Here is a 102740-nt window from a genome sequence, read left to right as displayed (position 1 = left end):
CATCTCACTGTGATGCGCCGCAGTGAGAGGGTGGAGGTGCTGATGACATCTCCCTGTGATGCGCTGCAGTGAGAGGGTGGAGGTGCTGATGACATCTCACTGTGATGCGCCGCAGTGAGAGGGTGGAGGTGCTGATGACATCTCACTGTGATGCGTCGCAGTGAGGGGGTGGAGGTGCTGATGACATCTCACTGTGATGCGCCGCAGTGAGAGGGTGGAGGTGCTGATGACATCTCACTGTGATGCGCTGCAGTGGGAGGGTGGAGGTGCTGATGACATCTCACTGTGATGCGCCGCAGTGAGGGGGTGGAGGTGCTGATGACATCTCACTGTGATGCGCCGCAGTGAGGGGGTGGAGGTGCTGATGACATCTCACTGTGATGCGTCGCAGTGAGGGGGTGGAGGTGCTGATGACATCTCACTGTGATGCGCCGCAGTGAGAGGGTGGAGGTGCTGATGACATCTCACTGTGATGCGCCGCAGTGAGAGGGTGGAGGTGCTGATGACATCTCACTGTGATGCGCTGCAGTGGGAGGGTGGAGGTGCTGATGACATCTCACTGTGATGCGCCGCAGTGGGAGGGTGGAGGTGCTGATGACATCTCACTGTGATGCGCTGCAGTGAGAGGGTGGAGGTGCTGATGACATCTCACTGTGATGCGCCGCAGTGAGAGGGTGGAGGTGCTGATGACATCTCATTGTGATGCACCGCAGTGGGAGGGTGGAGGTGCTGATGACATCTCACTGTGATGCGTCGCAGTGAGGGGGTGGAGGTGATGATGACATCTCACTGTGATGCGCCGCAGTGAGAGGGTGGAGGTGCTGATGACATCTCACTGTGATGCGCCGCAGTGAGAGGGTGGAGGTGCTGATGACATCTCACTGTGATGCGTCGCAGTGAGGGGGTGGAGGTGATGATGACATCTCACTGTGATGCGCCGCAGTGGGAGGGTGGAGGTGCTGATGACATCTCACTGTGATGCGCCGCAGTGAGAGGGTGGAGGTGCTGATGACATCTCACTGTGATGCGCCGCAGTGAGAGGGTGGAGGTGCTGATGACATCTCACTGTGATGCGCCGCAGTGGGAGGGTGGAGGTGCTGATGACATCTCACTGTGATGCGCCGCAGTGGGAGGGTGGAGGTGCTGATGACATCTCACTGTGATGCGCCGCAGTGAGAGGGTGGAGGTGATGATGACATCTCACTGTGATGCGCCGCAGTGGGAGGGTGGAGGTGCTGATGACATCTCACTGTGATGCGCCGCAGTGGGAGGGTGGAGGTGCTGATGACATCTCACTGTGATGCGCCGCAGTGAGAGGGTGGAGGTGCTGATGACATCTCACTGCGATGCGCCGCAGTGAGAGGGTGGAGGTGTCTGTTTTTCATACAGCAGTATATTGTTTTTTTGTTTTTTTTTTCTGTTTGGTAATATTAAATATCCAGTCTTGGATGTAGCTGTAGTTTCACTGACCAGCACAAGACTGATTCATCTCCTTTCATTCTCTCACCCACAATCTTTCACTCTCTCAACACATTCAGAGCCACTTTATTTTATCTTTGATAAAAATCAGAACGCACGCTGTATTTATGTCATTTGATAGATTAAAAGTGTCGAGGTTAACGGTAAGTTATCATAACTATAGAGTGAAAGAGAAAATTAAAATAACAGGTAGATGATGCAGTTAAAAATGACAAAGTAATCTGTCCGCTCTGAAATGAAACCAAATCTATTCTCTAACGCAGAGCGTCAATGCTGTTCACATAATATTATTTGCTGGTAGATTGACTGCGTACAGCACAGAGTTATTGTGTATAGCCTGTAATTCGCCACCTCTCTCACACGATGGCGCTGGTTCCCACACGGAACCACAATTCTCCCGGAACGCTTTGTGTTCAGTTGTGCGCCATCAGAGAACGACGAGGAAGGGTGGGGAAAGATAAGCAAGGAGCACAACACAGTGCAGTGTTTCCGGCCAGCGCAGCCCTGAAGGAGTGTCAGTGGAAAGCGGTTTGAAATAACCAGTCTGCCCATTCATTTCACTGTGTTTACCAGTCTGCCCATTCATTTCACTGTGTTTACCAGTCTGCCCATTCATTTCGCTGTGTTTACCAGTCTGCCCATTCATTTCACTGTGTTTGTTGCTGGTTTCTCGAGCTCAGTTGAAGATGGTGTTGTTGACGATGATTGCCCGGGTCGCGGATGGACTCCCGCTCGCCGCATCCATGCAGGAGGACGAACAGGTTCGGAACAAAATAATAATAATAATAATAATAATAATAATAATAATTACTGATCAGCACAGTGTATATGTGTATGCGCAGACTCCTCTGTAATTACTGACGAGCACAGTGTATATGTGTATGCGCAGACTCCTCTGTAATTACTGATCAGCACAGTGTATGTGTATGCGCAGACTCCTCTGTAATTACTGACGAGCACAGTGTATGTGTATGCGTAGACTCCTCTGTAATTACTGATCAGCACAGTGTATGTGTATGCGCAGACTCCTCTGTAATTACTGACGAGCACAGTGTATATGTGTATGCGCAGACTCCTCTGTAATTACTGATGAGCACAGTGTATATGTGTATGCGCAGACTCCTCTGTAATTACTGATCAGCACAGTGTATATGTGTATGCGCAGACTCCTCTGTAATTACTGACGAGCACAGTGTATATGTGTATGCGCAGACTCCTCTGTAATTACTGACGAGCACAGTGTATGTGTATGCGTAGACTCCTCTGTAATTACTGATCAGCACAGTGTATGTGTATGCGCAGACTCCTCTGTAATTACTGACGAGCACAGTGTATATGTGTATGCGCAGACTCCTCTGTAATTACTGATGAGCACAGTGTATATGTGTATGCGCAGACTCCTCTGTAATTACTGATCAGCACAGTGTATATGTGTATGCGCAGACTCCTCTGTAATTACTGACGAGCACAGTGTATATGTGTATGCGCAGACTCCTCTGTAATTACTGATCAGCACAGTGTATGTGTATGCGCAGACTCCTCTGTAATTACTGACGAGCACAGTGTATATGTGTATGCGCAGACTCCTCTGTAATTACTGATCAGCACAGTGTATATGTGTATGCGCAGACTCCTCTGTAATTACTGATCAGCACAGTGTATATGTGTATGCGCAGACTCCTCTGTAATTACTGATCAGCACAGTGTATATGTGTATGCGCAGACTCCTCTGTAATTACTGATCAGCACAGTGTATATGTGTATGCGTAGACTCCTCTGTAATTACTGATCAGCACAGTGTATATGTGTATGCGTAGACTCCTCTGTAATTACTGATCAGCACAGTGTATATGTGTATGCGCAGACTCCTCTGTAATTACTGATCAGCACAGTGTATATGTGTATGCGCAGACTCCTCTGTAATTACTGATCAGCACAGTGTATATGTGTATGCGTAGACTCCTCTGTAATTACTGATCAGCACAGTGTATATGTGTATGCGCAGACTCCTCTGTAATTACTGACGAGCACAGTGTATATGTGTATGCGCAGACTCCTCTGTAATTACTGACGAGCACAGTGTATATGTGTATGCGCAGACTCCTCTGTAATTACTGATGAGCACAGTGTATATGTGTATGCGCAGACTCCTCTGTAATTACTGATGAGCACAGTGTATATGTGTATGCGTAGACTCCTCTGTAATTACTGATGAGCACAGTGTATATGTGTATGCGTAGACTCCTCTGTAATTACTGATGAGCACAGTGTATATGTGTATGCGTAGACTCCTCTGTAATTACTGATGAGCACAGTGTATATGTGTATGCGTAGACTCCTCTGTAATTACTGATCAGCACAGTGTATATGTGTATGCGTAGACTCCTCTGTAATTACTGATCAGCACAGTGTATATGTGTATGCGTAGACTCCTCTGTAATTACTGATGAGCACAGTGTATATGTGTATGCGTAGACTCCTCTGTAATTACTGACGAGCACAGTGTATATGTGTATGCGTAGACTCCTCTGTAATTACTGATCAGCACAGTGTATATGTGTATGCGTAGACTCCTCTGTAATTACTGATCAGCACAGTGTATATGTGTATGCGTAGACTCCTCTGTAATTACTGACGAGCACAGTGTATATGTGTATGCGTAGACTCCTCTGTAATTACTGATCAGCACAGTGTATATGTGTATGCGTAGACTCCTCTGTAATTACTGATGAGCACAGTGTATATGTGTATGCGTAGACTCCTGCTTTCAGTCCTTGTTCATTATATTCTGTTTTGAGTATAGGAAATGACACACGTATGTTTGTTGATGTGCACGGTGACAGTACCGTTTGCCAGGATTGGTCACTGTAGCTTCTATACTTGCTGTACAGTTGTAATAAGTGTTAACGTAGTCGAGGTGAATACAGTGTCTTTAATCTTTGTAGTAACCCTGTTGTTATAACACTGGAATTCCTATTAGCTGCTGTTTGTGTGTTTACCTGGTTTGCTCTTGTCTTTTTTGCTGACATCCAGGGAGGAGAGCAGGTTTGTATTGAACATTTCTACCTCCTGCACCTGGGTAATTAGCAGTTGTTATTAAGCACTCCCCAGATGCATGCTTTGAGAATGATCAAGCCTGGAATGAATTCTTCCAGGTTCAGTATCTTCTTGCTGTAGTTTTGGTTTGCTGATCCAGTCTAGTTTCTAAAGGCCAGGTAGACTGGGCTCCATACTGTACACTGTAGACTAGGTTAGCAGGGGCAGAGCGCTGTGAACTGGCTTTCCTGGAGCGCCCCTTCTTGACAGTCCAGGTGCTGTTATTAACTAGAGCACTCCTGTTGTCTTGCTTTAAGGAAGGGTGCGTTCTAGCGTGCCAGTCTTTCCAGTCATTTACTGAATCGCCTGTCACTTTGAGGATGTCAGTGCGATGCGATGCTGTGCTGCTCACTGTGTAAGAAACTCTGTACAGCTCTGACTTCCACCCCCAGCTGAATAATCACAGAACCAGCATTCAGAGCTGCGTGCGTGCATGTGTGTGTATATATAGCAAAAACAGCATTTATTATCGAGGGAAACTCTCCGCAGAGTGCTGCCATTCAGGTGAACAGCTGGCCGTACACACACCAGGGGTGGAAATACGCTTAGCGGTTTTACTTGGAGCTTGATTAGCCACAGTGTACAGGTAACAAGCTCGGGGGAGCCCACTCTTATTAAACTCCTATGCAGTGGGAGTCTCGTTTCACCCCTGCTACACTGTGAGGGGAGTGAGTCGTGTCTCTGATGATGCTGCTCATGTCTGTCTGTCTCCTCAGTCTGGGCGGGACCTGCAGCAGTATCAAAGCCAGGCCAAGCAGCTCTTCAGGAAGCTGAATGAACAGTCCCCTCCGCGATGCACCCTGGAGGCAGGGGCCATGTCTTTCCAGTGAGTAAGCCTGATTGCAGCGGGTGCTTTGTGGGCTGGGTGGGCGGGGGAGTGGCAGGCTGCACGTGGATCTGATCACTGAGAATCTAGAGCAGGGGTGGGAATAAGACTCCTGTTGCATGGCTTGTGAAGTGGCCCTGCTGAAGGACTTCACTGCTGCTCTTGGTCCTGCAGCTACGTCATCGAGAAGGGGGTGTGCTACCTGGTCCTGTGTGAGGCGGGGTTCCCCAAGAAGCTGGCGTTTGCCTACCTGGAAGATTTACAATCGGAGTTCGATGAGCAGCATGGGAAGAGAGTGCCCACGGTATCCAGACCGTACTCCTTTATTGAGTTTGGTGAGTTTCAATGTGTACCGGGTTGAGATCACAGCGCTTCACAATGCAGGTCCTGCGCCACTTTCTTTCTGTTCTGTGCCAGCGTTCAGACTCGTTTTGAACACCCCTCGTATGCGCAGCTTCGCTTCATATTATTCTCTGCACTCCTAAATGAAGTTCGGCAGACTGACGTGCTGAGTTTTAAGTGAGGCATTTATCTGAAGATCATTTTGTTTCTGGAAAGCTGTGGTGAAACTGCTCTTGTCCACGGTATGCAGACCCTTGGCTAAGTGTCACATGCTCCCTATTTCTAGTAAATATTCCCTATGTGTTTTGGTTGGATTTTCTGCAGACACGTACATTCAGAAGACCAAGAAGTCGTACATTGACAGCAGAGCCCGACGCAACCTGGGGAACATCAACACAGAGCTGCAGGATGTGCAGAGAATCATGGTAGCCAACATTGAGGAGGTGCTGCAGAGAGGAGAGGCGCTGTCAGGTACAGAGACACACAGAGACACTCACACACACAGAGACACTCACACACAGAGCTGCAGGATGAGCAGAGAATCATGGTAGCCAACATTGAGGAGGTGCTGCAGAGAGGAGAGGCGCTGTCAGGTACAGACACACACACACGCACGCAGAGAGTAAGCTCATATATTTCTATGTACTGTATCCAGCCTCCATCTGTACTGCAGGGAGGTTGTAGATATTCTGGCTCGCTGTACTTTGACCTACCGTTGCAACATTTGCACTTTGCCATTCAGTAAACAATGTCAATCTGTAAATGATCATCAAAATAAAGATTGATTTTACCAAAGAATCACGCTTCTCTTTGAGGGCTGATTTGGACCCAGTGTCTGTGGATTTTGAATCTAATGTAAAGTGTTGCTAATGAAAGTACAGGGATGGAAATAAAGACTCCCATTGAATAGCAGTTTGATCCATTCCTGGTTTTACTATGAGTTTAAAATAAGACGCACCATACTGTGGCTAATCAAGCTGGTGGTAAAGCCTGGAATGGGTGAGTCTGCGGTGCAGTAGGGGTCTGACTTCCATGCCTGAAGTGTCTTCTGTTTTTTCTTTTCTTCGTTTTAAGCTTTGGACTCCAAGGCCAGCAACCTGTCAAGCCTGTCGAAGAAATACCGGAGTGACGCCAAGTACCTGAACACGCGCTCCACGTACGCCAAGCTGGCTGCCGTAGGGGTGTTCCTCGTCATGCTGATCGTCTATGTGAGGTTCTGGTGGCTCTGAGGGGCCGCGGGGACCCGCTGATCCCACTCCTTTATACCCGGGCTGGAATTACTTCCAAAAATCTTTACACGTTCTGTGGTGTGTTTTATTAAACCGCTGCACGTACCATTCTCTTTCTGTTTAGTAAGAAATAAGACTCCCATTGCATAGCACTCTTGAGTCCACGCCTGGTTTTGCTAGGAGTTTAACATCACACTGTGACTGATCAAGCTCATAATAAAACCTGGAATGGGTGAATCTGCTCTGCAACAGGAGTCCTCTTTCCATCCCTGGAATGTGTGTGACAGTTTGTGTTAATTAGACCAAACCCCAGTATTCACTGGTCTTTGGAAACACGCTGTTTCGTGGAACGGCCTGTTTGTTTGGCCGGCAGAAACAAACCCACAGCGTCCCGGCGGTTCGGTCTGCAGAGCATCTTTTCAGAAGCTGCCTGGGTGTGCAAAAAGTCATCTGTTTCTGTTTCCATTGGATTATGCCGAGTGTGTGTACAAACAAAAAGCGTCCGCAAAGTGGACAGTGCCTCCGCAGACCGAGCCTCTCGCTGGCAGAGCTGTGCTCGTAGATATAGTGTGTGCGTGTGCATGCATGCTGTGAACAGCGCGATTCTTTTTTTAAATTCTGCTAATAAACACACTGATCTACTGTATGTGCAACAGACCGCCCAGGCTGATCAGCTGTTGAATCTAACCAGGAAGTGTTACTCGTCCTTCCTTACAGTTCAGCAACTCCTCTGTTCTCAAGCTGTTTACTGGGGCTTTGAGAAAATGAAATGGGATGAAACGAATTCAAATGAAACCCTGTTGGTAGTGGGAGTGTTTCTTGGGTGTTATCATCACTGCCTCGATGCTGGTCTCTGCTCTGTTGTGTAAATGAATGGTTTTGCATCTCAAGCGGTACAGATTTCAAAGGGCATGTTTATTCCCCATGTCAGCTTGCACTGTGTTATCTGATGCTGGCTTTACCCTCCATACCGGCAGCTCTGGATTCTCTTAGCAGTAATATTATTTTCAGCCAACTTCTATTTTGTTACCCATCTCTTCGTGTTTCAGTGTACTGTACTCTGATGTGAGGGTGGTGGCTGGGTGGTCAGTGTACTGTACTCTGATGTGAGGGTGGTGGCTGGGTGGTCAGTGTACTGTACTCTGTTGTGAGGGTCGTGGCTGGGTGGTCAGTGCACTGTACTCTGTTGTGAGGGTGGTGGCTGGGTGGTCAGTGTACTGTACTCTGATGTGAGGGTGGTGGCTGGGTGGTCAGTGTACTGTACTCTGTTGTGAGGGTGGTGGCTGGGTGGTCAGTGTACTGTACTCTGATGTGAGGGTGGTGGCTGGGTGGTCAGTGTACTGTACTCTGATGTGAGGGTGGTGGCTGGGTGGTCAGTGTACTGTACTCTGATGTGAGGGTGCTGGCTGGGTGGTCAGTGTACTCTACTCTGTGAGGGTGCTGGCTGGGTGGTCAGTGTACTCTACTCTGTGAGGGTGGTGGCTGGGTGGTCAGTGTACTGTACTCTGATGTGAGGGTGGTGGCTGGGTGGTCAGTGTACTGTACTCTGATGTGAGGGTCGTGGCTGGGTGGTCAGTGTACTGTACTCTGATGTGAGGGTGGTGGCTGGGTGGTCAGTGTACTGTACTCTGTTGTGAGGGTGGTGGCTGGGTGGTCAGTGTACTCTACTCTGATGTGAGGGTCGTGGTTGGGTGGTCAGTGTACTGTACAAACTGGGAATGACAAAGCAATAGTAAACTTTTTTTTTTTTAATATAAATATCTTTAATGACTGGCTGGAGAGTTTTATTAATCCCATTAATGAATGTTATTTCATAGTGTGGTCTTTATACTAGCAGGCAACTGTATACTTCCAATATACAGGTTTTTTTTATTAAAATAACATTGTGTATTGCTTTCGCTGCAGTTTCTCAAGCCTGTTTCCTGAAGGTTTAGGGTGTTGGAACCAGATCTTAATAAATGCTGCTCTGGTGGCCTGGTGATCCAGTATTGCTTCACATTGTCTGCAGGCTGCTGCTGCTTGCCCTGCACTCCACAGCACAGGGAATGCAAGTTCAGTAAAACACTGCACAGGACGGGAAACGTCAGTAAATAACAATCGTAAATCAGAATAAAGCAGTCTGTATTTCTATATAAAAAGTACACATTAGACTGCACTGCTATAAATACATTGCAGGTGTTTTCACCAATGACAATGGAGTTGTGCCGTTTGCAGTGCGATGAGTAATAATAAAGCAGCTGTGGCTCTGGAGGCATGCGTCTCTCTTGCAATCAGTGTGGCCACGACTCCTCACAGCTCAATGAAAAGGGTTTCATTAACTGCAGCCTGGGACCCTCCTACACAACCAGGTCAAAATCATCCCTCTGAAAACGAGAGGAGAAGAGCGAGTTACGAGAGAGAGAGAGACACACACACACACACACACACACACGGGAGGGGGACACTGTAGAGGAGACACAAGGACGGTGGCTGCGACTTGCAGGTAAAGTTAGAATATTAATAAATCAAGGCTTTTAAAAGTGCTTACTGCTCATCAGCAAGCCAGGTGCCCAAATTCATTGTTTTTTTTCCCCTCTTCTGCGTTCATTCTCTTAAACTTTTTTTTTAAAAATCACATTTTAAATCAACTGCAGCCCTGCCAAATTACGGTATTTGGATATCCACATATTTCTGTCACTTGTTTGGCCAAAGAAAGCTCGCTTGTGTGCTGGTAGTGGCAGAGCCGAGCGAGGAGTTTCCACAACGCTACAGGGAAGGCATTGCAGTAGCTTCCCATTGTACGGATGACATTGTGGGAGCTGGACAGGCTGCATTCTGTCATTGGAGTCGTTTCTACTGAATTCACTTCCCGGTGCACTCACCTGTTCATTATACTCCATCACATGCTGCTTGATCTTGGAGGAATCCACCCAGGTCACAAAGTCCTCTGTGTTTCTAAAATGAAAGATTAAAAACAACCCATCAGAACCCTACAGCTCCCCACCTCAACCCATCCGGAACCCTACAGCTCCCCACCTCAACCCATCCAAACCCTACAGCTCCCCACCTCTCCCAGCACAACCCATCAGAACCCTACAGCTCCCCCTCTCAACCCATCCGGAACCCTATAGCTCCCCACCTCTCCCAGCACAACCCATCAGAACCCTACAGCTCCCCCCTCAACCCATCAGAACCCTACAGCTCCCCACCTCAACCCATCAGAACCCTACAGCTCCCCACCTCAACCCATCAGAACCCTACAGCTCCCCACCTCAACCCATCAGAACCCTACAGTTCCCCATCTCAACCCATCCGAACCCTACAGCTCCCCCACCTCTCCCAGCACAACCCATCAGAAACCTACAGCTTACCCACATCAACCCATTAGAACCCTACAGCTCCCCACCTCAACCCACAGAAAGTGTCTTGCTTTCACTTCTGTTTACAGAGCACACTGGCTCCATCACACCACCAGGGGGAGCACTTTGCCAGCCTCTGAAGTACTGTACTGTACAGCGAGGGAGTTTAGTACATAATTCTGCATGTTGTCCCTCGTGCATTTTCTATTCCCTTCTTTACTGCCTGAAGACAAAAACAGGAAATGCAACAACTGCAGCAAAAATATAAAACATGAACGAATAAAAAGCACTGTCCTTGTTGTGCCAGAATCCCAGAGAACAAACCAGCATCCAGCTGTGCAGACCCAAACCCTCGCGATTACAAACCAGCATCCAGCTGTGCAGACCCAAACCCTCGCGATTACAAACCAGCATCCAGCTGTGCAGACCCAAACCCTCGCGATTACAAACCAGCATCCAGCTGTGCAGACCCAAACCCTCGCGATTACAAACCAGCATCCAGCTCTGCAAACCCAAACCCTCGCGATTACAAACCAGTATCCAGCTGTGCAGACCCAAACCCTCGCGATTACAAACCAGCATCCAGCTGTGCAGACCCAAACCCTCGCGATTACAAACCAGCATCCAGCTGTGCAGACCCAAACCCTCGCGATTACAAACCAGCATCCAGCTGTGCAGACCCAAACCCTCGCGATTACAAACCAGCATCCAGCTGTGCAGACCCAAACCCTCGCGATTACAAACCAGCATCCAGCTGTGCAAACCCAAACCCTCGCGATTACAAACCAGCATCCAGCTCTGCAGACAGTCCTTCTCTAGAATGGACAGGAAGTCCTGTCCCCATTGGACCCTAGCAGCTGCAGCTACTTCTCAATGCTACTGAGAGTGCAGATCTCACACTCGCAACGACAACGACAAGCATTCGAAACGTCTAAACCACAGCAGCTTCTGTACAAACACATTGGGAATGTTAAATTAGTCTGCTCTTTATTTAGATTGAATGACTTACTATGAGATGTTTCTAAGTGTTCGGTGGCTGCTGCCTCTTATCAAGTTGAGAGGTGCTTTCACCTGCCCTCTTTGTAACAAACACAGAAAAGAGTGCACAAGAAATCCACTCTCAACTTGCTTAGAGGTAGCGACTGAACCCTAATATAACACAAAATCCCTGAATTCATGCTGTGAACTGCAATCTGCTGCCTGATCCACAAGAGACCTCTGTCCCAACAGAGCACAGGCTCCAGTGGCTCAGCCAGTTCAGGACTCTGTATCGCTTGTGAAGTCCAAAAATCTTTAGTGCCCATGTGCAGGAATGCTGGCCAGCGCAGGGAGATAAGGAGAGGATTAGGGGAGCGATGTGGGAATGCTGGTGCAGAGAGAGAGAGAGAAAGAAAGGTGGGAATCCCAGGAATTGGAGGCACACGATTCGCTAAGCCTCTCCGGCAGACTGCAGCATCACTTTAACAATGAAAGGAATCAGGCCCTCCGCATTCCAGCTACTACCACAGCAGCTCAGATGCACCTGCCAGCAAAGCGAGGCAGTCAGCTTTAGTGCAGTCCTTCTTTGATCGTTGTGGATTGTTTAAGTCATGTAATAAAAGTGTTGGGCAACGTAACTTTCTGAAGCAGCGTTTAAAGGGAAATGCAGATTTTCCTGAAATGAAACGCAGGGTACAAACTGGACCAATGTAACGGGCCAACAGGTGCTGCGGTCTCTATTATTACTGCCACAGCCACACAGAGACACGCACAGTCCCAGACACCACACCTGCGGTCTGTGCAGGGCTGGATGCAGAGGAGCTCAGCTGCCCGCTGGCCTGTCTCTGCCTCTGTCTCTGGCTCTGTCTCTGGCTCTGTCTCTGGCTCTGCCTCTCCCCCCCCCCCCCCCCCCCCCCCCCCCCCAGCTCCTGTGAGCATCAGGGCTCTTTGGTTGCCTTCCTGTTTGAAGCAGATCTGCACAGAGGAAACCAGAGCTCTGCCGAAGTACAGCCTGCCCTCTTCAACCCCAAACCACAGAGTGCTTTTACCAGCAAAGGCTTCGAGAAACGCTGCTTCCTGCACCACACCCCTGCCCTGGAGAGATCTGCAGGCACAACTTCTTACATCTCAGCACGCATGCATTTATTTCTGTCTGTCTATGTCAAAAGCAGACTTTTTAAAGAAAATATTCTAAGAAGTAACAATGGAAGCCCCTGCATTCTGTCCATCACACCACTCTAGCTGCCAAGTAAAGAATATGTTTGATGTTCTTGGTAGATTAAAACCCTTTAAACATTTGAAAAATTGTATTTATATATAAATCTGCTTCATTCCCAGTAAATACCCCTCCCACCCCCCCACCCTCGTGAAACAGTGTGCGGACTGGACTGCGTGCCGTTGGCAGGACTCACCTCGTCACAAGGAAGGCAGGGTCTGTGATGATCTCAGGACCGACGCGCACATCTGAAGCAGAGAGTTAAGGGACTGACAACTCCATCATCCTCATCATCATCATTTCAACAATAAAGCTTAAATTGGCAGGCAGGTTTAAAAAGAATTCCAGCAGCTGCTAGCTGCTTTAACGGAGCCGTGCAGGCTGTAGCTTCGAGACGTGACGGCAGGGACTGGTGGGTGCCTGGTCACCTGTCCAGAGGGGCCACGGTGTTTCTGAGCTCAGCACAGTCTCTGACTGGGGCGAGTCTCCAGTGCAATTCAAGGCTGGCAGAGTGCTGGCCGGGGGAAGCGGATGAAGGTACAGGATCCTTAATCTGGGTTTTGAAAGAACCCACAATGAGACCGAGGGCTTTTCATAATACTTTGAGTCCAACTTTTAAAAAGGTCAGGTTAAAAATAAGCGTGACCTTTTCTGCAATGTGGAAACAATATGAAAAATGTTCACAAAAGACAATGCAAGTGTACAGGCATTGTGAGAGCACCTTCATCCACGACCCTGCCTGCCAAAGAAATTTATTTTAAAATACAAAAAAAACACAAAATGATCAGCTGCAAAAAATGCAGAGAGCAGGCCCTCCCTTTTCCATGTGTGAGATTAAAGAGTGAATGCTCTTTGGGCCACAGAGAGAGAGAGAGAGAGTGTGTGAGAGAGAGAGTGTGTTCAGACTCCCAGTCCTCAGGGTTCTGCACACGCATCACAATCAAGAGCTCCCGTTGTCATGGTAACCTCTTGTTGCCGTGCGTGCCGTCATGCTCCGTCCCTCCCTCAGGCTGAGAGCAGCTGTAACCAGGCCCTGGGTCCCACGCACTGACTCACTGCAGCCCTGTCCCAGAGCCAGCAGCCATTTCCTGTTTCGCACAGAGCCTGCGTGGGGCTCCCCTGAACAGAGCTGAGCCTGGGTCACATCCAGAGAGAGAGACAGAGAGAGGCTCCCCTGAACCTTGAACAGAGCTGAGCCTGGGTCACATCCAGACTGGAGAGAGAGAGAGAGAGAGAGGCTTCAGGCCCCCAAAGCCTGTCAACAGATCTTGTTACACTATGAATCGTTGTTCTTTCTTTCCATAAATACGTCCCGATACACAGGCTTGATGAGTGAGAGAGAGAGAGACAGAGAGGGAGTTGTTCTTATCTCTTTGATTAACAGGAGCAGCTCAAGCTCTAGAAAAATGTGTTTGGGAGAAATTGAAATTGAAGGGGCAGTAGTGCTAGCAGCCAATTCCAGCCATTGACAGAACTCTTCTCTAGCCTGTTGGTGCTTCACCAGCTTGACCAGTGGGGTTTGTTTAGTGGTTCTGCAGAGTGACACGACTGCAGAAGTTCAACAGTACTTCCCCATTTTAATTCCAGGATTACATTTTGTGGTTGCTCAGAAATCCCTCTGCACTGCGTTACACAACCCTACAGCCTGCAATGACCGTTGCTATGGCTTTCCTCATCTCATTTCACAAGCCGTGCCAAGAAGAAAAAATGACCCTCATTTCCTCTGAATCCACAAGAAAACATGAATCTTTGTAATTTTTATTAATGACACCTTATTACAGAAATGTTCTCCTCTGTCTTTGAAGTCCCTTTCACTTCAATCACACTCAATCCCTTTCACACTGGCTGTGGAGATGCAGGCAGGAACAGCAGAGCTTCAGTGGATAGGAGTGGAACGATACTCTAATCTCACAATGCGAATCACATCAACACGCAGCTCCCGATACAATGTGTGTACGAAGCACAATAAAATCAAATGAATTTAAAATCATGGACTATTCTGTTGAAAGACAAAAATGAAAGGAGTGCAGGAGAGGATATATTCACCATTCCAACACTGAAACACACAGATTCTTTATTCAAAAACAACTTGGTGAACTGCAATGAGGCTTCTTGTGCTTTAGGTCTTATTACGATAACAGCGATACCAGCCTCTATTACAATACGAGATCACGCTGAGAAAGTGTCAGGAGTCAGAGATACAGGGAGTCGCTCCAGCCCTAGTGGGTAGATCAGGGTGTATCACACAGGTAGCAGGTCACTCCAGAACTACAAGCCTCTGGTTACGTGCCAGCGCACACACTGGGACTGCTCCCTGCCCTGATTAAGAGGCCAAGTGCTTGCAGAGGGGGCTGCTTCCCAGCAGAGCTGCCGCCATGGCAACCGGCCCTGCGTGACAGTCATGTGAAAGCGATGCTGATTGGATTAAAATATTTCCCCTAATCGGAATACTTGTGCTTCAGGGATCTGGTTTCAGCAGTGAAAAAATAATAAATCAAACTCCTGGTTTTTAAAGGGGTAGGTCACATGCAGACTATAAACTTGTGTAAAGATCCCGAGACTGAGCACTTGAGAGGCTGAACCCACCCCTCCGACTGCAGCGTTCCCGAATCCCAGGGCGAGGGGCTGCCCCTCCGACTGCAGCGTTCCCGAATCCCGGGGCGAGGGGCTGCCCCTCCGACTGCAGCGTTCCCGAATCCCAGGGTGAGGGGCTGCCCCTCCGACTGCAGCGCTCCCGAATCCCAGGGCGAGGGGCTGCCCCTCCGACTGCAGCGTTCCCGAATCCCAGGGCGAGGGGCTGCCCCTCAGACTGCAGCGTTCCCGAATCCCAGGGCGAGGGGCTGCCCCTCCGACTGCAGCGTTCCCGAATCCCAGGGCGAGGGGCTGCCCCTCCGACTGCAGCGTTCCCGAATCCCAGGGTGAGGGGCTGCCCCTCCGACTGCAGCGTTCCCGAATCCCAGGGTGAGGGGCTGCCCCTTCGACTGCAGCGTTCCCGAATCCCAGGGTGAGGGGCTGCCCCTCCGACTGCAGCGTTCCCAAATCCCAGGGTGAGGGGCTGCCCCTCCGACTGCAGCATTCCCGAATCCCAGGGTGTGTAGGGATGAGGAGCAGCCCACTCTCCACTCCCTTCAGGACAGCCGGGATTTGGAGGTTTGCATCCCAAGGACTGGACCGAGAGCTAGAACTTTTGTGAACAGTCTCTACGGCTGCAGTCTTTCAGCGTTTCACTTACAACACTTCAGAATAAAATGAATCCCAAGGACTTCCAAAGTTCCCAAAAACAGAGCAATATAAAATTGGACTGAAATAGACAAAGCAGCATTTAGACCCTGGGTACACAAACATACAATCACAGCTGAAGGACGCACCATTGTCCTGTGAGAACAAACACGTTATTATAGAGATGTTTGCTTATGGAATAGCTGCTCACATTCCACATTGATTTTTACAGCCTCTATTTCAACTAACAAATCACTCTTACACTGTATAAAAGGCTGAACCAGCCAGCCCATGAGCGGGAGCTGCTCGCACCATTATCTGTCCTGCTGATAAGAAAGCAATTAGGAGATACTGACAGTGACACCTGCAAGCTGTCCCTGCCTCTGGCATCAAGACTCTGCAAGCTGTCCCTGCCTCTGGCATCAAGACTCGATTACACTGTGCTTCAAACCAGATTAACTGGGGGAGTTACTCAGGGACATGCAGCAACAAGCTACTAAAGGTAGTATGCTAATAAATATATCTATATCTATATCTATATCTATATACACACACACACACACACACACACACACACACATACACATTATATATATATATATATATATATGTGTATGTGTGTGTGTGTATATATATATATATATATATATATATATATATATATATATATAAAAATTAAATTGGTAAAATGAGATGAGAGCTGCGTCTCCCACAGGACCAGAGAGCAGGAAAACAAACCCACGCCAGAGAGGAGAGCTGCGTCTCACAGCCTGCAGCGCTGCATCCGACACGTCACACCTCCCTCACACACAGGCATATAAACAAGGGCTGAACAGGAGATTTATGATCCAGTGCAGGCACAGCCACAGTGTGTATAGGGAACAAACTTGTGTGTTCTATTAAACTAGTAAAACCAGGAATGGATCAAACTGCTATGCAATAGGAATCTTACTTCAAGCTTGCAGTGAACGCCCTAGGAGGTGAAATGCTACCCACTATCTTGCTGTTCACACGATTCCAGCAAGAGGACTCGTTTATTACGGGCTAGGTGTTTAAAAGGGCCAGTGAAGGATACGGCCCTGCTCTATGAAGGTGATGGCAGTCTTCAGGTTCTGTGCCATCCTCAGCTTCACCATGATGGTGGGCAGGCGTCTCCTGAAAGGAGGCAAAGAAAGAAAAAGTAAAAAGAGGGAGAAGGGTCAGTAATTTGAAGAAAAGATCCCAAATGTTGTAATTCAGTCAGCTGAAACTCTGCAGAGCACTGTGAGTTCGATGCAATTGAAAGTACCCAGCAGTCGCCTCAAAGCCTGGAGCGGGCGTGCAGTAAGAGCATGCAGCTGTGCATCCTCACACAACGCAGAGAGCAACACACACCCTGCACTCACCTGACCTCAAAGCGTTCACTCACACACACCTGGCAAGAACAAAACAGCTTCAGCACTGTGGGAAGAGAGACGCGTCACACGCTCGTCCCCGCTATAGGAAACGATTACCAACTCCATAGAAAAGGGGGAATGTGCGTCTTGGCTTCAGCCTTGTCTGAAGAAGCGTGTGCAGAAAGCAAGCAGCTGGTTTACCTGCAGAAGGACGAGGCTGACACCTTCTCTGTGAGCACCAGGTTCTCTCTGGTGGGAATCAGCCCCACGGTGTACCTGAAACACAAGATCAGATCCTGCAGTCAGCATGAGGAGGGACAGACAGTCTTTACACCCTCACAGCACAGCCCCCGACCGGGTGTCGTGCAGTTCTGAAGGAACCCCCTCACAGCACAGCCCCCGCCCGGGTGTCGTGCAGTTCTGAAGGAACCCCCTCACAGCACAGCCCCCGCCCGGGTGTCGTGCAGTTCTGAAGGAACCCCCTCACAGCACATTTTCCACCCCACGCCATTCCAGCACCGAGTCCATAAAACGCCTTATCTTTCAGTTTTTACAACTTGTTCTGTATTTAAAAACGCTCTCACCAGTACAGGATAAATAATCCTGGGGAAAGACAACACACAATAAAGAACGTGAAATAATCCTGTGGAAAAGACAAAACACACACACACACACTAAAGAACGTGGGCACAGCAAAGGCATACTGCGCTGAAGTGGCTCAATCATCAGTGCAGAACTACCCCAGCAGGGCTCCCATTAACCACGCAGGGACCGGACTGTGTGCTGGTCTGAAGATACACACTGGACCAAGTCATTCCAATCAGCGCACAGACGAGTGGCTTTGCAACAATGAAACGCTCAGTATCTGAAAGTCACTACGGGGCGCTTGGCAGTGGTAGAATATTACTAAGAAACAAGGATCCTGGTTCCTGCAAGCCTGCATGGCGCTACGACGCTGTGCGACAGCCTGCACCATGTCCATCAGACAAACTCTCCCACAGTACTGCATGGACGCCTCTACCTCCAGGGACATGAAGGCACCTACTTGTAGTCGTCCCATCTGTGGGAAATCAAATTCAATTTCAAAATCACTTCAAGGCAGAGCTATAATAAACACAGTGAGTGTGGAGTCAGAAGCAGGGCAGTGACTCAGAGGCAGGCAGGGAGACAGACAGACAGACAGACAGACAGACAGGGAGGAAGGCAGGAAGACAGACAGACAGGGAGGGAGGGAGGCAGGCAGGGAGGCAGGCATTTGAATCAGATCCAAAACCCACCCCAACTACTGAGTGACAGCACATTCCTACATTTCTATTAGAGACTCCGCTTGCGAGATTTAAAACGAAATTACAATCAGGATGAAGGCTTGTTAGCAGGATTTAAAGCTGTATTACAGTTAAGATACAGAGGATTTTAAACAGAATTGTGTGAAATGTACAAAAATTCCTCCAGACAAAAACCCCAGAAGAGTGCGCCCGTGACCACAAGGATTTCATTGTGGAAGACAGCAAAGGAAAGAAGGTACAACTTAAGTGTGCAAGTACTGTCGAGTTACTATACATATTTTGATACAAAAAAAAATAAAAAATAACACGCTCAAGCATTTTGGAAAGTAACTGAAAACACTAATTTCATACAGTATATCAAAAACGAAAGCCCCGAAAAAAAACGATTTACATAAAACTCGAATAGCTCAAAATAAGCACCAAAAAATACAATTAATAAAACCCGAAAGACAGAAGCCCTATCTATAATCCATCTTCAGCTGAAAATGAGTGTCTTTCTCTCGTGGTTCACTGTCTTAGGTTTTGACTGTTTTAATCGTATTCTCTGCTGCGATTGTTTATTGTTACTCTTTTCATAGCTGTAAATCACAGTAACTGGGAATGGTATTCAGCTGCTAGGAATTGTTCTTGTACATTCATTTTTAATAAAAAAAAAAACAACAAAAAAAAACAGATGTAACCATTGCAACATGTTTTACAACATTTCCTACGTCTGATGTTTACTGCAGCAGAGTTACTACCTTGTTTAAAACTGGAATCACAAAACAATCCTACCTAGAAATACACACCCTACCTAGAAATATACAGCCTGTCTAGAATCAATTAAATGAGAAACATTTCAGTTCAATGAGAAACATTTCGACTGCAAGGCAAGTTGAACAGTGTTGTCTTTCAGCGCTTCTCGGTGTGGCACTGCTGGGTGTTACACAGCTCTGATAATGAGAAGGACAGGCTGCTGCCATGTGTTTATACAGAGCTGCCAACAACATCCTCTTCCTGGCTCGGCTGGGCTGCTGACAGAGGGAGCGCGGGGCAGGGTGTGAATTGCAGGCATGCCCTGGCTCAAACTCAGCTCATTTATTACAAAATTAACCTCTGACATCCGTATCCATCATCAAATTTCTTGTGTGCATTTCACTGCGCGTCTCTCCTGTTACAGGCAGTCCATCACTACCTCGCTGGTTCAGAGTGTGGGAACAAAGTGAACTTCGAGAGGCATGCCACAGGGGCAGCCTGGACCTAGGACAGGGGGGCTGGGGGAGGAGGGCAGGGATACTAAACAAGGAGAGGGGGCATGGATCTGGGACAGGGGACATGGATCTGCGACAGAGGACTGGGGACGAGGATCTGGGACAGAGAGGATGAGAGCGGACATGGATCTGGGACAGGGAGGACTGGGGACGAGGATCTGGGACAGGGAGGGGGGAGTGCATCTGTCTGTCTGTGTCTCAGTGTGTCTGTGCAGAGGGAATCCGTGCCCATAACAAAAAAAACACTTCCCACCCCTGAGAGAGCAAGACGTGCTGCAGCTTTACCCTCAAGCAGCAGGTACAGGACCTGGGCTAGCACCGTGCTTCCTCTACTCTCTTTAATAAGCCAGTCTGGAGATCAGACACAAGTGTGGGCACGGGTTTATACAGAACTGACGGACATTCCTAAAGTTCCTTTCATTTGAAAACCGCACATTTTAAAAAGGGGTTTCAAAAGGCTTTAAGAATGGACTGTTGTTTTTTGTGTTCTGGGAGGTGGTCACACCACGTGATCCTTACACTCACATTCTTGGAGGCACATTTCCCGAGTGAAGGCTCAAGGCTCCATTCACTGGTTGCATGGAGGAGAAGGAAAACCAACTATTTTGGTCAAGCATACACTGCAGATGGTGTGGATAAATGGATGTCATCGGGGTCAAAGCTCAAATAAAACAGAAGATCAACAGCAAAACAATAAGGGATTTGTGGGAATGTTTCCATAGCAACGAGGTAGGCAAAAGCCTCAAGTGTCACATCAAAGGAATCCTGGAGCTCATTTTCCAAGCTGCTGCAGGAAGTCCAGGCTGACCGGAGCAGCTACATGCAGCTCTTTTAAATGAAAGTTTTGGTCTGGCTCTCAACTGAAATATAAATAGCATGGCAGTGCGCTTGCAGCACCCCTTACTGAGGGCAGACGGCACATTCCAGCACGGGCTCTCGTCAGAGCAGGGTCACCTTTCAGGTGGAGCGCGAGGGCACCACAGCCTGCCTCGCCAGCACGGCCTGTCGCAGCAGCCATCTACCATTCCCGTACAGCACAGCACTTCACAAGAGTTCAAGTGAAATATCACGCAGCCCCACGAGCACAAACTACACATCTCTGCCTGCCAAGAGCAAGCTTTCATTTTCAAAAACAGCACGACCGCAACTAAGTGCAGCATCAGCGCGGCCCGGAGGCACAGGCCACAACAAACAGGACCATACCGAGGGTCTGGGGTCGCGGCTCTCCTTGACAGGACCACACCGAGGGTCTGGGGTCGCGGCTCTCCTTGACAGGACCACACCGAGGGTCTGGGGTCGCGGCTCTCCTTGACAGGACCACACCGAGGGTCTGGGGTCGCGGCTCTCCTTGACAGGACCACACCGAGGGTCTGGGGTCACGGCTCTCCTTGACAGGACATGGCTTCCAACGTCCTTTTCATTTGGGTCTCTGTCCCTTTCTGCAACGCCAGTTCTGCTGCAGTTCTCTCGAAAGCAGTCGGACTGGTTGAGCTGCTTCTTCATTATCTGCGCTTCCTGATTCCAGAGAACCCAAACGACACTGCAATCCTTCACCACAGTCAGCCCCACCTCGGCTCAAAGCAGAGGCAGATACAGAAGAAACGACGATTCAGAATCATCACACAAAGGGAAAGGAACGTTAAAACAACACATCACAATGGCTATTAAAGCTCCAACCTCAAAGCCATACAGCATGACCCCTGCATCCCTACTCTAACCTCACATGGACACTTTGTGAAAGATGCCAGGTGTCACGTCCCAATGAGGTCTCTCTCTTTACGAATCCACTACAGGATGGAGAGTTTGAAAACAACTTCTCAGCGATATCCAATAGCAGCGTCAGGAAGTCGCTGGAGGGAAAGGCTCCATATTAAAAATCAGGTTCGGCAGCTAATCTGTGCTGATAACGGGACCTGCTGGGTTTGGTATGATCACTCCTCGCTGAATGAAGGGCGTTTTCTTTTCTGCTCTCAGTTTAGGTTTCCAGCACTCTTCTCTTTCTGCTTGTGCTACACATTACTGGTTCACACGCCTTCCTTCACTCACAGTTCTGGTGAGACCCAAATAAAAACATGTCAGTTAAACCTGTGCATATTGGGCGAGTCGTGTGAGCTTCATCTCTCACCAGCACTGCAGGGAAGCTCAAAACATCCTTTGTCTCAGAAACAGGTTTAAAGATAAAGGCGTGCAAACCAATGGTTTAAAATGTCCTTCCTGAGCTGTAATAATAGTATTACTGCCCCTCCACCCCACACTTCCACTGCAGTGACAATCACTGGGTTGTCGACTCGCTTGTGTTAATTCAGGGAGGGACTGCTCTACTCAACGTTCAACTCGGCTAACTTGTAACTCCAGGGCTTGTCAGTTTCACAATCCACTGCAGGAAACATACAACCCTGAAGTGTTGCAACCATTTCCTGATTTATTTTAAAATGGGTCCAGCAAATCTGATAGGAATGGGCAGCTTGTGAACAGCAGCAATCCGATGGCTGGGCTGGACGCCGCCGGACAGCAGCAATCCGATGGCTGGGTTGGACGCCGCCGGACAGCAGCAATCCGATGGCTGGGCTGGACGCCGCCGGACAGCAGCAATCCGATGGCTGGGTTGGACGCCGCCGGACAGCAGCAATCCGATGGCTGGGTTGGACGCCGCCGGACAGCAGCAATCCGATGGCTGGGCTGGACGCCGCCGGACAGCAGCAATCCGATGGCTGGGCTGGACGCCGCCGGACAGCAGCAATCCGATGGCTGGGCTGGACGCCGCCGGACAGCAGCAATCCGATGGCTGGGTTGGACGCCGCCGGACAGCAGCAATCCGATGGCTGGGCTGGACGCCGCCGGACAGCAGCAATCCGATGGCTGGGCTGGACGCCGCCGGACAGCAGCAATCCGATGGCTGGGTTGGACGCTGCACTGCGGGAATGCAGTTTCATTTGCGAGAGATAATTTACATGTTCACTGAATACTTTTGAATACATGTTCACAGTATTAATTAAGAACATGTGAAAGCTACTCAGAGTCATTATCAGTGCTGACAGCATTGACTGAAGGGCGAACACTCCTGTGAGAAACAAACGAAACTGGACCCACTGCAGTAAGAAGAAAGGTGCCCATATTAAACTGAACTGTTTGATAACATGGATTTTCTCATTGATGTATGTCACATATGGATGTAGACATGTAGTTAATTCACTTTATAATATATAAAACAATTGTTCATAGAAGAGGTTTAGCTTCAGGTGCTGTGGTTGTCCATGCTCCTTGACTGCATGAAATGACAGTATGGTGAAACGATTTTAAAAGCTTACTTTATTGCATTGGTATTAGATTTTTATGTGTAATACAAAAATATTTTTTTGTTAAGTAAACCTCCAGGCTAGTGCCCCCCCCCCCAATAATTCACCATTTACAGTGCAGACATCCCACCTGTGAAAAACTGTCTTTAGTGCTCCTTGTTACAGCTGAAGGTGTAGCCGTGGCCCTTCAGCGATGTACACATCAGTAAGCCCACGTTGGAAACATCAGCTCTGGAGGCGTTTCCTGTAACAAGTTCAGTATGACACCAACGCTTGAGCTGGAACAGACTGCAGAGTCCGCCCTGTCCCCCTGAACAGAGTCCTGCCCCACTGTGTGCAGTACCAGGAACACCCATCAGGCAGGATGTGCTGCTGCAGCACAAACATCTGGGGACTGGAACCCAGCTGCAAACACCACAGTACAGAAGCTGGTAGTAAAGTCATTATATTTTAGTGGGAAACCTGCAGTTCAAACAGAAAAGTTTTGACCAAGTCAGTGGGCATGTAGAGTGGTAATAAACCAGCAGACTTCAGTATGAATTCCCACAGCTGCAGGACTAAGCACAGGGAGCGTGGACGAGGCAGGCGCCTCATATAGGGGCTCTGCAGCCTGGGTGTCTGACAGCACAGCTGTGTGTGGGAGAGCCGGCGCGACACCAGAGCAAACAAGGTCTTCAGGCTGCAGTACAGACACAGCATTTACTGCGCAGGGTTAGGTTGCATCTCATATTGGAGTTCCAATGGTTATTGTTTTGTTCAGCTCAATTACTGTAGGTTCATGTAGCAAAACGGAAGCCTAAATATACACCAGCTTCCTTTTCTAAAAGGGTCTCGGAACATTATATGCCATACGATACAGCATGCGTGCATAACAGTGCGCTTACACAGAGTTAATACTAGGACAATAATAATTCTGGCACTTCCAGTTCACAAGCACGTCACTGCTGAAGAACTGAGAAGAAAGCGAGCAAGCGAGCCGACTGACCTGTATGGAACACAGAGCAAACACGAAAGCAGAGCTCCGACCTGTATAGAACAGAGCAAACACGAGAGCAGAGCTCCGACCCGACCTGTGAACACAGAACAAACACAACAGCAGAGCTCCGACCCGACCTGTAGAACACAGAGCAAGCACGAGAGCAGAGCTCCGACCCGACCTGTATAAAACACAGAGCAAGCACGAGAGCAGAGCTCCGACCCGACCTGTATAAAACACAGAGCAAGCACGAGAGCAGAGCTCCGACCCGACTTGTAGAACACAGAGCAAACACGAGAGCAGAGCTCCGACCCGACCTGTATAGAACACAGAGCAAACACGAGAGCAGAGCTCCGACCCGACTTGTAGAACACAGAGCAAACACGAGAGCAGAGCTCCGACCCGACTTGTAGAACACAGAGCAAACACGAGAGCAGAGCTCCGACCCGACTTGTAGAACACAGAGCAAACACGAGAGCAGAGCTCCAACCTGACCTGTGAACACAGAACAAACACAACAGCAGAGCTCCGACCCGACCTGTAGAACACAGAGCAAACACGAGAGCAGAGCTCCGACCCGACCTGTGAACACAGAACAAACACAACAGAAGAGCTCCGACCCGACCTGTAAAACACAGAGCAAACACGAGAGCAGAGCTCCGACCTATATAAAACACAGAGCAAACACGAGAGCAGAGCTCCGACCCGACCTGTATAGAACACAGAGCAAACACGAGAGCAGAGCTCCGACCTGACCTGTATAGAACACAGAGCAAACACGAGAGCAGAGCTCCGACCTGACCTGTATAAAACACAGAGCAAACACGAGAGCAGAGCTCCGACCCGACCTGTATAAAACACAGAGCAAACACGAGAGCAGAGCTCCGACCCGACCTGTATAAAAAACAGAGCAAACACGAGAGCAGAGCTCCGACCTGACCTGTATAGAACACAGAGCAAACACGAGAGCAGAGCTCCGACCTGACCTGTATAGAACACAGAGCAAACACGAGAGCAGAGCTCCGACCTGACCTGTATAAAACAGAGAGCAAACGAGAGAGCAGAGCTCCGACCTGTATAGAACACAGAGCAAACACGAGAGCAGAGCTCCGACCTGACCTGTATAGAACACAGAGCAAACACGAGAGCAGAGCTCCGACCCGACCTGTATAAAACACAGAGCAAACGAGAGAGCAGAGCTCCGACCCGACCTGTATGGGCTCACACATTCACACACTCACAGCATTCTTATCCCAGTAATAAAAACTCCACCGTGGAGGCAAGCACACAAGTGGGGCGGCGGGCCGGAGCAGCCTGGGAGCAGGTGTCACCGAGTGGCTGGACTCCAGTGTCCATGCAGGGGATCAGAGAGGGAGTCACTGGGGACGTATTTACAGCTTCCAGGAGCTTTCACACCATTCACTGCACTTCCCACCCGCTCTCACAGCTACTGGCAGGATATAAAACATGCCAGTCTGGGGATACAGTCATTCAGGAGGGCTGGGAATTAAACTGAGACATGCTGTCCATGTCGGAGTGCTACTGTCTTTGACAAACGAACCTGCTGCACAGACACTGAGCATGCAGGCACAGTAACTTCCATTGGAATAGATACTGGAGGGCTGCTGTTAGTCTTGCATGGGGGAATCTCGTGAATATGAACATTTACAATAAAGAAATACATACAACACACATGGGGCAGATTTTGAATGCAAACTGTAATGTTCCAAAAACCAAAGCTTTAAAAAACTCATTCACGCCATCCTTTTTTTGTTTGTTTTTACAGTTAGTTTGGAAATCTTGTAGTGGAGCAAGTGAAGCAATTGAAATGATGCCACATCCGTGTGGACGGAGTTGGAGTTAACTTTGCCCGCATATTAACCCCCTTCCTCTCTTCCTCTTCAGTTCAGCAATATATCTTGTGAAACATTTTCCCACAATGAGAGTGAGCGGAGAGCCTGCCCCCCAGAAAGCTGCTCCAGTGAGGAGTGCAGAGAGCAGCGCTTCCTCATGCCGGCCCATAAATCCCAGCGTTCCTGTGTTTGCACTCGAGACAGCTCAGATTAAACTGCAATAAACAGGGCCTGTGAGAAACTCAGCACAGCCTATTCTCATCTCCTACCAAAACACACACAGCTTGATTTCGTAACAATTCAGCACGGTAAACACATCACAGAGAAGGACAGATTGTATCCGAAATCGCTTTCTCTCAGCGCCTCCTCACCGGACTGGACCGGACCGCTCCAAGCACCTCACTGCTACTGACTGGAATACCTCTCTCTCAGCGCCTCCTCACCGGACCGGACCGGACCACTCCAAGCACCTCACTGATACTGACTGGAATCCCTTTCTCTCAGCGTCTCTCACTGGACCGGACCGCTCCAAGCACCTCACTGCTACTGACTGGAATCCCTTTCTCTCAGCGTCTCTCACTGGACCGGACCGCTCCAAGCACCTCACTGATACTGACTGGAATCCCTTTCTCTCAGCGTCTCTCACTGGACCGGAATGGACCGCTCCAAGCACCTCACTGCTACTGACTGGAATCCCTTTCTCTCAGCGCCTCCTCACCAGACTGGACCGGACCGCTCCAAGCACCTCACTGATACGGACTGGAATCCCTCTCTCTGAGTCTCCCTCACCGGACCGGACCGGACCGCTCCAAGCACCTCACTGATACGGACTGGAATCCCTCTCTCTCAGCATCTCTCACTGGACCGGACCGCTCCAAGCACCTCACTGCTACTGACTGGAATCCCTTTCTCTCAGCGCCTCCTCACCAGACTGGACCGGACCGCTCCAAGCACCTCACTGATACGGACTGGAATCCCTCTCTCTCAGCGTCTCTCATTGGACCGGAATGGACCGCTCCAAGCACCTCACAGATACTGACTGGAATACCTCTCTCTCAGCGACTCCCTCACCGGACCGGACCGGACCGCTCCAAGCACCTCACTGATACTGACTGGAATCCCTTTCTCTCAGCGTCTCTCATTGGACCGGAATGGACCGCTCCAAGCACCTCACTGCTACTGACTGGAATCCCTTTCTCTCAGCGTCTCTCACTGGACCGGAATGGACCGCTCCAAGCACCTCACTGATACTGACTGGAATCCCTTTCTCTCAGCGTCTCTCACTGGACCGGACCGCTCCAAGCACCTCACAGATACTGACTGGAATACCTCTCTCTCAGCGACTCCCTCACCGGACCGGACCGGACCGCTCCAAGCACCTCACTGATACTGACTGGAATACCTCTTGTTTTCAACTAGAATTGTACAACAGTGCCAGGACACACAAAGAAGCAACCCTGGAACTGGTATAAACACACACACACACACACACACACACACACACACACACAGAGGAGGTTGTTTCCTGGATAAACAAGCTATAAATGATATTTAAACTCAGTTTGACTCTTGGCATAGCCCAGGTGTCTCAGTTAGCCTATTTCTTCAGCAGCACAAGTCAGTTTATATGCTCGTTATCGGTTTATATGCTCGTTATCGGTTTATATGCTAGTTATCGGTTTATATGCTCGTTATCGGTTTATACGCTCGTTATCGGTTTATACGCTCGTTATCGGTTTATACGCTCGTTATCGGTTTATATGGTCGTTATCGGTTTATACGCTCGTTATCGGTTTATACGCTCGTTATCGGTTTATATGCTCGTTATCGGTTTATATCTATTGCTTTGTTCCTTATTTATCCTCTCATTTCTTTTTTTAAAGTTAATCTATTTGTGACCTTTTAAAGAAGTGATAAATCAAGATTAATCATTTTTCTTGCTTCTTAGTAGCAACCTCATCACAGATCCACATTCCATTGTGGTGAAAAATTATTATTTTGTTTTGGATATACAGATTTTTCAAGTACTAATGCTTCAGATTTAACATGCCCTTTATAAAAGATTCCTATAGTAAAACACGGTGTGATAAAGCTCAGCAACAGCAATATAAAAGCATAGGTAAGCACTGTAAAGTCCACAGATGTATGGTAAAGCATATTTAAAAGCATGGCAAAACATGGTCAACTGAATGCATAGTATAACCAAGCTAAACGCATGGGAAAACTGCAAGATCAACATGCTAAATTATTATTGGTTTGAAAAGTCAGTTAAGTTAACCTATACCACAGATATCCAAGGAAAAAAGTATAGTGCACTTACTGTATACAGTTACACACACACACACAGCACAGTGCACTTACTGTATACAGTTACACACACACACAGCACAGTGCACTTACTGTATACAGTTACACACACACAGCACAGTGCACTTACTGTATACAGTTACACACACACAGCACAGTGCACTTACTGTATACAGTTACACACACAGCACAGTGCACTGACTGTATACAGTTACACACACACAGCACAGTGCACTTACTGTATACAGTTACACACACACAGCACAGTGCACTTACTGTATACAGTTACACACACACACAGCACAGTGCACTTACTGTATACAGTTACACACACACACAGCACAGTGCACTTACTGTATACAGTTACACACACACACAGCACAGTGCACTTACTGTATACAGTTACACACACACAGCACAGTGCACTTACTGTATACAGTTACACACACACACAGCACAGTGCACTTACTGTATACAGTTACACACACACAGCACAGTGCACTTACTGTATACAGCTACACACACACACACAGCACAGTGCCCTTACTGTATACAGTTACACACACACAGTGCAGTGCACTGACTGTATACAGTTACACACACACAGCGCAGTGCACTGACTGTATAGTTACACACACACAAAACCCTCTCTCCACCCCCCTCCAACCCTAACCCCCTCTCCTCCCCCCTCTAACCCTAACCCCCTCTCCTCCCCCCTCTAACCCTAACCCCCTCTCCTCCCCCCTCTAACCCTAACCCCCTCTCCTCCCCCTCTAACCCTAACCCCCTCTCCTCCCCCCTCTAACCCTAACCCCCTCTCCTCCCCCCTCTAACCCTAACCCCCTCTCCTCCCCCCTCTAACCCTAACCCCCTCTCCTCCCCCCTCTAACCCTAACCCTCTCTCCTCCCCCCTCTAACCCTAACCCCCTCTCCTCCCCCCTCTAACCCTAACCCCAACCCCCTCTCCTCCCCCTCTAACCCTAACCCTAACAGTGAACTGCTTAAGGAGCTTCTTATCTCTGGCACAGCAGAGGGGGTCCAGCAGCACAGCTCTCTGAAGCCAGGAACACTCACAGTTTGTTCAGCAGCTGGCTGGTGCACTTCGCCCGGAAGCCGTCCTTCTCGCCCAGGTCTCGGATCTTGCGAGCCAGCTCTCGAACACACCTGCTCAGCTTGTTATACCTGAGAAAGACAGCAGAGCCCTGCGTTACACAGGCGCTCGGCGCAGGCTTCCTGGAAACCAGACCGAGTGGGTAGAAGACAAACACAAAGAAGCACTGTGAGAGCGACAGGCTTCCAGAGCTCCGCCAGAGCGACAGGCTTCCAGAGCCTCAACCTGCCCCAGTGCTTTACACAGGACTCCCTCACCCCCTCCCCACCCTGTGCTTTACACAGGACACAGGATGTCGCGGTTTGTAGTCCACAACCATGGACGACTATTTAAAACGGAGGTAAATGAATAGAGGATGTCGGGGTTTGTAGTCCACAACCATGGACGACCATTTAAAATGCAAATTGAATAACTGGAAATGAACTGCTCATCCCAGCACGCACCGCGCAGAATGCTTTTGCCTGAGCGCTTATCTATGGCATCATAAGTCTTACAAATGCAATGTAAGTGTTGATGGGATGTTTATTTGATTCAATACAAGTTCAAGGTAACCGCTAAACTGCACGTCAAGTCTTGACTGTCTCACTGTTATTACATTTGAGCACACGAAAACAAAGTGTCATGGCGGCGCCCATGCAGAGCCATGCAGGAGTCTTAAAAAAACACGATTTACTTAAAATAATAAATAAACAAATTATAAGACAAGGGCCACAGCTGTGAACTATTCCAGCGGCAACAGCGGAACAAGGCCTGCGTTTTTAAATGCCAGCTATCAACAAACTACAGTTCAATCGCTTGTGCTTTATTTATAATTCATATAAACAAGAAAGCTGGCTCCAGTCCGCAGAGATCATTGTGATGTATGCTGGCGGGGCTCCCTGCCCCACGGCCCGGCTGTTACATTCACAGCACACTGCGTGGGTGTGAGTGTGCGTGCGTGTGTGTGAGAGTGAGAGTGAGTGAGAGCGTGTGTGTGTTTGTAACGCAGCTCTCTTACTTTGTGTAGTCCTCTCTCTTCTCGATGTGAAATCTCCGCAGTACTTTCACTTCATGTAGATTCTGGTCCACCTCCCAGCTGATGAAGTCCACTTTCTTCAGCAGCTTCTGCTCATGGTACTTCAGTTTTCGCACCATCTTGAGTTATTGCTCCACTCGGTTAGTTCTGCACGACGTGTTTTTAAACACCCGACAAGCAGCTGTGTCGCTCTGCGTCGGTCAGAACGAAGCCTGCGCCGTGACGTCACCCCCGGCTCTTCCTTCAGAGCGTGCTCTGCAAACTCACCTGTGTCTGTGACGGACAGGCGGAGATGGGTTTGTCTATAGAAGATGCTGGATTTATGGGATTTCCACCTGCAGGCAGAGCGGCCGTCCATCCGCACGCAGGCACAGCGGCCGTCCATCCGCACGCAGGCACTGAAGGAGTGAAAGTCCTGCAGCCACAGTAAGAGGTCCTGCAGTTTGGATGTGTCAGTGTCAGTGTTTCAGGTAACAGTTTGGATGTGTCAGTGTCAGTGTTTCAGGTAACAGTTTGGATGTGTCTGTCAGTGTTTCAGGTAACAGTTTGGATGTGTCTCTGTCAGTGTTTCAGGTAACAGTTTGGATGTGTCTGTGTCAGTGTTTCAGGTAACAGTTTGGATGTGTCTGTGTCAGTGTTTCAGGTAACAGTTTGGATGTGCCTGTCAGTGTTTCAGGTAACAGTTTGGATGTGTCTGTGTCAGTGTTTCAGGTAACAGTTTGGATGTGTCTGTGTCAGTGTTTCAGGTAACAGTTTGGATGTGTCTGTGTCAGTGTTTCAGGTAACAGTTTGGATGTGTCTGTGTCAGCGTTTCAGGTAACAGTTTGGATGTGTCAGTGTCAGTGTTTCAGGTAACAGTTTGGATGTGTCAGTGTCAGTGTTTCAGGTAACAGTTTGGATGTGTCTGTGTCAGTGTTTCAGGTAACAGTTTGGATGTGTCTGTGTCAGTGTTTCAGGTAACAGTTTGGATGTGTCTGTGTCAGTGTTTCAGGTAACAGTTTGGATGTGTCTGTCAGTGTTTCAGGTAACAGTTTGGATGTGTCTGTGTCAGTGTTTCAGGTAACAGTTTGGATGTGTCTGTGTCAGTGTTTCAGGTAACAGTTTGGATGTGTCTGTGTCAGTGTTTCAGGTAACAGTTTGGATGTGTCTGTGTCAGTGTTTCAGGTAACAGTTTGGATGTGTCAGTGTCAGTGTTTCAGGTAACAGTTTGGATGTGTCTGTGTCAGTGTTTCAGGTAACAGTTTGGATGTGTCTGTGTCAGTGTTTCAGGTAACAGTTTGGATGTGTCTGTGTCAGTGTTTCAGGTAACAGTTTGGATGTGTCAGTGTCAGTGTTTCAGGTAACAGTTTGGATGTGTCTGTGTCAGTGTTTCAGGTAACAGTTTGGATGTGTCAGTGTCAGTGTTTCAGGTAACAGTTTGGATGTGTCTGTGTCAGTGTTTCAGGTAACAGTTTGGATGTGTCTGTGTCAGTGTTTCAGGTAACAGTTTGGATGTGTCTGTGTCAGTGTTTCAGGTAACAGTTTGGATGTGTCTGTGTCAGTGTTTCAGGTAACAGTTTGGATGTGTCTGTGTCAGTGTTTCAGGTAACAGTTTGGATGTGTCAGTGTCAGTGTTTCAGGTAACAGTTTGGATGTGTCTCTGTCAGTGTTTCAGGTAACAGTTTGGATGTGTCTGTGTCAGTGTTTCAGGTAACAGTTTGGATGTGTCTGTGTCAGTGTTTCAGGTAACAGTTTGGATGTGTCAGTGTCAGTGTTTCAGGTAACAGTTTGGATGTGTCTGTCAGTGTTTCAGGTAACAGTTTGGATGTGTCTCTGTCAGTGTTTCAGGTAACAGTTTGGATGTGTCTGTGTCAGTGTTTCAGGTAACAGTTTGGATGTGTCTGTGTCAGTGTTTCAGGTAACAGTTTGGATGTGTCAGTGTTTCAGGTAACAGTTTGAATGTGTCTGTCAGTGTTTCAGGTAACAGTTTGGATGTGTCTGTGTCAGCGTTTCAGGTAACAGTTTGGATGTGTCTGTGTCAGTGTTTCAGGTAACAGTTTGGATGTGTCTGTGTCAGTGTTTCAGGTAACAGTTTGGATGTGTCAGTGTTTCAGGTAACAGTTTGAATGTGTCTGTCAGTGTTTCAGGTAACAGTTTGGATGTGTCTGTGTCAGTGTTTCAGGTAACAGTTTGGATGTGTCTGTCAGTGTTTCAGGTAACAGTTTGGATGTGTCTGTGTCAGTGTTTCAGGTAACAGTTTGGATGTCTCTGTCAGTGTTTCAGGTAACAGTTTGGATGTGTCTGTGTCAGTGTTTCAGGTAACAGTTTGGATGTGTCTGTGTCAGTGTTTCAGGTAACAGTTTGGATGTGTCTGTCAGTGTTTCAGGTAACAGTTTGGATGTGTCTGTGTCAGTGTTTCAGGTAACAGTTTGGATGTGTCTGTGTCAGTGTTTCAGGTAACAGTTTGGATGTGTCTGTGTCAGTGTTTCAGGTAACAGTTTGGATGTGTCTGTCAGTGTTTCAGGTAACAGTTTGGATGTGTCTGTGTCAGTGTTTCAGGGTTTGGTTTGTTTCTCCAATCCCATGTTATACAGGACTCTCCTCCTGCTTGTCTCTCCTCAAGGAAGGAATGACAATGCTGTGAAATGCTGGTTTGTTTTTAGGTACAGGCCTGCTGGACGAGCTGTGCAGATAACAGAGCGAATCTCCTAGCAGGCCTTATCTTGTGTGCTCAGTGCTGGAAGGCACATGGAAATCTCTGAGAAGCAGATAGCAGGACTCTGCAAAAGCTACAGGATTGACTGAATCCTCACAGGATCCCTGAGCACAATATCTAGCAGATAAAAAACAAAGTGCCTGAAATGCAATGAATGGGATTTCCCACATTCGCTTGCCAAGCAAATTCCTTCATATCAGGGAAAAACTGTGAAATTTAGCAGAAGAATCTGCACATGCTGAAACAGTTTTGTAGATGTTACTGATGCGATAACAAAACATGCAGGCGCAAGAAATGCCACAATGGGTTGGATAAGAAGCACATGGAAACTGTGACAAATGAAAGACCCAAGGGAGAGAGATGAAGGCTGAGGGTGAAGATACTATCATGAAATATTCCACAGCAGGTGCTGTGTTGAAGGGTGTGAGGATCGGGACAGTGAGTATATGGGGCTCTGGCAACAAGGGCTTTAAACGCCACACTGGCAGGTTCTCTAGCAGAGCGCACTGTTACAAACAAGGGCTTTAAACGCCACACTGGCAGGTTCTCTAGCAGAGCGCACTGTTACAAACAAGGGCTTTAAACGCCACACTGGCAGGTTCTCTAGCAGAGCGCACTGTTACAAACAAGGGCTTTAAACGTCACACTGGCAGGTTCTCTAGCAGAGCGCACTGTTACAAACAAGGGCTTTAAACGTCACACTGGCAGGTTCTCTAGCAGAGCGCACTGTTACAAACAAGCCCCGTCGCAGTGCTGTCCTTGGGCATCGCTAGACTTAGGGTTCCTTTTAAATAGCAGCAGTGACTCTGAAGATCAAAGTGCTCACGACAGGACACTGATTTAAAAGGATTCGTCTCAAGCTCAGTTAAACACTCGTCTCGTTTGTGGACTGAGCAGTGCAGAGTGCCTCAGAGTTCACAGCTTCAAAGGGCTGGAGGATCAGACTGTGGCCCTGGTGCCAGAGCTCCTCGCTGGGAGAGCCTCTTCACGGGGAAGCCTGTGAGTGTTAAACTCCGTGGGGACGGCACAGCACCAAGCTCTCGTTACTTCTTGTAATGTGAGTAGCATCCACACACACCACTTCGGAGCAGAAATATGCTTTTAGAAGAATAGCACAAACAACTTCTCACAGAAGGAACAGTATTTTTGCCTTGGGCAGCAGTGTGGAGTAGTGGTTAGGGCTCTGGACTCTTGACCGGAGGGTCGTGGGTTCAATCCCAGGTGGGGGACACTGCTGCTGTACCCTTGAGCAAGGTACTTTACCTAGATTGCTCCAGTAAAAACCCAACTGTATAAATGGGTAATTGTATGTAAAAATAATGTGATAAATTGTAAGTCGCCTGGATAAGGACGTCTGCTAAGAAATAAATAATAATAATAATAATAAAAACGTCACAGGCAAGGACTCCTGAGAAGTAAACACCATGTGGAGATCAAAGACAGACCCCTTTTCTAATTTCTGTGCTGCTTCCTGAGAAATAAACACTGTCAGACGATGCCATCTATAACCTCCTAATGCTGGATCAGGAGCATGTGCTTTGCACTAGAGATTGCACCACACAGACTGGACCAGTTTGCACTTTACAGATTGCACCACACAGACTGGACCGGTTTGCACTTTACAGATTGCACCACACAGACTGGACAGGTTTGCACTTTACAGATTGCACCATGCAGATGGACCGGTTTGCACTTTACAGATTGCACCACGCAGACTGGACCAGTTTGCACTTTACAGATTGCACCACGCAGACTGGACCGGTTTGCACTTTACAGATTGCACCACACAGACTGGACAGGTTTGCACTTTACAGATTGCACCATGCAGATGGACCGGTTTGCACTTTACAGATTGCACCACGCAGACTGGACCGGTTTGCACTTTACAGATTGCACCACGCAGACTGGACCGGTTTGCACTTTACAGATTGCACCACACAGACTGGACTGGTTTGCACTTTACAGATTGCACCACGCAGACTGGACCGGTTTGCACTTTACAGATTGCACCACACAGACTGGACAGGTTTGCACTTTACAGATTGCACCACGCAGACTGGACCGGTTTGCACTTTACAGATTGCACCACACAGACTGGACTGGTTTGCACTTTACAGATTGCACCACGCAGACTGGACCAGTTTGCACTTTACAGATTGCACCACGCAGACTGGACCGCTTTGCACTTTACAGATTGCACCACACAGCCTGGACAGGTTTGCACTTTACAGATTGCACCATGCAGATGGACCGGTTTGCACTTTACAGATTGCACCATGCAGACTGGACTGGTTTGCACTTTACAGATTGCACCACGCAGACTGGACCGGTTTGCACTTTACAGATTGCACCACACAGACTGGACCGGTTTGCACTTTACAGATTGCACCACACAGATTGCCCAGCTGTCTGCACTGCTGTAGTTGAGCTTTATTTGGCCTTTACAGCCAGGTTTGTGCTGTGAGTTAAACAGACAGCGTCACACCACGATGAGATGAGTGATTTGGAAGAATCATCAGGTTGGGAACCACAGCACGATAGTGGCTGGATGTGGGGCAGCTATCAGCAATCTCAAACCCAGCTCTGGGTTCAGTTTGAACTTCTGTAGAGAGCAGTACAAACACTGGTGACAGGATGTGGGCAAACCTCCTGTGCAGAGATGCCACTGATGTACAGGACCCTGTCACTCCAAGCACAGCCTTAACCAGCTCCTGCACACTGTCAACTAGAAGATATGACAGCAGCTGGAAACAAACTTACAAAACATCTTGCTCTAGTAATTCTTCAATGAAAACAAATAGCCAGTATTTAAGTGTAAAAGTTAGTACAGTGCATTCACTGCAACGTCAGCCTCGTCTTTCACTGAAATGCTTCTAATCAGCTGACTTTCAGGCAGACAACACATTTCATTTCTTCTGTTTTCTTCTAAAAGAGGAAGCAGTGGCAGCTTGCCTGCATGGCCTTTGCGCAAACAAAGCAGTTTCTCTTTAGTGTTTTCAATATCTTTTGATTGAGCAATTAAAACAAAAGGGTTTGTACCAAACAGCTCTGCATAGGAAAGTTTAAATGAGTTCATTTCTAGTGTAGAAACCTCCACACATCTTGGAAAATCTGCAGGAGAGTGAGGTCTAAATAAATTCGACAGAGCTGCTCAGTACAAAGCTGTTCAATACAGAGCTTTACAATTTACAGAGCTGTTCAGTATAGAGCTGTTCAATACAGAGCTATTCAGTACAGAGCTGTTCAATACAGAGCTGTTCAGTACAGAGCTGCTCAGTACAGAGCTGCTCAATTTATTGTACTCAGGTAAGGATGCAGGGTGTACTATATCGAGCCAGACAGCTCCATTGAATGACATAAAATGACATATGATACTATTATAGAGCTTAAATGTTGCAGCCACTATACAGAACCCTCTGTGTCTGAGACTGTGCTCTGTAGGGTGCTTCGTATTCACTGGCTGTCTGTCCCTGTCACCTAGCTGATAGGTGCATCGATTATTTCAGTATCCCCGCATACCGCTATTGAACAGGGTTCTCTGACTAAATTAATCCGTATCAGAAATCATGGCAGCAATGCTTCAGCACCACACAGAATGGAACTGTACAGGTATTGAAATAGATACATGGATACGTACTATATAGGCAATGCTGTAACATATTGTGTAATTGGGTTCAGCGCTGTGAGACAATACTGTGCGAATCAACACTGACACCGAATGCTTACTCGGGTTCATGGAAATATGATATTCTTCGAAATGCAGGGCGAGGAATGGGTTAAGTTTACATCGTAGAAGTTTGAGAAGTTACAATGGAAATACCTCCGCCAGCGAGGGGGAAAAGAGAGACAGCGTGTGTACTCTGTTTTAAAATAGTCCTTGAAGTGCGTTCAAACCCGCGCTTCTTTTTACCCACACCGGCTGAGTGGTGAAAGCTCATGCGGGGTAATCCGTGGTATTTTTACGATGGTAATGTTTGTATGTTTGAGGAGTTTGTTCCTGGCTAGACTACACACAGACCACTCCTTTGCGGAAGCATACAATACTACTCCGCGCAGACAGACGGGGGAAAGTTGTTCAGCTCTGCTGAGCAGTTCGGTTTCTTTAGGTGCTGGAAGCCCATTTTCTGTTTTTTGTAGACTGTGACTCGGGATTGGTGGACTTCGGAAAAGTTACCTGTTAACCAGAGGATTTATAATAGAAGGCTCGTTATCTCTATGACGAGGATTTCAAAGAGGAGATGGGGATACCCAGGCACGCTGTGGGGCAGATTTTACTAATTCTGAGCTGGATCTGCGTCTCGGAGGGTGAGTGAAGGAATGCCTAGCTGTTGTGATAGGAGACTTGCACACGTACACTCACTGTGCGCACACACACACGTACACGATTTAAACGAGATCACGAGCGGTTCTGAACACAAACACGTCTTGATTTGAAAGCATTGGTAAGGTAATGTACAGTAGAGTGCTAGAGCGGGATACTCCGCGAAGTCCGTGTGTCCCCAGGCATCTTCATCACCCAGCACGGCCCGCGTTTCGAGACGTGATGCACTTTCTCTAATGCTGTATAGTATACACTGTCCATAAACACAAGTTATAGAAGAGATCGAGCGACGCATCCGCGCTCGTTAGCCTGTATATATAGATATGGATATTTACACGAGCATTGAGTCACAAGCTCCTCCAAGCCGTGCCGCTGCTCTGCGCAGATGTGACTGCACAGCGACAGTGGCTTCTGATCTAAAATGGATGCTTTAAAGTTTTTATATAGTATGCTTTAGTATTTTGTTGGATGTTGGAAGCAAAGTTTAAAAAAAATAAAAATAAAAACACCAAATATACACACACGTGACAAGGTTATTTATCGCTCAGATACGCACAGTGCATTTACTGTGTATAGTAATATTATTATGACATTAATATCGAGTAGTATTGTGATGATCATGGGCAGAGAAGAATATGGCACGTTGGTAATCCTTACGAATATATTGTTGTATCGCACGTTATTATTGTTGTTGTTGTTGTTTGCAGTTTCATTGTTCGGTTGAAAGTCGGTGTTTCTCTGTTTATATTCATGCGTGATGCTGTGCGGTTCTGAGTCTTTGCGCCGGGTGGGGGGCTGCGTTTGTTTGCACTGGAATTGAATTGTGTTTTTCCAGTGCTGGTTGGTAAGAGGTCGATGAAATCTAAACATCGTGTTCTTGCTGATACCGCACTGTTCCAGTGTGAGCTCTGCGGGTGACAGCAGCCCGGTCCTGTGCTGTGCTCAGGGAAGCCCTCTCTGGTAGGTGTCGCACCCCGGTCCTGTGCTGTGCTCAGGGAAGCCCTCTCTGGTGTAGGTGTCACACCCCGGTCCTGTGCTGTGCTCAGGGAAGGCCTCTCTGGTAGGTGTCGCACCCTGGTCCTGTGCTGTGCTCAGGGAAGCCCTCTCTGGTGTAGGTGTCACACCCCGGTCCTGTGCTGTGCTCAGGGAAGCCCTCTCTGGTGTAGGTGTCACACCCCGGTCCTGTGCTGTGCTCAGGGAAGCCCTCTCTGGTAGGTGTCACACCCCGGTCCTGTGCTGTGCTCAGGGAAGCCCTCTCTGGTAGGTGTCGCACCCTGGTCCTGTGCTGTGCTCAGGGAAGCCCTCTCTGGTGTAGGTGTCACACCGTGGTCCTGTGCTGTGCTCAGGGAAGGCCTCTCTGGTAGGTGTCGCACCCTGGTCCTGTGCTGTGCTCAGGGAAGCCCTCTCTGGTGTAGGTGTCACACCCCGGTCCTGTGCTGTGCTCAGGGAAGCCCTCTCTGGTAGGTGTCGCACCCTGGTCCTGTGCTGTGCTCAGGGAAGCCCTCTCTGGTGTAGGTGTCACACCCTGGTCCTGTGCTGTGCTCAGGGAAGCCCTCTCTGGTAGGTGTCGCACCCTGGTCCTGTGCTGTGCTCAGGGAAGCCCTCTCTGGTGTAGGTGTCACACCCTGGTCCTGTGCTGTGCTCAGGGAAGCCCTCTCTGGTGTAGGTGTCACACCCTGGTCCTGTGCTGTGCTCAGGGAAGCCCTCTCTGGTGTAGGTGTCACACCCTGGTCCTGTGCTGTGCTCAGGGAAGCCCTCTCTGGTAGGTGCCTCACAGCACACGTTCAGTATGGAGGGAGAGCGAGGGAGGCGACAGCAGGCTTCTCCTGGTTTGATTCGACATGGACCCCCCCTTCCTTTGATCTGCACACATCTGGCACAGTTTATCCAGGCGGAATTCAGAATAGTATTTCTGCAGGCCGCCTGCGATGCTTAGTGAAGGCATTAGCAGAGCATTAAGGTTATAAAAAAAAAAAAAAAAAAGCCTGTTCCCTCGCTGACCCAGTTGAGCCGGGCCGGGGTGCGCGCATTTCTCGTGTTCGAGTAATTCATTCAGTGTGTCCTGTCACAATTCCCTGAGGATATGAGCTGCACTGTTTCAATAAGACATGTCCTGTCACAATCCCCTGAGGATATGAGCTGCACTGTTTCAATAAGACATGTCCTGTCACAATCCCCTGAGGATATGAGCTGCACTGTTTCAATAAGACATGTCCTGTCACAATCCCCTGAGGATATGAGCTGCACTGTTTCAATAAGACATGTCCTGTCACAATCCCCTGAGGATATGAGCTGCACTGTTTCAGTAAGACATGTCCTGTCACAATCCCCTGAGGATATGAGCTGCACTGTTTCAATAAGACATGTCCTGTCACAATCCCCTGAGGATATGAGCTGCACTGTTTCAGTGTGTCCTGTCACAATCCCCTGAGGATATGAGCTAAGAACATAAGAACATAAGAAAGTTTACAAATGAGAGGAGGCCATTCAGCCCATCTTGCTCGTTTGGTTGTTAGTAGCTTATTGATCCCAGAATCTCATCAAGCAGCTTCTTGAAGGATCCCAGGGTGTCAGCTTCAACAACATTACTGGGGAGTTGGTTCTAGACCCTCACAATTCTCTGTGTAAAAAAGTGCCTCCTATTTTCTGTTCTGAATGCCCCTTTATCTAATCTCCATTTATGACCCCTGGTCCTTTTTTCCTTTTTCAAGTCAAAGAAGTCCCCTGGGTCGACATTGTCTATACCTTTTAGGATTTTGAATGTTTGAATCAGATCGCTGCGTAGTCTTCTTTGTTCAAGACTGAATAGATTCAATTCTTTTAGCCTGTCTGCATACGACATGCCTTTTAAACCTGGGATAATTCTGGTCGCTCTTCTTTGCACTCTTTCTAGAGCAGCAATATCCTTTTTGTAACGAGGTGACCAGAACTGAACACAATATTCTAGGTGAGGTCTTACTAATGCATTGTAGAGTTTTAAAATTACTTCCCTTGATTTAAATTCAACACTTCTCACAATATATCCAAGCATCTTGTTGGCCTTTTTTTATAGCTTCCCCACATTGTCTAGATGAAGACATTTCTGAGTCAACATAAACTCCTAGGTCTTTTTCATAGTTCCCTTCTTCAATTTCACTATCTCCCATATGATATTTATAATGCACATTTTTATTGCCCGCATGCAATACTTTACACTTTTCTCTATTAAATTTAATTTGCCATGTGTCTGCCCAATTCTAAATGCTGTCTAGATCATTTGGAATGACCTTTGCTGCTTCAACAGTTTCTGCCACTCCTCCTATTTTTGTGTGTCTGCAAATTTAACAAGTTTGCTTACTATATCAGAGTCTAAATCATTAATGTAGATTAGGAATAGCAGAGGACCTAATACTGATCCCTGTGGTACACCACTGGTTACCTCACTCCATTTTGAGGTTTCTCCTCTAATCAGTACTTTCTGTTTTCTACCTGTTAACCACTCCCTAATCCATGTGCATGCATTTCCTTGAATCCCTACTGCGTTCAGTTTGAGAATTAATCTTTTATGCGGGACTTTGTCAAAAGCTTTCTGGAAATCTAAATAAACCATGTCGTATGCTTTGCAGTTATCCATTTTCAATGTTGCATCCTCAAAAAAGTCAAGTAGGTTAGTTAGATGTGATCTCCCTTTCCTAAAACCATGCTGTCTCCCAGGATATTGTTACCATATAGGTAATTTTCCATTTTGGATCTTATTATAGTTTCCATAAGTTTACATATAATAGAAGTCAGGCTTATTGGTCTGTAGTTACCTGGTTCGGTTTTGTTTCAGTGTGTCCTGTCACAATCCCCTGAGGATATGAGCTGCACTGTTTCAATAAAACATGTCCTGTCACAATCCCCTGAGGATATGAGCTGCACTGTTTCAGTAAGACATGTCCTGTCACAATCCCCTGAGGATATGAGCTGCACTGTTTCAATAAGACATGTCCTGTCACAATCCCCTGAGGATATGAGCTGCACTGTTTCAATAAGACATGTCCTGTCACAATCCCCTGAGGATATGAGCTGCACTGTTTCAGTGTGTCCTGTCACAATCCCCTGAGGATATGAGCTGCACTGTTTCAGTGTGTCCTGTCACAATCCCCTGAGGATATGAGCTGCACTGTTTCAATAAGACATGTCCTGTCACAATCCCCTGAGGATATGAGCTGCACTGTTTCAATAAGACATGTCCTGTCACAATCCCCTGAGGATATGAGCTGCACTGTTTCAATAAGACATGTCCTGTCACAATCCCCTGAGGATATGAGCTGCACTGTTTCAATAAGACATGTCCTGTCACAATCTCCTGAGGTTATGAGCTGCACTGTTTCAATAAAACATGTCCTGTCACAATCCCCTGAGGATATGAGCTGCACTGTTTCAATAAGACATGTCCTGTCACAATCTCCTGAGGATATGAAATGTACAGGAAGCCAATGCAAAGAAGCCAACACTGGGGTGATATGTTCTCTTTTTCTGGTTTTAGCTGAGATTCTAGCAGCAGCATTCTGAACCAGTTGCAAACGAGAAACATTTTGGGATGCCAGAAAATAACGCATTCCAGTAATCAATTCTGGAGGATACAAAGGCATGTCCTACTCTTTCAGCGTCAGATCTAGAGATTATAGGTCAAAGCTTTGCAATATTTCTCAAAAGATGATTTTGTCTCTTTGATATGTTTCTCAAATAAGAGTAGTGTTGAAGATCACGCCTAAACGTCTCATTTCTAGTACAGCTTCAGAAGATAGTCTCCTGAAATCCAGGCCAAATGATTCAGGCTTATCTGGCTGGTTTGATGAACCCACTAACAAAACAAAATAAATGTTGCGACATCCAGCCCTTCATGTCAGTAAGACAATATATTATATTGGTCCCAAAAGAGGCATCACCAGGATTTAGAGACAAATACATCTGGGCGTCATCAGACAGTGCAGATTTCATTCCCAATTAAAACAAATTGAGACCTATCGGAAAGATGAGACTTGAACCAGGATAAAACAACTCCAGATAAACCCACAACATTTTGCAGGCGATTGATTAAGATAGAGTGATCCACAGTATCAAAAGCAGCACTTAGATCGAATAAAATGAAAACTGATAAATAACCAGAGTCAGTGCCAAGGAATAGATCATTTAATACTCTAACAAGAGCTGTCTCAGTACTGTTCACATGGCCAAAACCAGACTGACATTTTTCATAGATGTTGTTTTGTGTCAAAAATGGATGCAGTTGATTTGCAACTACCCTTTCTAATATCTCATTAATAACATTAAGAATATATGTATTAAGAGAACAAAATATTTCTTTCAATAATTTAGCTGGAATAGGCTCAAGAATCCAGGTAGTAGGTTTAATATGCATGACTATATCACTTAAACCTGTGAAGGTCACTGGACAGAAGGAATCAAAAATAACCAGGATAGGTCTGGTAGGTTCTACTGGGCTCTTTCATCACCAAACAGAAGAATTCGATCATAGCTGGAAGAAGGAACGATAGAAAATCACCAAATTCAGATAAAAATGTAGTCAAAGAATCTACAAAATGATATTGCAAAAGTCTACCGGAAGCCATAATAGTAGCACAGTTTGATTTTGAAATGTCACATTTTACAATTGTCAGTTTATGGAAAACTACAAAGTGGTGTGTAATTCAATATGTTAATGTAACATTATTCAGCAGGTTTCATTCGACTTTATGAAGTAAAATGAGTTCATTCCATAGGGGGATGCAAAACTTTGTACACTGTACTCCTGACGATGATTACCCGCATAGATTAAGAGGTACCTTTACCTGAATGTTGATGAGCTTTTATAAATGTGAAGTTAGTAACTGCACTGCGCTCTCAGGACTGCACCGCGCTCTGTCAGGACTGCACCGCGCTCTCTCTGGAGTGCACCGCGCTCTCTCTGGAGTGCACCGCGCTCTCTCTGGAGTGCACCGCGCTCTCTCTGGACTGCACCGCGCTCTCTCTGGACTGCACAGCGCTCTCTCTGGAGTGCACCGCGCTCTCTCTGGAGTGCACAGCGCTCTCTGGAGTGCACAGCGCTCTCTCTGGAGTGCACCGCGCTCTCTCTGGAGTGCACCGCGCTCTCTCTGGACTGCACCGCGCTCTCTCTGGAGTGCACCGCGCTCTATCTGGGAGCGGAGTGTTTGTCTCAGTTCCCATGATCAGAGCTGTTTAAACACAGCGCACATCTGGCTGGTGATGTCATGGCTGGCTGCCTGGGAGGCGGGTGGGGGAAGTGAAGCAGCGTTAATGAAATCCTGATGGCCTCTGCTCTGCTCCACTCCCATTCTCTAACTCATCACACTTCACATTTACATCTAATTCCACACTTCTCGCACACACTTGCTTTTCATGAAATATTTCTTGTGTTTTACTATCCCTCTTTGATGAGTATTATAATTTAGTCATTTAGCAGACACTTTTATCTAAAGTGACTTACAGAGACTTGGGGGTGAACTCTGTATCACAACTGCTGCAGAGTCATTTACAACAGGACCTCAGTTTTACGTCTCATTCGAAGGACGGAACACAAGGAGATTAAATGACTTGCTCAGGGTCACACACAGTGGCTGAGCTGGGATTGAACCTGGAACCTCCTGGTAATAAGCCCCTTTCTCTCACCATTGGACCACCCTGCTAGCAGGAGGGTTGGATGCTGTGCAGATAGGCTTGGTGTTTGAGTGGCAGTGTGCAGCACTGCAGTCTGTGCTCAGGGTTAGGCTCTGTGTGGATCAGCACTGCAGTCTGTGCTCGGGGTTAGGCTCTGTGTGGATCAGCACTGCAGTCTGTGCTCGGGGTTAGGCTCTGTGTGGATCAGCACTGCAGTCTGTGCTCGGGGTCAGGCTCTGTGTGGATCAGCACTGCAGTCTGTGCTCAGGGTTAGGCTCTGTGTGGATCAGCACTGCAGTCTGTGCTCGGAGTTAGGCTCTGTGTGGATCCGCACTGCAGTCTGTGCTCGGGGTTAGGCTCTGTGTGGATCAGCACTGCAGTCTGTGCTCGGGGTCAGGCTCTGTGTGGATCAGCACTGCAGTCTATGCTCGGGGTCAGGCTCTGTGTGGATCAGCACTGCAGTCTATGCTCGGGGTTAGGCTCTGTGTGGATCCGCACTGCAGTCTGTGCTCGGGGTTAGGCTCTGTGTGGATCAGCACTGCAGTCTGTGCTCAGGGTTAGGCGCTGTGTGGATCAGCACTGCAGTCTGTGCTCGGAGTTAGGCTCTGTGTGGATCAGCACTGCAGTCTGTGCTCGGGGTCAGGCTCTGTGTGGATCCGCACTGCAGTCTGTGCTCGGGGTTAGGCTCTGTGTGGATCAGCACTGCAGTCTGTGCTCGGGGTTAGGCTCTGTGTGGATCCGCACTGCAGTCTGTGCTCGGGGTTAGGCTCTGTGTGGATCAGCACTGCAGTCTGTGCTCGGGGTCAGGCTCTGTGTGGATCCGCACTGCAGTCTGTGCTCGGGGTCAGGCTCTGTGTGGATCCGCACTGCAGTCTGTGCTCGGGGTTAGGCTCTGTGTGGATCCGCACTGCAGTCTATGCTCGGGGTTAGGCTCTGTGTGGATCCGCACTGCAGTCTGTGCTCGGGGTCAGGCTCTGTGTGGATCAGCACTGCAGTCTGTGCTCGGGGTCAGGCTCTGTGTGGATCAGCACTGCAGTCTGTGCTCAGGGTTAGGCGCTGTGTGGATCCGCACTGCAGTCTGTGCTCGGGGTTAGGCTCTGTGTGGATCAGCACTGCACTCTGTGCTCGGGGTTAGGCTCTGTGTGGATCCGCACTGCAGTCTGTGCTCAGGGTTAGGCTCTGTGTGGATCAGCACTGCAGTCTGTGCTCAGGGTTAGGCGCTGTGTGGATCCGCACTGCAGTCTGTGCTTGGAGTTAGGCTCTGTGTGGATCCGCACTGCAGTCTGTGCTCAGGGTTAGGCTCTGTGTGGATCAGCACTGCAGTCTGTGCTCAGGGTTAGGCTCTGTGTGGATCCGCACTGCAGTCTGTGCTCAGGGTTAGGCTCTGTGTGGATCAGCACTGCAGTCTGTGCTCAGGGTTAGGCTCTGTGTGGATCAGCACTGCAGTCTGTGCTCAGGGTTAGGCTCTGTGTGGATCAGCACTGCAGTCTGTGCTCAGGGTTAGGCTCTGTGTGGATCAGCACTGCAGTCTGTGCTCGGAGTTAGGCTCTGTGTGGATCCGCACTGCAGTCTGTGCTCAGGGTTAGGCTCTGTGTGGATCAGCACTGCAGTCTGTGCTCGGGGTCAGGCTCTGTGTGGATCAGCACTGCAGTCTGTGCTCGGAGTTAGGCTCTGTGTGGATCCGCACTGCAGTCTGTGCTCAGGGTTAGTCTCTGTGTAGATCAGCACTGCAGTCTGTGCTCAGGGTTAGGGAATGGTTAGCTAGCTGTACTGCTGTTCCTCCCTGGACCTCACCTGGCATCACAGTGTGGACTCGATGGGCTGGTTAACTGAGTGATAGAAGGAAGGAGCGAGTCCTTTGCTACGACCCTCCCCAAATCCACCACGCTCGCTTTCTGACTAGCTAAGAAGGAGGGTCTGTTATGAAGCAGTGCTGTGCCGTGACTGTTTTGAAATTACTGCACATCCTCTTGGGTCTGGTTTGCAAACCCTCAAACCCGCGTACAGTTTCTGTTCTGGATCCTGGCATCTTACTGGAGTGTGATGTTAATGTAGCGGGGTGTGGGGGAGGGGTGGGTGCAGGAAGCAGGCACTTCTCTTCCTGTCTGCCACGCGCTACACTCAGACTGAAATAACACTTCGTAAAGAGCCTGTGATGTCACCCGCAGCCCGGCGCAGTCCATTCCTCTGAGGCGGGGGGGGGGGGGCGGGGTGATGATGTCACCCGCAGCCCGGCACAGTCCATTCCTCTGAGGCGGGGGGTTGAGGGCTGAGCAGCGAGCATGCTGGGAGCCCTCCAGAGAGCTGCCTCTGCTCACACTGTATTGCTACATGGAATTCACTGCACTCCACATTGTGAAAGGATGTCCATTAAGAGTTCACACTGCACACAGTTCACTCTGAATTACAGCTGCTCCTCCCTGGAGATTAGTATCTGCAACAGAGCTTCCTGTCTGATGTGCAGGAGGGGTCTGACTGTAAGATAACCCCCAGAAAGATTTGCTTACAAAAATACTGCAGACCTCACATGTGGAGTGTTTGCTGTTAGATTTTGTGTTGTAAGAGTTGTCTTGTGAAAGTGTGCAGCAGGAGCTGAAGTGATTGTTGTGAACATGCTCACTGTTTGCTGTGTTCTCACTGAGGGCAATACAAACGAGTGAATTACAGGACGCTGCTCGTGACATCTGCTCCTATTGTGGCATGGACTGTGATCTCTTGTGAAGAGCCAGTCATGCATTCCTGACAGTGCAGGCATCACTCACTGCTGCTTCTGCATCACATGCAGCCTCACAGGAACAGGGAGCTCCTCACCCTACAAAGGGTTGCTAATAAAACACGAGCTGCGATCTAATTAGACTGTGCTGAAATTTCCAAGGTGACTCAATCACAGAACAATTGGGCTCTTTTTCTGAGCTCATAACCCCTGTCTTAAGACAGCTAATCTCCAGGGTTTGTAAGAATGTTTTTCTGTCTCATAGCACCACACAGTAACCTTTTTGTGGCACTGCTAATGTACTGATACGCATGTGGCACTTAAACACACACACACACACATGTACGTACACGCACACAGACGTACACACACACACACACGTACACGCATGCTCACACACGTACACATACACACACACGTACACACACACACGTACGTACACGCACACAGACGTACACACACACACGTACGTACATGCACGCTCACACACACATACACGCACACACACACACACACGTACGCACACGACATGCCTTTTAAACCCGGGATAATTCTGGTCGCTCTTCTTTGCACTCTTTCTAGAGCAGCAATATCCTTTTTGTAACGAGGTGACCAGACCTGAACACAATATTCTAGGTGAGGTCTTACTAATGCATTGTAAAGTTTTAACATTACTTCCCTTGATTTCAATTCAGCACTTCTCACAATATATCCGAGCATCTTGTTGGCCTTTTTTATAGCTTCCCCACATTGTCTAGATGAAGACATTTCTGAGTCAACATAAACTCCTAGGTCTTTTTCATAGATTCCTTCTTCAATTTCACTATCTCCCATATGATATTTATAATGCACATTTTTATTGCCTGCATGCAGTACTTTACACTTTTCTCTATTAAATTTCATTTGCCATGTGTCTGCCCAATTCTGAATGCTGTCTAGATCATTTGGAATGACCTTTGCTGCTGCAACAGTGTTTGCCACTCCTCCTGTTTTTGTGTCGTCTGCAAATTTAACAAGTTTGCTTACTATACCAGAATCTAAATCATTAATGTAGATTAGGAAAAGCAGAGTACCTAATACTGATCCCTGTGGTATACCACTGGTTACCTCACTCCATTTCGAGGTTTCTCCTCTAATCAGTACTTTCTGTTTTCTACCTGTTAACCACTCCCTAATCCATGTGCATGCATTTCCTTGAATCCCTACTGCGTTCAGTTTGAGAATTAATCTTTTATGCGGGACTTTGTCAAAAGCTTTCTGGAAATCTAAATAAACCATGTCGTATGCTTTGCAATTATCCATTGTCGATGTTGCATCCTCCAAAAAAATCAAGCAGGTTAGTTAGACACACGTACACACACACACACACATACACACACGTACACACGCAGTCACACACACGCTGGTAGCACTGTGCTGTATGGGCTGCATGTCTGAAGTCTCATTGTTGTGTTTCTTTCAGCTCTGCAATGTCGAGGAATGAAGGAGCCCTGTATCAATGATGGGAAATGCATTCCCTACAACAACGGCACTGGATACTGCAAGTAAGACCCCTCTTGTGAATTCAGAGTTGCTTGGTACTGTCCTGTAGCATTGTCAGAAAGCAAGCTGGGGCTTGTAGAGTGGAACCCGAGACTCGGTGTGCCTCTGGGATTCACTCTCCATTGTAGCTGTGCCTGCTCTGGTATTTACTGTACGAGTGAGCTCCATCACACCAAGGGCTTAGCGTGGGTCCAGGGGACGCTGCTGCAAGCCTTGGGTTTGACTTTGTGCCAGACTGAGAGCCACCCCAGGGAGTTTGACATTACGAGGAAGGGAGAGTGAAAGCTGGAAGAACAGTAAGCTGCTGCTGGGAGCATTGCTTCAGATTAAGAAGCTGTTGGACCGGTGCTGCAGCCCCGGAGCACTCCAAGCTGATGGGTGTGGAGCCGGGATTCGTGCACGTTTTGTATTAATGTGCCCAGGCTGTGAGCAGTGTCTCAGTGTATGAATGGGGAGTGGCTGGACAGTCACACTGCTCCGGGAATGCAGGGGCCCGTCGCACAGCAACAATCGTTGTGCAATACAGGAGATTCAATCAGTAAATCCAGCCCGCGCGCTGCCTGTTCTGTTGTAAATACAAGGGCTTGTCCCATTTTAATTAGAGCTGTAAATCTGCCTTTATAAGATATGTTAGATCTGTTAACTGCTGCTCTCATACCAGAAGCTACCTGGCCCTTGTAATTGTACTGGAGCGGTGAGACTGGGTGAAGTGATGGCTTCCTCTTCAAACTCAGTCCACAATCTGCCTGCCTGCCTGCCTGTCTGTCTGTCTGTCTGCTGTCTCCCTGCCTGCCTGTCTGTCTCTCTCCCTGCCTGCCTGCCTGCCTGTCTGCCTGTCTGTCTGCTGTCTCCCTGCCTGCCTGCCTGCCTGCCTGTCTCTCTCCCTGCCTGCCTGCCTGCCTGCCTGTCTGCCTGTCTGTCTGTCTGCTGTCTACCTGCCTGCCTGCCTGTCTCTCTCCCTGCCTGCCTGCCTGTCTGCCTGTCTGTCTGTCTGCTGTCTGCCTGCCTGCCTGTCTGTTTCTCTCCCTGCCTGTCAGCCTGCCTGCCTGTCTGCCTGTCTGTCTGCTGTCTCCCTGCCTGCCTGCCTGCCTGTCTGTCTCTCTCCTTGCCTGCCTGCCTGGGCTCCTCTGTTTGTTTAAGATGTTTCTGTGAAATGTGGGAGATTGCTGTGACATGTGGCCTGACATGTTTGATGAGTGACACCCAGCTGTGTGTCAGCCCCCCGTCACTCAGACAGGCCAGGGGGAGGCACAGTGACATTTAAAATGAAAGGGATCCATTCCACAATGGGGGCGTGTATACTGTAGCAATACAGTAAACTGTAGCAGCAACAGGGGTTCAAAACAGAGATGAAAATGAGCAGAAGGTGGCCAATGGCTTTGGTCCCACGTTTCCATTGGGATGAAGCTTCCTGAATGTGTGTCAGTGTGCGCGGGTGTCAGTGACACTGCAGCAGAGGTTTGAGACAGACTCTGTGTAGTTTCTCCTATTGTATCTGTTGGAAAGCTAGGCTGGCAGTGATACAGGAGGGAGAGATGCTGGGCTGGGCAGTGATACAGGAGGGAGAGACGCTGGGCAGTGATACAGGAGGGAGAGACGCTGGGCAGTGATACAGGAGGGAGAGACGCTGGGCAGTGATACAGGAGGGAGAGACGCTGGGCAGTGATACAGGAGGGAGAGACGCTGGGCAGTGATACAGGAGGGAGAGACGCTGGGCAGTGATACAGGAGGGAGAGACGCTGGGCAGTGATACAGGAGGGAGAGACGCTGGGCAGTGATACAGGAGGGAGAGACGCTGGGCAGTGATACAGGAGGGAGAGACGCTGGGCAGTGATACAGGAGGGAGAGACGCTGGGCAGTGATACAGGAGGGAGAGACGCTGGGCAGTGATACAGGAGGGAGAGACGCTGGGCAGTGATACAGGAGGGAGAGACGCTGGGCAGTGATACAGGAGGGAGAGACGCTGGGCAGTGATACAGGAGGGAGAGACGCTGGGCAGTGATACAGGAGGGAGAGACGCTGGGCAGTGATACAGGAGGGAGAGACGCTGGGTAGTGATACAGGAGGGAGAGACGCTGGGCAGTGATACAGAAAGGAGAGTTAGCACTGCATCACCTCAGGTACTGTAAGGGAGGGAGTCTCTCTCAGTGTATCATCGTCTCCTCCTTTCTTACACTAACTCTACCCTCACTTTGGATTGCTTCTCCTCTCCCTCTCTCTGAGAATGTCAGCGAGTCTTGTTTGGATCTTTGACTGCAGTAATGAAGACAAGCTGAAGACACTGTTTCGAGGGAGGAGGGGTTCTAAGACTAGAAGCCGAGTGCAGAACTGACACCGCAAGCAGGACTTTCTGATGGGAAAGTGGACACAGATCCAGAGGATGGGAGCAACAAACCGCAAGCAAAGGGAACTACAAATCCCAGAATGCATCTCACGTTGTAGCTTAAAAAAAAACAACCCTGCTACTGTAGTAAACGTAGTATTTAAATATAGATTTTTTTTTGCATTTTCACTACCTTATTGTTTCTGAGATGCAAGCAAAGCAAAAAAGGGAAGCGACTAGAAAAAGGTGGGCATGTTCCCCAGAGAGTGTGTGTTGAAATGAGTGCCAGGGAATGCAGAGAATCCACAGTCCTACTTCATCCAGACCACAATTCAAACATTTACAGTGACAAGCTGTGCATAGAATGCAACCCAGTGCACTAGAAATGGAACAGTATGTGGATTTGCTGTGCATTTAAGTGCTGGTGGTGTGTGTATGCTCTGTGTAAAATCATTATTCATCACGGTACAGCATTCACACTGCCATAAAGAACACCGCACAGCATTCACACTGCCACCGAGAACACCGCACAGCATTCACACTGCCACCGAGAACACCGCACAGCATTCACACTGCCACCGAGAACACCGCACAGCATTCACACTGCCACCGAGAACACCGCACAGCATTCACACTGCCACAGAGAACACCGCACAGCATTCACACTGCCACAGAGAACACCGCACAGCATTCACACTGCCACCGAGAACACCGCACAGCATTCACACTGCCACCGAGAACACCGCACAGCATTCACGCTGCCATCGAGAACACCGCACAGCATTCACGCTGCCACCGAGAACACCGCACAGCATTCACGCTGCCACCGAGAACACCGCACAGCATTCACGCTGCCACCGAGAACACCGCACAGCATTCACACGTTCCATTCAGAGGCTTGGTGGTTAAAGAAGGTGGGGGGGTGCGTCAGTGCGTGTGCGCGAGTGTGTTTGTGTGTGTCAGTGTGTGTGTTTGCGTGTGCGTGTGTGTTTTATATGTGTGCGCAGTTCAGAAAAAGCAAACCCAGCTGATGGTGGTCAGACGATGTTTGTGTCGGAAGCGGCTCCAGATCTCTCTGAAGCAAAACCCTCGAGGGAATAATATTTACTTTGCAACTCAGAGAGAGAGAGAGAGAGAGAGAGAGAGAGAATGGATTGCAGAGTTCAGAATCCATTCTTCTCAGTCTGAAGGGCACCTTGCTGCTGTTTTGAAGTGGCTTTCCAGATAACGGTTGTGCAGTTTGCCAGGTCTGAATGGGGCACACTGCTGTGGATAGAAGGATCTACCTGGTATTAATGGCCGCTTTCATTTATTTGAGTTTCTTGGGAGGGGGGGGGGAGCACAAGCTAGATGAGAGTGTTAATAATTGGCATGAGGTATTTTGGATTGGTCACAGTGTGTGCCATTGCACATGGAGCTCTGGATGCGGAGCAGTCCAGTGAAACCAGCAGAGATGCAGCACGGTCCTGCCTCCTCTCTGTGTTATAAGACACGGACGCACAGGGATTGAAACCAGCAGAGATGCAGCGCGGTCCTGCCTCCTCTCTGTGTTATAAGACACGGATGCACAGGGATTGAAACCAGCAGAGATGCAGCGCGGTCCTGCCTCCTCTCTGTGCTGTAAGACACGGACGCACAGGGATTGAAACCAGCAGAGATGCAGCGCGGTCCTGCCTCCTCTCTGTGTTATAAGACACGGACGCACAGGGATTGAAACCAGCAGAGATGCAGCGCGGTCCTGCCTCCTCTCTGTGCTATAAGACACGGACGCACAGGGATTGAAACCAGCAGAGATGCAGCGCGGTCCTGCCTCCTCTCTGTGCTATAGGACACGGACGCACAGGGATTGAAACCAGCAGAGATGCAGCGCGGTCCTGCCTCCTCTCTGTGTTGTAAGACACGGACGCACAGGGATTGAAACCAGCAGAGATGCAGCGCGGTCCTGCCTCCTCTCTGTGCTGTAAGACACGGACGCACAGGGATTGAAACCAGCAGAGATGCAGCGCGGTCCTGCCTCCTCTCTGTGCTATAGGACACGGACGCACAGGGATTGAAACCAGCAGAGATGCAGCGCGGTCCTGCCTCCTCTCTGTGCTATAGGACACGGACGCACAGGGATTGAAACCAGCAGAGATGCAGCGCGGTCCTGCCTCCTCTCTGTGTTGTAAGACACGGACGCACAGGGATTGAAACCAGCAGAGATGCAGCGCGGTCCTGCCTCCTCTCTGTGCTGTAAAACACGGACGCACAGGGATTGAAACCAGCAGAGATGCAGCGCGGTCCTGCCTCCTCTCTGTGCTATAAAACACGGACGCACAGGGATTGAAACCAGCAGAGATGCAGCGCGGTCCTGCCTCCTCTCTGTGTTATAAGACACGGACGCACAGGAATTGAAACCAGCAGAGATGCAGCGCGGTCCTGCCTCCTCTCTGTGTTATAAGACACGGACGCACAGGGATTGAAACCAGCAGAGATGCAGCGCGGTCCTGCCTCCTCTCTGTGTTATAAGACACGGACGCACAGGGATTGAAACCAGCAGAGATGCAGCGCGGTCCTGCCTCCTCTCTGTGTTATAAGACACGGACGCACAGGGATTGAAACCAGCAGAGATGCAGCGCGGTCCTGCCTCCTCTCTGTGCTATAGGACACGGACGCACAGGGATTGAAACCAGCAGAGATGCAGCGCGGTCCTGCCTCCTCTCTGTGCTATAGGACACGGACGCACAGGGATTGAAACCAGCAGAGATGCAGCGCGGTCCTGCCTCCTCTCTGTGTTATAAGACACGGACGCACAGGGATTGAAACCAGCAGAGATGCAGCGCGGTCCTGCCTCCTCTCTGTGTTATAAGACACGGACGCACAGGGATTGAAACCAGCAGAGATGCAGCGCGGTCCTGCCTCCTCTCTGTGTTATAAGACACGGACGCACAGGGATTGAAACCAGCAGAGATGCAGCGCGGTCCTGCCTCCTCTCTGTGCTGTAAGACACGGACGCACAGGGATTGAAACCAGCAGAGATGCAGCGCGGTCCTGCCTCCTCTCTGTGCTATAGGACACGGACGCACAGGGATTGAAACCAGCAGAGATGCAGCGCGGTCCTGCCTCCTCTCTGTGCTATAGGACACGGACGCACAGGGATTGAAACCAGCAGAGATGCAGTGCGGTCCTGCCTCCTCTCTGTGTTATAAGACACGGACGCACAGGGATTGAAACCAGCAGAGATGCAGCGCGGTCCTGCCTCCTCTCTGTGCTATAGGACACGGACGCACAGGGATTGAAACCAGCAGAGATGCAGCGCGGTCCTGCCTCCTCTCTGTGTTATAAGACACGGACGCACAGGGATTGAAACCAGCAGAGATGCAGCGCGGTCCTGCCTCCTCTCTGTGCTATAAGACACGGACGCACAGGGATTGAAACCAGCAGAGATGCAGCGCGGTCCTGCCTCCTCTCTGTGTTATAAGACACGGACGCACAGGGATTGCTAGGCAGGGGAAAGGCAGGCTGTGATTTTAAAGGAGTTCTTTAATTGATGACAGTGTTTTGTTACATGAATCTATGAGCACGGCTTCAGGAATGTCTGTGTGAACTGGATCACTTCCCTGTGCTGCTCTGGGATGGGCTCCATGCTGAGGGCTGCCTTTCTAATCCAATAGAGAGTTCAGCCCAGGCGTAGTAACTGTGCCTGCCTCAGCCTCCTGGTTAACATTACCACCTCCCATTACCTGGTTTGAGTGCTCTGGATTCAGGTGTGAAGCGCGGGTACAATGGGCTCCGAGTGCGAGCAGGTGGCAGACGAGAGTCTGGCTCTCCGCCCAGTGTCCCGGGACAATGGTGGAGTGGGTCTGCTTTGTGCCCAGGCGATCTGGTTTCTGGATAGGGGAAGGGTTAGCAGCTGTACTTTAATAAAGTCAGGAAGCCACTGCTGGCCCCAGTGTGCAACTCAAGACCAGCAGCATTCATATGCTGTTTCGCTGTTTCACCTGAAACTAGTGTGCATTTTGTGCTGAGCTGTTTGCAGAGATTGAGGAATCCTTTCTCTTAACCCTAACCCTAACACCCCTGTCTGCAGCAGCACAGGCTGCAGGGGAGACCTTCCATGTTAACAGTATTAAGAGAGAAAGAAACAATTATAATAACAGAAACAACGACAGTACAGCAGCCTTGATAATCCCTTCTTTACCTCTAACCCTTAGCCTGGAACACATTCTCTATTGCAGACTGCAAAGGGCAATATCCCCTGAAAGCTGTCATCAGCTAGGCTCTATCACGCCCAGGATATCCGTGCCCCTGACTCACTGCAGGAACAGCACTGCCTGACTCTTTCAGTATGACTGTGGGCTCTGTGCTGCGTGCATTTAGCACTTTGCCAGGTCATGGGACAGCACAGCAGTGTAAATCCAGCACTGGGTTGGGTAATGTGTATTAAGTGCTGTATTGGGTAGGGTATGTATATCTATTGGGTAAGGCAGTGAACTATATAGTATTGAGTAGGAAATATTGACTGGGTAGGGTAGTGTCTGTGTTGGTAGGGTAGTGTCTGTCTGTTGGTATACACAGGATAATGACAGTGACTGCGTCTCTGCACTGTGACTGGATAATGACAGTGACTGTGTTCTGAACAACACAGACTTCCCTTTAGCAGTTAATAAAGAAGGAAAAGCACAAGATCTTTATCCCCTCTCTGACCTCGCCATGAACTATGACAATGAAAAAACTGTTAGAAGAATAAAAGCTTGTTTTTTAAACCCACAGTCTGCCTGCCTGTCTGCCTGTCTGTCTGTGTGCCTGCCTGTGTCTGCCTGCCTGTCTGTGCCTGCCTGTGTGTCTGCCTGCCTGCCTGTGTGCCTGCCTGTCTGTGCCTGCCTGTGTGTCTGTCTGTCTGTGTACCTGCCTGTGCCTGCCTGCCTGTGTGCCTACCTGTCTGTCTGCCTGTCTGTGTGCCTGTCTGTGTGCCTGCTTGTCTGTCTGCCTGTGTGTCTGCCTGTCTGTGTGCCTGCCTGTGTGTCTGCCTGTCTGCCTGCCTGTGTGTCTGCCTGCCTGTGTGCCTGCCTGTGTCTGCCTGCCTGTGTGCCTGCCTGTCTGTGCCTGCCTGTGTCTGCCTGCCTGTGTACCTGCCTGTGTCTGCCTGCCTGTGTGCCTGTCTGTCTGCCTGCCTGTGTGCCTGCCTGTGTCTGCCTGTCTGTGCCTGTCTGTCTGCCTGCCTGTGTGTCTGCCTGCCTGTGTGTCTGCCTGTCTGTCTGCCTGCCTGTGTGCCTGCCTGTGTCTGCCTGTCTGTGTGCCTGCCTGTGTGTCTGCCTGTCTGTCTGCCTGCCTGTGTGTCTGCCTGTCTGCCTGCCTGTGTGTCTGCCTGCCTGTGTGCCTGCCTGTGTCTGCCTGTCTGTGCCTGTCTGCCTGCCTGTGTGTCTGTCTGTCTGCCTGCCTGTGTGTCTGCCTGTCTGCCTGCCTGTCTGTGTGCCTGCCTATCTGTCTGCCTGTCTGTGTGCCTGCCTGTGTGCCTGTCTGTGTGCCTGTCTGTCTGTCTGCCTGCCTGTGTGTCTGCCTGCCTATGCCTGCCTGTCTGTTTGTCTGCCTGTCTGTGTACCTGCCTGTCTGTCTGCCTGCCTGTGCCTGCCTGTCTGTGTGCCTGCCTGTCTGTTTGTCTGCCTGTCTGTGTGCCTGCCTGTGTCTGCCTGTCTGTTTGTCTGCCTGTCTGTGTACCTGCCTGTCTGTCTGCCTGCCTGTGTCTGTCTGCCTGCCTGTGTGCCTGCCTGTCTGTCTGCCTGTTGCCTGCCTGTCTGTGTGCCTGCCTGTCTGCCTGCCTATCTGTCTGCCTGCCTGTGTGCCTGCCTGTGTCTCCCTGTCTGTGTGCCTGCCTGTCTGTCTGCGTGCCTGCCTGTCTGTGTACATGCCTGTCTGTGTGCCTGCCTGTGTCTGCCTGTCTGTTTGTCTGCCTGTCTGTCTTCCTGTCTGCCTGCCTGTCTGTCTGCCTGTCTGTGTGCCTGCCTGTCTGTCTGCCTGCAGCCGATAGACTCCCCCTGTAGAGGCTGGCTGCTGTGCAGCATGCTGGTGGAGTCGTGCTGTTGGCACGACTGTGTTTGTAGGGTGGGATCCAGGCCCCAGCTCCACACTGGGGTTGTGCACATTAAAACCTGAATGTTAAAGTAACTTTGCTCTCATTGTGTCTCAGGTGTGCTGCAGGCTACCTGGGGGAGTACTGCCAGCACAAGGATACTTGCCTGCCCGATACGTGCAGAAACAGGGGCAACTGCACAGCGACGGTGTCGGGGGGTGTGGTCCGCACGTCCTGCACCTGCCCCCTGGGTTTCTCCGGAACCATCTGTGAGACCCCCCAGCCCACCGCCTGCTACCCGCAGAACCCCTGCCACAACCAGGGCACCTGCCGTCTCCTGACCCAGGACAGATGGGAGTGTGTGTGTCCACGCGGCTGGACAGGTAAGGGGAGCAGCACTGCTACATAGACATACGCATGGCCCTGGACAGATGGGAGTGTGTGTGTCCACGCGGCTGGACAGGTAAGGGGAGCAGCACTGCTACATAGACATACGCATGGCCCTGGACAGATGGGAGTGTGTGTGTCCACGCGGCTGGACAGGTAAGGGGAGCAGCACTGCTACATAGACATACGCGTGGCCCTGGACAGATGGGAGTGTGTGTGTCCACACGGCTGGACAGGTAAGGGGAGCAGCACTGTGCAGCTCCAGTGTGCTCCGGCACGGGACAGCAGAAACGGCTCACGTTCACATTTGCACAGTCCAGCACATGCACACGATTATCGGGCCCTTTTGGTATCCAGCTCCATCTCTGGGGGCTAAAACACGACAGGATTTCAAAGTAAGCCTGCATGATAAATACATGAAATCCTACCTGCTAGCCCAAGCCTTGCTGGCTTTAATAATGCAGCTGCTGGGAACAGAAGCCTCCAGTGAAATGTCTGCTGTTTTGTTAACTGGGCACTGTTGTGTTTCCTCCGCAGGTAAGAGCTGCCAGCGTGTGGACTCCTGTGCCTCTCAGCCCTGCCAGCACGGAGGCACCTGCTCCGCCCTGTCGAGGGAGCGCTTCACCTGCAGCTGCCTCCCCGGCTATACCGGGACAACCTGCCAGACGGACATCGACGAGTGTGCAGCCAAGCCGGCGCTGTGCCAGAATAAGGGACAGTGTGTGAACGTGCCAGGGAGCGCCCGCTGCCAGTGCCAGCCGGGCTTCAGTGGGAAGCACTGTGAGAGCGTCTACGTGCCCTGCGCACCCTCCCCCTGCCTCAACGGGGGCACCTGCCGGCCCACCAGTGACGTCTCCTACGAGTGCAACTGCCTGCCAGGTAGGAGCCCTCGGCTCCCGCGCATTCCTGTCGTTAGGGGATACGGTGCTACAGATTACATGTGAAACTGAACTTCCGTTAGCACAGTGGAGAGCACAGATCCCTTACTGGTATTCAACAGGAGTAATCAAAGAGTCCCCACAGCACAGGCACAGGGTCCCATAGAGGGCTTGGTGTTGTACTGTTGGTAGAATATTAGACATTGAAAACCATGTGGCATGCTGCCCCCCCAGAGCCAGCCCCCCTGGGCAGGTTAGCCCTGCTGCCCTGCCAGCGCGTGCGGAGGAACATTAACGTGACCTGTTTAAAGAAGTGCTGTGACACGCAGTCGCTTTGTTTGGCCGGCACGCTTACACAGGAAACAGGCAGCGGCAGCAAAGGAAGCACTCGGCAGCGAGAGCGGATAATCAAAGCTGCTGTTAGCTCCTGAATCCCGAGCAGCTGCCTTACCCTGCTGTCTGCCACGTGCTCTGGGGCCAGTGAAGGAGGAGGGGGGGGCAGCACAGCCACTCTGCAGGGCCAGTGAATGAGGAGGGGGGGCAGCACAGCCACTCTGCAGGGCCAGTGAAGGAGGAGGGGGGGGGCAGCACAGCCACTCTGCAGGGCCAGTGAAGGAGGAGGGGGGGGGCAGCACAGCCACTCTGCAGGGCCAGTGAAGGAGGGGGGGGGGCAGCACAGCCACTGTGCAGGGCCAGTGAAGGAGGAGGGGGGGCAGCACAGCTCTCTCCTCCCTCTCTCACCCTGCCTCTCCTCCCTCTCTCACCCCGGCTCTCTCCTCTCTCTCACCCCGGCTCTCTCCTCTCTCTCACCCCGGCTCTCTCTCACCCCTCTCTCTCCTCTCTCACCCCGCCTCTCTCCTCTCTCTCACCCTGCCTCTCTCCTCTCTCTCACCCCGGCTCTCTCTCACCCCTCTCTCCTCTCTCACCCCAGCTCTCTCCTCTCTCACCCCGGCTCTCTCCTCTCTCACCCCGGCTCTCTCCTCTCTCTCACCCTGCCTCTCCTCTCTCTCACCCCGGCTCTCCTGTCTCTCACGCTGCCTCTCCTGTCTCTCTCCTGACTGCAGGTTTCAACGGGACGGACTGTGAAAGGAACATTGATGACTGCCCGCAGCACCGCTGCCAGAACGGGGGGACCTGTGTGGACGGAGTGAACACCTACAACTGCCAGTGTCCCCCGGAGTGGACAGGTGAGCAGGATAATCCCCTCCATACACCTCACTGCAGGGTCACTGGGACAGGACAATCCCCTCCATGCACCTCACTGCAGGGTCACTGGGACAGGACAACCCCCTCCATACACCTCACTGCAGGGTCAATGGGACAGGACAATCCCTTCCATACACCCCTCTGGACAGGCACATCAGAGCCAGCCTGAATGGACTGTTTCCTTGTTTTTAGTTAGAGAGCAGCTCTAATGCATTGTTAATGTTGATACTGTGAAGGAGAGCGCCCCCTGCCCTGACCCTGTGTCTCTGCTGCTCCAGGTCAGTTCTGCACAGAGGATGTGGACGAGTGCAGGCTGCAGCCCAACGCCTGTCAGAACGGAGGGACCTGCAGCAACCGGCAAGGCAGCTACAGCTGCGTCTGCGTCAACGGCTGGAGCGGCGACGACTGCAGCAAGAACATCGATGACTGCGCCACTGCAGCCTGTGCAGCGGGGTCCACATGCATCGACCGTGTGGCATCCTTCGTCTGCAACTGCCCCGTGGGCAAAACGGGTAGGCACGCGGGAGACGGGGAGGCACAGCGGGAGACGGGGAGGCACAGCGGGAGACGGGGAGGCACAGCGGGAGACGGGGAGGCACAGCGGGAGACAGGAAGAGGGAGGCACAGCGGGAGACGGGGAGGCACGTGGGAGACGGGGAGGCACGTGGGAGACGGGGATGCACAGCGGGAGACGGGGAGGCACGTGGGAGACGGAGGCACAGCGGGAGACAGGAAGACGGAGGCACAGCGGGAGACAGGGAGGCACAGCGGGAGACAGGGAGACGGGGAGGCACAGCGGGAGACGGGGAGGCACGCGGGAGACAGGGAGGCACACAGACTTGATCCTAATTCAGTGTAAGTGTTGTTCTGACCTCTGGGTTGCTCACAGCTCCTAGCAGCTGTGAGCAACCCAAAGCAGATCAGTTTCAGCTCTCAATGCTTCAGTCTTTACCTGGATCCAGCGGCGCTGAAATGGGTTCAGAACTAGAGACAGTCTGGGCTGTAACCCTTGATGTTTCCAGGTCAGTGCTAACCCATTTCAAACACTGTGAACCCAGAACCCGCTATTCCATGCTGCTCACACGCTTCTCCTTCCCTTCTGTAACAGGTCTCCTGTGCCACGTGGCAGATGCTTGTATTAGCAACCCCTGCCAGGAGGAGTCGATGTGTGACACCAACCCCCTAAATGGGCAGTACATCTGCACCTGCCCCTCGGGGTTCAAAGGAGCCGCCTGCACAGAGGACATCGATGAATGCACCATGAGTAAGTGAACTACAGCTCCAGGGGCCAGGAGAACATGCTGCCGTCACATTGGGTGGAGCTGTTCCATTTGATTACTGTTGTTGTTGTTTGTAATCTTCCTCTGTCCTGTGTATTTTCATGCTGCTCTTTGAATGGGTCTGTATATCCTAAATGAAGGTGTGTTTCACTCCCCTGACGTGTGTATTGCTGCAGACTCGAACCCCTGTGAGCACGGCGGCCGCTGTGTGAACACGGACGGCTCGTTCCGCTGCGACTGTGCGCTCGGCTACGCCGGGCCGCGCTGCGAGGCTGACGTCAACGAGTGCATCTCCATGCCCTGCCAGAACGACGCCACCTGCCTGGACCAGATCGGAGAGTTCACCTGCATCTGTATGCCAGGTGAGAGAGCCTGTCTGTCTGTGAGCCTCAGTGCAGTCTCCTCAGTGCAGTATCAGCGTGTCTCTGAGTCTCAGTGCAGTCTCCTCAGTGCAGTATCAGCGTGTCTCTGAGTCTCAGTGCAGTCTCCTCAGTGCAGTATCAGCGTGTCTCTGAGTCTCAGTGCAGTCTCCTCAGTGCAGTATCAGCGTGTCTCTGAGTCTCAGTGCAGTCTCCTCAGTGCAGTATCAGCGTGTCTCTGAGTCTCAGTGCAGTCTCCTCAGTGCAGTATCAGCGTGTCTCTGAGTCTCAGTGCAGTCTCCTCAGTGCAGTATCAGCATGTCTCTGAGTCTCAGTGCAGTCTCCTCAGTGCAGTATCAGCATGTCTCTGAGTCTCAGTGCAGTCTCCTCAGTGCAGTATCAGCGTGTCTCTGAGTCTCAGTGCAGTCTCCTCAGTGCAGTATCAGTGTGTCTCTGAGTCTCAGTGCAGTCTCCTCAGTGCAGTATCAGTGTGTCTCTGAGTCTCAGTGCAGTCTCCTCAGTGCAGTATCAGCATGTCTCTGAGTCTCAGTGCAGTCTCCTCAGTGCAGTATCAGCGTGTCTCTGAGCTGCCTGTCTCTCTCTCTCTCTCTGCAGGGTTCATCGGGCTGCACTGTGAGACGAACGTCGACGAGTGCCAGAGTAACCCGTGCCTGAACAGCGGCCGGTGCACCGACCAGGTCAACAGGTTCATCTGTGACTGCCCGCCAGGTGAGACCACTTCCATCCAGTGTGTGCATGTGCGTGTGTGTCCGTGTGCGTGCGTGTGTGTGTGTGTGTGTGTGTGCATGTGTGTAGTTACAGCTATTAACTTAATTGGAGCTTAATTCAAGCAGGCATCACACCCTGGAAGTTTGCATGAAGTATCATTAAAAACAGTCATGGTGTAGAAGTAAGAAGGAATGTTTTAGATCAGTGTGTTAGCTCAAAGCTGGCCAGTGTGGTTTCAGTGTGGCTTCTCTTTTAGGCTTCAGTGGTGTGGTGTGCCAGGTGGACATCGATGAGTGTGCGAGCACGCCGTGCCACAACGGAGCCAAGTGCATCGACCGACCCAACGGATACGAGTGTGACTGCGCAGAGGGTAAGAGACACGGCTACGAGTGTGACTGAGCAGAGGCTGTGAGACACAGCTACGAGTGTGACTGAGCAGAGGGTAAGAGACACGGCTACGAGTGTGACTGAGCAGAGGCTGTGAGACACAGCTACGAGTGTGACTGAGCAGAGGGTAAGAGACACGGCTACGAGTGTGACTGAGCAGAGGGTAAGAGACACGGCTACGAGTGTGACTGCGCAGAGGGTAAGAGACGCGGCTACGAGTGTGACTGAGCAGAGGCTGTGAGACACGGCTATGAGTGTGACTGAGCAGAGTGTAAGAGACACGGCTACGAGTGTGACTGAGCAGAGGGTAAGAGACACGGCTACGAGTGTGACTGAGCAGAGGGTAAGAGACACGGCTACGAGTGTGACTGAGCAGAGGGTAAGAGACACGGCTACGAGTGTGACTGAGCAGAGGCTGTGAGACACGGCTACGAGTGTGACTGAGCAGAGGGTAAGAGACACGGCTACGAGTGTGACTGCGCAGAGGGTAAGAGACGCGGCTACGAGTGTGACTGAGCAGAGGCTGTGAGACACGGCTACGAGTGTGACTGAGCAGAGGGTAAGAGACACGGCTACGAGTGTGACTGAGCAGAGTGTAAGAGACACGGCTACGAGTGTGACTGAGCAGAGTGTAAGAGACACGGCTACGAGTGTGACTGAGCAGAGGGTAAGAGACACGGCTACGAGTGTGACTGAGCAGAGGGTAAGAGACACGGCTACGAGTGTGACTGAGCAGAGGGTAAGAGACACGGCTACGAGTGTGACTGCGCAGAGGGTAAGAGACACGGCTATGAGTGTGACTGCGCAGAGGGTAAGAGACACAGCTACAAGTGTGACTGAGCAGAGGCTGTGAGACACGGCTACGAGTGTGACTGAGCAGAGGGTAAGAGACACGGCTACGAGTGTGACTGCGCAGAGGGTAAGAGACACGGCTACGAGTGTGACTGAGCAGAGTGTAAGAGACACGGCTACGAGTGTGACTGAGCAGAGGCTGTGAGACACGGCTACGAGTGTGACTGAGCAGAGGGTAAGAGACACGGCTACGAGTGTGACTGAGCAGAGGGTAAGAGACACGGCTACGAGTGTGACTGAGCAGAGGCTGTGAGACACGGCTACGAGTGTGACTGAGCAGAGGGTAAGAGACACGGCTACGAGTGTGACTGCGCAGAGGGTAAGAGACACGGCTACGAGTGTGACTGAGCAGAGTGTAAGAGACACGGCTACGAGTGTGACTGAGCAGAGGCTGTGAGACACGGCTACGAGTGTGACTGAGCAGAGGCTGTGAGACACGGCTACGAGTGTGACTGAGCAGAGGGTAAGAGACACGGCTACGAGTGTGACTGAGCAGAGGCTGTGAGACACGGCTACGAGTGTGACTGAGCAGAGGGTAAGAGACACGGCTACGAGTGTGACTGCGCAGAGGGTAAGAGACACGGCTACGAGTGTGACTGAGCAGAGTGTAAGAGACACGGCTACGAGTGTGACTGAGCAGAGGCTGTGAGACATGGCTACGAGTGTGACTGAGCAGAGGGTAAGAGACACGGCTACGAGTGTGACTGAGCAGAGGCTGTGAGACACGGCTACGAGTGTGACTGAGCAGAGGGTAAGAGACACGGCTACGAGTGTGACTGAGCAGAGGGTAAGAGACACGGCTACGAGTGTGACTGCGCAGAGGGTAAGAGACACGGCTACGAGTGTGACTGAGCAGAGGCTGTGAGACACGGCTACGAGTGTGACTGAGCAGAGGGTAAGAGACACGGTTACGAGTGTGACTGAGCAGAGGGTAAGAGACACGGCTACGAGTGTGACTGAGCAGAGGCTGTGAGACACGGCTACGAGTGTGACTGAGCAGAGGGTAAGAGACACGGCTACGAGTGTGACTGCGCAGAGGGTAAGAGACACGGCTACGAGTGTGACTGAGCAGAGTGTAAGAGACACGGCTACGAGTGTGACTGAGCAGAGGCTGTGAGACACGGCTACGAGTGTGACTGAGCAGAGGCTGTGAGACACGGCTACGAGTGTGACTGAGCAGAGGGTAAGAGACACGGCTACGAGTGTGACTGAGCAGAGGCTGTGAGACACGGCTACGAGTGTGACTGAGCAGAGGGTAAGAGACACGGCTACGAGTGTGACTGCGCAGAGGGTAAGAGACACGGCTACGAGTGTGACTGAGCAGAGTGTAAGAGACACGGCTACGAGTGTGACTGAGCAGAGGCTGTGAGACATGGCTACGAGTGTGACTGAGCAGAGGGTAAGAGACACGGCTACGAGTGTGACTGAGCAGAGGCTGTGAGACACGGCTACGAGTGTGACTGAGCAGAGGGTAAGAGACACGGCTACGAGTGTGACTGAGCAGAGGGTAAGAGACACGGCTACGAGTGTGACTGCGCAGAGGGTAAGAGACACGGCTACGAGTGTGACTGAGCAGAGTGTAAGAGACACGGCTACGAGTGTGACTGAGCAGAGTGTAAGAGACACGGCTACGAGTGTGACTGAGCAGAGGCTGTGAGACACGGCTACGAGTGTGACTGAGCAGAGGGTAAGAGACACGGCTACGAGTGTGACTGCGCAGAGGGTAAGAGACACGGCTACGAGTGTGACTGAGCAGAGTGTAAGAGACACGGCTACGAGTGTGACTGAGCAGAGGCTGTGAGACACGGCTACGAGTGTGACTGAGCAGAGGGTAAGAGACACGGCTACGAGTGTGACTGAGCAGAGGGTAAGAGACACGGCTACGAGTGTGACTGAGCAGAGGCTGTGAGACACGGCTACGAGTGTGACTGAGCAGAGGGTAAGAGACACGGCTACGAGTGTGACTGCGCAGAGGGTAAGAGACACGGCTACGAGTGTGACTGAGCAGAGTGTAAGAGACACGGCTACGAGTGTGACTGAGCAGAGGCTGTGAGACACGGCTACGAGTGTGACTGAGCAGAGGGTAAGAGACACGGCTACGAGTGTGACTGAGCAGAGGGTAAGAGACACGGCTACGAGTGTGACTGAGCAGAGGCTGTGAGACACGGCTACGAGTGTGACTGAGCAGAGGGTAAGAGACACGGCTACGAGTGTGACTGCGCAGAGGGTAAGAGACACGGCTACGAGTGTGACTGAGCAGAGTGTAAGAGACACGGCTACGAGTGTGACTGAGCAGAGGCTGTGAGACATGGCTACGAGTGTGACTGAGCAGAGGGTAAGAGACACGGCTACGAGTGTGACTGAGCAGAGGCTGTGAGACACGGCTACGAGTGTGACTGAGCAGAGGGTAAGAGACACGGCTACGAGTGTGACTGAGCAGAGGGTAAGAGACACGGCTACGAGTGTGACTGCGCAGAGGGTAAGAGACACGGCTACGAGTGTGACTGAGCAGAGTGTAAGAGACACGGCTACGAGTGTGACTGAGCAGAGTGTAAGAGACACGGCTACGAGTGTGACTGAGCAGAGGCTGTGAGACACGGCTACGAGTGTGACTGAGCAGAGGGTAAGAGACACCGCTACGAGTGTGACTGAGCAGAGGGTAAGAGACACGGCTACGAGTGTGACTGAGCAGAGGCTGTGTGTCTGTGTCTCTGTGTGTGCGTCTGTGTATGTGTGTGTCTCTGTGTCTGTGCTTTATTGAAAGCCCTTGTCTCTGTGCAGGTGTCTGTGCTGTATTGAATGCCCTTGTCTCTCTGCAGGATTCACTGGAGTGCTGTGTGAGGGGAACATCAATGACTGCGATTCGGAGCCCTGCCACTACGGGCACTGCCAGGATGGCATTGCCACCTACACGTGTGTGTGTGACCCAGGCTACATGGGACCCATCTGCAGTGAACAGGTCAACGAGTGCCAGAGCAGCCCCTGCCAGAACGAGGGCCGCTGCATCGATCTGGTCAACAAGTACCAGTGCAACTGCCTGCCAGGCACCTCCGGTGAGAGCCCCTTGCTGGAGAACACACTCCCCACAGCGCTGTCTCACTGCTGCACCCTGACAGACACACAGACACACAGACACACAGACAGACAGGAGAACGCACTCCCCACAGTGCTGCCTCACTGCTGCACCTTGACAGACACACAGACACACAGACACACAGACAGACAGGAGAACGCACTCCCCACAGCGCTGCCTCACTGCTGCACCCTGACAGACACACAGACAGACAGACAGACACACAGACAGGAGAACGCACTCCCCACGGTGCTGCCTCACTGATGCACCCTGACAGACAGACAGGCAGACAGACAGGAGAACGCACTCCCCACAGCGCTGCCTGACAGACACACAGACAGACAGACAGACAGGAGAACGCACTCCCCACAGTGCTGCCTCACTGCTGCACCCTGACAGACACACAGACAGACAGGAGAACGCACTCCCCACAGCGCTGCCTGACAGACACACAGACAGACAGACAGACAGGAGAACACACTCCCCACAGTGCTGCCTCACTGTTGCACCCTGACAGACACACAGACAGACAGACAGACAGGAGAACGCACTCCCCACAGCGCTGCCTCACTGCTGCACCCTGACAGACACACAGACACACAGACAGACACACAGACAGACAGACAGACAGACAGACAGACAGACAGACAGACAGGAGAACACACTCTCCACAGCGCTGAAGGCTATGAAATTGCACGTGTCATTCTTATAAAGAAGCACGCCTGTAGAAATGTTTAGAGCTGGAAAGGTGGTGAAGGCATTGCAGAGTGTAATAAAGCATAGTTCCACATGCATACATTCAAAGCAGAATGATCTGGGATCGAGCTGGCTGGGGGTATCTAGGACAGAGGTCAGTAATGAGTTCTAGAGGCAGGTTGTGTTTCCTGCTGCTGGTGAGTCAGGCAGTGCACACTGCATTGCTTAATCACAGTAACATTGTGCAAGTAGCAGCCGCTTGTTAATAAGAATAAAACCTCAGTGTGTCAAAATGCTGCTGAGGGTCAGGATTGCTTGCTTGGATTTCTGGAACTTGGATTCAGGACCATCTATTATTTATGCAGTAACCCTGCCACCTGGTGGCCACAGAATATAGTGCATTTTGCAATATTCCAGTCTGCCTGCCTGTCTGTCTGTCTGTGTGTCTGTCTGTGTGTCTGGGTGTTCTCTGTTATAGTAATATCCGTGGGCTTTGTGTCTGTCTGTCCAACAGGACAGTTGAAATTAAGAGCAATAGAGTGTGTTTTAAAAATAGTTTTCCTGTTCCAGGTGACAACTGTGAGAATAACTTTGATGAGTGTGCGAGCAGCCCCTGTGAATATGGGATCTGCAAGGATGGGCTGAACCGATACGACTGCGTCTGCACTCCGGGATACACAGGTGAGGGGCACTGTGGTGCTGCAGCCCTGCAGCCAGACTAAGCTGCTCTGGAGATATCTAGAAAATAATAACCACAGCTAACTGGGGAAATAAAAATGTATAAACCGCTGACTGGACCATATCTGTAAGGGAAGGGTTAATATTGGCACAGATCAGGGGGTTAAAGTCTTGTACGGTGGCTGCATTGTGACTCAAAGCACTAGAATGACTTCAGGAACGCATTGCTGAGCGTGGGGCTGCTTGAGTGAAGGACTTATTGATGACACCTCTGCCCTGTCTCTTATTGATGACACCTCTGCCCTGTCTCTTATTGATGACACCTCTGCCCTGTCTCTTATTGATGACACCTGTGCCCTGTCTCTTATTGATGACACCTCTGCCCTGTCTGTTATTGATGATACCTCTGCCCTGTCTCTTATTGATGACACCTCTGCCCTGTCTCTTATTGATGACACCTCTGCCCTGTCTCTTATTGATGACACCTCTGCCCTGTCTCTTATTGATGACACCTCTGCCTTGTCTCTTATTGATGATACCTCTGCCCTGTCTCTGCCTTGCAGGCCCAATGTGCAACATCGACATCAACGAGTGTGCCTCGAACCCGTGTCACAACGGCGGCACGTGCGTGAACGAGCTCAACAGCTTCCGCTGCCTGTGTCCCGAGGGTTACCGGGACCCCATCTGCTACTCCGAGGTGGACGAGTGCGTCAGCAGCCCCTGCGTCCACGGCAGCTGCATGGACGATGTCAATGGGTAAGACATCCCTCTGTCCCTGTGTGAGTCTCGGCCCTCTCCTTCACAAGTCCATTGAGATGGGTTTCACAGCAGGCCAGTCTCGGTGTCCCAGGTGTATAACGCAGCAGTGATGTGAGCACATGAGCCGCACAGAGTCCTGATGCTGCGGCTTGATCTCCTCACAGGTACAGGTGTGAGTGTGAGCCTGGCTGGGTGGGGATGGACTGCGAGCTGGATCGCAATGAATGTGAATCGAACCCGTGTCTCAATGGAGGAACCTGCGCTGACCTCACCAACGGCTACAGCTGCACCTGCAGGAAGGGCTTCAAAGGTGATCGCGGGGGAGGATGGGACGAGGCAGACTGGCTGGCATTGGATCCACAGAGCTGGCCTGACAATGGGGCCACATGAGTCCTAATTGATGGCTATTCTCTTTCCTTCAGGGTCAGACTGTGAGATTAATATCAACGAGTGTGCCTCGAACCCGTGCTTGTACCAGGGGACCTGCATCGATGGAGTCAGCAGCTACACCTGCCATTGCTCACTGCCTTACACAGGTAACCCCTTTCACAGGACTGTCCCGAGGGCTCCTAACCCAAACCCTTTCACAGGACTGTCCCGAGGGCTCCTGACCCAAACCCTTTCACAGGACTGTCCCGAGAGCTCCCTAACCCAAACCCTTTCACAGGACTGTCCCGAGAGCTCCCTAACCCAAACCCTTTCACAGGACTGTCCCGAGGGCTCCTGACCCAAACCCTTTCACAGGACTATCCCGAGAGCTCCCTAACCCAAACCCTTTCACAGGACTGTCCCGAGAGCTCCCTAACCCAAACCCTTTCACAGGACTGTCCCGAGAGCTCCCTAACCCAAACCCTTTCACAGGACTGTCCCGAGGGCTCCTAACCCAAACCCTTTCACAGGACTGTCCCGAGGGCTCCTAACCCAAACCCTTTCACAGGACTGTCCCGAGGGCTCCTAACCCAAACCCTTTCACAGGACTGTCCCGAGGGCTCCTAACCCAAACCCTTTCGCAGGACTGCCCCGAGGGCTCCTAACCCAAACCCTTTCGCAGGACTGTCCTGAGGGCTTCTAACCCAAACCCGTTCACAGGACTGTCCCGAGGGCTCCTAACCCAAACCCTTTCACAGGACTGTCCCGAGGGCTCCTAACCCAAACCCAAACCCTTTCACAGGATTGTCCTGAGGGCTCCTAACCCAAACCCTTTCACAGGACTGTCCTGAGAGCTCCTAAGCGAAACCCTTTCACAGGACTGTCCCGAGGGCTCTCTCTGCACAGGGACACTGTTAAAAGCATTCAAATATAGATTGGAAATGTTGTTTCTTAGCTAATGCAAATTAATTGCTGCAGGAGATTGCTGCAAAACCAAAACCTGGTTTTAACCGATGAGAGGAGGGTGTTGAAGGTGTAAAAAGGGTTCCTGTAAATGTGCACTGCACTGCACTGCACAGCAAGCCTGTAGGTGCCAGTGACCCCTCTTCTCCTCTGCAGGTGTGAACTGTGAAGTCATCCTGGCTCCCTGTGACCCGGATCCCTGCACCAACTCTGGGATCTGCCAGGCGTCTGCTGACTACTCGAGCTACTCCTGCCTGTGTGCCCCTGGCTGGCAAGGTAGGCTGGTGCCAGGGCTTCAGCCTGGGGAGTGGCATCCGTTTGAGAGTCTGTTGAGACCGTTTTGTCTTCTTAGGATTTTGAGTGAAGCTTCAGTCCTCTTGGTCAGGTCTTCTTGTGTGTAAGATACATATTGTTTCCTAAAAGAATGAAGGTTAATGAACAGATCAATTCATTTTCAGGTCAGCGATGTTCACAAGACGTCAACGAATGTGTCACCAACCCCTGTAAGAATGGCGCTGTGTGCCAGAACAGCCAGGGCAGCTACCAGTGCCAGTGCCGCCCTGGGTACACCGGGACCAACTGCGAGACCAACATCGATGACTGCGTGCCAAGTATGTGACCTGACAGGCTCATCGAAATAAGAGCTGCCTGCACTATGAGAGGGACTGGACACGTGCTGCTTTCTGTTTAAATGCATTCTCGTTTATGTATCATGCTTTATGGTTTATGTATCATGCTTGATGGTTCATGTTAGTAGCTCTGCAGTGTGCTCGTGCACGATGTGCTCACACATGTAACACAGGGCTGGAGGCTCTGGCACCGCTAGACAGCGTGGTGATCAGTTAGGAATCGTTCCCATGATTAGTGAAAGCACTGCACTGCAGCTCATTCAGTCCGTTGTGCTCCTCAGATCCGTGCCAGAATGGGGGCTCCTGTGTGGACGGCGTAAACTCGTTCTCATGCTCCTGCCTGCCGGGGTTCCACGAAGCCCACTGCCAGACGGAGGTGAACGAGTGCGACAGTCACCCCTGTCTGAACGGAGCCACCTGCAGCGACTATGTGAACAGCTACGCCTGCCAGTGCGCCCCGGGATTCAGCGGCATCCACTGTGAGAATAACATCCAGGAGTGCACAGACAGGTATGAGAGTGCTGGATCCTGCATTACACTGTGAGACCCTGCTGTCTGTCATCCCGGAGTGCACAGACAGGTATGAGAGTGCTGGATCCTGCATTACACTGTGAGACCCTGCTGTCTGTCATCCCGGAGTGCACAGACAGGTATGAGAGTGCTGGATCCTGCATTACACTGTGAGACCCTGCTGTCTGTCATCCCGGAGTGCACAGACAGGTATGAGAGTGCTGGATCCTGCATTACACTGTGAGACCCTGCTGTCTGTCATCCCGGAGTGCACAGACAGGTATGAGAGTGCTGGACCCTGCATTACACTGTGAGACCCTGCTGTCTGTCATCCTGGAGTGCACAGAGAGCCTGCTGTCTGTCTCAGCCCGCTGGCACTGGTATGAGCAGCACTGGTACCCTGCTGTCTGTCTCAGCCCGCTGGCACTGGTATGAGCAGCACTGTGACCCTGCTGTCTGTCTCAGCCCGCTGGCACTGGTATGAGCAGCACTGGGACCCTGCTGTCTGTCTCAGCCCGCTGGCACTGGTATGAGCAGCACTGGGACCCTGTTGTCTGTCTCAGCCCGCTGGCACTGGTATGAGCAGCACTGGGACCCTGCTGTCTGTCTCAGCCCGCTGGCACTGGTATGAGCAGCACTGGGACCCTGCTGTCTGTCTCAGCCCGCTGGCACTGGTATGAGCAGCACTGGGACCCTGCTGTCTGTCTCAGCCCGCTGGCACTGGTATGAACAGCACTGGGACCCTGCTGTCTGTCTCAGCCCGCTGGCACTGGTATGAGCAGCACTGGGACCCTGCTGTCTGTCTCAGCCCGCTGGCACTGGTATGAGCAGCACTGGGACCCTGCTGTCTGTCTCAGCCCGCTGGCACTGGTATGAGCAGCACTGGGACCCTGCTGTCTGTCTCAGCCCGCTGGCACTGGTATGAGCAGCACTGGGACCCTGCTGTCTGTCTCAGCCCGCTGGCACTGGTATGAGCAGCACTGGGACCCTGCTGTCTGTCTCAGCCCGCTGGCACTGGTATGAGCAGCACTGGGACCCTGCTGTCTGTCTCAGCCCGCTGGCACTGGTATGAGCAGCACTGGGACCCTGCTGTCTGTCTCAGCCCGCTGGCACTGGTATGAGCAGCACTGGGACCCTGCTGTCTGTCTCAGCCCGCTGGCACTGGTATGAGCAGCACTGGGACCCTGCTGTCTGTCTCAGCCCGCTGGCACTGGTATGAGCAGCACTGGGACCCTGCTGTCTGTCTCAGCCCGCTGGCACTGGTATGAGCAGCACTGGGACCCTGCTGTCTGTCTCAGCCCGCTGGCACTGGTATGAGCAGCACTGGGACCCTGCTGTCTGTCTCAGCCCGCTGGCACTGGTATGAGCAGCACTGGGACCCTGCTGTCTGTCTCAGCCCGCTGGCACTGGTATGAGCAGCACTGGGACCCTGCTGTCTGTCTCAGCCCGCTGGCACTGGTATGAGCAGCACTGGGACCCTGCTGTCTGTCTCAGCCCGCTGGCACTGGTATGAGCAGCACTGGGACCCTGCTGTCTGTTTCTTGGGTTTCTGGTAAATGATACTGACCTGCTGTCTTTGTATTGTCTCAGCTCCTGTCTCAATAAGGATACTGACCTGCTGTCTTTGTATTGTCTCAGCTCCTGTCTCAATAAGGATACTGACCTGCTGTCTTTGTATTGTCTCAGCTCCTGTCTCAATAAGGATACTGACCTGCTGTCTTGTATTGTCTCAGCTCCTGTCTCAATAAGGATACTGACCTGCTGTCCTGTATTCTCTCAGCTCCTGTCTCAATAAGGATACTGACCTGCTGTCCTTGTATTTTCTCAGCTCCTGTCTCAATAAGGATACTGACCTGCTGTCCTTGTATTGTCTCAGCTCCTGTCTCAATAAGGATACTGACCTGCTGTCCTGTATTGTCTCAGCTCCTGTCTCAATAAGGATACTGACCTGCTGTCTTTGTATTGTCTCAGCTCCTGTCTCAATAAGGATACTGACCTGCTGTCTTGTATTGTCTCAGCTCCTGTCTCAATAATGGCACCTGTGTGGACGGGATCAACGCGTTCAGTTGCCGCTGCCGGCCGGGCTTCGCGGGCGCAGTGTGCCAGTACGAGATCAACGAGTGCGACTCCCAGCCCTGTCAGAACGGCGGAACCTGCATGGACGGACTGGGCACCTACCGCTGCTCCTGCCCCGCAGGCTACACTGGCAACAACTGCCAGGTGAGGAGCTGGAATCTGGGGCACTGACATGAAAGAGAGAGCACTGTGTCAAAACTGGAGAGCTACAATAAAGACGCAAACTGTACAGAAAAGGAAATGCTGGATTGAGTATCGGGATCATTTAGGGTCTGTCATTGTATTCAAAGTTAGCTAAATGAGGATTTTTCTTGGTGTCAGTTTTTCATGCTTAATGTACATGACTTGTTTTGGTTATAATCATGACTTGGTGTTGACTATAAGCTGTGGTACTTGTATTTGCCCACCTCAGATCCCCTCTGTACTGAATCCAGCTCTATTTGGATGCACAGCACAGCTTTGCGACCCCTCATCACTTGTCTGTGTTTTGTACCCTCTTTCTCACTCTGCAGACCTTGCTCAACCTGTGCATCACGTCCTTGTGTAACAACGGGGGCACCTGTGTGCAGGGGGGCCGGTCCTGGCGGTGCGAGTGTCCCAGTGACTGGACTGGCTTGTACTGCGACGTGCCCATGGTCTCCTGCGCAGTGGCTGCTGCTCTCAAACGTGAGGCTTCACGGGTTTCTTACTGTTCTTTTATTAATTCATGAGCAAGCAGAGGACATTGTTTAAGGCTGTACAATAAAAAGTCATCCAAGATATTCACTGAATGTGTGTGTGTGTGTGTGTATATATCTGTATTATGGCTGCAGTGTTGGGCTCGCAGCTAAAGCACTGCTGTTGGTGTGTTGATGTTAGGTGTCAGCGTTGATCAGGTGTGCCAACACTCTGGAACATGCATCAATACGGGCAACACCCACCAGTGCCAGTGCCAGGCGGGCTACACCGGCAGCTACTGCGAGCTGGACGTGGACGAGTGCGCCTCGAACCCCTGCCACCACGCCGCTCGCTGCCAGGATCTGCAGGGGGGCTACCTGTGCCAGGTGAGGCTGACCCAATGTCCCAGCACGCCGGGGGACCCGCTGCAGCTCCACCAGCGCTCATGTCCTTGTTTTTGTCTCCACAGTGCCTGGCTGGGTACCAGGGGGTGAGCTGTGAGTATGAAGTGGACGAGTGCCAGTCCCAGCCCTGCAGAAACGGAGGCACCTGCTTCGACCTGGTGAACCGATTCACCTGCTCCTGCCCTCCGGGGACACACGGTGAGGAGACGCTCACACACTGAAACACAACGCCAAGGTGCACAGTCTGAGCTGGGACTGGCTGCATTTCTACAGCTGGAACAAGAAAGCCATCTGCTCTGTCAATAACTGGCAAAGCAGTCAGCTGACCCTGCTGATCATTGCTACCCTCTGTGGTACAAACATTGAGAAATCCTCAGCGCAAACCACAGAACACAGTAAATACTGGGTAATATTCAGTGGATATGTTTTCATCAGGTGAAACTGCATTGACAGCATTGCTGTACCTGCAACGCATGCATCTCCACCTCTGTTTTTCTGGATTGATTGATGATGGTAGTTAACATTACCGTATGTCTGGAAAGCCAGCGCCGACAGAATGAGAAAAAACAAACAAGGGGTTAAAATCGCGCCAATGTAATGTTCAAACTGTTCTGCTCGACGTTGCTGGTATTAATGTAGTGCGTGTGCGCGTGCGCGTGTGTGTGTTGCAGGGCTGCAGTGTGAGATCAACGATGATGACTGTGCTCCAGATGCCCACCCCAGCGGGGGGCCGCGCTGCTTCAATGGAGGGCAGTGCATCGATGGCATCGGGGGCTACACCTGCAGCTGCCCCCCTGGCTTTGCTGGCCAGCACTGTGAGGGCGATGTCAACGAGTGTCTGTCCAGCCCCTGTGACCCCAAGGGCAGCCTTGACTGCGTCCAGAAAACCAACGACTACACGTGCAAGTGCCGGCACGGCTTCACAGGTGAAACACTCTTATTGTCCTAAATCCACGAGAGAGGGCAGCACTGCAAACACAGCTTTCGAACCCTCCCACGGTTTCTGTCATTCAAACTCTTCATCTTCACTGCAAAAACGTAAAATCTCATTGCCCCTCATTGTCTCATTGCCCCTCACTGTAACACTGTCTCATTGCCCCTCACTGTAACACTGTCTCATTGCCCCTCACTGTAACGCTGTATTGTCTGGCAGGGCGTCACTGTGAGGCGGTCGTGGACCTGTGCCAGCTGAACCCGTGTCAGAACAGTGGGACGTGTTCTGTTGACCTCAACTCTCCACTTGGCTACGTCTGCCACTGCCGCTTGGTGAGCTGCCCTTAAGGAAATGGTTTCTGTTTGTTGCTGTGCTGTGCTGGTGGTGTTAATTTGTTGTTTATTTAGCAGACGCCTTTATCCAAGGCGACTTACAGAGACTACGGTGTGTGAACTATGCATCAGCTGCAGAGTCACTTACAATTACGTCTCACCCGAAAGACGGAGCACAAGGAGGTTAAGTGACTTGCTCAGGGTCACACAATGAGTCAGTGGCTGAGGTGGGATTTGAACCGGGGACCTTCTGATTACAAGCCCGTTTCTTTAACCACTGGACCACACAGCCTCCTTAATGTTAACGTACCGACTCTGAAATACCTTTTAGTTGCTGCTTTCTAGTTTAGTGTACAGGTGAGTAATGCAGATTCTCAGGGGAAGAGTACAAGCAGTAAATGTATCATGTGTGATTCTGTCTTCTCATGCTGCAGAAGGCCTGAGGGCTCATCAAAAGGTAAATCTGCTTTCAGAATGTCCGGGGATAAGGGTCTGTGCATCTTATGAAGCCTATCATGGTTATTGCTTAGCAGAACATCTCAAATCATGGGACCTACTTTTGCATGAGATTTGCTTGACATGTGCTACGTGCTGTCAGCCCTGGTCATGCTGCCTTCCGCTCATATTGTGGATGGATACAGAAAAGTGCATTCAAAACTGCTTCTGAATTCTTTGTTTTCATTTGAAGGGCTTTGTTGGGAATAACTGTGAGTATAACCGATGTGGGCAGATTCGCTGCCAGAACAAGCAGGTTTGTGTGGAAACCTCGTCAGGCCCGCTGTGCCGCTGCCCGGAGGGACCCGAGGGAGCTCGGTGTGAGAATATGGGCTGTGCCAACCAACCCTGCAGGAACGGGGCCACCTGCCTAGCCCAGCCCCAGCCGCCCTACTACCAGTGCCAGTGCCCGGAGCACTCCGACGGGCGCGACTGTGACATCTACTCCCCCCCGTCTCCCCGGGGCCCTAAAACAGACTGCCCGATCCCACAGTGCGCCCACAAGGCTGACGATGGCGTCTGTGACATGCAGTGCAACAACCACGAGTGTGGCTGGGACAGCGGGGACTGCTCCCTGCACTTCCCCGCCCCCTGGAAGAAGTGCGCCCCCGAGCGGCGCTGCTGGGAGCTGTTCAACAACGACATGTGCGACGAGCAGTGCAACACTGCAGAGTGCTTCTTCGACAGCTACGAGTGCCAGAGCAGAGGCAGGACCTGCAAGTGAGTGCAGAGCACAGCCAGTCACACTGAGCTCAAACACAGAGTGGAATGAGGTCCTGAGGGTGCTCTTAGCTTTGTGTCTTTTTGTACAAGAGATGTAATTTGGAGGTTTGAGCAGGAGGTGACATCTCTTACACAATCAGAGACTCCTTAAACACAACGCATTCAACCAGCCCCCTGTTGCAGCCCCCCGTTTTATTTGCTGTTTAAGTAACTTTGTAATAAGCTTCAGTCGTTTGCAAATATTCATCAGTAAAGAGTTGCAGCAAATACTCTCTTCACTCTTGCAAAAGAATGATCGTGACCACGCTACCTGCAGTGGTGCTTAGATCAGTGAGCCTTACAGTTTGAGCCTCACTGGAGGATTCAGTAGCATTACTATGAATACTTGTCCCTTTTCCCTGCAGGTATCAGGATTACTGCATCAATCATTACGCTGACAGGCACTGTGACCAGGGCTGCAACACAGAGGAGTGTGGCTGGGACGGGCTGGACTGCTCGGAGGACACGCCCCAGCGGCTGGAGGCCACGCTGGTCATCGTGGTGCTGCTGCAGCCCGAGGAGCTGCTGGGAAAGCTGCCCCACTTCCTGCACAAGCTGGGCACGCTGCTCCGCACAAACCTGCGCCTCAAGCTGGACCCCCAGAACAGGCCCATGCTGTACCCCTACTACGGCAGGGAGGACGAGGAGCCCACCCGCGGCACGAGCAGGGTCCGGCGCTCCCTGGAGCTGGGGAAGGAGGTCGTGGGGTAAGTCTCACCCAGTGTACACCAGCCTGGGAGCTGCTACTGTCCAGATGCTAACTGTGATGAAAAGAAACACTGATTGAGAGTGTGAGTGTGAGTGTGAGTGTGAGTGAGTGTGAGGGAGAGAGCGTGAGAGAGTGTGAGAGACAGTGAGGGAGTGTGAGTGTGAGGGAGAGAGCGTGAGAGAGTGTGAGTGTGAGAGACAGTGCGAGTGAGTGAGTGTGTGTAAGAGTTACCCCAGATGATCACTGTGCTTCTTATGATTTGAACACTGAGGACTACAGTGTATAAAGCTGTGAGTCGACCAGGAGATACAGTGGCTGCTGCTGTCAGGGAGAATAGACTCCTGATTGCTTCTTCTTGTTCTTCCCTCTCAGTTCCAAGGTGTACCTGGAGATTGATAACCGCCAGTGTGTTCACAATTCCAATGACTGCTTTTCTACAGCGGACCAGGCTGCTGCGTTCATAGCTGCTCAGGCAGTCAAGGGCAGCCTCCCTCTCCCAGTCATCTCCGTCTGGAGTAAGTAACCAGTCCTCTCTGTCTGGAGTAAGTGACCACAGTCCTCTCCGTCTGGAGTAAGTGACCACAGTCCTCTCCGTCTGGAGTAAGTGACCACAGTCCTCTCCGTCTGGAGTAAGTGACCACAGTCCTCTCCGTCTGGAGTAAGTGACCACAGTCCTCTCCGTCTGGAGTAAGTGACCACAGTCCTCTCCGTCTGGAGTAAGTGACCACAGTCCTCTCTGTCTGGAGTAAGTGACCAGTCCTCTCTGTCTGGAGTAAGTGACCACAGGCACACAAACAGATCTTTAACAATCTCATAGAAAAGCAGAGTGAGGCAGTCCGGACAGCCTTGCAGGGTATTCTGGGGAGTACAAGAATCGTATTGGAGTTAACACTTTCACATCACATTACTGTAACTTTGAACATGTGTGTAAGGCCCTACAATCTGCATCTTTGGTTTGAATAGAAACGTTCTCTTGCTGGGCATTATGCAGTATAAATCCCCTCCCGTTTCCTGCTAGCAATGACAGCAGAAGCCCATTCTGTCTCTTTGGAGTGTCAGTGAAGCAGCGTTCTGTTCTCTGCAGGCCAGCCGGAGGCTGACAGTCAGCAACACTACCTGTACCTGCTGGCCCTGGCGGGAGCTGTGATCCTGGGGCTCCTGGTCCTGGGTGTGGTCGTGGTGAAGAGCAAGCGCAAGCACGGCACGCTGTGGGTCCCCGAGGGGTTCCTGCCCAAGAAGGACCGCAAGCGGCGCGAGCCTGTGGGCCAGGATGACCTCGGAATGAAGTAGGGCTCCTATCTGTAGTGAAATACAATGCAACTGATGGTACTGCTTTCACAAGTGCATGCTTTTAAAGCAAGGTTTTAGTAGCATCAGCTGGCACATGTTCATGACATTTCTGAGGTTCCTAAATGCCTCTGTAGTACCCCGAATCTTCCCTGCATGTCTTCTTTTCACAGGAACCTGGTGACCCAACAAGATGAAGAGAGCATGATGTATGCCAATCAGAACGAGCGCTGGCTTGAGGACCGTCCCGAAGCCAAAAAGAAAAAGGTACTGGTGTCACTTCTATGCCTTGCTGGGACTCCTCTCAGTCCTCGATGGGATCAATGTATCTGGACAAGGCTACCTAGCCATCAGCAGCACAGAGATTTAAGACATGAGTGCTGTCTATCCCGCAGGTTCCTGATCTCTTGTAGACTCCCCTGTGCATGCTGTGAAAGCTGCAGGAGGTGCCACTGTGCCCGCAGTGTAACCCCAGGGGTGGGAATGTGTCCCCAGTTTCTCATGCATCTTTAGATGGCTGTCTAATCTCTACTTGTTTTCGGTCAGACTGAGGACCAGGCCCTCCTCCCTGAAGGAGAGGGGACGGTGGACCGCCGGCAGTGGACGCTTCAGCACCTGGAGGCAGCCGACATCCGCATGACCCCCTCGCTGGCACTGACCCCCCCGCAGGCGGAGCAGGAGCTGGACTGCATGGACGTCAATGTCAGGGGACCAGGTACCCTCTGATTCCACTTCACTTCAGAACATACACCTCCTTTAATACAAGGGTGCAAGAGAATTCGTATTGAGGGCAGCTTTAAGCCTGCAGTATTAACTTGTGGTATAGCTCCCAGGTGATTAAGGACACAAGAAAGGGATCCAGTGGATTCTGTAGTGCACTCGGTATGTGTTTCAGAGCTGTACATACTGCACCCGTAGTGTGGACTGCAGCATCAATATACTCTTGTTCTTTGCTCACTAAACAAGTATGTCAGTGGTCACCTATATCGTACACCACGGCTGTACATAATAAAATCACAGCTATCCGTGTCATGCAAAAACACACCAGAACCTCCATCCCCCTGTCAGTATTTCTTCCAAACAGAAGATGATGTTTCTTTGCTTCCCTTGCAGACGGCTTCACCCCCTTGATGCTGGCATCCTTGCGAGTGGTTGGTCCCGATGTCTCTGAGGAGGAGGAGGACGAGGATGAAGAGGAGGGCGACGACTCTGCTGCCAATATAATCACAGACCTGATCTGCCAGGGAGCCACCCTGGTGGCGCAGACGGACCGCACCGGCGAGACCGCGCTCCACCTGGCAGCCCGCTACGCCCGGGCCGATGCTGCCAAGCGCCTGCTGGACTCCGGAGCGGACGGCAACGCCCAGGACAACACAGGCCGCTCGCCGCTGCACTGCGCTGTGGCAGCCGACGCACAGGGAGTCTTCCAGGTACGAGGGCTGGACAAACTGTCCCAGGGGCCACTTCTCGCTGGAGCCAGTCAACACGCCAATAATATAATCTATGACAGGGGCCACTTCTCACTGGAACCAGTCAACACGCCAATAATATAACCTGTTGCCCAAGAACAGCATAACTGGGGGTAGTGGTGGCTTTGTTCTTCGTTAGCCGTTTCCTAGCAGGGGTGTTCAGGGTTGTATAGTGGTTGAACCCCCTGAAGAAGTGTGTTGAGATGAAGCCTGTTTCTCCTCTCAGATTCTCATCCGTAACCGTGCCACAGACCTGGATGCCCGTATGAACGATGGCACCACCCCGCTGATCCTGGCTGCTCGCCTCGCGGTGGAGGGCATGGTGGAAGAGCTCATCAACTGCCACGCTGATGTCAACGCCGTGGACGATCATGGTACGCAGGTCCACGGCTCTCTTTGAAAAGGCTGCTCTGTCATGGTCTCTTTGACTGCTTGTCTCACTGTCCCGTTTCCTCTGCAGGAAAGTCGTCTCTGCACTGGGCTGCAGCTGTCAACAATGTCGAAGCCACGCTGGTGCTGCTGAAGAACGGAGCCAACCGTGACATGCAGGACAACAAGGTGAGCGCACTGCCCTACAGCTCACGGCTCTGTGAGAACAGCAGGCAAGCTAGTCCTAGTGAGGTGATATATGAGACAATTCAAAATCTGTGCACAACCTGTTTGCAATATCCCATTATGTTACATTTTAGCTATATCTTCATAAGTGCTCATCCCGGTTGAATAAAAGTGGGTGTTTCCTATTGCAAATAAATCACGATTAGCTACTTCTGCAATTCTATGTTGGGCACTGTTTGGTTCAGGTTTTTGCGATGCAAGGTTTCTTGTCATATAGATATAGATATAGATGTAGGTCATGTTAACGTGCTTTCCAGTGGTTTTGAATCAGGCAGTGAAGTATGTTATTAAAGTTCCTATTACTGAGAGCCCAGCTCCATGTTTCTTCTTGTTGTTCCCTGTGTCTAGGAGGAGACCCCGCTCTTTCTCGCCGCGCGAGAGGGCAGCTTCCAGGTGGCTCAGGTGCTGCTGGATCACTTCTCTAACCGGGACATCACAGACCACATGGACCGGCTGCCCCGGGACATCGCGCAGGAGCGCATGCACCACGACATCGTGAGGCTGCTGGACGAGTACAACATGGTGCGCAGTCCTCACGGGGCGGGGGGCCACATGGTGGGCGTTATGTGTGGCCCCAACGGCTCCTTCCTCAGCCTGCGCCAAGCCCCTCAGGGGAAGAAGGCAAGACGCGCCAACACCAAGACCCCAGGCAGCACCCCCAACCTGGGCAAGGACCTGAAAGAGGTCAAGGCCCGTCGACGGAAGAAATCCCCGGGAGAGAACAAGGGCCACCTGTCGGAGAGCTCGGTTACCCTGTCCCCCGTCGACTCCCTTGAATCTCCCCACGCCTACATCTCAGACAACAGCTCCCACCCCCACCTGACAGCCCCGGGGGCGCAGCAGCATCCCCAGCACACCCTCTCCCTTGCTAGCCTGAGCGAGCAGCATGCCTACAGCCACGGCTCCAGCACCATCCTGCCCCCTGTCAGCCACATGCTGTCCCAGCACGGCCTGGGCATGGGGAGGGCGGGCCAGCACGGCCCTTCAGAGTGGATGGGGCTGCCCAGCTCGGGCTACGGCCACATGTTCGGGGTCCTCCACCATCACCAGGCCACGGGCTCTCACCCCAGCATGCACCAGCAGGGCATGATGGCGCCCATGAACGTCACCATGGCGCGGGAGCAGCTGCCGTCGATAGTTGCCTTTCAAATGATGCCAAACTCGGCCAGCCAGCAGCATGTGAATCAGCAGCAGCAGCAGCAGCAGCAGCACAGACTCTCTCCGCATGTTCAGAACCACGGCGCACAGAACATGGGCGGCGGCTCCCTGTATCAGGGCTCTGATATGGGCCACCCCGCTGCCCAGATGCCCAACAACCTGATGCCCCAGCAAGATGGACAGAGGGTAGCAGCGCTCCCTCAATACCAACCTCTTCAGAGCTCTGTGGATAAATACCCCACCCCCCCATCGCAGCACAGCTACCCCTCCACCTCGGAGAACACGCCCGGTCACAGCAAGCCCGGCCCGAGCGAGCACCCCTACCTCACCCCCTCGCCAGAGTCCCCAGACCAGTGGTCCAGCTCCTCCCCCCACTCCGCCTCCGACTGGTCCGACGTCACCACCAGCCCCACCTCCATGAGCCAGCTGCAGCCCAGCGGCGCCCACATTCCCGAGCAGCAGAGGAGCAGCATGCAGGCGTTTGCATGAAGGAGACTCCAGTTCTAACGAACACGCTTTACAAGCAAATGAAGGCTGGGAGATGAAGAAGAAGAAGAAGAAGAAGAAATGAACAAAGAGATCCAAAGGCTTGTGTGAAGCGAGTTGCATCTGCTTCCAGACATGCTGTCTAGTCTTAATCAGCTGGTTTGAACTTCAGCACGAGTCCTTTTGCTTTTGTTTCTTCTGAAGGATGTTTTCTGATGTCTAATTCACCGCCTGCCTTTCTCTTATAAATGTAACAGCTAGCTGGTATATATATATCTTGAAATCTATAATATATATATATATATATATATATATATATATATATATTAGATTTCAAGATTTGGGGTATTCTGAATAATAATAATAATAATAATACGGGTGGCACGGTGGCGTAGTGGTTAGCGCTGCTGCCTCACAGCGCCAGGGTCCTGGGTTCGAATCCGGCCTAGGGTACTGTCTGTGTGGAGTTTGCATGTTCTCCCCGTGTTCACGTGGGTTTTCTCCGGGTACTCCGGTTTCCTCCCACAGTCCAAAGACATGCTGTCCAGGTTGATTTGTCACTCTAAATTGCCCTCTGCGTGCGTGTGTGCGTGGTGCCCTGCGATGGACTGGCGTCCCGTCCAGGGTGTAGTCTCTCCTTGCACCCTGTGTATGCCGGGTTAGGCTCCGGCTCACCTCGACCCTGTAAAGGAGTAAGCGGTTAATGATAATGGATAATAATAATATCAATGAGTATTGCACTTGCTGTATAACCAGCCCATTAGCAGCAGTGTGCATTAGAAAGGTTTGTCCTGGCTAGAGACCACAGGGACCATTCATGGTTCATATAGACTCCTTTGCAACTAAAGAATAAAAAGCTCTATTTCGGCCAGATCTAAAATAATATTTTCTATTTAACTTTTAAAATGTGGCAAGCGAATTGTACCCCCTGGAGACCACACTACATTGACCCAGAGCACACAGTCCCGTCCCTCTCTGGAGGGATTCCAGGCCAGGACAGCCAAGGGGGGCTCCTTCGAGGACACAGGACAGCCAAGCCGTTTCACACACAAGCTGTTTGTTTCCAGGTGTGGTGGGATGTGACAAACAGCTGCTGGGATGAAACATGCTTCCTTTTTGTTTTCTTGCCTTCATGAAGAAACACAGTTCCGATGTTGGAAGAGTCCAGTAAATAAAAAGACTCACAAGGTCACAGACTTTGCATAAACACTTTGAAAGGCTTTGTGTCTCTTGCTCTGGTACTTATGATGAAAATGTTTGCTATATTTTTCATACATGTTTTTCTATATTGTTTTCTTTCAGTGTAAATGGTTCCAAAGTTTTATTTTAGATCATTTAGAATGAAACAATGTCACTTTGAAATGATTTGCACTGTGATTAGTGTGATAGCCCTTTTTAAGCTATATCAGAAGAATCTTTTCCATGCCAAATCACTAGAACCCTTACAGACCGAGGCGCAGGCTTGAGGCTTTCAAGAAAGAAAAATAAACACAAAGGATCAAATCAGACTTTTTATTTAGCAGATCTTTAATTGCTGTGAAAATGTGACGCCCAAAATGCAAATGAAAGTGCGATGCTGCGTCTCATTGTCTCGGCAGGGCTGAAGTCATGCGATGCTGCGTCTCATTGTCTCGGCAGTGCTGAAGTCATGCGATGCTGCGTCTCATTGTCTCGGCAGTGCTGAAGTCATGCGATGCTGCGTCTCATTGTCTCGGCAGTGCTGAAGTCATGCGATGCTGCGTCTCATTGTCTCGGCAGTGCTGAAGTCATGCGATGCTGCGTCTCATTGTCTCGGCAGGGCTGAAATCATGCGATGCTGCGTCTCATTGTCTCGGCAGTGCTGAAGTCATGCGATGCTGCGTCTCATTGTCTCGGCAGTGCTGAAGTCATGCGATGCTGCGTCTCATTGTCTCGGCAGTGCTGAAATCATGCGATGCTGCGTCTCATTGTCTCGGCAGTGCTGAAGTCATGCGATGCTGCGTCTCATTGTCTCAGCAGGGCTGAAATCATGCGATGCTGCGTCTCATTGTCTCGGCAGTGCTGAGGTCATGCGATGCTGCGTCTCATTGTCTCGGCAGTGCTGAAATCATGTGATGCTGCGTCTCATTGTCTCGGCAGGGCTGAAGTCATGCAATGCTGCGTCTCATTGTCTCGGCAGGGCTGAAATCATGCGATGCTGCGTCTCATTGTCTCGGCAGTGCTGAAGTCATGCGATGCTGCGTCTCATTGTCTCGGCAGTGCTGAAGTCATGCGATGCTGCGTCTCATTGTCTCGGCAGGGCTGAAATCATGCGATGCTGCGTCTCATTGTCTCGGCAGTGCTGAAGTCATGCGATGCTGCGTCTCATTGTCTCAGCAGGGCTGAAATCATGCGATGCTGCGTCTCATTGTCTCGGCAGTGCTGAAATCATGCGATGCTGCGTCTCATTGTCTCGGCAGTGCTGAAATCATGCGATGCTGCGTCTCATTGTCTCGGCAGTGCTGAAGTCATGCGATGCTGCGTCTCATTGTCTCGGCAGTGCTGAAGTCATGCGATGCTGCGTCTCATTGTCTCGGCAGTGCTGAAATCATGCGATGCTGCGTCTCATTGTCTCGGCAGTGCTGAAATCATGCGATGCTGCGTCTCATTGTCTCGGCAGTGCTGAAGTCATGCGATGCTGCGTCTCATTGTCTCGGCAGTGCTGAAATCATGTGATGCTGCGTCTCATTGTCTCGGCAGTACCAGCAATGAAGGGGGAGTCTTAGAAGACGTTTAGACAATCATTACTATGCACTTATGGTATGCATGTTGTAGGAACAGCAATTCTGTCTTGTATATCTCTATGCATACACAGGAAGTAGTAGCAAGGCTGCTATCTCATACCTGGAGGACTCAGAAGAGTCCAATACCTGAGCAGTCCCGCTGAAACCCAGTAACACGACCCTTTGAATAAGAACAATCTAATACCTGAGCAAAAATGCTTAGTTTGTTCTTGTAAAGGAATGCTGGCATTGTAATTTGTTTAAAAATGGAGTTAGTCCACAGAAAGGGTCTGAATGAAACGCTGAACTGGAATGCTTTACCAGTGACATTCTTTTCAATAATGAGCTCATTAAAAGGCAAAGCCATACATCAGATCCATGGCCATATCACAATGCATGAGTTAATGAAGAAGGGTTTAGAAAAGAGTTTTTGACGAATACATGACGTTTCATTTTCACAGAAGTTATTTTTTGTTGGTATCTTTACAACGCAGTTTATTCTGTGAAAAGGTCATGAATTGAAACACTGAGCTGTTTGGGTTATGAGTTGGGACTGGGTTGAAATGGGGATCACAGCTCAGCACTGCGGCACGAGGAACTGGAGACGCAGTGCTTTTAACAAGGACATTGAAATCTCTTCTGATTCGGGGGGTTCAGGTTACAGGGTTGAAATTGTACAGCTGAACCTGTATTGAGGAATCAGAGCCAGAGACTTGGACTCTGGCTAAATGAAGGTGGAGCCACTAATCTCCATTCTGGGAGAAGTTTTGTTCTGCTAGTCTACTCTCTGTGGCATCCCTGTTTGGAACAATGTTGTAATAATATGTTTCACAAAATGCAAGTCTAAGTTCACAGAATAGGATGCATTCACTTCAGTACTTTTGTCAAGCTTACATATGTAATAAACAGCTCCTAATATTTTGCATATGATGTGTTTACTAAATGCTTATTCATGTGAAGTAGATTTCTCATTTAAAATAGAAGGAACTCTTGTTTTTAAATAAAGCCTGTTTCTTATGAAATGTGTTTTGTTTTTTGTTCTGTTTAATTCTAGAGGAAAGGCTGTTTGCATTACTCTATTAATAAAGCATCTTGACAGCAGGTGTTTGTGGACACGTTGTCCTTGAGGAAGCGTCAGTGAAAGGAGACTGGGCCATGCAGAACAGACTCCCTGAAGAAATTCCAGGCATATCAATGAGAAATGGTCATGTGCGCAGTGCAATTATTACCCAGTAACTACCCAGTGCAATTATTACCCAGTAACTACCCAGTGCAATTATTACCCAGTAACTACCCAGTGCAATTATTACCCAGTAACTACCCAGTGCAATTATTACCCAGTAACTACCCCAGTGCAATTATTACCCAGTAACTACCCAGTGCAATTATTACCCAGTAACTACCCCAATGCAACTATTTCTGTGTTATCTAAACGGCTCAGAGAGCTGCACAAAGCAATGGTCTTCCAGAGCAGCGACGTTCTTTGTGTTGGGATTCGGAACAGATCGCTCCACCTCTACAGTTATTTTAAAATGAACTTACAAAATCTATGAGGCCCCGTGACCTATTTCGATTTAATTAACGCGCCTCAGGGCTGTGGGGAGCAATACTAACACAAATATCAGAGAAAGTACATTTTCTTGCCTGCATATTTCGCTTTCCATTTTTAAAATGTGTCATTATTAAAACAAACCGCAGAGTCGAATTTGAACACATGGTGCGACAGTAACTGTTCCCTCTGATTAACACACTGTTTGGAGGTAGCAGCTGTACGCGTTACATAATTACCAAAAAAAGAATATTTCTACAGTGCCGCTGTAAGGATGTGGATCACGATTCTGCACATAAATTACAGTCCCCTTTTATAACGATTATTTAAGAACGTGTACCAATTCATGTGGGAGGTACTTTGTATTGACTTGCGAGTCGCTGGACTGTAGATGTCATTGCCTATTAATGACATTTGAACAAGACTATCCGTTCTGGACGCAGCGCAAAGGAATATCCGCGAGAAAGTGTCCTGGGTGCCTTTGACTTCCAGAGCTCGGCAACTCTACGAAATCACCCCAGAACCAAACCCAACCCAATACCTAACCATTAAAAACCACCTGACGCCCTCAGGACACTCCAGTGAATATTCCTTTGTGTTGCTTTGCCGGCTGCAGGCGCGCCCCCGTCTTAGCTCCGCCTCTTTATGACATCATTGTCATATCCTTTTCAGTCTCCGTGCTGGTAACCCGGACGTTGTCACGACCTGTTTTTTTACTGACAATCCAAAGCATTGAAGAGGTTTGATGAAACATGAGATCAAAATAAGGGTGGCAGGTAAAGAGGGAGGAACACCGAGAGGTGCTGTATTCACCAGCGGCGGGGTCGAGAGATAATACCCAGACAGCGGCTGTGGACAGGACAAGTATCCGCGGAGAACTGAGGGAAGCAGACTGACCGCACACGGCTCCAGAGCGAAGGACAGCTTATCGAAGCGGGCTGCTTCATCGAGGTGACGGTCTCAACATCCATTCATTAATGTACGTAGCTTTTCCCAGTCACAGTGAAGCATGCAGTTGGATGCTAATAGAGAGAGCTGGGTTAGCCGCACTTACCTTATCACTGAATTCATAGTTTGATAAAGTTATAATTAAAACTTTTCACTAAGAAATTCGGGGCTAGCTGTTTCAATTTAAAAATGCTCTAATGGGTACCAGCGGTCTCCTAACTGTGTCGCTAATGCCACTCTGGAGACCGCGTGTTGGTACGGATTTATAGTGGCATGATCGCATTTAATACGTTCTTACATTTTCACATTGTTCTGCCATTAGTGTTTCTAAAACAAGCTGTTTTGTTAGACACTTCCGGTAGATAAACCGCTGAACTGGGGTTTGTGTAAATGTCCCTTTTCACTGAGATATGACACGTCGCTGCCCCGCCCCCTTACACGTCAGCGGCAGCGCATTTCGTTACTCGGTGCTGAGATTCCACCCAAAGGATTCCTGACCCTCGGCCGCAGACCCCACGGACCAGGGAAGCTAGCGAGCCAGTTGTCGAGTCTTGTAAGCACTGCGTGGCATTAATACACCCCTCTGTTGTGTTTTAAGGGTTGACAGGTATCCGTGTGCTGCCGAAATTCAGCCCGACGCCAGTTACTTGATGTGAAAGGTAAGAGAAATTAACACGATTTAGATTGCAATGATAGTGCCAGACCATATATAACGGAGTTGGGCAGTGTTGGAGGTGAGAGGCTGCAGCTTATCAATATATTATTCACTGACCTGGGGCTGTTTTCTGAATCCACAGATTAGCACAATGCTACAATACTATTCCATTCCACTAGAAATGTCATGTTTGCTTGTAAAAACAGGTTGAACAGCTGTATTTACAGGAGTTGTTTTTCAAAAGCAATGTTAAAAGGTGTGGTGCACTGCACACACAGATCATAAGAGTCACAAAAGTAGCAGGATTTCTCATTGCACTGCTCCTGACAGCACTCCTGTACTGTACTAGCAGGATTTCTCATTGCACTGCTCCTGACAGCACTGCTGTACTATCAGGATTTCTCACTGCACTGCTCCTGACAGCACTCCTGTATTAGCAGGATTTCTCATTGCACTGCTCCTGACAGCACTCCTGTACTGTACTATCAGGATTTCTCATTGCACTGCTCCTGACAGCACTGCTGTACTATCAGATTTCTCATTGCACTGCTCCTGACAGCACTGCTGTACTAGCAGGATTTCTCATTGCACTGCTCCTGACAGCACTGCTGTACTAGCAGGATTTCTCATTGCACTGCTCCTGACAGCACTCCTGTACTGTACTAGCAGGATTTCTCATTGCACTGCTCCTGACAGCACTCCTGTATTAACAGGATTTCTCATTGCACTGCTCCTGACAGCACTGCTGTACTAGCAGGATTTCTCATTGCACTGCTCCTGACAGCACTGCTGTACTAGCAGGATTTCTCATTGCACTGCTCCTGACAGCACTGCTGTACTATCAGGATTTCTCATTGCACTGCTCCTGACAGCACTGCTGTATTAGCAGGATTTCTCATTGCACTGCTCCTGACAGCACTCCTGTACTGTACTAGCAGGATTTCTCATTGCACTGCTCCTGACAGCACTGCTGTACTATCAGGCTTTCTCATTGCACTGCTCCTGACAGCACTGCTGTATTAGCAGGATTTCTCATTGCACTGCTCCTGACAGCACTGCTGTACTATCAGGATTTCTCATTGCACTGCTCCTGACAGCACACCTGTACTCCGAGCATCCCAGCACCCCTAGTTCTGGCAGGCTTTGAAATGGGAAGAGGGGTGTGTCAGAATGTGCGTCACAATCTCTCTTCTTGGTGAGGGTGTAAGAATTAGATAAGGACCTGGATCTTTTGTTTTCTATGGGCTTGCACCACTAATCGTGTGAATGTTAAAGATTAACCAGGATGAAGCCCTCACCCAGTGTTCGGTATATCCTACTGGAAGACTGTATTTTACACCAAGCAGTTATGGTCTTGCATTGTGACAGGGTGGGGTAGGTCCAGATTTTTAAACCTCTTCAGTCCAAATTGTCAGGTTAGGGTTAAATTTAGGAAAAACGTTTAAGTGCATGTAGCCCTGTGAGACGTAGAGCAGCTCTGATAGTTTTAAAGTGATCCATTGCATGGGAAAAACAAAAAAAAACAAACAAACTTCGTCAAAACCAACCACCAGAAATCAAAACATCCAACAAATTTGAGCCACTTCAAAATTTAGATGATCAAAACCAACATCAAGAGAACGAAAGCAACAACATCCAGGACCCTATAAACAGTGTTGGCCAGGCAGCAAAAAGAAGGGAGGTCATGATTGTTGGGGACTCCATATTTAGAAACACAGCAAGTTCAGTTTGCAGTCTGGACCCCCTTACTACAACAGTGTGCTGCCTTCCAGGAGCCTCTGTCATGCACATCACCGAGAACGTGGACAGGCTCCTAGAACGAACAGAAGACGACCCGGTAGTAGTCCACCACATCGGTACAAACAACATTGGAAGAGACAGACCAAGATCCTTGCAAAACAAATTCAGAGAGCTAGGAAGGAAATTAAAAAACAAGACCAAAACTGTGGTATTTTCTGGGATACTGCCGGCACCTTGCAAAGGACCATATGGACAGCTGGAAATACAAAATCAAAATGCATGGCTGAAATCGTGGTGCACACAGGAAGGCTTCATCTTTCTTGAACACTGGAGCACATTCTACAACAAGGACTATATATAGGCGGGATGGACTGCACTTAAACGAAAGGGAACCAATCTACTCAGAGAAAGGATCCTTGAGAAGGTTCAGAAGCATTTAAACTAGAAAGGAAGGGGGGAGAAAACAAAAAAACAGAATAGCATAACAGAGGCAGACGTGTTAAAGGGACTAGGAGCTCTTAAAATAAACAAATCCCCTGGGCCGGATGAGATCCTCCCAATAGTACTCAAAGAAATTTAAATTAATTATTTACAAACCGCTAACCAAGATCATGCAACAGTCTCTTGACACGGGTTGTACCGACAGACTGAAAAATTGCAAACGTAATACCTATCCACAAAAAGGGAGACAAAACCGAACCAGGTAACTACAGATCAATAAGCCTGACTTCTATTTTATGGAAACTATAATAAGATCCCAAATGGAAAATAACCTATATGGTTACAATACCCTGGGAAACAGTCAGCATGGATTTAGGAAAGGGAGATTGTGTCTAACTAACCTACTTGATTTTATTTTATTTTTTCTATAAATTTAGTCGTTGCCAATTATTTTTATTATTTTCTCCCAATTTAGAATGGCCAATTATTTTTTAAGCTCAGCTCACCGCTACCACCCCTGCGCTGACTTGGGAGAGCGAAGACGAACACACGCTGTCCTCCGAAGCGTGTGCCGTCAGCCGACCGCTTTTTTTCACACTGCGGACTCACCAGGCAGCCACTCAAAATGATGTAGACAGCATTCAGAACTGGGCAGACACATGGCAAATGACATTTAATAGAGAAAAGTGTAAGGAACTCCACGCAGGCAATACAAATGTGCATTATAAATATCACATAGATACTGAAATTGAAGAAGGAATCTATGAAAAAGACCTTGGAGTTTATGTTGACTCAGAAATGTCTTCATCTAGACAATGTGGGGAAGCTATAAAAAAGGCCAACAAGATGCTCGGATATATTGTGAAAAGTGTTGAATTTAAATCAAGGGAAGTAATGTTAAAACTTTACAATGCATTAGTAAGACCTCATCTAGACTATTGTGTTCAGTTCTGGTCACCTTGTTACAGAAAGGATATTGCTGCTGTAGAAAGAGTGCAAAGAAGAGCAACCAGAATTATCCCGGGTTTAAAAGGCATGTCGTATGCAGACAGGCTAAAAGAATTGAATCTATTCAGCCTTGAACAAAGAAGACTACGTGGTGATCTGATTCAAGCATTCAAAATTCTAAAAGGTATTGACAATGTCGACCCAGGGACTTTTTTGACCTGAAAAAAAAAAAACAAGGACCAGGGGTCACAAATGGAGATTAGATAAAGGGGCATTCAGAACAGAAAATAGGAGGCACTTTTTTACACAGAGAATTGTGAGGGTCTGGAACCAACTCCCCAGTAATGTTGTTGAAGCTGACACCCTGGGATCATTCAAGAAGCTGCTCGATGAGATTCTGGGATCAATAAGCTACTAACAACCAAACGAGCAAGATGGGCTCAATGGCTTCCTCTTGTTTGTAAACTTTCTTATGTTTTTATGTAGCCCTGTGTGACAGAGCAGCTCTGACAGTATTAAAGTGATCTGTTGCATGTAGCCCTGTGTGACAGAGCAGCTCTGACAGTATTAAAGTGAGCTATTGCATGTAGCCCTGTGAGACAGAGCAGCTCTGACAGTATTAAAGTGATCCGTTGCATGTAGCCCTGTGTGACAGAGCAGCTCTGACAGTATTAAAGTGATCCGTTGCATGTAGCCCTGTGAGACAGAGCAGCTCTGACAGTATTAAAGTGATCCGTTGCATGTAGCCCTGTGTGACAGAGCAGCTCTGACAGTATTAAAGTGATTGTTGCATGTAGCCCTGTGTGACAGAGCAGCTCTGACAGTATTAAAGTGATCTGTTGCATGTAGCCCTGTGTGACAGAGCAGCTCTGACAGTATTAAAGTGATCCGTTGCATGTAGCCCTGTGTGACAGAGCAGCTCTGACAGTATTAAAATGATCGTTGCATGTAGCCCTGTGTGACAGAGCAGCTCTGTGACAGTAGATTACTGTTCAGTAGGAATGTTATTTATTTTTAAACCTGGTTGATATGTTTAAGAGATGGTTTTCACTTCATACATTTCAGTGTTAAAATGCTTTTTGTGCAAGCACACAGTATTTAAAAGCTGCACTTTGTGCAAGGTCTTGTTGTACTGGCTTTTTTTGGTGACAGAGGGTTAATGTTTGGAGCCCAAGCCGTTGTCCTCACACATGCATTCTTGAGTTGAAGGGCTCTGCGTGCACGACTCACTACCCATGCATGAGAGCTGAGGCAGCCCAGCAGGGAGCATGTGTCTCTGATATGGGACAGCAATACCAAACCTTTTCAGACAAGGGAAAAGCAGAATGCATGTCCAACACTGTGAAGGTTAAATGATGGCACTGATTGTGAAAGTCTGCCCCTCCCTGTAGATAGGTGTGTAAGCTGCTCCTGTTGTTGCTTGCAGGGCAGCAGCAGCACAATGCCTGTGAACCTGAAGTTTCTGTCTCTGGGAGTCCTGGTCTTCCAGACCACCAGCCTGGTCCTGACCATGCGCTTCTCTCGCACGCTGAAGGAAGACGGGCCCCGGTACCTGGCTTCATCCGCCGTCGTCGCTGCGGAGCTCCTGAAGATCGGGGCCTGTGTTCTACTGGTCTTCAAGGACACTGGTAAGGTTCGACCTCGTCCCTTTTTTAGGGAGTGTTCTTCACCATGCATGCCTCTTTGGATGGAACTGCAGGGGCTTCAGATTCTACTCCTGAACACTTATCCAGTGTAACAAAAGATCATTGTCATGCAGTGTGCTTGTCTTGGATTCAGTAAGGGCTGCATGTGTGTTTGTAAGGATCGCGGTATTGCAGTGTGCTTGTTTGTAAGGATCGTGGTATTGCAGTGTGCTTGTATGTAAGGATCATGGTATTGCAGTGTGCTTGTATGTAAGGATCGCGGTATTGCAGTGTGCTTGTTTGTAAGGATCATGGTATTGCAGTGTGCTTGTTTGTAAGGATTGCGGTATTGCAGTGTGCTTGTTTGTAAGGATCGCGGTATTGCAGTGTGCTTGTTTGTAAGGATCGCGATATTGCTGTGTGCTTGTTTGTAAGGATCATGGTATTGCAGTGTGCTTGTTTGTAAGGATCGCGGTATTGCAGTGTGCTTGTTTGTAAGGATCATGGTATTGCAGTGTGCTTGTCTTGGATTCAGTAAGGGCTGCATGTGTGTTTGTAAGGATCGCGGTATTGCAGTGTGCTTGTTTGTAAGGATTGCGGTATTGCAGTGTGCTTGTATGTAAGGATCATGGTATTGCAGTGTGCTTGTTTGTAAGGATCATGGTATTGCAGTGTGCTTGTTTGTAAGGATCGCGGTATTGCAGTGTGCTTGTTTGTAAGGATCATGGTATTGCAGTGTGCTTGTTTGTAAGGATCGCGGTATTGCAGTGTGCTTGTTTGTAAGGATCGCGGTATTGCAGTGTGCTTGTTTGTAAGGATCGTGGTATTGCAGTGTGCTTGTATGTAAGGATCATGGTATTGCAGTGTGCTTGTTTGTAAGGATCGCGGTATTGCAGTGTGCTTGTTTGTAAGGATCATGGTATTGCAGTGTGCTTGTTTGTAAGGATTGCGGTATTGCAGTGTGCTTGTTTGTAAGGATCGCGGTATTGCAGTGTGCTTGTTTGTAAGGATCGCGGTATTGCTGTGTGCTTGTTTGTAAGGATCATGGTATTGCAGTGTGCTTGTATGTAAGGATCGCGGTATTGCAGTGTGCTTGTTTGTAAGGATCGCGGTATTGCAGTGTGCTTGTCTTGGATTCAGTAAGGGCTGCATGTGTGTTTGTAAGGATCGCGGTATTGCAGTGTGCTTGTTTGTAAGGATCGCGGTATTGCAGTGTGCTTGTATGTAAGGATCATGGTATCGCAGTGTGCTTGTATGTAAGGATCATGGTATTGCAGTGTGCTTGTATGTAAGGATCGCGGTATTGCAGTGTGCTTGTTTGTAAGGATCATGGTATTGCAGTGTGCTTGTTTGTAAGGATCGCGGTATTGCAGTGTGCTTGTATGTAAGGATCATGGTATTGCAGTGTGCTTGTTTGTAAGGATCGCGGTATTGCAGTGTGCTTGTATGTAAGGATCGCGGTATTGCAGTGTGCTTGTTTGTAAGGATCATGGTATTGCAGTGTGCTTGTTTGTAAGGATCGCGGTATTGCAGTGTGCTTGTATGTAAGGATCATGGTATTGCAGTGTGCTTGTTTGTAAGGATCGCGGTATTGCAGTGTGCTTGTATGTAAGGATCGCGGTATTGCAGTGTGCTTGTATGTAAGGATCATGGTATTGCAGTGTGCTTGTTTGTAAGGATCATGGTATTGCAGTGTGCTTGTTTGTAAGGATTGCGGTATTGCAGTGTGCTTGTATGTAAGGATCATGGTATTGCAGTGTGCTTGTTTGTAAGGATCATGGTATTGCAGTGTGCTTGTTTGTAAGGATCGCGGTATTGCAGTGTGCTTGTCTTGGATTCAGTAAGGGCTGCATGTGTGTTTGTAAGGATCGCGGTATTGCAGTGTGCTTGTTTGTAAGGATCGCGGTATTGCAGTGTGCTTGTATGTAAGGATCATGGTATTGCAGTGTGCTTGTTTGTAAGGATCATGGTATTGCAGTGTGCTTGTTTGTAAGGATCGCGGTATTGCAGTGTGCTTGTTTGTAAGGATCATGGTATTGCAGTGTGCTTGTTTGTAAGGATCGCGGTATTGCAGTGTGCTTGTATGTAAGGATCATGGTATTGCAGTGTGCTTGTTTGTAAGGATCGCGGTATTGCAGTGTGCTTGTATGTAAGGATCGCGGTATTGCAGTGTGCTTGTATGTAAGGATCATGGTATTGCAGTGTGCTTGTATGTAAGGATCGCGGTATTGCAGTGTGCTTGTTTGTAAGGATCATGGTATTGCAGTGTGCTTGTTTGTAAGGATCGCGGTATTGCAGTGTGCTTGTTTGTAAGGATCATGGTATTGCAGTGTGCTTGTTTGTAAGGATCGTGGTATTGCAGTGTGCTTGTCTTGGATTCAGTAAGGACTGCATGTGTGTTTGTAAGGATCGTGGTATTGCAGTGTGCTTGTTTGTAAGGATCGCGGTATTGCAGTGTGCTTGTCTTGGATTCAGTAAGGACTGCATGTGTGTTTGCTGTTGTTTTCAGGCTGCAGTTTGACGGCGCTCAACAGAGTTTTACATGACGAGATTGTAAACAAGCCAATGGAAAGCCTGAAGCTGGCCGTCCCAGCAGGGATTTACACTCTACAGAACAATCTGCTTTATGTTGCCCTTTCCAATCTGGATGCAGCCACTTATCAGGTATCCGTCTCGTTCTGCTGGTTACATGGAAAAGTCAAGTAACCTGACTGAGCATCTACTTAATGTGTCTTTAATGCCGTTCCCACAGGTCACATACCAGCTGAAGATTCTCACCACAGCTCTATTCTCGGTGTCAATGCTTGGAAAAAGGTTAAATATTTATCAATGGCTCTCCCTGGTGATTTTAATGATTGGAGTAGCGTTTGTTCAGGTATGGATCTGTAGATTTGTAATTTTATTAGTATTATTATTTTTATATATAAATGTTTTGGAACAGGTGCAATGCTTGGTCTCCTCAAATGCTCACACTGCTGATAAAGCCTCTCTGTGTGTGTGTGTGTGCGTGCTCCCTCCCTGCTCACACTGCTGATAAAGCCTCTCTGTGTGTGCGTGTGTGTGTGTGTGTGTGTGCGTGTGCTCCCTCCCTGCTCACACTGCTGATAAAGCCTCTCTGTGTGTGCGTGTGTGTGTGTGTGCGTGTGCTCCCTCCCTGCTCACACTGCTGATAAAGCCTCTGTGTGTGTGTGTGTGTGTGCGCTCCCTCCCTGCTCACACTGCTGATAAAGCCTCTCTGTGTGTGTGTGTGTGTGTGTGTGTGTGTTTGTGTGCGCGCTCCCTCCCTGCTCATACTGCTGATAAAGCCTCTCTGTGTGTGTGTGTGTGTGTGTGTGTGTGTGCGTGCTCCCTCCCTGCTCATACTGCTGATAAAGCCTCTCTGTCTGTGTGTGTGTGTGTGTGTGTGTGTGTGCGTGCTCCCTCCCTGCTCATACTGCTGATAAAGCCTCTCTGTGTGTGTGCGTGTACGCTCCCTCCCTGCTCATACTGCTGATAAAGCCTCTCTGTGTGTGTGTGTGTGCGCTCCCTCCCTGCTCATACTGCTGATAAAGCCTCTCTGTGTGTGTGTGTGTGTGTGTGTGTGTGTGTGCGTGCTCCCTCCCTGCTCATACTGCTGATAAAGCCTCTCTGTGTGTGTGCGTGTACGCTCCCTCCCTGCTCATACTGCTGATAAAGCCTCTCTGTGTGTGTGTGTGTGCGTGTGTGCGTGCTCCCTCCCTGCTCATACTGCTGATAAAGCCTCTCTGTGTGTGTGTGTGTGTGTGTGCGTGCTCCCTCCCTGCTCATACTGCTGATAAAGCCTCTGTGTGTGTGTGTATGTGCGTGCTCCCTCCCTGCTCATACTGCTGATAAAGCCTCTCTGTGTGTGTTTGTGTGTGTGCATGCTCCCTCCCTGCTCACACTGCTGATAAAGCCTCTCTGTGTGTGTTTGTGTGTGCGTGCTCCCTCCCTGCTCATACTGCTGATAAAGCCTCTCTGTGTGTGTGTGTGTGTGCGTGCTCCCTCCCTGCTCATACTGCTGGTAAAGCCTCTCTGTGTGTGTGTGTGTGCGTGCTCCCTCCCTGCTCACACTGCTGATAAAGCCTCTCTGTGTGTGTGTGTGCGCGCTCCCTCCCTGCTCACACTGCTGATAAAGCCTCTCTGTGTGGATTGTGTGCATGCGTGCGTGCGTGCGTGGTGTGTGTGTGCGCTCCCTCCCTCCCTGATCACACTGCTGATAAAGCCTCTCTGCGTGGATTGTGTGTTCAGTGGCCCTCAGACTCTGTGGACTCGGCTCAGAAGGACCTGTCCACAGGCTCACAGTTTGTAGGACTCGCGGCCGTGCTGACAGCCTGCTTCTCCAGTGGATTTGCTGGGGTTTATTTTGAGAAAATCTTGAAGGAAACGAAGCAGTCTGTGTGGATTAGAAACATTCAGCTTGGTAAGCTTCTTCTCTGCATTGTAAAATGACACAGCGCTACTGAAGCTATGCACATGTACTTTTGTTTATGTGTTCTGTAGATATGTTTGTCACAGAGCACTTGGGACATGCTGCTGATGTTAAACACTGTGACCCCGGGACTGAGCCACGGGGGACTCCAGAATTACAGAAACGCTGGGGATTACTTTCAACTGCACTTCAGATTAGGCTGAGACTCCCCTGTTTTCTATAACCTATTGGAGATGGTTTTCAGTTGAAGCTTTTGTGGATATTTCTTTTGCCAACCTAACATTTACATTGCACACAGTGACTGTTGTGTTGTGTGTATTTAGCAGTAGGGACAGGGGCGTCTTTGTGCAAAAATATGTCTGCTAATAGAAGGAACCCTTTGAGGTGTTTGAGGTGTTGCATTACAGAGATTTCTACAAATGATATTTCATATAGGGGGGGAAATGTATATGTATAATAATGTGAGTGCGTGTATGTATGTGTGTGTGTATATATATATATACACACACACACACACACACACACACACACACACACACACACACAGAGCGGGTCTGACCGCTGTGCAGATTGAGTCACTAAGCCCGTCTCTGTGCAGGTTTGTTCGGTGCCGTATTTGGGCTCATGGGCGTCTATGTGTATGATGGGGAGCGAGTGCAGGAGCACGGGATGTTCCAGGGATACAGCGCTCTCACCTGGGCCGTCGTGTCACTTCAGGTACTGTTCTCACTTGGATGATCCACAGCCTCATTCTACACACTTGTGAATGAACCTGCTGTCTCTTCATTTAACAAGGTGGTGCCACTTCCTCTCGCATGAATACGCTTAAAGAAACGCTTAAAGAAACCAAGCGTTTCCAACGTGTACCACAGAGCCAGTCTATTCAGCGTGTGCCACAGAGCCAGTCTATTCAGCGTGTGCCACAGAGCCAGTCTATTCAGCGTGTGCCACAGAGCCAGTCTATTCAGCGTGTGCCACAGAGCCAGTCTATTCAGCGTGTGCCACAGAGCCAGTCTATTCAGCGTGTGCCACAGAGCCAGTCTATTCAGCGTGTGCCACAGAGCCAGTCTATTCAGCGTGTGCCACAGAGCCAGTCTATTCAGCGTGTGCCACAGAGCTAGTCTATTCAGCGTGTGCCACAGAGCTAGTCTATTCAGCGTGTGCCACAGAGCTAGTCTATTCAGCGTGTGCCACAGAGCCAGTCTATTCAGCGTGTGCCACAGAGCCAGGTTATTCAACGTGTGCCACAGAGCCACCACAGAGCCAGTCTATTCAGCGTGTGCCACAGAGCCAGTATATTCTCAATAGGGTAGAGCACGCTGCTGTCCATTCATGTGTCTCCTGTTCTAATGGTTTGTTATATTTCCTTTTTCTAGGCTTTGGGAGGGTTAGTTATAGCAGCTGTCATTAAATATGCTGACAATATTTTGAAAGGATTTGCAACCTCCCTATCCATCATCCTTTCTACACTGATTTCATATTTCTGGTTACAGGATTTTGTGCCAACAAGGTGAGTTATTTCTAAAAGTCTTTTTTAATCTGCTTGTTAAAATATGAAGTCCCAGCAGATCTGAGCTGTGAATTGACAGCGACGGTCTGTGACGTCCATAACCAACCCAAACGTACTAAAAGCAGATCTTCTAAACCCTGCGTTCAGCCCATCACATAGCGTTACATATTGTAAACCCTGCGTCCAGCCCATCGCATAGCGTTACATATTGTAAACCCTGCGTCCAGCCCATCACATAGCGTTACATATTGTAAACCCTGCGTCCAGCCCATCACATAGCGTTACATATTGTAAACCCTGCGTCCAGCCCATCGCATAGCGTTACATATTGTAAACCCTGCGTCCAGCCCATCACATAGCGTTACATATTGTAAACCCTGCGTCCAGCCCATCACATATATAGCGTTACATATTGTAAACCCTGCGTCCAGCCCATCGCATAGCGTTACATATTGTAAACCCTGCGTTCAGCCCATCGCATAGCGTTACATATTGTAAACCCTGCGTTCAGCCCATCACATAGCGTTACATATTGTAAACCCTGCGTTCAGCCCATCACATAGCGTTACATATTGTAAACCCTGCGTCCAGCCCATCACATATATAGCGTTACATATTGTAAACCCTGCGTTCAGCCCATCGCATAGCGTTACATATTGTAAACCCTGCGTCCAGCCCATCGCATAGCGTTACATATTGTAAACCCTGCGTCCAGCCCATCACATAGCGTTACATATTGTAAACCCTGCGTCCAGCCCATCGCATAGCGTTACATATTGTAAACCCTGCGTCCAGCCCATCACATAGCGTTACATATTGTAAACCCTGCGTCCAGCCCATCGCATAGCGTTACATATTGTAAACCCTGCGTCCAGCCCATCACATAGCGTTACATATTGTAAACCCTGCGTCCAGCCCATCACATAGCGTTACATATTGTAAACCCTGCGTCCAGCCCATCGCATAGCGTTACATATTGTAAACCCTGCGTCCAGCCCATCACATGGATAGGGTTGTGACGTTGGGGTATCGCTTCACTCAGAAAAGGGACAAATGTGTCCTTGCAGATCTGCCACAAATTGTGTCATTTTTAAAAGCCACCCAGTCTTCCATGTTAGTATGTGAAGTGCAATTGAAATATTCTAGTTTAACATTGTGGTGTGTTTTTTTTCAGTGTGTTTTTCTTTGGAGCAGTGCTGGTAATAGCAGCTACATTTTTATATGGGTATGAAGTCAAACCTGCAGCTAATCCAAGCAAAGCATGAAGAACAGTGTGAGGGTCTGCAGGAGTGCAGCCGCATGGAAACTGGAAGCTACAACATGTACAGCAAGACTGCGTCGCAGAACCCTGTGGAGCCGTGTGCTCAGCACATCAGAGCAGCCCTCTGGGTGAAGAACAAGCACAGGGGATAATGACAAGAGGAACGCAGAGTCTTCAACAACCACAATATTATATAAAAAGAGGAAAACATTTTATAAATGCTCCTCGAAGCATACAGTAACAAACCTCCATTTTAGTCTTGTGGTTTTAAAATGATTCTGTGCTTTTAAAATGATTAAAGTGAAAATGGTATGGTGGAAAAAATGGGTGTTTGCTAAAATAGTGCTATTATAAAATGTGCACACATCACTGTCACTGTGCAGCTGTTATAAAATGTGCACACATCACTGTCACTGTGCAGCTATTATAAAATGTGCTCACATCACTGTCACTGTGCTGATATTATAAAATGTGCACACATCACTGTCACTGTGCTGGTATTATAAAATGTGCTCACATCACTGTCACTGTGCAGCTATTATAAAATGTGCTCACATCACTGTCACTGTGCTGATATTATAAAATGTGCTCACATCACTGTCACTGTGCAGCTATTATAAAATGTGCTCACATCACTGTCACTGCTGATATTATAAAATGTGCACACATCACTGTCAATGTGCAGATATTATAAAATGTGCACACATCACTGTCACTGTGCAGCTATTATAAAATGTGCACACATCACTGTCACTGTGCAGCTATTATAAAATGTGCACACGTCACTGTCACTGCTGATATTATAAAATGTGCACACATCACTGTCAATGTGCAGATATTATAAAATGTGCACACATCACTGTCACTGTGCAGATATTATAAAATGTGCTCACATCACTGTCACTGCTGATATTATAAAATGTGCACACATCACTGTCAATGTGCAGATATTATAAAATGTGCTCACATCACTGTCACTGTGCTGATATTATAAAATGTGCACACATCACTGTCACTGTGCAGCTATTCCTGGGTCCTGTCTAACCGGTACTGACCTTCCAGTTTTCACTTCCACAGTTTATTCTGAGAACAAACAGCATCTCCTGCATGTGATACGTTACTGAACAGCTTCTCCACCTGCTTAACACAGCTTGTTATGTGTTGCAGTCAGTGCTGCATGGGGAACATAGCCAATATAAAAAACAAATAGCAATTTGGGAATAGTATCAGTCCCCTTTTCATCTGTGTTTCTGTGTGAGTTATAACAGAACTTGGCACCCAATACCTGGTGCTAAAGACGTGTTTTCAAGGTCAAATAAACTGGCTCCAATTCCCTTGACCGTGGAAACACACCTTACAGTAACTCCTGAGCAAGTTTCATCACAATTGTTTCTCTAGATATAAACTCCTGCCTGTCTCACACAGCAGCTCCTACACTGACAAAACATACGTTTACCAATTTCAAACTACATTTACTACCTTCAAATACCAACCCAATGCACAGAGTGACCCCGAGTGCAGCGTGCAGGACAACTCAACTAGGCAGCTACAACACAGATAGACAGGCCTTTATTCTGCGTTTACTAATGACTGGGGCTACCACAGTTGTATTGTTATTCCTAACTACAAGATGACTGCTACACTGTTTGCTATTGTCAATTCCAATAGCTGCAACAAGGGCTGATGTGCACAAACACTCAAACAATGCTTATCTTGTCACTTTCTCAAGGAACCCCAGGGAAGGAGGGAGGAAAGCAGTCAGCCACAAATCCAAACACAACCTGGGAAAACTAAGACACACAAGAATTTAGACATCTCGAAAACACAATACTACGAGACAGCTGTAACACCTATCGCTATTACAACAGACACATGACTTAGCAAACCCTGCTGTCCCCTATTCCGAGGTCTAGGCTCAGCATCTGGCTACAGCCCGGATGGGTGTGTGGAAACAGCATTTCAAAGACACTTCTTTCATCATTTTCCCGAGGAACAGAAAGGAAGCAGCCATTCCCAAATACTGCAGTCAGGCTCGTTGTCATAGGCCTTTCCCTCTCATTCCCTATAGGAGACTGGTGCCACCTGCTTCATAATACTGGAGAATCACAGCATTTCAAGTCTATAGGAAAGACCTGCCTTCTCAATAGTCAATATATGAAATCAAATATTTGAATAAGTGTCCTAATTTATTTATGCTAAACACGAACCACTTTTTTATTTCACATATATTGAACTGTTCTGTAAACATTCTGGTTTCAGTTCCATTGACAAACTACTGAAGCGACGCTTGAGAATCGGCATGCACTCAATATCCATGTTACCTGCAATTCAAAACACTCCGACATGCAGTACCAGCACAGACCAGCTTTCAAACACATTCATTACGCAGCACAAACACAAACAAACAAAAGGCAGCCAGGCTTCCCAGTGACAGCGTGTGGAAGCGACATCGTAGGAGAAGTACAGTCGTGGACAAGTACAACGCAGTTAGAAGCAGAAAGGAGGAATAACATCTTTAAATCTGGAGTTGCTTTAATCAGAAAACATTGCAGCTTAAAGCCTTGCAGCTGCGTGCATTTTTCTGATTAGCTGAAACTCGGAGCAGCTGATTCAAGTCCCGCGGCATTCTGGGACACGGGGGAGGAGCGGAGCACGCAGCACAAAAACAAACAAACAAAAGGCAGCCAGGCTTCCCAGAGACAGCGTGTGGAAGCGACATCGTGGGAGAAGTACAGTCGTGGACAAGTACAACGCAGTTAGAAGCAGAAAGGAGGAATAACATCTTTAAATCTGGAGTTGCTTTAATCAAAAAACATTGCAGCTTAAAGCCTTGCAGCTGCGTGCATTTTTATGATAACAAGCTGAAACTCGGAGCAGCTGATTCAAGTCCCGCGGCATTCTGGGACACGGGGGAGGAGCGGAGCACGCAGCACAAAAACAAACAAACAAAAGGCAGCCAGGCTTCCCAGAGACAGCGTGTGGAAGCGACAGCGTGGGAGAAGTACAGTCGTGGACAAGTACAACGCAGTTAGAAGCAGAAAGGAGGAATAACATCTTTAAATCTGGAGTTGCTTTAATCAGAAAACATTGCAGCTTAAAGCCTTGCAGCTGCGTGCATTTTTATGATAACAAGCTGAAACTCGGAGCAGCTGATTCAAATCCCGCGGCATTCTGGGACACGGGGGAGGAGCGGAGCACGCAGCACAAACACAAACAAACAAAAGGCAGCCAGGCTTCCCAGAGACAGCGTGTGGAAGCGACACAGTGGGAAATTAA

The 102740-nt window shown here is 49.8% G+C and overlaps 4 protein-coding genes across 7 annotated transcripts; 3 read left to right on the top strand and 1 right to left on the bottom strand.

The window, feature by feature from the left end:
• The first annotated feature begins 1920 nt into the window (after positions 1-1920).
• Positions 1921-8867, top strand: LOC131696500 (vesicle-trafficking protein SEC22b-B). Its single transcript, XM_059031372.1, has 6 exons — positions 1921-2077; positions 2138-2240; positions 5292-5401; positions 5576-5736; positions 6068-6214; positions 6818-8867. Exons 2-6 carry the CDS (start codon positions 2166-2168, stop codon positions 6970-6972), a joined length of 648 nt encoding a protein of 215 aa, XP_058887355.1. The 5' UTR covers positions 1921-2077; positions 2138-2165; the 3' UTR covers positions 6973-8867.
• Positions 8868-9076: 209 nt separating this feature from the next.
• On the bottom strand, positions 9077-30484 carry LOC117407577 (U3 small nucleolar ribonucleoprotein protein IMP3). The gene is made up of 7 exons (XM_034012710.3): positions 30176-30484; positions 29142-29249; positions 17301-17375; positions 16799-16878; positions 12701-12752; positions 9834-9906; positions 9077-9335 (listed from the first exon to the last, which is right to left on the bottom strand). The coding sequence occupies exons 1-7, from the start codon at positions 30310-30312 to the stop codon at positions 9309-9311; spliced, it is 552 nt and encodes a 183-aa protein (XP_033868601.1). The 5' UTR covers positions 30313-30484; the 3' UTR covers positions 9077-9308.
• Positions 30485-36725: 6241 nt separating this feature from the next.
• On the top strand, positions 36726-85380 carry LOC117403728 (neurogenic locus notch homolog protein 2). Its single transcript, XM_059031371.1, has 34 exons — positions 36726-37193; positions 48027-48108; positions 56596-56861; positions 57403-57744; positions 58808-58930; positions 59228-59461; positions 60058-60213; positions 60406-60591; positions 61204-61317; positions 61574-61687; positions 65376-65609; positions 66896-67006; positions 67567-67759; positions 67927-68072; positions 68185-68298; positions 69251-69370; positions 69553-69705; positions 70005-70233; positions 72252-72453; positions 72822-72975; positions 73168-73352; positions 73436-73568; positions 74042-74296; positions 74524-74636; positions 75325-75851; positions 76259-76600; positions 76975-77117; positions 77687-77888; positions 78063-78156; positions 78436-78604; positions 79003-79319; positions 79585-79732; positions 79819-79916; positions 80322-85380. Exons 1-34 carry the CDS (start codon positions 37127-37129, stop codon positions 81618-81620), a joined length of 7365 nt encoding a protein of 2454 aa, XP_058887354.1. The 5' UTR covers positions 36726-37126; the 3' UTR covers positions 81621-85380.
• A 1158-nt stretch (positions 85381-86538) lies between these two features.
• LOC117973197 (UDP-N-acetylglucosamine transporter) lies at positions 86539-100053 on the top strand. 4 transcript variants are annotated; one of them, XM_059031370.1, is made up of 9 exons: positions 86539-86858; positions 87454-87514; positions 92071-92267; positions 94774-94928; positions 95017-95139; positions 96513-96684; positions 97292-97410; positions 98070-98203; positions 99378-100053. In XM_059031370.1, the coding sequence occupies exons 3-9, from the start codon at positions 92081-92083 to the stop codon at positions 99466-99468; spliced, it is 981 nt and encodes a 326-aa protein (XP_058887353.1). In that variant the 5' UTR covers positions 86539-86858; positions 87454-87514; positions 92071-92080; the 3' UTR covers positions 99469-100053. The 4 variants fall into 4 exon arrangements, with proteins under 4 accessions (XP_058887353.1, XP_058887352.1, XP_058887351.1 ...); XM_059031369.1 differs by having other exon boundaries at positions 86539-86886; XM_059031368.1 differs by having other exon boundaries at positions 86540-86858; positions 92066-92267; positions 99378-100046.
• The last annotated feature ends 2687 nt before the right edge of the window (positions 100054-102740 follow it).

This window comes from Acipenser ruthenus, chromosome 10, assembly GCF_902713425.1.
Source record: "Acipenser ruthenus chromosome 10, fAciRut3.2 maternal haplotype, whole genome shotgun sequence".
NCBI lineage: Eukaryota > Metazoa > Chordata > Actinopteri > Acipenseriformes > Acipenseridae > Acipenser > Acipenser ruthenus.
The sequence above is the reverse complement of the archived record's forward strand: the minus strand, read 5'-3'. Positions and strand labels throughout refer to the sequence as shown.

Excerpts from the sequence above, each read along its gene's own strand:
- LOC117407577 (XM_034012710.3), bottom strand. The coding sequence starts at position 30,312 with ATGGTGCGAAAACTGAAGTACCATGAGCAGAAGCTGCTGAAGAAAGTG. Across the intron at positions 16,879-17,300 it reads TCAGCCTCGTCCTTCTGCAG|GAGACGCCTGCCCACCATCA; the intron begins GTAAACCAGCTG and ends GCCTCCTTTCAG. Across the intron at positions 9,907-12,700 it reads CCTGCCTTCCTTGTGACGAG|AAACACAGAGGACTTTGTGA; the intron begins GTGAGTCCTGCC and ends CTTTCATTTTAG.
- LOC131696500 (XM_059031372.1), top strand. The coding sequence starts at position 2,166 with ATGGTGTTGTTGACGATGATTGCCCGGGTCGCGGATGGACTCCCGCTC. Across the intron at positions 2,241-5,291 it reads CCATGCAGGAGGACGAACAG|TCTGGGCGGGACCTGCAGCA; the intron begins GTTCGGAACAAA and ends CTGTCTCCTCAG. Across the intron at positions 6,215-6,817 it reads GAGAGGAGAGGCGCTGTCAG|CTTTGGACTCCAAGGCCAGC; the intron begins GTACAGAGACAC and ends CTTCGTTTTAAG.
- LOC117403728 (XM_059031371.1), top strand. The coding sequence starts at position 37,127 with ATGGGGATACCCAGGCACGCTGTGGGGCAGATTTTACTAATTCTGAGC. Across the intron at positions 48,109-56,595 it reads AACGGCACTGGATACTGCAA|GTGTGCTGCAGGCTACCTGG; the intron begins GTAAGACCCCTC and ends ATTGTGTCTCAG. Across the intron at positions 72,976-73,167 it reads AGTGGCTGCTGCTCTCAAAC|GTGTCAGCGTTGATCAGGTG; the intron begins GTGAGGCTTCAC and ends TGTTGATGTTAG.
- LOC117973197 (XM_059031370.1), top strand. The coding sequence starts at position 92,081 with ATGCCTGTGAACCTGAAGTTTCTGTCTCTGGGAGTCCTGGTCTTCCAG. Across the intron at positions 92,268-94,773 it reads ACTGGTCTTCAAGGACACTG|GCTGCAGTTTGACGGCGCTC; the intron begins GTAAGGTTCGAC and ends TGTTGTTTTCAG. Across the intron at positions 95,140-96,512 it reads TTGGAGTAGCGTTTGTTCAG|TGGCCCTCAGACTCTGTGGA; the intron begins GTATGGATCTGT and ends TTGTGTGTTCAG.